Source organism: Solea senegalensis, linkage group LG12 (assembly GCF_019176455.1).
Source record: "Solea senegalensis isolate Sse05_10M linkage group LG12, IFAPA_SoseM_1, whole genome shotgun sequence".
Taxonomy (NCBI): domain Eukaryota; kingdom Metazoa; phylum Chordata; class Actinopteri; order Pleuronectiformes; family Soleidae; genus Solea; species Solea senegalensis.
The window spans coordinates 6,117,314-6,261,492 of NC_058032.1; the positions used below are offsets into that span (position 1 = coordinate 6,117,314).

Genomic DNA, 144,179 nt, shown 5'->3' on the forward strand with positions numbered 1-144,179 from the left:
GGTACGGTCAAGAAATTTCCTCTCCACTGTCGTAACATGCTTGCTCATTGTGTTCCTGTTGTGTGTCTCTCTATAACAGTTGTAAGGTCTTGACCTTACGATGTAAAGTGCCACGAGATCACTTACATACAACAGAAATAAAACTTAATTGAATTGAATTATTAGCAGAATTCTTATGCAAACCACAACTCACTCGCGATTCACTGCTTTGGTGACTGTGGGCGGCGGTCAGCCACCGACGTTCCTATTTAAATCATCGTCTTTAAAGTGTTAAAATGGCTGAAATACACATTACAGAGGCATGCTTTATTGGCAACCAATGTTTTGGGGTATTTTCCTCTGAAAACGGACAAAAAGACGGTTTTCAATGATAACAAAGATGACAGGGTCACACCCGTCTGTCGTTAAAACCCACTTGAACAGCCTCACGTGGAAATTGCCCCAGTGTTTACTGAAAAGTGTGTCAACATTCATGAAGGCAGTTCTTCAGGGGTAAAAGTTTGTGAACATTTCCGGGTAGTAACACTCGTTTGTGCCGTAAATCCTGATACATTAGACTTTCGTGCTGTACAAAAGGAGTTGAGCAAAAAAAATATGAACCATTTCTGACAATGTCCTAGCCTAGATAATGCAACATGAGCAGCTTTGTTCAAAACTGGACCGTAGGACTGACAGCTTGCATACACATAGTTTGATATGTAGACACCAGATGGACATGCAGAACGAGGTGTAAGGACCATGCCTTCAGACACCAAAATAGCCCTCTTCGGGGAGCTGTCTGCATTTGAAAAGTAAATGAGTCTCCTGTAGGGACACTGCTGCCATCCTCTTCCAAGGGTGTCTCTGTGGATGAGACAGTGGAGGAGAGTGGAAAAGAGTGCACTTATGTTTTTTGTGCAGCAGCCGTCAGCCGCTCATCACTTAGTGTTTTCGCGGTACGGTTATGAGAGGTGATCGTAAAAAGAAAACCAGCGAACCAGAAATTGGGGTAGCAAGTAGCAGAGAGTGTGATTAGTGTATCAAGCATTCACCAAAGAGCATCTTAGCTGTCTCGCCAGAGGTAAAGTGTTGAGATATATTGTTTTAATACCCCTGTGTTGCAACAGCAGAGCAACAGTTGTGTCCTATCGAGGGGCCTTTGGGGCACGACAGACATAGATGCCAACCTTTGGAAAGCTGGATGACAACCTCTCGTCCTTTCTACCCCCAAAAGCTTGTGACCCGTTGAGACCCTGGGGACTACGAACCGCCTGCAATAGTGGGAAAAGCCCATGTATGTTAGACACACAAAGGCTTGCTCAGGCACTGTTTTTCTCTTTTCATATCCTGGTGGGAGGAGATCTGACCTTCTGCCTCTTGTTTCAACATGTTGAAAGCCGCAGCAGCAGCGAGAAACTGACCTCTATAGCCTTGTTCTCTCTGCCTTCCCGTGGACGCACAGTAAGGCAGACTGTCAAGTTACACCCAGATAAATGTTCAAAAGTTGCATGCAGACTGCACAGTTTTTGTCAATATGTATAATTCAGATGAGGAAATTGTGTGTTATTATTATTTGATGTGTTTATGAAGAGTGCTGTGATGAGGCCAATCATGAAGTTCCCTTGATGCACAAAGAATCCAGCATATGTGTAAATTAAACGGGGACATATTGATTTTGCACACTGGCTTTTCATCTGTAATACCTTTCTTTGAACCGTACATGTATACACACACAACCAACCCGAATGAGAACTCTAAATGTCTGATTTTTAAAAATAAATCTGCTCTTTGAAGCCCATTTTGCACAGATGCTGGGTACCTGCCATGTACCATAGCATCACATGTTTAATGGACAAACTACTGAAGAAAGACCCTATGAATTAAAAATAGACACAACTGACGCTAGCAAAGATAACATCTGATTTTATTTTATTTTTTAATCTTTGAAATAGCTCCGTTTTATCCTAATTAGCTGATGCAGGCGCTTTGAAAATGTGTGCAAAGTTGTGATTTCAAATGTATTTATTTTTAGTATTGTATGATGATTTTTCTTTGGGTGGGGGTTAAAAGAGAAATCAACTGTCTGAAGGTATTGACATGAAGCGATGCCTCCTTTTACATACACCTCCATCTGTTTTTCTCCCCATTTTCCTTTGAAAAAGACAGATTTGAGTTGTTCAAGGGATAGCTTGAGTGATGGCCATCTTGGCGAATGAAATATTTGCCGAAACTCGGGCGCCCTTGAAAGTTGATTAACAGGAACACAGTGGAGACATTGATGAAGAACAATAATGGGGTTTCCATCATGTTTTGGATTATTTCATTCACCATTCACGTCCCGTGCAGATTATGTCATTTGGTTTTTGAATACCGCCAATTATATATAATAAATCTATGAATTACAATACACGGTGAAGATAGTCTGCAGTATTACGTTAGTAATCAAGGAGTGCTGATATTCATGAGACTCTCAAATTCCTACTTAATGTAATGCACAAAAGTGGATGGGTTCACTTGTCTCTAAGAAAGACATTACCATATTACATGCATGACATACAAACTGCACATTTGGCTCTCAATCTGATATAATTAGTTAGATCAACTATTTTTGGAAACATTTAGAAAGTCATACATTCTGCTGAACTGTACATGTAATACCTTTATGTCACAAGCAGTAGTGTTCTGGCCTTCTTACCATGCATCTGTTTGACCTGTAATACAAAGCCCTCGAGCACACGAGTGTCCGGATGTGCAAAGTGGGCCTTTTGTGGCACCTTAATGTGCATCTCGCGCTAGTAACACCCAAAGTGTGCATAGGACCATCGACTGGCAGACTTTTAACATCACAGGCAGTAGAAAAGTAACACCTTCCTCAAAGCTTTGTAGTCGCCGCCACATGCGCTAACCGCCGTTGCTGAGCTCCCTCTGTTTCGCTCTGTGACTGACTATTTCATGGTAGCCATCTACCATGAAACCACTGGGCTATGATGCATCATCCAATCTGTTGAGAAAATCACAGTATGTATCTTGCCCTCCTCCTCCTCCTCCTCCTCCCGAGCCTCTGTGACAGCAGGACCAAGTCGCGCATTCAAATGCATCACTGCTCTCAGACCCCACTCACACCAGCCAGGCACACTTACCAAGCTCTTAGCTGAAATATGTTATTAACAGACACTAAAACAATCATTTGTCCCCAATACTGTAGAGTATGATCTAGACCCATGCTTCCAAACCTGGGCTCCAAGCTCCCCTTAGGGGACGGCAGAGATCACATGACTGCTCTGAGTTTGTGAGGTTAATATAATTATATTTGTGCATCCCATTCAGTCACTCTACTGGATAATTGGAAGTCATTATCACCCAAATAAAAACTATAATTGTTTGGTCCAACTTTCAATTTATTAAGCTATTTATCACCAACACCTGATCACGTTCCTGGTGTGTGAGAAACGTAAAAAGTACCAAAGACTCACCGGTAACAACAAAAGAAAACAAGGCAATACCTTGGTTTTGATTTGATGGAGAATAGGAACAAAAACCTGCAACTGCTGTTTATTTTTGAATATGAACTTTTTACTTTATTCTTTTTTTGGTGTGTGCACTGGACAGGGGTTCAGGACGGGGGCTTGTTTGTCCTGGACACAAGCAAGCGGGGCTTCGAGGAAAAAAGGTTGTGAACCACTGATCTAGACCATTCTAACGCTACCATGATTTTCGGTGTTAACCAAGTATACGGTATATATTAACCGTGCAGTCCTCCACAGTAGGTTTACAAATGTACAGCTGTGCACTTAAGGTGGAGTTCACAGTAATGTATGTGGAGCTGCAGCAGTGAACATAGTATATGGGAATACAACCTAAATCTAGATAATACTTCCAGTCCCTAAGGAAATGTCTGCCTTTGCTTAGTTTCAGTGAAGGAAAAGATTAAAAAAAACTGACAGACAAATTTCCAGGTTGATGTTTTAACAGCCTTTAATGGCACCATTGATGAGCACAAGAGCACCACCTGACAAAACACCGCACACCAATCTTCGCGTCTCCCTCAAAAGGTACAAGTGCTAGTTTTGTCTGCTTTAGAGTGCAGCACAGTTGAATCTAGCAGCCATTTTCTAAACTAACAACTAGAAAAATCCAGGTGGTATAAAAAGAATCGCAGGAAAAACCAAACATTAGATTTAGTGCAGTTGGACCGCAATGATGCTTCACTTCAGACCCATTCTCCCCTTCCAAATATCAAATTGCAGACTGCAGCCACAAGTAATTGGCAAAAAAAAAAGTGTCAACGGTACACATCTAAAACCACCTCTAAGTTTACACCTCTCTCTTCTCTTTACACTTCCTGCAGACGCAACAGTGCTGTGGCGTTGTAGGTTGCAATTGCATGAAGGGGAGGAGGCCAAGGCTCTCTGTGAGGCACATGGGTGGCTTAGAGGTGACTGCAGTCCCTGTAGTTTGAAGTGCTGTCCGCTACAAAGGGAAGTTGACCTAGACAAGACAAGAGGCCTCTCTCTGCCTTGTGGGAAGCAACAGGAGGGGTAGGGGGTGGCTCTGTCTGCCCACATCACATTACTTAGACCTAATGGCAAATTGTCACTGTGGAAAACACCTCGGCCACAAAGAGATGTTTCAGGGGCAGAGGCAAAAGCAAGCCTATACAAGGTTGAAGAGTCATTGCCGAAGGGGAGTTTTGAGTTTGTTCCATTAGTACCGTGATTTAAGGGCTCGGGGCAAAAATGTGCAGTTCGCTGATTCAGTGTCTCTTTATTCCAACTGGAAAGCAAAGGTGTGAAAATCATGTTAGATTTTCAAATCTTACATGGCCAAAACCAGTTTTATTATTTTTAAACCAAGAATAAAGTACATCCAAAGTGATATGTGTTAAAAAGTCAATGGTGTGTATTGCTATTTCCTAGTTCCTAAGAAATCTTTCTCATATTTCAGTCAGTTGTATAGTGGCTGTCACTACTCGCTTGTCTTTAAGTAGAATTAATGCTGGTGAAATAAAGGGCATGGATAACTATAGACATATCGCCCTTGCCAGCATCAAAAGAGTAAAGTCATTATAGTCAATTCAATTCAATTGTATTTGTAAAGCAAAAGAACATACATTATCTCAAGGCACTTGGTAAGGTCAAGACCTTACAATAATTGTAGAGAAATCAGAGAGGAAAGATGGAGAGGCCAGAAACTGTTGTGTAAGAAGTGTATTTCAAGAATCAGTAACATTAATAGTACCATCATTATCATCTTCATCATCTCCTCCAGGGTGTGACATGCCTCTTCCCCCAGTAGTCTAGGCCTAAGGCAGCATAACTAAGTGGTGGTCCAGAGTTCACTTCGCTGTCAGTTTTATTAAAGAGGAAAGTTTTAAGTTTAACTTTAAATGTAGGGAGAGTGTTTGCCTACTGGACCCGAAGTGGGAGCTGGTTCCTCAGTAGAAAGCTAGAAACTCAACACAAGATGTACAGGTCTACAGCCTTTTGAGATGTGACGGGGCCTGATCACCGAGTGCTATAAATTCTGTTCTAAATTTTACAGGTGATCTGTGTAAAAAGCTCAGCACTGGAGTGATGGGATCTCTTTCCCCTTGTTCCCATCAGTACCCGTGCTGCTGTATTCTTCAAAGATGTTTTATAGCTTCCAGATGATAAGGAGTTACAGTTCTAAGGTAATTGAGGCATAAACAAGCTTGTCAACAGGATGTTTCCGATGTGTGCCATGTTGCACAGGTGGAAGAAGTCCAACTGACAGAGGTGTTGCATGTGTGATATGTTTTAAAGTTAGTTTTTTTTTTTATTAATCCCCTTAGGGAAAGTATTCCTCTGCATTTGACCCATCCTTGAATTAGGAGCAGTGGGCTGCCACACTGAGTGGCGCCCGGGGAGCATTGGGCAAATCCCCACTCCTAGCTCAGGAGTGGGGATTTGAACCGGCGACCCTCTGGTTACAAGTCAAGTTCCCTTTCCACTTGGCCACGGGCTGTGACCTGGGTCATCCAGGTCTGATGACGCATGACTTCATGGATATGTACAACTGTGCGTCATCTGCATAACAATCAAATTCAGGTTGTGCGTTTTTTTCAATAATACGACCTTGAGGAAGCACGTACAAGGTGAAAATAACGTGCCCGAGAACCAAACCTTGTGGAACTCCATGTTTAATAACATGCTCCAGCCTCTGTAATAAAACGTTATGGTCAAGTGTCGAATGCGGCACTAAGATCCTGTAGCACCAGCACAGACGCAAGGCTGTTGGTGACTTTCATTAGTGCCGTTTCTGTGCCATCATGTTTTCTGGATCCTGACTGAAAATCCCTGAAGAAAATCATAGCTGTGCAGATAATCACATAATTGGTTTGCTATAGCTTTTTCAAGGATTTCAGAAATAAAAGGGGAGGTTGGATATAGGACGAAACGCAGAGAGGACAGGAAATTTGTTTTGCCTGCCTTTTATTTGTGTCACACGCCACCTGCAACATGCAAAGAAATGAAGAACAGAGGTGAATAATGACAGAGATGTGTATCAACAGTGCTGTAAACTCTATGCTCAAGGTGATGTAAATTGTCCAAATTCTCCTTTGTCAGTTTTTTTTTTACACTTAGGTATAAGGAAAAGCAGTTTGAAGAAGCTTGTGGTGCCTTACAAGGATGTAAAGACGCTGCTGCTACAGGTTCCCAGGCGGCAGAGTGCAAGTCAACATTTAGTGTCCACTTGTGTCCCTTTACATCAGGCACTTCTGAGAAATTTGAAGTACAATTTTTATTGTGTCGCCTGGTCTGAAAACGGCATCATGGAGGATTTGAGCAGCCTGTGGAAGCTCCTTTTTGTTTCTTATCCAGGTTATGAAAACACCGGAGAGATAGCCTGCATCTGTATTGTGTCTGATTAATCGTGTGGTGTATTGTACGCTCAACCCTTATTTATTTATTTTTAGCTGCGACGGGCCCCTCTTGTGAGTCTTCAAAGTTTGAAGTTTTAATTGAATTGGAGTTGAATAGTCTGTGCCAATTTCTTATCTCCATCCACAGTACAGGTAAAACAAATTCTCAGATAGAAGAGCTAGATTTCCACTGCCTCACTATAATACCGAGATATGCTTTAAGATATTGCACTGTATTTTTCAGCACGTCACGCACCTTCAAATACACAGTGGCCATGCACGACTTGCAGATCATTTCCTCTAGACCAGATGAACTGTTCACCAAATGAATAGTAAAACATCAAAGTCATTCCATTTCTGCAGTTTAGCTTTTGCAATTTGGGGCAATTACTTGGATGTTATTTAGAGAAGACTGAGATTTAGGTGTAGTATAGATGCAAGACCCTGCATTTAGGTTATAGAATAATTATTGTGACAAAATATTCAGAGCGGGGTACATAAAATAATACATGATTTGGTTAGATATAATTATTCTCTTGGAGATTAATTCACCAAGAGATGTTGCATATTAATAAAACAGAAGTCCTTCATTGATCCTTTTCATTATTTTCAAAGTGGGCGGCGCCGTCGACAGACCTGTACTTCACTGTCCACTTCACTCCAGGTTAATACCAGGTCTGAACAGGGTTACCATCTCTCTCCCTCCCTCTCTCGCTAACCAAACTGTGACAACTGTAGTTCAGCTGTCACTCAGAGAGTCACTACGTTGTGCTCCCTCATCCATGAGACCGACGGCAGTTTCCAGTTCGCGGCGGAAAGCCTGCTCTTACTCAGATAAAACAGTGGTTCCTGCTGCCATTTCAGTGAATGCTTAGGCCAACTTTTCAGAGTGTGAGAACACAAGAGGAGCAGCATCGCTCTGTTCAGCACTGTGACTGTTCTCATTGGACGTGCACTCACAGGTACCAGTTAAGCCTTGAAAATACATTGATATTCCATGTTTAAATCCACAATACCGGAACACTAACTCCGTACAGAGCAGTGAGGAAGTATTGTGTTGATATCCAGTATAAAGTGATGTCTTTTGACACCGCATTACACACCCTTGTTAGGAATGGGTGACGCAACCAAGTTGATTAATGTCCACAGAAAATTGAGGAGGGGGAAGAATTACTGTCAGTGATCAACAGATAAAGATGTCCTCAAAGAACCGAGTTATTTATTTGTGCTCATCCCTTTTCTTACTTCATTCACAATCCTTGAGCATTCAAAGTTTGGACAATATCAAGTCATATTTCAAAATGTTGACAAAACCCTTTTAAATATTGCTATTGACTTAAGAAGAATACAATTTCCTTATCTTCGGTTCAGCGCAACACAAAATACTGAGTTTTCCTCCAAAGATTTACTGTATGATGTTGAGTAAAAAACAAACATAAGTTGATGCCACAGTTTATTAAGTTTACGCTTAGTGTGTGTACGAGTGCACAAATCGTTTGCACCATATACAGTGTGGCATCTATTGTGACACTGCTTATTGCCAGGTTCATGCAAACCAGTTGCGATGCAAAGCATATTGCACCAGTGAATGGCAAAAAGAAAGAAAATAACCCTGACCCTAACAACGGTTCATTTGCCTAATAATAGGTAGATAGAGTGTGAAATCTGTTTAAATTCCTGCAGCACCACGTAGAGCAACTCCCTTCGAAGCAACAGAAGTCGAACAGAATAAACACGACGCAATCACACCAAGCACTGCACACAACAACGGGCTGATGTAACGATGCAAGCTTCGGCTTATGATGAAAACAATGATATGGGTCCATAATAGACCTGATGCTCAGAGAGCATCGCAAGCTGCACAAGCAGGCCAAACAGAAACAAAGGCTGATAAAAAAATTCCAAGCGCTGAATACTGAGAAAATAAACAAAAACCTCACCAGCAAAATGTGGTATCACACTGCACAGCGTAAAGGGAACGAGGACCTACACCTTTAACAGAGTTTCTTCCTTGACCTTGTATGTGCAAAGTGATACGTCCAATCCTCGTTCTATTGATCACACGAGGATGGACTCCACAGCCAGCACAGCTGTGAAAACACAGGAGCAGTCAGCCCTGGCCTGATGACAACAGTGTACAGTCAAAGCCAAACCTGCAGAAGGCAATTTAATAAACAGGTCTCTTGGTGCAATTTGTTCCAAAGGCCGCAGTGCAGCAGGTCAATGTTAAGAGAGGACTTCCTCCAAGGTCAGTGTCCAGTCAGCCCTGTTCTCTAAAGCTGAGTTATGACACAGGCTCCGCTGTTAATTTTGAATCCGAATAAATACTATGCTATTTTTTTTTTTTTTTTAAAGGATAACAATTTCCATCATCCTTTTTCGCCCAGAGCCGCCTTGTGTAGGCAGCACGGTTGGTCTGCAGGGTCCCCTCTCTTCTTTGCTTTATCTGCCCCACCAGAGCTGTCATTTACAAGCCTTGCCAAGCAAACACCATTTCCGCTGCTGATGACAGCCCACTACCACCATCTTTGCTCCTGATGTCTCATTGCTCCTCAGTTAGCCTCGTTCCTCCCGGCAGCGAGGCTAACTGATGACAGTACCTGCTGCTAATTATCCGACATGTGAGGCGGAGGAGTCTCGCAGTGTTTTCTCTTTTACACAGAGCAGAACATTTCATTGGGCCTCGACTCAACAATGACTGCAGGCCATTTATAAATCTTTAGTCGAACAAGTTGGACAATGGAAGTTTGCAGCAACATTTTAACACTGTAAGGTTTTTGCTATCTAGCATCTATAACAGCTGAGATTTCAATTAAAGATGCAGTAAGAATAATGTATGCGAGACCAAAACGTCTCTGGCATGGCTTAATTTTATATGTTCATAGTTATACGAGTGCAATGAAAATGCACCTCGAATGTTATCTCACTATTCTTTGAATGCCTCATCATTTAATATTCCCTTGGACATCTTAGTTTCATGAGACCGATTTACATTTGGCTGATTTTGTTGTCTTTGATTTTGTCGCTTTATCCTCCACATGAGGGTCGCTGGTGCCAAACCCAGCTGACAGAGGGCGAAAGGCGGGGTACACCCCGGACAGGTCGCCAGTCCATCACAGGGCCAAATAGACAAACAAGCATCCACTCTCACACCTACAGTCAATTCAGAGTGTCCAATCTGCCTAACTACCAAATCTGGATGTTTTTGGACTCTGGGAAGAAACCCAGAGAAAACACATGCAGAGTCCAAAAGACACAGAAAGGTTCTTGTTCCAACAGGGTCACAAACCCGAGTCTTCTTGCTGCTACTACTACTGTCTGGGTACTGTTTATGGTCATTACACCAGAACTAAGCCAAGGTCAGATCTAATTAACCTGCAATGAGTCCCACTGTTGTTTATTTGTGTCATGAAGGTCCATTTAGCATGCTGTCATTTTGCACAAGTTTTAATGTTGGGGTTCTTGATTGACAACATTGAATTATAAACCACTAGAGGGGGCTGAGCTGTGGATCCCCTTGGAAAAAAAAAAAAAAAAAAAAAGACAACGTTGGTTCTTACATAAAAAAAAAAAAAGAAGTCTGCCTCATGAGAATACAGGATACAAGATAAAGCTCTCATTAGCATCTCCTTATTATGAGTTGTGGCCAAGGACTATGCCTCTGAAAACAATACTTCCTGTGACATTCCACTGTTTGATTCTCTGCAGTAACCTTGGCAATTGCCTCAATCACAAGGAATTAATTCCAGTCATGCCACCTTCTCTCTCTCCCCTGAGTTGTATTGGGCCGATGCATTGTACTAGTGGCCCTGATTCACCCTGAATTCCAGCCAAGTCCAATGATTTTCAGGTCCCCAGACCCCCTTTTGGTGTCTGTCTGCCTCCATTCTCAAAATGGGCCAGCTCTTTGCCTGCACACATTTTCTGAGCTGCCAGACAGTGGCAGATTCAGTCCTCTTCTATTTCCATACCCGCTCATGATGTCAGACAAAGGTTTTCTTCACTTGAAGGATGAGCCGCCATATGTCGTATCAGAGAACTGTGCAAAGACTGCAGCTTTCATCGATATGAGGCACAAGGACGCTCAATGTGACTTAAATATATACAAATACCAAACAAACAAAACACACTGCTGGCCATGCATACACCACTAAGGCTAATACACATTACATTTGCATGTGCAGCAGCTATATAGAAACATTTGGAAGGCATATTTTATTACACATTTATGGAAGCATGGCCAGTTGTGTGCATTTCTCAGTGGATTGAATACTGTATGCGATAATGTATATATTTTAAAGAACTCTGACCTGATTTAGAACCCAGTAAGACATAAATGGGACGTAAAGAAGACTGGCTCGTTACGGGAAACATGACCTGTAAAACTAGTAGTGATTTTACAGCATGTGTGCATCAGTGCATTTCTGGGTAAATGTGCATTCTATGAAACCGGAGGCCATTTTCTAAAAAGGAGCTTGAGCAAATGATAATAGTTGTCAGTCACAATTTAGAGTCAACTTGTTGGGTTCAGTTACCGAGTACAGCCATAACACGAAGCCTCCCACTTCAAAGTTCACGTGGAGTCGCTATCCAAAATAAAGGCTGCTCCGATGTCCTTGTCATGTATAACTCACAAACCATCTCACAGAGAGTTAAGACCTTTTAAGTCGTGAGGTTTCTGTCAACAACACTTACTTGGAATTCTTTGTGAGGCTAGATCGGTCACCTACAGGATGACATTTTATACGGCTGCGAAAACAATGACAACGTGATCGAAAGTCATCATCAAAACTCTTGCAATACTCTGTTGAAAAGGTTATGATGGATCATAGTTGACTCTGGACAGCAGGCGTCTGACGACAGACTGACGCTCGCGCTCAAATCGATCCGTTATAGCCTTTATGGTTTTTCTTTGTTTACAAGTTTGTTTGTTTTTTTCCTGTGTGCAGTCCAAAGACTGCAGAGCTAAGGAAAACTACCAAAAGACAACATTGTTTGTGGGTTTAATTTAAGTCAAACTCAAACGCCACTTCTCCAGCCTGTGAACACTTTAACCTTTTAATATTTTCAAATTTGGCAAATACTTAAAACAACAAAGGCAATTGGACCATTTAATTAGAACCCTCGCAATCTCAAATGTTACTCTTTAAGTGAGGTGCAGTTGTGGGCACTTTATAATCTTGACGCAGTAAAAACTGAACAAAAACCCTGATCTGACGTCAGTGGCAGAGTAAGTCTTAAAGGCATGTTTATCAAGATGCAACGTGCCCACCGATGCAGGTGCACACAAAACACGACACATGCCCTTTCCTTGTCAGTCCTAACAGGACTTTTGCAGCATAACACACTATATGTATTATGACACATCATCCTTGTGTGTCATAATGCATTACGACACACATAGATGGTCATCTCCTCTGTGAAATTAAACTGTCTTCTGCAGCGTTCTCTCACACGACTGGCAAATCCACCATTAAAACGTCAGCGTGCAAAGGTTTCCGGCACACCGGACTTTAAAAGGGGAATAGGAGATGTTTATTAGTACAATCCTTGAACCCCCGTTTCTGGCTCAGCAACCTTTTTTTTCCCTCCTTATTTTCCAACGAGTTGATTGGGACAATACACTCGCACTGTGTGTTTTATACTTTGCTCTCAGATTGTTAAAATAGAGCCCGAGTCCTGTTAGGCCGGAGCAGCCTCTTGTCAATGTGTGCACTGAACTAGGCATCAGGTTTCATAACCCTGAAGAGAAGCAGCTCAGCGAATGGACGTCTGGATCATCAACAAGTGGATCAAATAATATGTTTCCCAATTCTGTGCGTGTCAAAGTGAGATTGATTTTTAAATTTTTCTTTGTAGCCCATTGTTGGTTTTTCTGGGGTTTTTTTCTCTGCATTATGTATATCCTATGGATTTTTGTCAGGCGAAATGATGTATGTATGCTCATTTAAAGGAACGGTGACTGTGGTGAGGTGGGGGGTTTTAGTCTGCGATGGGTTGTCTTGGACTACAGGCGTTTGTCTGAGAGTGTCTGTAATTGGCTACAGTGTGGCATTGTCTCATTAATATGGAGCCCGGGGGAAGGAGACAGCCAACTTCCTCCCTCTGTGTTTGGTTGTTTGACTGCATCGCCATTGATGCTAAATGCAGTGCTCCCAGGGCTCCCCATGCCTGTTGCCTGCTTCGTTAAAATGAAGAAAATGAATATTAATGCCATAAAGTCAGGAAGCTGCAGCAGCAGAAGGGGGTCGTCAGTCGAAAGGCTGTTTCTGCTGATTTTTATGTGTACTTAGAATTTATTTGGGAGGGTCCAATCCTGCAGAAGGACAGGCTTATAAATGCTATTGCCATCTCATTTCCCAGTCTATGGGCATCATGGGTTCTTATCAAGCATTTCCAGATATTGATCACTTCAACTATTACTGATTATAACTGATCGCCACAGCAACTACACTATATGTACGGAACCCGCTTGTACACCAAACTGATAAAACTGTTGGTAGCTGCTTCAACCTTGATCTTGGCAGGACAGTAAAGTGCCTGCAACCATCACAGTAACATTTATGATGACAGCTGCCACAGCCTGTGCAATTTACTTGACACTAGTAACACCAGCAGCAGACGTGTCAATTCATCCATATACTGCTTTGCAGACGCGCCATGACAGCGACATCATGTACTCTTCCCCCAGCTGACGATCTCGATGGGACACAAATTAAATCGGAAATCAAAGAATCTCTCATAATGCCATGGGGTCTGTCTTATTTATCGGGAATAACTGCCGAACAAAGTGATGTTTGGTTTGACATTTTGGGAAACGGGCATTTTCACTCGACTAAAGGGATCACTGCCCCCTCTTATATCCATCTGTACATAAAACATGTATAGCTACAGGCAAGACACCGTTAGAATAGCAAAGAGACTGGCTCTGTTCCGAAGTAACCAAATCAGCCAGTCACTATTTTTACACAGTGCAGACTAATCACATTCGATATAACCAGTGTACCATGTTTTTTTTTGTTTTAATTATGTTTTGGACAGATCTAGGCCATCTTTCCCTCCATTTCCAGACAAGCCCACAGACTCGTGGTTACAGTTTTTTTTACATTTCTTCATTAAATCAAGGGACGACTATAACTGTTCAACGCTTCACATGACGAGATTGACAGGGTTGTGACTTGTTTGCCGGCGTTTGGACAAGGAATGCAAGAGCCATCGGTGGAGAAGCAGCACACATACAGTATCGCGTCGCGAACTGCTTCCTCGCGTTTCTCGCACCTGCCTATCAGAGGCAAAGAGTTGGATGGGTACTAGTGAAAACATTACGGATTCCCGTTGCCATGAAAACACACCGGTGATCGGTGTGAAAAACAAGTAGGAAAAGAGGGTTTAAGCAGTAATGAAAATGCAAGCGACATCAGTAGAAATACAACAGCTATCGCTAAAAGAGTTTCTTCCACGCCTAAAGACAGTTGTACCAATAGCGAGGCAATGTGCCTTGCACGTGGTAACTGCGGACTCAGCTGAAGCCCAAAAATGACTTCCTGTAATAATGTGCGTCGCACAATGCATCCATCACAAATGAACACATTTATTACCAAGCGCATATTCCTCGAGGGTCACAACTGCCCTCGCTTGAACAAGGATGGACAGGGTTGTTGTCGGTCCTCAGAATAAGTAAACACACCCCGGAGATGATGCTGCTGCTTCTTCTTCTTCTTTTCTTTAAAGGAGAAACCTTATCCGACGTACACGAGCGCAGATCCCGTGTATAATTCTGACACTTACATAATCAACTGTAAACAACTCATTATGCTTAAGTGAAGAGGCTGCTCCAAACTGCTAATGTGTCAGTCCCTCTCTGTCAGTCCAGACTGCGACGGTAGCAATGAGCTGATGAATTATTAATTACAGAACACATAGAATTCTCACTAGGGAGTTACTCTTTATCCTTAGAGCAGACAACCGCAGAGGGACATTCAAGGTCAAGTAAAATGGGTTTCTTTGCCAACGGTGTGAGGATAAAGATACAGGAAAATACCTATAATTGGTTTAAAACACTGCACCGTGGAAGGCCCTCCCCCGCCTTAGCCCTGCGGTCATATCGGCTCTTTTCAGTTGAATTTCAGCAGCATTAATAAAACTTCAATTAACCATCAGGGGTCCACCTTCCAGCTCACCTTCCTAATCTGGTTTGATGGAAGCAGTTACAGAATCAGGAGAGCCAATTTATATGGTTCCCAACTAAGTAGTAGCTGTATTGAATGCACGTGGTTACAGCCGTGTCTTTCTTTCTCTCTGACAGAGCATGCGAGGCCACTTTTGTTTTGTTTTTTTGTCCCATTTCTCTTCAGTTTCCTCAGTCATTTGTCGCTTGATAAACACTGTCACAATGTAGACCGCGGCTTCACGGTGGTAAATAGGATCTGACCCCTGATGTTCAAATTAAATTGGTATTTTGAAAAGAGGAACCCAACGAGCCTGGTTAATTGATACACCTACACACCAACACACACGCCGCTGTGTGTACACAGACTCCAGCGTGGCAGAGGCCCATTGAGCCGATAGCCATGCTTCTCCCAGTAAATTGGGAGGTTTTTAATGAGCAGCCCCTTTGTTGCCCCAACATTGTCTTCAGCAGCTATTCAAGCCAGACTTACAGGTCCGAGAAAACTGCTGTTATGTTGATTGTATACAACAATTTCCGACATGCACGGACGAAAATATCCCTAATCTATTTTGTAATAAGAATCAACGGCAAAAGTGTGCCACAGTCTCCAAGTTGGCCGATGTTGAGGCACACGCGTGCGGTGTAAAATAATCATCTCATCCGTTCTGTGCGCCTCAGACATCTCGCTGTAATTCTACCCCGTCTTTTTTTACCCCAGGAGGGTCGTCTGCAGGACATTTGAAAGACTTGATGAACGGAGAGAAAACTGAGCAGAACGCCATTTGTGAGCTCCATGGTGTGCGGGTAATGACATAACAGCATAATTGCTCCACTTTCTTGAAAATAATCTGTAAGTCTTTAGAGGGACAATCGCTTAAAAACGTACCTACAGTTCGCCCATTATTGTTTGGGCGTCGTGATGGCTGTCACGACTTTCATCTCGTGTCTGGTTTCATAAAAAAAGCCAGGAGTCGGGGGTAGTTTCAAAGATCATAGCATGATTTATAGGTCGTCGTTGGAAGAAACATTTTTTTTTTAACGTTTTAATATTTTTGTGACGATAATAGTACAATAGTTCAAATTAAATTGTAACTAAACCCCCCTCATCTACAGCTAACTCTGCACAACGCATGACTTGAAAAATGACCAAAAGTGGGCTGAGCCCTGAGATAGGGGGGAGGAGGAGGAGGGAGGACGTGAAGAGCAGTTGGGGGTGTGGTCTAGTTGTGAGATTTGACACACCTCCGAACAAGATGCTGCTCTCGCCGCTTCACACAGTGGCGAGAGAAAGGCGAACGGCGCAACAGCCCCTGCATTTTGATAAAAGGGGGAGGGGTCAATGGGACAATGAGTCTTGCACAGATTGGCGACTGCAAAATTTGAACCCAGTAGCTGGTGTTTGACCAGCGAGGCCGTAGATACCTGTATCACAATATGTTTAATTTCAATTACTTAGAATAATGCACCTGGGTTAACAAATAATGACTTGAAATACACAGAAAAGTGGTTCAGTTACACTTTAAATGTTAATTTTCTACACCGTTGGGCAGCGTAAGGCCTGGTGGAAAGAACTTTTGCTTGTAACCACAGAGTTGCCAGTTCGGACAGACAGGTCAAGAGCTGGGTACCTCCCAGAGTCACTTTTTTGGACCCTCTAAAGTCCCAAGCCCGGTTAAATGGCAGGGTTGTGGCGTAAAAAATGTTTGCCAAGTCATATCTGCGACACCTCGAGAGGGAGAAGCAAAATAAATAATGAACACATTTTTTTTTTTTTTTACACTTTGTATAAATGTTACGTTTAATAAAGTATTTAACACTTGCGCGGACAGCAATGCTCGACCTGAGCCTCTTTATCCAACGCCGTAATCAGTTCTGACCCAAATCTCATCAGCTGCTTTACTACAGAGCAATTTGTGTCTTGCTTGCCAGTTTGTATAGCTCCCTGGTTCACTCTTATAAGGGCCAATTGCCGCAACATTCCTGTGCTTACTCTTCAGCGGCCATCTGCTGCTGTCTGTTTACACATGCCAGTGAGTAAATTAGAGTTGAATAAATAGCAAAAAAATTGTCACCTTGCAGATAAAATGAAAAGCTCTCATTAGAGCACGAGCATGTGTCGGTAAGGAGGACATCACATAACTTCCCGCACACCTCTTCACGGGCGCTTATGAAGTGCGAGCTCGCTTGCAAGTCGGTCATCTGTCATCAGTGAGACGAGCAGGCGCCGCGCTGCTGATGGGCTGCACGGACAAAACGGAATCAACGTACGGTCACGAGAACGCGGTAATGAAGTGGTTTATAACGTTAAAAGCTGGAAACATACTAATAATTCATTTGATAATAACCACCAGTGATTGACAGTACATTACACGGCGCTAAACGCCAATTACGTGACATCCAGAGGTCTGATGCTTGATAAAGGACGCTCTTAATTCATCGTCATCATTGGTAAGGGTGACGTTTTTGCTCGAGTGACTTTTTTTCGAACACCTGTCAATACGTGCACAGAAAAGTGAGGGAGGTCTTGCAGCTGTCACTTTGTCAAGCGAGATAAGGACGATGCTTAATCATGTAAAACACACCAGCGCGGTGGTGATTTGTTGGTTGCCAGTGTTCCGCACATCCAGGGTGAGCCAGTGGATTGATCAAGCCAGCTGGATGTTCCAGCTCCATTTTCACTTTCGAACCGTTAATCCAGGCCTGTCTTTGAGATCCCAATTTGTTTTTATTTAATGACACTTCTGAATACTGTCATGTCTACTGAATGCTGAATTGTGAAATGTTCTCCTGCTGGCGGTGTCAAAATAAAGCGACTTTTATTTTAATGAAGTTTATACATTGTCATTATCATTACCTTCTGTTCATCTTTGCTTCTTTATAGTTAAAAAAAAACTAACAATCTTTTAAGAAATGAATGTGACTGGCGAGCAGGGTATATAAAATAAATTAAATATGATATATACTTTAAGTGAATACATGTGGGGGATTTCTTAACAAGGTCACACAGGGTCATTATTACCACAGGGCAGAGAAGAGATTCTTGGGGTTTTGAAAGGAGTAATTTATTCATATAATTTCCCAATGGTTTTAACAAAAAGTCTAAAAAGACACAAGGAATCAATCTCAAATTACATGATTTATAATTAGTGCTCTGGCAGGGGAAAGAAAATATTTTAAAAATTACCCGCGACACTGCACACCAACCAAAAACGGGATTGTGAAGGAAATACCACCACCAGGAAAGCCGACTGCTCCTTGCACCCACAGCACCTGTCCAACAGAGAGGGACAAATCAGCAGCGGTGCCACGAGACACTAAACAATATTAACATGAAACTATGAAAGAATGAAATATTCCAAAAAAAATAACTAACCACAACTAATCCAAATAATTCAAGTAAAAAAAAATGGAAACAATCTGCATTTGACAAGCCAAGCAAACTAAATGTATATAAAAAAAATAAATATATATATATATATATATACACACACATATACATATATACACACATATACGTATATATACATATATACACATATACATACATACATACATACATACACATATACACATATACATACATACATACACACACACACACACACATCCCTGTAAAACTCATACAATTCATTTCAAAACATTTCAAACAGGCCCAAGCTCCAACCAGCACAAGGAGGAAAACTTAAGGCCCAAACCAGTACCAGGAAAATGAAAAGAGTCAAAACAGCAGCTATTACTGGAGCCTCTAACAAAATAAAGGGTATATATCAAATAAATTAATTGAAAAGTTAATGATTAATAATTGTAAAATGAGTGATTAACAATCCACAATGAATCCACACTTAAATCCCACTCTATGTTTCAACCACACTGCAGCAGAGCGCGCACGGCAACGATCAAAAGGGAGTCATGTGACTGACGCACAGACCTACCTTCCGGAGACGAGACCGCGTCCAGGAGAACCTCCAGCAGAGCCGCCGAGCCGCCACCGCACCACTGATTAGCCACTACAAACAAGTGGAGAGACCACGTTACCAACGCGCATTTGGCGCACGCGAAAGGTGGAGATGAACGGGCCGCGTGCATTACCTGTGCGACGTCAATGAGCGCGCGGCGGATGCCGCAAACACAGGGGCAGAGCACGCCGGCCACGCGACGTTCAGGTCTACAGCCACCAGGGGAGAAAGGAAGCGGAAGGAGAGGGAGAGCGCAGTCAACACACCTGTATATATAACTGCGCATGACCTCGCGCAGCAATCAGCAGGAAGGGAGGGGCGGACAATACATGACGTGAGAACATAATACAGATGATGCAACACATATGAAAGTCAACTCCAAACTTGGAGTAGATGTTACGTGAATAATACTGAGCTTATTAGCTGTTCGTGGAGGTTATAATGCTTTAATTGGACTTTCTTCTTCCTTTTCTTTGTCTACAGGAACAGATGTTATGTTATTATACACCAAGTGTCATTAAAACTGAGCATGGTTGAACCTCTCTGTATCCATCTCGCTTATATATCCACCTGCATGAAAACCTTTACTGGGAAACAGTAAAAATCATTGGAGAAAGAGACTTCTGTAGCTATAAAAGTTTTAGAGGCTGTGTTCATAAGCATGATTTCTGTACATGCTCAGGCATGTTCACCGTATGACCAATAGTGACATCGTATCCAATGCTAATCTATTCATTTCTACTGCAGAGGGAGTATTTACAGATGTTCAATCCAGGATTTGAGAAGGTTATACTTTTTCCTGCTGTGTGAGTCGAACAAATATCAAACAAATGAAATGTCAAAGTTGGTTCCTCTGAACAAATGAAATGTCAAGAACAATACCTCGGCCCGGGCACTCCCTCACCTAGCACATTATCTCCAGGCAGATGTATTTGTAGCCAGACATAAGAGGACAGACCAAACAGGTTTTCTTTCACTGAGATGACCAGTCGGTGCCCTATTATTTGAGGTGCTGGACAGAAAGTGCCTGTGGGGTCCTTTCACCCCTGCCACAGAACGTTAAGGTCACAAAGTAGATTTCTCTGGAACTTCTCTCCGTCCATTTGGCTCCCGAGTTGGCGTCCTCCTATTTCCTCTCTGGCACAGAGCCTCGATTGCTCCCATTGTGGACGTACTCCCATGCACCAACTCTCACTATCAAAACAACAGTCATTAGGCAAATTTGCTTTGGTGCAGGATTACGTTAATTATCATGGAATTATCACTTCATTAAAGCAGACAGAGATAAATTATCTCTGATTACATTCATGCAAAATGAGGAAATAATGATCAAGAAAGGGAATAAGACTACTCACCATGTGAAATCAAGTCATTGTGCGCCATAGATTTATCCCTTTATCCCCTGATTACACTGGAGCACAGTAAGGACCACCCACCCTTTTATTCAATGCAGTCCAGTTTTCATCCGCAACAAAGTCTGTAGTTTTTTTTATTGTAAATTGCACGTGCCATTAATCATGCAGAAGACCGGTTTTAATGAATGCCTGCGTCAGCCTTGTATGCTCTGGGGTTCTGGGCAAAGTCTATGGTGCTACAGCAAGACCAGAGTGAGCTTTTATGACTGTAATACTTTGACGGTCACGAGCTTTGCTCCGTTGCTCTTGTTCTTATCCGAATGACACTGTTCAACCATGTTTATATTGTTTATTGACAACAGAAATGATTAAAAAAAAAAAGGTCTGACAGACGTCGGTTTCAATTGTTGCTTATTTGTGAGGGTAACTTTGAGCTGATAACGTCTCATGAGCCAGTGTGTGCTCAGTCCTTGCGTTTATCATCAAGCTGTTCTTGTTTTCCACAATGTAAGAAAGGACTGAAGGAAGCATACACTTAAATAATTGGCACTGCTGTTTTAATAGCCTTTTTCTTGCTTCATGAAAGTATTGGCATTTTAGTTTTGATGAGACCGTTAGTATACTTCCACCATGATCTCTTTTTACGATGCCAGCACAATGAAACACAGCCCTCAGGCTTATCAGCTATTCTTTTTGTAGTCATTTTTGGGTTGTTTTTGTTGTTTTTTTTTAAATCCCAACAGTGATGTAAATAACTGAAGCACAGGAACACCGGTCTCTAGCTATATTTCTATGGCAACATTACATGGTAGCATGGGGTCCTATCTTGCCATTGATAGGACAAAGTGCTCCTATTGAGGTTCATCCAAGTTTTGTGAGATAATATTGCAGGAGATTTGTTGGGCAAATATTGCCTCAAATTACACTCTACCTTTTTATCTCCTATCATTTATTCATGCCACCATTTATTTCTGGGATATAGGTTAGATGATCAATTTGCTGCTTGTTCTTGAGGCCCAAGACTATAATCTGTGATGTTACACTGACTGACAGATTGTTGGTCTAACATTTTACTGAGGGGGGAGGACAATTAGTGTCTGCATCAATTACTCTCTCCAAATGTTTTGGGGATAAAAAAAAATAAATGTATTGTATCAACAAGGAAAAAGCAGCAAATCTGTATCTGACAAAAGATGAAGAACCCTTTGTAAGGACACTGTACAATTATTACCTTATGTGAGGTTAGTTGCTTAATTATTCATTAAAAATTACACAGAGGTGGAAAGTAACTAAAGTTATTTTTAAAATAAATAGTAATTTAGTAATTTTACCTTTACTTAAGTATGTTTTTGTGGAAGTACCATACTTACTGTTACTTACTGAGTGAAAAAAAAGTTGGCCTGAATTTAAAAAAAATATATATATATATATATATATATATATATATATATATATATATATATAACATATACACACACACATATATATATTTATATATATATATATATATATATATATACATAATAAAATATGGCGAGGACAGGTGAATTAATTAAGATCCCTGAGTGAGTTAGAACATTTGTGACCTTTGACTGACACATTTTGTGTTCACATATTTTATTTTGATTTGTAAAGGTTTAAAAACAAACTCGTGTTTGTGTTCCCTTGTCCTTTTTGCAAGACACAAGAAAGACAAGAAACTCTAACTTGAACACATCTTTAGACCAGTACTTTTACTTGTACTGAAGTAAAATGTTGTCAAAACAGTGCTGCTTTTACAGCAGTAGAATATTTCAGTATTGAGATCTATACCTGAATACTCATTTAAAGCTGTAACATACAGAGTCCCATAAGGACCTTCTTGGAATGGCGACACAGTGTTCCATATACATGCCTGTTCGCTTTGGATCTTATTCTCAAGTTAAGGATTTCTTCATTAGTATAAATCCTTAACTTGAGTATAAGCTCCCAAGAGAGTAAGGGAGACAAGGCAAAGGAAACTTTGTGTGTGTGGGGGGGGGTAACACACTGTTTGTCATTGTGGACCAACAGGAGGTTTTATCCTCTCTCCCCCCCAGTGCAATGTTGGTGGTATCATGCAGGCCTTCCATTGTCTACAAGGATTTTGGGGGGTAACCTAAGACCAGAATACCTATTCTTCACGAGGTCACATGGAACAAAGACACCTACTGTGCATGGATTTGCTATCTTCTAAAAAAAACTCTACACTGACCTGTGTTGACCTTAAGTCTAAATCCCACTTTCAAGGGGAAAAGAATTACACATCAATTTAAATCAAACAATGTGAAGCTAAATGTTTATCCATTTGGCGTTTTGTATGTTATACTGAACTAAACAGCATGGAGGAAAATGTCCGCGTGTGTTGACCATCCCAGTATCAAGTAACAAATAGCACAAACCACTCACAAGTAATCTGTGAAGATGTATTTGTGATTATGCAGCTACTCGCCACCATGGCCAGAGCATACTCTCTATATACTTTCTATTTGAGTGCTTCATTCCAGACGCAATTTCATGTTCTCTTTTTGTGTTGTTGAGAAATCTGTCTGGGACCATTTCTACAACTTAGGTTCAACAAAAACCATGTCCAATTTCTTCCACCAGCTGCACAAAAAAAAAAGACTGCACGCACCTGTAGTCAAAGCTCCAGGCAATCCATTTGCTTTTGTTCAGAGATTTAAATAACATAAAGAACAATAAGCAGCATGCACTCTACACACCGTTCCAATTCCACCTCTTTGAGTAATCTCGCATTATTCTCTGCACATCACTGAAACCCATTCAAACCGCTGGCATTATAAGGAAAACACAAAAGCATCTACTTACAACAGTGTTGTGTAAACATTATGCACGTGTCACCTGGTGACATTTAATTTGCATGCAATTAAGTTTCAGTAGAACTTTGTGTTTTATTAAATTTTTAACATTAATACATTTGACAGTTTGTTGTTAAATACGTGCATTGACTGCTCATGTGTGGATGCATATGCTTGCTCCACCTTTTGCAATTCGATTGGTTCGCAGCAGCCAATGAACATGTTATTCACACGTTTGCACCAGTACGGAGCTCAAGGTCGAAAAGTTCCCTCGGTTATTGTCTCGACTTCCTCGAGTCCAAGTTATTTAACGAGGGGGTCCTGACACATTCCATCGCCTCAGTTCTTCTCTAAAATGTGACTTATCAGTTTAAGAAGTTGGCTCTGTTGCTGGGTGAGAGAAACGACTGCACCCGCGGTCTCTGGAAAGACAAATTAAGCAAATTAACCCCAGACAGGACTTTGAATACGTCTTCTGTATTGTACAGACGCCGTTTGTCTGCATAGTTTTCAGCAACACTGTTCGAGGACGTTTCCTCTCAGAGAAGGAAAAGAAACACGCAACAGAAACAATCCATCAGAAACAAGTTGCATTCACCTGTAGTCACTTAAATCATTACGACATGGGCACAATCCAGGAGATCACGTGCCTCTGCCCGGCCTCCACGCCTCTCACTGCCAGCATCATTCCGATTGCATCGTGCAAGAAAATGACAGTGATCGTCTTTATAAGGGACAACTGGGCCACGCATGGGTGAAATCGCTGGTTCACTGGGATAAACAGCCAGCCAAGCAGCTCACTTACTGCCCGTACTGTCAATTCAGTTTAATATCTTGAATTTGCTGAGTGACCGGAGATAAGAGTCGTCATGGGGTAACATTAGCAGACACACTGAGGAAACAAGTGTGTGTGTGTGTGTGATGGCTGCAGAGTGCTCGTCTCGCTTGGCACTTACAGAGTGTTGAGTTTTACAGTCCTGTAAATGTTTAGTTCTTTGTTTGTTGCATGTTTTTTTGTGAGACCAACGCATTGAGTCGTTATACTTTCCTCCGCTCCATATGAAAATAGAGTGTCATTTAAGCGTACAGGGTAAATGTTTCATACATTTTTTATCAACTGAAGTGGAATCCCTGCTGACATTGGGCTACTGGAGATGCAGGCCAAGTAAATATACACATATGTATATATATATATATATATATATATATATATATATATATATATATATATATATATATATATATATACATACATATATATACATACATATATAAATATATGTATATATAACAAAGTTTTATACTGTTTGTTTTTATACATGACATCAGCAACCATCAGGTCTGACATTTGAAATGACATTGTCCTTGCTGCACATTTTGGTCTCACGTTGGACTCAAGTCCGTCTGAAACCAAATCACCCAGTCTTTTTTGTCTCCCTGTATTTTTCTGTAACAGGCTGGTGATGGCACCTAAAAAAGAAAAATCTTGTAACATTAGTGTCATGTAATGGCAAAGGTCCAGCAGAATTCAGGTGATTTCTGTCACAGGGGTAGAGAGGCCAGAGAACGTACCCATGCCAGGGTAAAATAAATTACTGGCAAACAGAGACTTTAGGTCAAATCATCACCCCTCCGATAATGCATGTCCATGGAGAGAGCTGCTGAGATTCATTGCTATGCTCTCTCTGACAATAATGGAGGCTTTCAAAGGCCAGCGTCTTTAATTTCTAGTCCCTGCTATCAGCGTTTTTATCCTCCAGAGAGGGGGAGGTCAACTGCTCCTGTTCCACAGCCCCAGAGCCGGCATCCTGGGCATTAAGGACTGAGAGAGGTGGGTAAGGTCGCGCTGTGATTGCTGCTGAAGATGGCAGGCAGAAGGGTCCTGGGGCTCACAGGACCCTTCTCAGACAATGGGGGCTTTACAGAGCAGCTCCCAGGTCAGTTTTATCAGGGCATCACTAATGGTTATGATATGATCTGTCTAGCATCACTTCCAATTAAAGCTGGCTGGGGGAATGTGGCTGTCGCTGCTTCCCATCTCACTGAGGGCTCCGTGGTGTTCACAGTGAATGAGGACCATTGTTTGAGCCGCTCATTTCAGTGGTGATCAAAGTTCCATTGTGATGACCACAAAGAGAAGTGGCCAGGCCCATTAGATATGTAGTTGTGGTGGGGAGATAGAGAGGGTAATCAGTCTTCCTACTGATAGCAATGACCAGCCCACTCCTCATTGTGTCAAAGACTATCCTTTTTAATACAATATAAAGCTATGACAAAAGGTTTGTTCCCCCTTGTTTGGTTAGACTTTCCCTCCAGTCAAGAAAAATGCGTCCCTGAAAGTCTCCATCCTTTCTACAAACTTCCTCTGGCAGCACAGAGCTCAGGTCTCATCATTGCGGGACTTAATGGCTGCGAGAGAGGGATGAATCATTATCTGTAGATACTGTATTTGGGGGCAGAGTCATTGAAATAAACGACCATTATACTTTAAATTTATATCAAACAACAGATAAAACCAAAGTGGCCCATTATTCTGTAGCTATACAGCCAAAAACAACGTCTATAAAAGATAAAACCTGCCTTTCCCCCGCCCACATTACTTTTAATTTACGACCCTTTTAATATCATTTCTGCGAAATTTGGTATGAACCATCAGTTTGTCAGACACGTTGACTGTGACCTCATCCCATGGTAAACCTCCAGCAGAGGTTAGGTTGGTTAGTCAGTGGAGTACTTTGGTCATAATGAGGCAGGAGCAGCTGCAGGCCCTTTTGATAGAATGAGGTCACTGGAGCGACAAAGATCAGTGCGCCTGATTGGGGGTTGAGAGTGTCTCACTCAAAGGAACAGGCAGTGAACTATTCTCCATTGAAGGAATGCAAGGGTGTGGGGGTCCTTCTGCTCTTTCCCAATGCACATCTGTGTCACATGCAAATCATTCTAATTGTTCTCCCGATTCCCCCTTACCGTTTTGCAAAAAATGATAATTGAAACACTGATAGGACGCGTGTCCCAGTAACCTTTGGTGTATATCATGCTGTAATGAAGAGTGTTCTCCATGACTATCTTGAATCAGGAGTAATTAAACATTTGGGGGTGATACACATAGGGTAAGTGTGGTTTGGCCCACAGGATGTTGCTCAAGCTGGAAAATGTTGTTTGAAGCTTTTTTGTAAATTGTGGCTTCTCTCTCTCTCACACACAGCCTGAACTGAGCATTATCCCTAACCTTAAAGGAATACTTCACCGATTTGCATTTAGCTTTTGTATTACTAGAATAGTAATACAAGTATTTTAGTAATACAAGTATTTTTGAAACATTGTGCTTCCCAACCTCCCCTGAGTGGAGAAATATCTTCATTCTTTTTTTGTGTTACGTGCCCACCAGTGACACTTGGTCCGAGCCTTGGTCTGAGCCTTAGAACTGCGGCGCTAATTCCACACTTTTTAGACCCACTCAGGGAATAGGGAAACTGAGATTGGGAAGCACAATTTCTTCAAAAATACTATCCTTATTCTAGTAATACAAAGCTAAATGCAAATCGGTGAAGTATTCCTTTAACCATAACCGTCCATCTTATACCACTTTACCCTCCATATGAGGGTCACTGGGGGAGCTGTGCCAATCTCAGCTGACATAGGGCGATATGTGGGGTCACACCCTGGACAGTACGCCGCAGTCAATCGCAGGGCCTCATACATAGACAAACAACCACACACACATACCTATGGGCATTTTAGAGTGTCCAATTGGTCCAATTCACCTAAATGTATGATTTGGACTGTGGGAGGAAGCCGGAGAACCTGCAGAAGACTAATGTACTCATGACTCAATGCAGAAAGGTCCTTGTTCTCGAACTACACACTACATAACCTCAAATCTGAACCCTAAAACCTTACTTGTTCTGCCTCATTAGGATCAGGTTTTGGGCCCCATGAGATCTCCTGGTCCTGAGAAGGTCCTACAGAGGTAACAAATACAACACACACGGCTCTTACCTCCTGCCAGACATTGCATTTTTCTTTCTTCTTCCAAGTAATATGTGGAGTATCAGTCTTTTAACTCGCTCTCTCTCTTTTTGTGTACACAGACATGCTCATCAAGCTCATGGCTCTCTGGTGTGTGCCGTCTCGGAGGAGGCGGGGCTATGCCTTTAAAGCCCTGCTCTCTCTCTCTTACCTTTCACCCTGCAGCTCACCTGTTTATTCTTAGTTTTGCATCCAACTCACACTCACACACACACGCACGCACACACGCACACACATCCTCTTTGAAGTTAAAATAAATGTTAGTTGCCGGCATCTCTCTTGTAAAAGGTTATTTTCCGTCAAGTCTTCTGAGCCAGTTTTGACACTTACTTGTCTCGACTTCATCCAGGAAACTTGGAGCCGCATGCTGCAGTCAACAGCATCAGCTGCGTTGTGTTTTTTGCAGGCAGTGATTTACATTTTGACATTTTCAAAATGGAACAATCACCTTCACGAGAACCCAAACTCGTGATTGTGATTAAAAAAAACGACTGTGAAATCACTCTGTGTGCAGCGAGGGAGAGGGAGAGATGTTCACAGAGAGAGTTGTGTGGGGCTGTTAGGCTTAATCAGCGCTGTGTGAATTCATTTGATTGAATGCCGCGGACATTTGTTCATTTTTAATGCACTACAGCTGTACTTGTCAAAAATAGCTTTGGAAGAGAAACAAAAAAAATATTCCACCACTGAATCAGTTTTTCAGGTTAACGATAATGGGGCTGTTTGTTTTAAATGCTTGCTTTGCCCTTCCTTCAGATGAAGGAAGGACTGTAGCATCAGTTCAGGCAAATTTGTTAGGGAGACCCAGGGGTCTTAACAGTGAAAGGGCATGAGTTATTCATATGGGTGGGGCAGCGCTAGAATCGTGATATTGCCCAAGAGAAATGAACTTAGCTGGAAGAAAGAAGATCCTCCTTATAGACTAATGGATGTGTTAGCAAGTGAGCTTTCAGACCAGCTTTCATGTTGGCTCCACCAGAGGGTAAAGAGGGAATGGCAAATTAATTATAGAAATGAAGCCAACCTCCTTTTCTTATCATAGAGGGTAACTGTGTGGCAGCTGTTTTTTTTTTTCTTTTTTCTTCTTATCATTGCTCTGTCTTCAACGCGGGAATGTATCCTGTTCTACGTCAATCCTCTGCCTCTCTTCATCAATCCATACAAACCTACTCAAGAAAAAATCTCCTGTACATATATATGTGGGGGCGTTGGAAATTGGAGCCGTTATTAAGTGAAAATGTCATGAAAAATGGTTGTAGACCAGCAGGGAAAGAACCGGGGCTCTGTCTTGCCTTTCAACCTATTTCACAGCTTTTAGTACCTTCCACTCAAAGTGGACTGAAACATCAATATTTCAAGTGGGATCAGGTATTGTAATGACATCACACTGCTGGCTGTGAAACCACATTAACCACCATCCATATACCTGTATGCGAGTCTCACTGACAGGCTCCATGGTACCGATCACTGTCTGTATTTTGTATTTTTCAGTGTCTAGCAAAAGACGGGAGCACTCGCACGGGAGATGGACAGTAGTTTACTCTCAGCTCCATGCTGGAAGGTTTCCCAGAGGCCTGCTTTGGAAATAATGCGAAAGAGCAACAATAAATGCATGGAATATTAATGCAGAGTTGAAGCCAGGCCTCAATTCAAACTGCTCATTTCCATCACATTATGACAAATTGAATAGACATCACTCCACGTGTTAACACACTATTTTCAAGAACAGTTCTTGTTAATATCATATTGGATTTAATGAATGTGCCTCGGTGGAATTGCTCACCCTCTGCTTACTTAGAGCTGACGTTTATGTTTGGACATTTCAGGCCTTAATTTGAATTTATGTGTTTACAGTGACAGCGGAGAAAAAAACATGTGTGGCACAAGGACATGTAAAAAAATAAATAAAAAAAATGGCCCTGGGCCTGATTCTAAGGCTATAGCCATTTATTTTCCAGATTAAAAACAATTTACTAGCTTGCAATAATCTAAAATCTCTAAAAACATGCATATCATGTGTCCATGTCTGTTGTGCAGAGAGAAACAACAATGTTATGACTGGGTTACATTCAAATTAATTCAGTTTCTGCCAATTCGGACTCAAATGTTGCCCTGGAGTTTTCAACCTTTGTCACAACCTGTTACTTTGTGAATATTTGTTACAGGATCTTTATACAAGACAGACTTAACACATAGAACGGAGAGGAATGAACTTTAATTTCAACCTCCACAATTGACTAAGTAAAGACAAGGAAACAGAGCAGAGAACATTTAATAGTTTAATTATAAGCTGCTGTATACATTCAGTGATTATTCCGATTTTCATGTTGCCAGAAGCCATGGGTGAGACCAGCGAAACATTCAGCTACAAGATCTAGTTTGTTGTATGCAATTTGTCCATTTTCTATGGTTTTCGACATTGTACACAGTTCACTGCAAAAGCAACAGAAAACCACATTGCTGATGTGCAACACGGTTCTTCCAGGACCTTAGTTCATCTGCACGCATATACACCGGGGTCTGTCGTGTGACGCCCATTGACGGGGAGAGCCTTCTTTATACCAGTCTGCTCTTAACCTTATCTTTGAGATCAAGTAAGCACAGATGACGGAAAGGTGACAGCAGTGCTGACCAAAGCTATACTAAACATCCAAATGTCCTCGGTTGAAGCTGAAAAAGTCTCGTTTTTAAACTTGATTGGGCCCAATCGGGAAAGCTGACTCATTAGACAAGATAGATGGAACCCTGTTTACTTGCTTGAAGAGCACTAGGAGTCGTTCTTTCACCTCTTTAAATACTACGTTTAAGCAACATCCGGCAGTCTCAAGGTTCTCTTTGCACCTTTTTTGGTTTCTTTTGCTATCTCACTCTAAGCTCGTTGAACTGACACACTAATGTTGGTGCTGAAATCGCTTTTTTGTTGTCGTTTTTTTTTTTTTTTGTTTTGTTTGTTTGATAATTTTTTTTTGTCTTTTTTTTTTTACATTTTCTATTAGCCCACACAGAAACTCGATGGCACAAGAACTGACCAATAAGAAACTCTTTACAACAAGGTAGACTGCAAGTCAACGTTTGCCAGGGGTCACACAATAAACAAACAAACAAAAAAAAAAAAAATCCAAGTTCATTTTGAAAATGAAAAAAAAAAATCAGGTTCAATATAAAAGCAAAAGACAAATGAACAAAAGCAAGTTAATTTCAAGTATAACTTACTCATAAAATAACTACACAGCATTAAATATTCTCATTATACATTTTTAAATTATTTATAAAATATATTTTGGCATATATGTTTTTTTATTTTTGTGTTTGTGTAACAAACGCTACTGTAGCTTCAGTTGAACACCAATGTTTATTTGTTTTTTTTCCTCTTGAAACAAAACATTAAAGGGATTGTCACATAACAACAGGTTATTAAAAATGATAATAGTAAACCCTATACAGAGTTTCACATAGCAAGACATGAGTGACGATCCCTTCTATCCTAGCCCCATAATCAAAAGTCAAAAAAGTACAAGACCGGAGCACAACGTTCTAATTTGTGCTCCATGGGCTACAATCAAGGTTGGGCACAGGAGATTTCAAAAATCGCTTAAGTCTTCTTTTCATACGACTCAATTTGAACACAAGGATGTCTGTCCCACTTCCAGTGTTCAGAGCAGCTGGGCAGATTGTGAGAGTTCATTTAGCTCCGTCCTCCGCTAAAATATAAATACTGTAAAGATCTCACAGTCTGATGACACTAGGATATCCTCAGGGATACGGAGAGAGAGAAAGAAAGCATCCTCTTTTTATAGTCACAGAGAGAGGGGCGGGGGGGGGGTGGGCAAATGCAACTGAAAGGCCTCGCTTCCCCTCTTCTGAATGCGCCCGAAAAACATTTTTAGCTGAATCCTGTGTATTTGTGTTGTTGCGTATTACACACCGACGGAGCTCACTATACAAAGGAACAAAGAACGATTTTGGCAGCTAGAACAAACTGCAAAAACCAAAGAAGGCAAACATCAGTTTGTGATACAAAAGTAGTTCAAAGGCATAACTGTACTTCGGAGTTTGGCACCCCAGGTGTCCAAAACGTAGTATCCTGCTTCGGAGCTGGAGAGCTCCACGGGCAATGTCCATGCGGTCAACAGTAACCTGCCTGTCCACTCGTTGCAGACTGATAGAAAGAAAATGGAACAAAACGCAAACAAGGAGAAAAGTACCGCGACTACAACAAAGCCACATCCACTACCTCGGCTTGAGCACACAACTAGCTGCAGTATACGACAGTTCCTCGTCTCCAGCCCAGGCTGGTTTCTGAATATTGTATACTGCAAATGGGTGTGTCTCTCTACTTCCACGACCTGACTTTCGTCTGTGTACACACAGCTATTGCGGGGTATATATATGTGAGTTTTACACGGTATGTGTGTATGATGTTGGCCGTCAGCGAGGAGCTGGCTAAAGCACAATGTCCTTCAGGCGCTTGCTGCTGGGGGATTCCTTGTCTCTGCCGTCGTGGAGAAGCGTGTTGATCTCCCTGACCGCCGGTTCACTGTCCTTCCCCTCCGGTTGCCGCAGCAAGCTGTGGTTGGCGATTCGCTCCGCGTCGCGGCATTTCAGCGTGTTGTAGGCAGACGACGGCTTCGCCACTGGGCTCTTCAGGTGCACAGGGGAAGTGATGGGGCTGGCCGCCTCGCGCCCGTTGCCGGCTTCACGGACAGCCCCTCCGTTTGCCTTGGGGCTACACACCTGAGACTCCTGAGTCCGCTTTCCTTTTATTTCTCCCCGTTCAACATCCTCAGGCCCGTCCTTGCCGAAGGTGGCAAAAGTCCTCTTGGTGGTGCCATCCTCGTAGTGGGGCACGTCCACTGTGGTGGCCTCGATAGACAGAGCGATGACATTCCGGCCGTGCTCGGGTGACTTGGCCCGCGCTGGGACACGAGGCATCCAACAGCGATCTGAGTGGCCGAGGATGCGACACTCATCCTGGCAGTGAAAGCCCTCACTGGGATCTGTGTGTGTGGGAGAGAAAACATGATTGTTAGCTCCATCTGTAAAAGCAGCTTTATTTTCAGTTTTTACACTCATTTGAAAACAGATTTCACAGTAATTCCCCCACAAGGCCTCTGATTTCAATCTAGCAAATCCACGTTTTTAAATCAAAACAGCCAAACATCTCCAAATCACTTCCTTTCACTTGTATTGCACTCCTGTATCCACTTAACTTTACTGCTACTCTTGAGGCTTCCTCATGTAAAGCTGGATATATGGGGAAATTCTAATATGGCAATTCAATTATGCGTTGTTAAATCAAATGTCCGTTTGCAGCTCCCATATGATTGGGTTTTCTGTAGTAACAATGGATGTAAGGCAGGTTTAAACAGTGTGAATATCAAATATCTCAGAGAGACACACCAGACAAGTCACCGTGTTGTTTTTCCTGGTTCTTTCTCACTTTCGGTTTCTGCTGTCGAGCTCGAGCCATAAATACGTAATGATGTTTAAAACTGGAGTTAAAAAAGATTTGTCCAATTCTGTGTTATGGTCCCCTTAGGCACTCCGATGTGTTAGCGGGAACGGAGGACATTCACGACAAAATTAAGCCTTTTTTTTTTTTTTAGATATGAGTCATATTTTTTTGGGATTTGCGTCCGGGCATTCTCCGGTGGTCGCTGTTCACATATGACAAACACAGCAGGACAACGTCTGGGAGAAATGCACTCCCTAACAGCAGAAGGATCTCTGAAGGGTCCTGGCGAGGGGGGAGGCACCTGGCTGCAGCACACAGGAAGCAGAACCCTCTCTCAGACACTGTGGAGATTCTCCTGCTGCGTTTTGCACGCGAGTTCACTTGGACATTAACAGGAGATTGTACTTGGGAGCTGGCAGAAGAATCTGTTTGTGCAGCCCCCGACCGCCTCCAGAGTTCAATAAATGTCCAAAATCAGCTTAATTACTAAGCTAAAACACTGCATTGCTGTTTGTGATACTTATTTTGATTGCAAAAAGTACCGGTGCTGGAAATCTTTCAAATCAGGTTGGAAAATGATTTGGCAATGACATATTTGAGTCCCCCCATCCCCATCCCGTTCCACAGGCCCAAGGTGACAAGAAAGGAATGTGAGAAAGATTACCGTCAACCCAAATGCATACGCTTACATCTGGCAATCTCGGCTTGACAGATCACCTAATTAAAATCACTAATGATCTGTTTTTTCTCTCTCTCTCCTCTTTCCTGCACTCACACGAGGCACCTCAGCTCGGGCCCTGGGGATCGATATTTAAAGATTTGAGCCAGGCTTTTCGAGACCAGATATGCCAGAGCCGTAATCTCATAGAGAGTGATGTGATGAGTTTGACACATAACAGAGTGACTAAATGAACGGATGAGCACAGGTTATCGTGGACTGTGGGGATGGGAAGTGGAGTTGCGGAAGAATATAAGGACAAGAATGCCCAAGCAGACGCAGACACCTTGATTCCTTAGAAGGTAAAAGAATTTGAATAAAAATAACTCTAATAACGCAAGTTAATATCCCACAGTCTTTCTTCAGGGTGACAGTATTAGCATTGTGAAATACCATTACATACTATTATCCACTGTACTCATACTACAGCATATATTATGTAAAAATCCCGACACAGTTTAAAAATCAGTTCCGGCTGAAAAGCTACGGCGAGCGGAATGAATGTCTCTTCTATGAGTTCACTCGTGGACCATTTGCATGAACGCTGATTGGTCCTTGGGACTGTACTGGCGGCAATCACGGAGACAAAAGGCAACGCAAATGGGGGGTTTTGTTTGAACAGAGTGGGATCCAATCAGAGTGTAATAATGTCATCACAACAGGAAACCTTTACCAGGTACCGGGCACATAATGCAGAGTGAGGGGAAAACATGCCCACACACTAGATTATATTGTCCACTGCGACGGTATTTTTTAAATCCCATGTTCCTTTTTAATCCTATGTAATGGATGTTTTCAACATCTGTAACCACCTTATATGCCCTTTTTTTTAAAAAAAAGATTGTTCAAATTCACTACGCTTTAGTCACAGTAGTCATGTATAGTCCAGCTATACATTACTTATATTGTGGTGCTTGCTTGCAGTGAAAGGATGTAGGTGATGTGACGGTGGCAACAGTCATTTTCAAACTTGCACTTAAACACAGGACCGGCAGCTTTAGCTCAGGATTTAATCTGCTATTGCTTCCAAAATCCGTTGACATGTTTGACAAAGTAGATCCTTTTTCCTCCACTGATTAAAGATTTACAATCATCCCGGTAATGAATGTCATTTCCTCTAAATACTTTGGCTTTTCTCTATGGCCCGAAGCAATTTCTAAAGGCATGAAATGCCTCCAGGCACAAAGAAATATACACAAGTCGCGTGCTATCTGCTTAGCAGTGCGTGCGTACGCAGTGAATGCCTTTTTATCCTTTCCTTTAGGGGTCTGTGAAAGAGCAACTGGGTTGTAAATGACATTGTTATGAAAGCCAAGTGTCATTAACACTCGTACATCCTGCCTCTACTCACTGCTTCATAAAGCGCAGATGTTGCTCTAAAAGACCCACCAAAATGGAGGAGGCAAAATTTAAATTAAAAAAAAAAAAAAGGCCATGGACCTCTAACAAAACACAATCTCCCCCATTTCCACATAAGGAGAGCAAACTGTAATGGTAGGAGATGAATGAATGGCTTTTTATGGCACCAGCTAGGTTTGGAAGTCAACGACTGCACAATGAAATACTATTAAGGAACCCCCTAATGTGAATGTGCATTCAAAGTCATCAGGAAAATAAGCTTGCCAATCACACTAATTAAAGCACCAGGAACATTTTTCTTGCAGAATTAACCATGAACCAGTCTAAGGACAGTGGAAGCAACACATCAGATATATGCTACTTAAAAAGTCTTAAAAACTATAGCAGTACTAAGGATTTGTACATGCCATCGGGAAATAACACTTAAAGTCTGCCCATGTTTGTCCATTTGTATATTCCTGGAGTGGAATCACTTTACATCAAAAGGAGAAAAGCCTTTAAATCCCCTGCCGTTTTATCTCACATCTCCAGGCTGCCAGCAGCCGGTTCAATCTTCTTCAATTGTCTGCTTCGCTCAATCAGGTGAAGTCATCTTAACTTCAAGTTACAGCAGACAGATCTCCACCTTCAACACGAGGATCGCACAACCTGACATGTTCATGGCTCCATTTACCGGTTATGAGCCGCAAATGAAGATCGCTAGATGTCATACAGCTGCGGGCGGCTATTTGCCTGTTGCCAATGTTGCAAGAGAAATCAGCAAAAGACCAAAAACCCGCCGACACGAAACGGAAGGCATGTGCTCAATCTGCCCTCGGCTCATGCCAGCGATTTTGCATCCTATTTCACTATTACATTGACTTTGTAAACAGACTCCTTTCCCCTCTAAATATGATGTACACGACCTCAGGGTCAAAACGACTGACATGAACGCTGTAAAATTAGTGAAAACCGCCACAAGAAAAACGGACTTTTCATTCCGTATTCGTAGGTTGAAGTGGAGCCAGTAAAGGCAGTTATGACACAATTCAATCAGTTTTTACAGCGCGATGAACCGACCGTAGAAGAATTTGGACCAGCGATAGGATGACATGACAAATCAGTCTACAAGGAATGTCTGCCACTTTTGGCTTAAACTACTTTTTGTATTTCCTCCGCCTATGCTGACATTTGTTTTTTGTTTTTTTTTAACATTAAATGTCCTGATTCTTCTTGTCACGGGGAAAAAGATACCAGCGAGCAGACACTCAGAGACGGCTTGAAGAAGACATCACGGCGAACGCTGTTGTTGGTGGGAGCAAAATTCATTTACAGCCATTTAAATCAAGATATGCTTTATTTATGTCTGTATAGACTTCACGCATCCGCTTTGATTTTCCTTGGCTTTCCTGTTTGTCTCTGTGTCTCCGATATACTCTGATAAACCCTTTCAACAAAACAATGTAATAAAAGCATATCAGCAGTCTGAAAACACAATTATTCTGCCCTGGTGATTGAAATATCCAACGGCAACTCTTGCCGTCGTGCTCTCTTTTCAATTCTGTCTGAGAGGCCGAACACACAGACCAAAATAAGTCGGTCTACATAGAGATGGATAAATGTGGTCGCCACCCCGGCGACCCTGATTGAGGACAAACGTGTCTGAGTGGTCCTCGTCTGTTGCTAAAACATCACGTCCTCCTCTCTGCTCTCATCTTGGTATTCCAGTGTATCTATGACAGTGAGATGGCTGTTTTCTAATTGCTCTCCATATTAATTTTCCATCCTGGCAGTCACATGGCAAAGATTGATTAAATTTAAATTGTTACTACAGAGTCTTGATGGAGCCTGTGATGCAGAAGCTAATGGAAGTATCAGAAGGGAGGGGAACGAGATATATATATGTATATATACATATATATATATATACATACATATATACATATACATACATATATATATAAATATACACACATATATTTATATATATATGTATACATATATACACATATATGTATATATATACATATATACATACATATATACATATACATACATATATGTATATATATACATATATATATATATATACATACATATATACATATATATACATACATATATGTATATATATACATATATATATATATATATATATATATGTATGTGTGTATATGTATATGTGTATATATATATATATATATATATATATATATATATATATATATATATATATATATATATAACAAAATATGGCAACTGAAGCAATACATTGCAAGTGTGAGTGGCTGCTTGGTGGAGTCCAGGTTGAAGCTCGAGACCTAAAAAGGACTCCCCGTGGCCCCGATCCTAATGCTGGGGATGAAGCTTAACCTCTAGTCTGCCGTAACTATTACAGAGGACAGCTCTGCGGCCCAGCTGAGGCCGAGGCCTGGCCAACAGCTTCCTGCACTCCTCACCAAGGAGAGTCAAGGCACTGTTGTCATCCCAGCCAGCCAATTCGGTCCATGGGCTATAAATCAGCCTGGAGGCCTGGCTCCTGCGGGAGCAGCAAGATGGAGTGTGATGGTCTTGTTTTTACAAACAGTAGAGGGGCACCCTTACTGCACCACGCAAGCTATCATTTTCTACCCAGCACTGAGGCCTCGCCTTCTCCCAACAGCATCTGGTTAAGTCACATCAAGCTCCCCCCGAAACAGCCAGATTCATCCCTCGCAGCTCCCCCACACTCAAGCCCATCGTTTCTGCTTCTCCTCCGCCTGTCCTCCTCTTTCATCTCATCAGCACGACTGCCTCACATATATATTGGTGTAATTAAATAAATCCTTCAGTCAAAAAATCCCAAGCTCTAATTTCTTCCTATCTGACCAGAATTCCTTCTGCACTTCCAGTCAAATATTAATTGCTGAGGAAATTAGACCCACTGGGCAGCCTTGTTAGCGCTGTCATACGGCTGGTGAAGCCAGGCATTATTCTGGTATTGGTTCCATTTCTCAGAATTAGTACCCAGTCGGTCCATCAGGGACAAATTCACTGTGTAATTCATACAACACCGTCGGCCTGACACAGCGCAACCTGTACCAGCTTTGTCAGAATCCTCCCAAAGCTAATAAAGCTAAAAAAAAAAAAAGGTAAGTTAACTCAATTTTGACATAATGATAAAACGGCAGTTCTTTTTTGAATGCGAACAACAGTTCACACCCAGTTCACACCCATTTCTGAGATATTTACTTCCACTCTGGCACTGTTTCCTCCCACACTGCTTACTCACTCAACCCACCCAGTGCATTCCATAGCAGGTCCTGGCATAAAGGATGAACTTCCAAACTGGTTTTGACCAAAAAAAAAATGCACTTTCTTCTAAACTGGTGCAAACAACATCTGTTTAACAGCAGAGAATAGCTTTTTGTTGATGTCATCATATTGTACCGTCTTAAAAAGCAGGACCAGCAGCCAGTGGACTGCTTGAAAAAGTGGAAATGATGCAAGCTGGTCATCATGATAGCAAAAAAAACTAAATTCTCTCTCACCTAAGTTCATCATAAGAACAGGAGCTTTCACATCCAAGGTTCATCAGCTGAGCCCTTCACAGTTGATCTTGTGCAACTGATTTACGTTTGGCAGAAAGGAACAACGGTTCGATCTTGTGTGATCTGTAGGTTTTTCATAAATGTGCATACATTACACGAGCAGGTGGGTGTTTAAATCTATAAGCAGGGATTCTATAGTCTGAGGCTGCATGTGGCTCAACAGGAAAAAATAAAATGAGGTTGCAAAGAGATTTCCAGGGCAAACTATAGCAGCAGCAGCAGCAGCAGCAGCAGCGAGAAAAACTACAGAACAAGTTTTGTTCAGGTGTGGGCTGCACATACATAAACACGGCAAACTCGTAATATGTATGACAGTGATAAAAGAAAATAAAGTATATAGATGTTACAGCAATAAAAAAAAAAAAAGGCTGCTTATTAAGTTTCTGATGGTAAATTAGATAATTATGTGGCCACATTTATTTTCCAAGTGAAACTAGTCAAGGGTGTAATTTGGTGATGAATTTCATCAGAGGAAATGTGGGTAAGAAGTGTGTTAAAAGGATGGTTATTTTATTAAAATGTGATAAGATACAAGACGAATAAGAATGCAATTAAAGTAAAAAAAAAAATGAAACTGTAACTTGAGCGAAACCGTACACATAATTTATTACACATCCACTTAAAATGAGAAACTGCGGCGAGAGAGGGATGAATCATTTTAATGTGACTGATCTCAAACGAGTGATAATAGTCATTTGTTTTACTGCATTGTTTATTAATACACACATTCTATTATTGGATGTTCCGCACTTATAAAAACACCGCGTGTTTCTGCTTTGCCATTTGGAAATGACGCCGAAATGCAGTCAGTGTACAGTAGCGGCTCCTTGTTAGACTATTGACTTCTTAACCTTCAGAGCCCTTTCCATCAATGTCCAGACTCAGACGTAACAGGTAATAGATAATAATGATTTAATATTGCACACAAATAAAACAGTGCCTAGAGGCATGTGCCATTTCATTCCAGAAATATGAGTTTTCATACACGGAATGCGCCAAGTTTGAGACGCGGGTACGAAACGTTCCGTACGGAAGCTTAAATAAATGAACCCGAAACGACTGAATCACACGCAATTTGACACGACATCAGTGAACTTCAGCTTTGCATTTGGATCGAAGCCGTAGCTCAAGTGTCACGGAGTGCTGCGATTAGATCATTTCAATATAACGCCACGGCAAATGCCACCCCTGTCAATTCTCCGCATCCAAATTGTACTGACGGGATTCAAATTGACTCGTGTTCAGGCGCTCCAGGTCCAGAATGACAGTACAATGAAGTCACAAGATTTAGCACAACAGGCCGCTGGTGTCCTGGATATAGACCTGCCCACACTGCTAATCCCAGCCAGCCAGGCCGCCTGCCTGGCTGCCTCTGTCAGCTTGGCTCATTGCCCCTACAACGCGTTGGCAGAAGACGTCTTTAAATACACTGGAACAAATGCAGTATTCCTGTGTTTAAGCTTGACCGCGCTAGCGAGCTAATTTGCTCCTAAACCCTGGAGTCTGGGAGGAGCAAGGGGGACAGAAACAGTCTCTTCAATTACATCTGTGAATGGGGTTGGAGGGATGGATGAAAACCTTTCCACGGAGAGGATGAGGCGACTCGGGGACAGCAGCGAGATGGACTGACTGAGGGGAAATTACCGCCTTGGTGTCTGATGAATCTTGGTCATTTTGCCACATCCTGACCGATAGATATTCCCAAAGTGAATCCATAGGTGTGTCGCCACTGCAGTGAACCCCCTTAATAAAATTTACAAGGGTTTTAGAATATCTTATGGGCATGGGGGAAGACATAAAGTGCAAATGCCAAGGCGATATGTATGACACCAAGTGATGAAAAACTGTGTGTCTCTGAACTTCTCCTTAGTAAACAAGAAGTCAGTAATAAATTAAAAGTTGCTCCAACACATGCCGCTTGAAAATCACATTCTTACATCCAAGATGTAAAAAAAAAAAAGCTAACCGAGATGATGAAATGAATTTGAAAAATGTATTGCATAAACACACTGACTGCCTGTCAGGGTGTTGAGGCCCCAACATCTGGGCTTCTTAGGATTTCTCACTCTCACTGTGATTTTCGGCTGTGTTTTAAAAGAGTGGCGCTCCATTATTAATGTCATATGGCTTCTCACCGAGTCGTGTTCACTTTACGTCAGCCAGGACTGTGCGCTTTCGCTTGCCTTTCAAGAAAGAGGAGGAAGTACACTTGTCCATTTTTCATCACCCGCTTTAACAACCTCTGGAAGTAGGACACGATATAAGAAGGTGAGAGCGGCATCGGTGGGATTTCAGCGTGAGGAAAATATTTACAATATGAATGACGTGGGCCGTCCTGCGACACCGCCGCGCTTTGAAAAGACAGCGTCCCTGTTCTCCACTTAACCGGATTGACAGCGCCACTCGGGGATAAGCAGCGAATAAAAGACGTAAGGAAAACACAGCTGGAGATGCATTAGGTGCCGTAAAAAAGCAAGAGGGTGACCTTCTCAACACTTTCTATTTCTCCGTCACAAAGGACATTCTGCTTGTGCCGCTTCTCTCCCAGGTTCTCCATTATTCACCGGTGAAGGTTCTGCGCCGTGATGCCACTTAATATCACACAGAAACAACCGGTGTTCATAGCATTAGCCACCCACCACGCAGTGCTCCGCGCCATACGCTCTACAGAGTACTGTCAGCAGCGAGTCAGTCCACGAGAAAAGCTGCAGGTCGTATCAAAGACAAACACTGGGACGGAGGTGGGAGCCCGAAGTGAAGAAAAGAGAAGGAACTAATAGGCACATCTTTTCTGATTTGAGGAACACGACTGTAGCATACATGAGAATGATGGCAGGGGTCTGACACAGTGGTAGTAATTGGATTTCTCAGGCCTTGTGCCCACTCATGATAACATGCTGAGCTGCGACATAAAAAAAAGTCCTTATGTGTGGCGGGGGGAGCAAGGTGCAGCAGAGTGGAAGTGACAGGTGTCAAAGATCCTATTCCATCACTCCTCTCGATCCTCCACTTCCTTTTCTCTGGAGACGGCGGAGGAACGACCTGGCCTGTGGTAAAGCCAAACACCAAGCCTGACATTCACTCGCAAATCCAAGCTAATTAAACCCACGTAGAGTGAAGTGAAGGAGCTGAAGGGGGGTGGGTGGTGGTGGGAGGGCAGACATTAACATAGATATAAGAGGTCATGGCCTGATTGCCTGCTTTATTTATTTTCTGATGGTAATGCAAGCGGAATACAGAGGAAGCCCAGGACTTCCACCCGATGGGGCCTGAAACCACCCAAGCCGGGTGGTAATTCCATCGCTGTCCTCGATATGTATTCTGTACTCATCTTCCGTGAGGATTGCTAAAGAAAATCATTAAAAATAGACATTCCGAGACATTCCTGTCTGGCATTAAATTTAACAGTCAATCTCTCCCCGTGACATTTATCCTTAATTTTAAGGAGATGTGGGACAATGGTGTTTGGAAAGCGACATTTGGCCCAAAAGAGGCATCAGTTAATCAGTTAATGTTGTCCCTCGGCACATCAAAGGGTAAGTAAACAGTACAGTCACCTACAAGGCAATAAAAATACATTTATTTCTGTAAATAGGTTTTACTCTAGTATTGAAACTGGAATATATTAATGTGGCATGATGATTTGTTTAATGGCCAAAAAGACGCATCGTAGCCTGAAGGAAACACAAATGTGGAGATGATTCGCGAATAGCGTTTCTTTAAACACTGCTGCCGACTTACGCCTGCCGCCGCCAGCTGTGCGACAGCTTACAAACTTCCCATCCTGTTCAGCTCTTGACCTTTACCACACATGAACGCAGTCAAAAGGAAGAATGATGGACTGCGGAGTTTACGGGACACGCGAGGCACCGCGGCCTCTATTCAGTTCACTAATGCAATGTGTGTTCCTGCAATTCAAGAATGACTTGTGTGCGTGTTCAATAATTCACTGAATACGGAATAACTGCACGCTGGTAAGTTCTCAAATATGCACATGTGTTGAAAGGGAAAATGCAAGCGAAGTCTCGCGGAGCGATGGTGGCCAGAAAAAAGGTCACGGATAAGCCCGCGTGGTCCACAAAAACCTCAGCAGGTCCCTTCTCTCCGTTACTGTGCCTTCACTCCCGCATCAATAATTTATAATCTGGGTCAGTTGCAGCCACAACGCGCCTCCCACTATTGAGACCTTCTCAAAATGCTGAATTACACCATCCTCTGCAAGGTCACCTAGGGGACAACAGGGGACACTGACACTAATTGGCGAATGAATGATAGTAATGGTGGAGGTAGTTTGGACGGCTTCTCTTTAACCTCTGTTTAACTTGTGAGGCGAACAAATCCAAAAGAGCACACTTTGCCACGCAGTGTTTTACAGCGAGAATTCTGCATTTCAACGGCTATGAAATGTTACAGAATAAATCATCCTCGCTGAATATACATGAGGAGAGTGAAATATGGAAATATTACAGCAGCATGCCTGAGGTAACCTTTTGTTGCCACAACTGAGGAGGACGACATTACTTTACATATTTCGGTTCAATATTCCATCTAAGTTATATCATTTTCAGGCGAAACAAGGCGATGAACGGCGAGATAGAAAAAAGAAAAAAGACAAAGGCACTGGGGGACACAGGGAAATGAAAGAAAAATAGAACATAGGGAATCTCAAATGGATTAAAAGAGGATGGAGGTGTAGTGTTTTTTTTCCCCACAGCAAGGAAGTGATAGAGGTTAAAAAAAAGAAATGCACATTGATGCAACACAGGAGAACCCCCCCCCCCCCCCACCCCAGCTGCAGTGATAAATGTCTCTTTGTATTCTGGACAGAAAACTACGAGCTACAACATACTTGTCAGAAGACAGCTGATTTTCCCCCCTTAAACAGAGCACGGCGCATTCTTAATCTGTCCTTTCACAAAGGCAGGAGATAAAACAAATGCTTCATGCCAAGACACACAAAAGCACGGCAAGGAGATCTCTCCCCCAATTCACTGCAGGTTTCTGCTGAGTGCGGCCGTACCGGTATGTTCCTGTGTGCACAATGCAGCAGGTGGAGCTATAATGTGCAACCGCATACTCTTTGGACTTTTCCTAAATTTTACAGCGCGCTTAATCCCTGCAGCATAGCCGCGGTTCCACTATGAGGGATCCTAAATGGAGTCGGTGCTACAGGTAATGGAGCTGATTACAGCTATCTGGGCTGCAGGCCAGCTGCCAGACTGCCCTGCCTGGAGGGAGCACAGGCCGCCTGGTGTCTGATATCCTGGGATCCCTGTAATACAAGCCCTGCTTTGGCAGTCACTCAGTGACTATCCTGTCCATTTCCCAGCCCCACACTATAACGCTCCTTTGAGTCAGTCTATGTGTATTGCGTGTCCTCATCAGGTTTTTAAACTGGGAAGTCTCGCGATAGTCTCGCAAAACAGCGCTCTTTTCGAGATTGTCACTTTAGTCTTGCCATCTCCCTGAGCTCATAGTGCTTCTGTGGCAATTCCTAAAATGACAAATGTTCTCATTTTCTCTTTAGGCTGGCAGTCTATGAATTAACATTCCAACAGTGAGTATCGCTTTCGCTCAAAGAAAGAAAATGATTCGCCTTGGTTCGAGGGTGAAGGACGTAAATAAAGAAAGCCATGAAAGAGAAGACTTTATTCACCTCTCGTGCTAAAAGTACAACGTGTGCGAATGAAATCCCTGTAAAATGTGAGTGAGAAAATGGAGGTGTTATGTGGGTGACATATTATATATCTATCTATATATATCTATATATATATTTATATATATCTATATATATATAAATACACACATATATATATATATATATATAAATACACACATATATATATATATATATATATATATATATATATATATGTATATATATATATATATATATAGCCTTCTGTTTTCACCCCCCAGTCTGAGCACTGCACTGCAGTGGAGGAGAGGTTGTGCCCACACGATGACCTCGAAGATTTAGAAAGACAATTGCATGGTGTAAAAAAAAAAAAAATGGCTGCTGTCTCGGTTCCTCAGACAAGAGCGAGAATCAATCTGAGCCACAAAAGGATCCTTAGCCCACTGTATTTCTCTTTTCTCTTTATCTTTCACCCTCTCTCTTTACCCTCCCCTCTGCATTAACCTTTAAAGACACACACACACACACACACACACACACGTAACACAATTTATTGTGTACAGGAGGTTGAGGCACATTTTAAATTCAGGTACTCTCTCCTCTGTGTTTAATACATTCTCACACGCCCCCCTATCAATTTCAGCATACTACTTGTTCTTAATCTCCCTCCCTCTGTCTGGGATCGTCCTGATCCCCCTGTTTTCCCATCTGCTCTCGATCGGGGCCCAGTTTGGCTATAGGTGTTCAACAAACACCTGTGATTCACTCGGTTTCTGCGGAGATTATTAACACAACTAGCATGCCACAGCATCATGAATAAGCAATGGAGATCTGGAGCCCTATTTTCTCTCTGTCTGTGTGTGTGTGTGTGTGTGTGTTTCCTCCCTCTCTCCCTCTCTCCCTCTCTCTCTCTCTCTCTCTCTGGCCCTGCCATGTTGTGAACTGAATGCTAGGATTGTCTAGAAAATGAGCTGTCAGTGGAGTGCGTGCAATGAGATACATCAGGCGCATTGTGAGTCCTAGAAAAATAATGAACTATTCCCATTTCTCTCTCTGATATGTTCAACACGCTATCCATGACGAGTGCCGAGAGATAAGAAGTCTCCCTCTTGAGCTGATTAAATACACTGGATACATTCAGGAGGGCTCGGGCAGCCATTATCGCATTATAACACGACTATGTTTTCAGTCTAGGCCGGACGCGGCGCTCGGTTACACGCGTTCGGTTTGTGAGAGCGCGCGGGAGGTGGCGCCGAACTCAACAATGGATCAAAAACGGGTCGAGTTTGTTAAAGGCCTTTCCATCCATCCATCCATCCATCCATACTGCGTTACCCTCCATGTGAGCATCACTGGAGCCAATCCCAGCTGACGCGGGGCAAAAGGTGGGCTCACGTTCACACCTACAGTCGGTTTAGAGCGTTCAATTAACCTCTGCGTGTGGGAGGAAATTGGAGTACGCGAAAGGGAACCCACGCATTCGCGGGGAGAACGCGCAGCAAGGGCCGTGTTGCAAACAAGTCATGAACCCGGAGTCTTTTTTTTTTCCTGCAAGGCAACAGCGGCAATCACTTATTCTTACTATAGCTTGAAAACGATGGACGGAGGAGAGTGGGTAGGATGGGTTCCCGGGTGGAATATTTGGGTTTACTTATGAAAGTAAGTATGGCCGCATGCGTGATTCACTGTGGTGAGGCCTCACAGGAGCAGCGAAAAGACAAGCGGTGGGTGCAGGTTTTTTCAAATAAATACTATCAGGAGGCCACAGATGTTATGTTATTTTAAATGTAGAGCCGACGCTTTATGTAAGCCGCGCAGTCTGAGCAGAAACACATTTGATTTGCAGTGAAATATAGAAAAATCCACCATATCACGCTTTCCATGATAGAGGTGTCACTTCTCCACCAGGGATGAAATCAATATCGGTCAGGTCTATTTAATACGGGGTGTAATTTCAAGACGCTGGAGCCAGAGACCTCATCGAGTCATTCAAACTCATTTAGCAGTGTAAGAACAATAAAAAAAAAAAAAATGATGAGCACAGATGGACAATGGGTGAAATGACATTTTGTTTCCTTCATTCTTAAATCTCGACATCTCCGAGGCAACATCTTCACATCAGTTGCAACACCTGCCAGCAAGCATTCTCTGGTGTGTTTGAGCATACCGTGTGTGTGTGTGTGTGTGTGTGTGTGCATTCTATCTTCCTTAATGCTTGTATATGCACTGAGCTCTTTGTCACTGTCAGCCATTTTACCTCCGCCAAAGGTTCCACATTAGATTAGGCAAATCCAAATCAAAATGGATGGTCCCAGAGTAGAGTTTGTGTGTTAATCCAATCATAAAATATCATAACCCAACACGTGTTGTTGCCAGTTTGAATCAAACGACGACTTTTTGATGCTTAATTCAATCAAATGTTGTGTGAGAATCACTCAAATCCGCTGGCACAGTCGCAGCTATCTTGGAGTGAGAAAAAAAAAGAAAAGAAAATCATTCCTACCTGTCAGCGAGGTTTGCTTCCTCTCTTACTCTTTTTTTTTTATTTCTTTCGCAAAGACTGCTTACTATATTCTCAGCTCATCTCTTCATCTCACACACACACACACACCACGTCTCACGCTGCCAGCACAGCCCTGTTCATGTTGCCTTCCTGATTCTGACACCTGTCAGCATTTTTCGTCAGTAGATCAGAGAGCTGCAAACTCGAAATGTTCCCGTGTTGAATTTAGGGCAAGTTTGCAGCAGGAAAAATTTGTGAGGTGCCTTTTACTCTTCCTTTAATTCAACAGGGGAAGGGTACTTGCCTTGACGGGCACAAAGTGGGGAGGATGTGGGTTTGGGGATGTTTGTAGTCACTGGAAGGAAACAGAAAGACAGAGACGGAAGGACATGCAGAAAGGGAGGGAGAGGAGGAGGAGGAGGAGGAGGAGGGCTGAAATCAATTAGGAACAGTGAAACCCTACGGGTCCAGTGATGGAAAAAAAAAGGGAATATGGAGAAGTATTTGGCCCACAGAGGCTCCATTCCTCCAATTCCAGCTTCAGGCACACACCCACTGGGAGCTAAGAGATAGATGAGAGATATTCTCCAGAGGTGGAGGCCAAGGAATATGTCAAGAATAAAAGAGGCCTCTTCCCTGCTCTGTCTAAATGAGCATTCTTGGAGTCTAATAGGCCAAGAGAAAACTATTTTGTTTCCCTTTCGTTATTTTACGTTTCTTTTCTCACACATCGCCTTGGAAGATATTCCAAAACCAGGACTACAAACCTATAAAAGCCAACGTCTGCGCACTCTGTGAAACAGCATCACCCTCGTACAGAGATAACCCAAGACACTGATCGAAACATTCACCGCAATCCTTAGAATATGGCTCATCCACAGCAAGGAGGAATTAAACTGTGAGCGATGACAATCAAAGGAAGACAAAAATAGATTTTTTCCTGTTCCCTTGCTTCTCCCTTGACACGAACGGTGCCATAGAGCCAAAGCGACCATGTCGCACATTTCAACCAAATCCCCTAACTTCACAGACGTGCCAATAAAGATATATATAAAAAAAAAGACATCATTTTATATGGCTTTTCTTCTCAGTTTACAGTTGTGGAGATACCGTCCGTTTTTATTGTAATGGCAGAGGAAGTATGAAGGGAGCCGTTACATGTTAAAGATAGGTCTTAATAGATCTTAAGAGATTTAATGTCATTTGTTCTTGCGACGCTCGCCTGCTATAAACCCACTGGGTGAGGATATTTCAGGTCAGACTTTCAAAAAGAGCACACACGGCTCTTTAGAGATTCAACAGTGAGGCACTCGCTCAGATTTTAAATCTAAAATCTCCTCACAAGCACTTTGCTGAACGTTACCTTGGTCGTGGCTGGTGCAGGACTAGCGAAAAGCATTGTCGAACGCCAGGGTGAAGGAAAAAGTGAAACTGTGATGGACCAAAGCCAAATCTAAAACTCTGGAAGGATAAAAAAGGACAAATGTCTGCTGTGGTACGGTGCAAGGTTAGTCAGCAGCCGAATCCAACTGGATTCCCACATGAAAGCCTACGAGAGAATGTGGAGGCAGGGTCTTTGTGTAAAGGTAACAACTGGCCTCCTGGGCAAACAACACAGTAACATGGCACTGGGAACGGTAAACATTTGCACTGTAAAAGCCTGAGAGTTTAACCCTTCCTCCTTCCCCCGAGCAGCTTCCTTTTGTTCTCAGCACTTATCAACAAAACAGTACAATAAAAACACACACACACACACACACAGACAAAAACAAGGCATCTGTCCGCGACTGGTGCGCGCCACCATCCTTTGGCAATTGCGGTTCTTCCACTTGTTTCCTAACTGTGCTGGCAGGAGAGGCCGCGCTATATAACAGCGTTACTCCCAGAAGACATGTGAGCAGCGGTGTGTTTAGTGAACATGCCTTTTTGTTTTCTGACAATTCCCACCACTACACACACACACACACACACACACACAGAGAGAGAGAGAGATAGTGTCCATTTTTGTCAATTAAGACGGACGAACTCAAAACCACATGGTCACATGACTGTAACCACTGTGGTTCTCATATTATACAAACCCAAACGGTTCTATTTCTGCTGCTGTACTCAAGGCAGAGGAAAATGAAGAGGCAACTGCTCTCCTGAGGAGTGAGACACAAACACACACACACACACACACACAGACACACACACTGGCAATGTAAAATCCTCTTATGTCAAGAGAGACAGATTCAACCGCACCTCATGCTGAGTCTGCCCATCGCTGTCAGCCCACCATGTCTCCTAACTATGTAATTAGACTGCCGCAATGGTGATAGAGGGACACATTCATTTGCCACGTCATTACATTTCCGTACGCGTGAGGACCTTTGGTCAACTCATTTAATCATCGTGAACTCTCATTTACTCTCTCGCGCGCCCGCCGCCGCCGCCGCCGGCTGACTTTCAAAACAAAAGCGGCGCAAACGCTCCTTTGAAGCCGTTATTTCATTCCTTCAGACGTGGAGGCCGTAGTTGACCACAGTGCATAAAAAGAGAAGGGAAAGATAAGCGAGACAAAAAAAACAAAAAAACAACCCAAACACATCTCATTGTCATTCCAAACAGGCACTTTGTTATCATCTTTTTGCCTTGGTCATAACAAGGGACAGCACTGTGAAATAGCCTCTTGCTGTGTTAACCACGCATCCATTTTGCTGAAACAGATACAATCATTGGTGGTGTTAATGAAAAAACGAGAGGGAGAGTGAGAGAGTGAGAGAGCTCCACACTTGTAGTATTCTTTCGTGTACATCATTTCTAATTGTCTCAAATAATGAGATGCCACTACTAGAAGACCTGTCGGCATACATTTATTAGAGGCACAGGAACTTTAGCCGGTTGTGAAGTAATTACACCTGGCAACCAAACAGTCAGCAAAAGTCTGATGCCACTGAGGGAACACACTGTACTAGTTGATTCGAGGGCCTGCGTGACAACTCTGCAAGAGCTGCTGCTGCTGCGTAATCCGCACGGGCGTACATGGCTGCTTTTGGGTCACGACATGAGCTGATAATGATATTTACGTCACCACGTCGGACCCTCGTGGCCCCTCTGTGGACACACGGACCCGATCTCCTCGCCATGGAAGCAAATCCATTTGTATGGACTCTATCCTGAAACATGTACGATGGCTGACATCCGTTCTCTTTATCTGGCTGGTAAAATATGGCAGGGATAAGTAAGGAAGGCTATTAGGAACTTCCCAGACTTAGTAGGTTCCTCATCGTTCTCTCTTGCCCATCACACTTTATCCTCCACACAAAACAAGGAGGAAGAACGTCACGAGAGCCAAAATTAAAGCCAACGCTAACTGCCTTCCCCAAAACTGGAACACAGCACATTCCGCGTAGTTCACAATTGATGCTCCGGAGTGTGTTTCTAAAATAGAACGTCCAGTGTTTCCTCCTCACCCAGATTAAAATGCATCGTGAGTCATCCTTACATTTTTCAGAGACACTGACTCCCGCACCTGTGCGCGCGGCGTTCCCTTTGAGCTGCGTAAATACCCTCAGGTGCATATAGTTACATCCTGGCCGGCTCCATCCTGCCTCCTCTGATCCCGCCGCCTCTCGCTTACCCACACTGTCTCGCCAGTAGTTAAGAAGGAACATGACATGACATATGGGGGTGGAGTGGCTCAGTGGTTAAGACCCTACCTTGTGTACCAAAGACATCATGGTCGCAAGTTCAATTCCACCCCTGGCTAATTGTACTTGATTCCATTGTGAGTCGCTTTGGATAAAAGCGTCTGCTAAATGACATGTAATGTAATAATGACCCTTATAGCGACGCCCGCCAACCAAGCGGATGTCCCTTTAAACGGTGAGTCAGAAATGAAACAATGAACGCTAAATGACCCCCACTGAATAATGGATGACGGTGTACGTGGCGATATGTAGATTTCCACCTTCTACCTTTGTGAGCCTAATTGCCGCCATTCAAGCACATCTGAAGTCAGCCTGGCTTCAAGAGCCGACATGATTCTATGAGTCAATAATATTTCTCTAAGCCTGTATCAAAGGGGCGGCCTTCGCCATCAGAGATCCCACACATTAGCTACTCCAGTAGGAGATCAAAGACACAAAAAAAAAACACCCCTGCATTGTTACTTGAACTTCTGAAAGGCATAATGCACCTTTAAAGATCCTCTGGAGGCACAAAAACAGGCTCAGCGCACACAGATACACCCTGATCTTATCTTGAAATTCGGTAAAACAAACTCCAAAGGATTCTCTAATCCTATAACCACACACACACACACACACGCTGATTTTCTTACCTTGGTCTGGCAGCTGGCAAACATTGGGGGGGACAGTCATGTTCAGCACATCATTGACAGCCGTATCAACATAGTGTCCTCTCTGGACGTCGTGTTCGCTGTCCGTCTGGTCGCTCTCCTCGTGACCGCTGTCCTTCAGACTGTTTCCTTCCAGGTCCTTGAATGTCGACGTGCTACATGGGGGCCAGGAGGGAGAAAGAGGGGGAATGTTGATTAACTGTCACATCGCCTTCTCTCACATGCACCGCTTTGCCCTCAGGTTTGTAATGGTGTGTGACGAGATGTCTGTCTCTCCCGCCGTTGTCCCCTTTTTATGTCCTTTCTCTGAATGCTTTGCCCTTTTTACGTGAGCCGTTTCCATGAAACACCGGATGAATTGTGATTCGATTTGGGGACAAATCTTAGTCGACTTTTTCCCAAGAACAAATACTTGCGCGAGCATCCTTCGCCGTCGCCGTAACGTAAGAAGTTTTGAATCTGTTGACAGCCTTTATGGATGAGGTGAACATTTCCTTTTTTACCTCCACAGCTAAAAGCACAGCAGCTACAGGGCTTTTCAGACAGGGACATTTTTGGATGGATGAACTGACTTCAAGGACGTTGCACTGAACAAACAGGAGGCACTCACTCACTAAAATCAAACAAATACTGCAGTAATCAGGAATTCCTGGAAGGAAGATGGATGCAGGAAACGCTGGAAGCATACAAACTGAGCATCTGTCTTGTTTGGGACTCACAGTCAATAAAGCATGTGGGGGATGCGGGGTGGGGTGGGGCAATCAACAGCTGCACGGTAACAGCATGATTTCCTTTCATTTGATTTCTATCCCACTGGAACAAATTCTGCTTTACAAACAACACTAAATAGGGGTGAATATATGAGCATGTGTTCTTGCATGACAAAAAAAAAAAAAAAAGGTTTGTGAATGCGGACAAGAGAGGACAGACAGGAGTGCAGACAGTCAACGAAAGAAAAGTAGGCAGAGAGAGAGAGAGAGAGAGAGAGAGAGAGAGAGAGAGAGAGAGAGAGAGAGAGAGAGAGGGAGGGAGGGACAGTACAAAGAAGCTGCATTCCCAAGTCCAAGCCTCACATTCTCAAGCCTGGGAGAGACAGGACTGCAGTGGAGGTAATGCTGGCTCTCTGATGTTATCACTGTAATTGCACCTGTCCCAGACCATAGGCTCCCCGGCTCCTGAGGGGATTTCTTTGTAGTGTGCTGCAGAGGCCTATACTTGAATACTCTTTGTTTACATTAATGCAAGGGAATCTTTTTTTTTTTTGGGGGAGGGGCGGGAATTGACATAATGGGTTTTCAAAAGGCTCAAGGATGGCCTCAAACAAAAGAAAGCGCGGACTGCTCTGTAGCTGCAGGTAAAAGGAGAGAATTGTAGTTTTGAAAGCCTGGCTACAATAACCTCTATGGCTGGAGGGTATTATTATATAACCCCCATCCCAAACCCCCGCCCGCCCCCCAATCCCGCACTCCCACAGTCCTATCAAATATCGTTGTTTAGGTGGACTGAAAAACAGTACACAAGAAAAAAAAAGAACATCATATCCTGAATCTCTTGAATTTGATCCGACCCTAAAAGTACACGAGCCACGTGCATCGCCAATGAACCAAATTACCGGGGAGTAACGAGGTTATCTGTGATATGAAATCACTCCAGATTCCCCGCGCTGCATAATCTCATAATCGGAACGTATTAGTTTGTGCCTCCTTCCAACAAGTGTCTACAAAATGCATTATGAAGTAATGCGATGTATCCCAAAATCTTATCTTCCCCACTGCAATTACACTGAATGGAAAAAAAAAAAACACACGCGGGGAGACGTTTAAGCTGCGACGGTAGCTGTGCACTCATTAGATAAAGCAATTACAGATAACAATGGTAACGAGGCGCTGGTAACAATTCCTAATCAAGACATACCTTTTAATGAGGTGGGCTCTGCTGTTCACATAACTGGAGTCAATGGAATAATTCTCCGTCTGCAAGAGAGTGATACAGGGGGTGGGAGGGGAGGGGTAAATGGGTGTCATGGGGGTGAGGGGGGGGGATGTGGATGAGGGAATGATGGGGTGCAACAGAGAGAGGAACTTTTAATAATGGAAGCAACCAAAATAATGTAACCAGTAATTGGCTTTCAGTAGAAATGTTATTTTACACAAAGGCCCCGGTGAGCAGCCCCTGCTTTTATTGGGGCTGTATCCTGTTCTCTTTCAAAGCACACACACACACACACACACAGAGAGAGAGAGAGAGAGAGCGGCTGACTGGGAGCTAAGAGCAGAGAAGAGTGCTGCAGTAGTGAGCAGCGCAGCCTCTCTTCTCCTCCTCTGCCTTCCCACTCCGGATCCCTCGCTTCCTTCCCCCCTCCCCCTCCCCCCGCTGACGGTCAGCCCACCATCTTTAAAATGTAGTCATTAGGGAGAACAGACTATCTCGCAGACAGAGGGGAAGAAGTTGTTTTTTTTTCCCCCTTCTCCAAACTCTGCACTGTTCGAGACAGACATTCATGCAGCAATATTAAATAAATAACTGCAAGAGAAGTATGAAATTAAGAATGTACCATGGGAGTCTTAACTCCGCAATTGCAGATGAAAAGACTTTTTAGAATATGCATGCGATAGATCTCTGACCCACATTAGAGAACACAGTTCAAAGGCATCCTACATGCATTCTTTTTTTGGGCGCTTTTTTTTTTTTTTTCCCCCGAACATTTATTTAGCTGAGAGAATGTCTGATGAGAGAGCGCACGCGGACAGATGAGACAGGCATGTACTCTGAGCAGGTCGTCAGGCGTGGATCTGCCAAGCATCCACTCACACTTGGTGAGACGTCTGAAGGCCAAAGGCTATCAAAGCCACTCGCGGGACTTTCGCAGTCCCGTGAAGAGACGGGATACAACCCTTTCAACAAAACTTTGATAAGACGCAGGAAAGCAGAGCCTTCACTTTAAATTCCACAGTGCAGATACTGAACCCTGATAAAGGCTTTCAGGCATGGGTTGCCCTCCGCGGGAAGTCCACGCAGCAAATCAAAACAATGCTGAAGTAAGTCTTACCCGTGATAAGAAAGGTTAATGCAAGCACAAGAGCACAGCTGCTGATTATCAAGTGGGCTCCAGCTGTCATACACACTGATTCGGATTCCAACTTTCCTTTTTCGATGCATTGAATAATAGAGTCCGTATAGAGGGAAAACTCCAACGCTGAGGAGTCTGAGCAGACGGGTGTGCAGAGTAAATGTCAAACATTAGCCCCTTCTTGGGTCACTTGAAAGGCTGTACATACACGAATAAATAAAAGTGATGCTGGTAGATTACGGCTGCCAGTGTGTGGTGTTTGCCATTGGCAAATAGCTCCTACGACTGGGTTTACGGTCTATGAAGAATGTAAACACGCGGTAATGCTGCTAAATGCATGCTTCTGTTTGCTCGGCTTTGTGGCGGCGATGCATTATCTCGTGGCGCTGGATACAACATGGATGTAAATGACCTTTAATATGCCACAGTGTATTTTCATAATGTTTCGTTTCTATAGTTATTTATTTCATCAGTAATCTCCTTGAAAGACGAACTTTTTTTTCTTTATTTTACCGTCATTTCCTGTTTTGAGGTCGGTGCTTTTATTTTGATACAGTGTAACCGGAAATAGAAAAAAAGACGAATCTGCAGATAGTTAGAACGGGTCTATTAAAAGTTACAAAAAACATTAAGAAACGTCTACTTATAAGTTCGTTTAGCACCTGGCTGATAAGGGCACAAGCTCTTACTGTAGCGTCCCCGGCTGAACTGATGGTTCATAGGTGTGTTCAGAGTGTGTTATCAAGGGTTTTATTGGAGCAACGTTACCTTCTGTTCAGCACAAAAATAAACACCTATGAACCATCAGTTAAAGAGTTCGACCATCATTCAGCCGGGGACGCTACATGGATGCAGGCCGACACCTCCTCGCCTCTTCTTATTGCGTTTAAGTTGAAAAGTGCACTGGTTTGCCGTCAATCGGGAGAAAACATCGACTCTTTCAAGCACAAATTATGAGCACAAATTACAAATAACTGCCTCATCTTGCTCAGGAGCTGCCGTGCACTTGGTGAGGACACGACTGGAAAAGATCCGTTTCATTTCTCGTGAATGCCACTCTGACTGCAGGCCTGTAACTGGTTGGGACGGCAGATTCTATGTGAGCACAGCAAGCCAAGGAAGGCAAGTGCGCCCCTGCTTTCAAGCTGCTCCCGGTCCTGAAAGGGGAACTGTACTTTCAATCATGCAAACACTCCTGGGCCGTAAGTGCAGCGAAAAGAGCCTCTTTATAATATTACCCCATTAAGTGTTTTTTTCGCATCTCTTCCGCTCCCGCTCGGATTTACCACATCAGCTTTTTCATTAATCAACAGATCCCGCGGCAAAAACCAAATTTCCTGTGTTCGTCAAACTGTCAGTGGGAATAAACAAAAACCTCCACGTGTCAGAGCATAACCTTGGCTTTTGATGAGTCACTCAAAAGGTGCCTATTCTGAGGAAGAATCCCATGCATTAGCCGAGGCTTCCTGTAAAGAAATGTAATGTCTGCCCCCCCACGTTTCTGATTGACCTCAAATTGGAGGACATGTCAATATATCTTACTGCGAGGTCAAGTTTCAGGCAAGATGATGAGGAGTGCTTAACTACCGCGAGGATGCCGCAAATGGCAACTTAATCAGGTTGGACAATGTGTTGTTGTGATCCGAGCGGCCCCAGTTTGGCGGCCAGAGCCACTCTATCCCCATAATTATTGTTCCGTTTCATCTGGAGGACTGGAGGGAGGAATGTAGTCCCCGGTGCCGCTGGGTGACTGATGGGCAGTGTCAGGATGAGTGGGGAGGAGAGTGGAAAGAGAGTGGTGAGAGAGAGAGAGAGAGAGACGATGGGAGGAAATGGGTGAGACTTGACCTGCGGGAGACTTGCAGTCCAGCTGCTTCAGCCCAATCGCCTTCCCCTTTTCACCCCGCGCTCCTCGCTCTTCAGTAAAACCTGAGGCACAGAGACGATGAGTTCGCTTCTCTGCCACTGAGAGGAAAAGCAATCTCCTCGCCTAGTTGCTGCCATAAGATTTGATTTGCCTTCCTCACAGCGTGACAATTGGTTCTGTAGTCGGGATGCAAGTGTATTCATTGTGTGGGGGCAAAGGGAAGCACCGGGGGAGAAGGGGGGGGGCGGGGGTGAGTGAAGACACCAGTTGTTACACCAGCAAACACCCGACGAGTTTAGCAGATGTCACACCAATGGGAGAGAAAGAAAAGAAAGAGAACTGTCATTCAGCTGCATTACTGTACGCTTCATCAAGGCTGACATTACAACATTTAAACAATAAGACAGATTAGTATTGGAGGATGAATAAGACAATGCCATTGGCAATCTGTTATAATATAATTCTCTTTCTTGAATAGTTTAGAAGAAAAAAGTGATTTCAACGTGCAAAAAAAAATGTGCACAATCTATATTTAAAGCGAAATTATACTCGTATTATAAGACAAACTGCATCTGCTGAAGAGTGGATGAATTGCTTGGAAATAGATTTCCAAGAAGGGTGGCGGTGCGATGCGAGACTGCTTCGGGGAAGAAAAAAATAAAATAAAAATAAAAATAATCGAGCATCTGACAGGAGAAAAAAATCGATTACAAAAGCGAATGTTTTACGTGTGTCGTGGATGCGACTCTTTCATGTCATCAATTTGTCTGACAAAAAACACACACGCCCCCCGCGCGTGCGCGTACAGTTTGCACGTACACAACAACAACAACAACAACAACAACAACAACAACAGACCAATCAATTCAAATCTTGCGTCTTCATTCTGTGTCTGAACAGTCGGAGGCGGTGCCTCGGTCTCTGTCTCGCTCGTGGACACCCCAAAGTAAATGTTACACATAATGTGCCTCGCTATTGATATCCCATCGCTAGGGGGAAGAGAAAGAGGAAATAGATCTAGAGGGTTTAAATAAAAGAGGCAGGTTTGGTCGTGAGTGAGTTAAAGAGTATGGATAACAAACAATTACGCGCACACACACACACACACATGTTATCCACGTGTGATTTCACAGTGAGGATGCAGAGGAGAGTGTTGTGTGTCTCTGTGTCAGTCGCTGCGTCCATGAAAAGAAACGGCTCACTTTGAGCTTCCTGTACATTTTTACCTTTCACACACACACACACACACACACACACTCTCTTTCCGCTACAAAAGGCACCGCTCCAACAATCCCCGACTCACACGACCGCGCTGGCACTCGACCACCACGCCTCAGGGTCAACACCCAGCAGCTCACATTGAGTCTGTATGACACCCATAACGAAGACACGGACCACCAAGGCGCACGCACGGAGGGGGGGGTGGGGGGGGGTTTGTATCGTCCGTCTTCAACGTTAGGAAGTGGAAAAAACACCTTTCAGCTTGTGAGCTGCCATAACCGTCCACCACTGATACTTCTCTGCCCTCTACTTCAGTGACCACCATCACCAGCTTCATCCCTATTATCGAATTTCCAATAGATCCTTTTGCCATCTGCGAGATTATAGATTTCACTCTTCCTTTAGAGAGGGCAAGGCCCCTCAGGGAGGATCAGTGGTAAAAAGGGTGAAAGAGTGCCTGAGGCACAGCTATGGTTGTGGATGAGATTACATTTTCTATTTCTGCCTGCTAAAGGGGACCCGCCGTGATGAATACAGAGACTTGTTACCATTTAATATCAACTGGCTCCCCCTGCAAACTGCAAATTATACACAATCAATTGTGACAGAGGGGTACATGTGTGACAAATAACCTGCCACATTCTCTGCCTCATTTCACTTCATCACCCATCAATTCAACCCAGTGGCCCATCTGAGAACCAATCATGTTATCAAAGTAAGGGGTTCGGCGCGAGCGTCTGCAGAAGCGTCTGCAGAAGCGTCTGCGGCGTGAGCGAGCGGACAAAAAAAACCACAACAAACAACAAAAACAAATTTAGCGCCGCGTCCTCGCGTTGGGCATTGTTTTCGGCAAATCAAGTAACGGCTTCTCAGACACACACAATGAAACAAACGTGTAAACACAACACACCACATCCTGCTGGCGTTTCCTTCCAATTTTCTTTGCCTTCCTCTGTGGAACTGAACAAATACTTGCCGACTCTACCCAAAACAATTGCCCCCGCCCCCCTTGCTCTGTGTGGGACGTGCATCGACCTGCGCATCACCCCCCTCCCCCACCCCCCATAGGAAACTGCAGATTAAGCAGCTGTCTTTGATTCACAAACGGAGACAATTGTCCAGACCGGTCTCCATGTCACTCAGGCCTACAGGCTCCACAGAAGTCCAGTTAGTAGATAAGTGATTAATTATACATACATTGATAGAAACAACATTCATTATTCATGAGCTTTTCAACGTCAAAGCTATTTCCCTCCCTTTCAGCATGATGAAAAGATTTTAAATAATAGACCCCCTCTGCAGACGTCTGCATTCCAGCAGAGTCGGCTGATGCTAAAGAGGCTTAAGTCAGAGCCGCTGTCTTACCAGGGAATCACTCCTCAAACCCAATGTGTCTCAAACTGTTGGTGGTTGCGGGGGCTTCCTGAGCTAGTGTTTTTGTTTCGTCTTGGTCTCAGGAGACATGGCTGCAGCGCTTCTAATCCTCTCCGATGGTTATAGTGTCCATTTAAAATGAGAAGGGGTCGCCGGGCAAACGAGGCAAGACGGGCTTCCATGTACCACCTGTTCAGCACCGACACCTGCACTTGTTCTCCGACTTAATCTATGTGCGAGTCAGATGGAAAACCCGGGTATCTCTATGAGATTACAGTTCATGGTTTTACAAAGTGAAGAGGGGGAGAGGGAGGAAGAGACTCCACGATGTAAGCTGTTTCCTAAAAGAAATCGGCTTACTTCTCTTAAAGCCACTGGAGCCCAATCAAACTCAAACAGCAAGAACTTCCCCTTTAAGCAAGTCTTAGCGGATTTTCTTTAATTCAGATGTCAGCCTGAAAAGTTTTCACTCTGCTATCATTACAACCTGTTACGTGAAAAAAGGGTCTTTTGACAGACTGGAAACAATAAGAGTGTTTTTTTTTTTTGTGCAGTTAACAGGACTTCTGGGAGTACGCATTACAAACATGTTTGAGCAGTCATTTCTTTTCTGAGAGCATTACTAGATAGCATTGCCCCCCCTCCCCCCCTCTTGTTAGTGCCCTATATCAGCCCATGTTGAGAAAGGCATGCAAAATTAGCACACACAGAATTCCCAAAGGGTTTTTCCCACATCCCCAGGGCGGGCAGGGCTTATAAAAAATAAACATTAAGAAACAGTGCAGATTATGTAAACACATTTCTTTTGAATGCTCTTCGCGAGAGCACCGACTGAATAAACAGGATTACTCCGAGTCACTTTTGAAATTAGTAAACTCTGAAATAATCTTTGATGGACCCAATACACACGAGGATGCGGCGGCGTATGAATCTGTGAAGCGAGCTGATTTGCTCGCACAGTTTGGTACATTTTCTCTTAGTAGCTCTAAGTTGGCTGCCAGTCACCTCGGTGCTGCTGTAGTCGCTCTGTTTTCTTTCCCTCTCTGCCTGCTTTTTTTTTTTCTCTCTCTCTCTCTCTCTCTCACCGACTGTGACAAGGCATCTTTCCAGACATTTTAGTTGGATGGAGATTTGCAGCAGTTCATTACAGACTGGGAGGCTCTGTGAGCGGATGCAGTCACTCTTGAGATGGATTGAGTGGGTCTGTTTATTGACATGCCTTAATCTGACACTGGGTAAAGGGAATGAGTCACCACCTCCAGACATACTACCACATCCAGCCACTCCGGCAAATAGGGAGGCAGCACCCAGATACAAGTGGAACTTCATCAGCACTCATTAATCCGACTACCCCAGGCCATTCGCTCAAACAAACCATGTTTACCCTGTGTGTGTCGGCAGGACGGAGGGGCTTTTTCAAAGGGCATGTGTGCAGGTGCGCAGATTTGAATACACACACATGAATGTACAAACATGTACTCCACCTCATCAAAACCCGCCCTCCTCACGAATACACAATATCTGTGTACATCAGCTGCTGCATCACTGGAAAAAACACTTTTTGCCAAAGTGCTTATCATAGAAAGGGCTTTCTGTTCAACACATGTGCTTCTTTAGCTCACAACACAACACAACACAACGACGCACATGATTTTTAACACAAACTAGTTTTAGGACCGCGTGCTCTGCACATGCACCACAGTTCCCACCCTGTCTCGTGTGACATAATAGGTCAATTAAGAGACGCCTAATAAGACCAAGCTGAGAGGGGTCGTGTCGCCACCTGCCATTGTGGACGCGGACACACTTAAAAAAAAAAAAGATCAATGCCCAAATAGTCCAATTAAACGGCATAGTTGAGCTACAACCGTAGCGCCAACTTAACTGCGTGCATGAAGATGCACGGAGAGCGATGGAGTTATCTTTTAATCCACTTTACCAGCGCGTCGATGGAAGCCCATCTGGTGCTAATATTTGGGATGGTCTTTCTAAGCAGCTGTCAGCGCTGGGATTGACAGCAGAGCATTAGCTGTTTGCACGTCACCAGCGCATCTGTAAATCCAGCTTGTTAAAAGACTGTGACAGGCTGCTGTCAGGGCACTGGCAGAACAAAGCACAGGACGCTAATGTTTGTTTTCCATTACGCTGCTTCTTTAGCACGTCGTCTTCAAGATGTGAGGAAGTGTGACCTCCGCGTTTGACTGTAAATTAAAAAAAAAAAGAAAGATCGCTCCCAACAAATTAAGAAAAACGTGTGATCTATAGATACATCTTTCTTTTGATAGCACACACACACACAAAATAAATCAGAATTAACTAAAAAAAACACCAGCAAAAATGACTAAATACAATGTCAAATAAAATAAATAATACCACAGATTGCGAAAACACACCCTGTACAGTTGTAGGGGAGGGGGCATAAAGTCGGCATGGAGCCTGGGGACTGGGAGTATAGCAGCATGGTAGCAGGGCCAGTGGAGAGGAGGCCAGATGCAGTCGTCTGACCCACTCAGTCGTGAGGGGGGGGGTTGGGGGTGAACTCTGTGGCTGAAACACACAGGGATTAGCCACACGGCCTCCATTTAATTTAATTTGAATTAGGGCCATCTTTGGGGGGCAAACATCGTTTTTCACTGTGGGGAATACGCAGGGTCAACGGCAACAGAAGGGGAATCTCTGCGTGCTGCCCCTGCAGAGGAACCACAGGGGAAGGCATGGCGCTATATTATCAGACCTCAAACACACACACACACACACACACAGCCTCCAGCACGTATCCTGTTTTTCCCTAATTATCTCGACATTACGGAGTCAAATCTGTCCAATTGAAATGCTTCTTCCCTGCATCCACCTTTCCACCGCTTGATTTCTTGAAATGAAAAGTGTGAATCCTTTTGTTCTGCCACCATAAACAACATGTTGTAATTTTCCGTGCTTATCAAAGCGCCGCCGCTCGGCTACGTGCAGCGTGTTTGTGTGTTTGTGTGCGCGCGCGGCAATCACACACACTCGCACACTAAGCTCTTATCTACAAGAACATATCTTAGGGCTGGATGTTTATCTGTGCTGATGCAGATTGGAGGAGCGCTCTTTGTCTCACTGTAGTGGTACATAATATTGTGTGTATTTTGTTTTTCATCATTCATTTCTTCTCGGCTGATATAGTTTGATATTGTATGATAGAGAAATCCTTTTAGTTAGCCCCAGGCTTCTAATGTGCTTTTACTTGTAATCTGGGAATTTAATAAATGAAAAGGAAGAAGAAAAAAAAAAAAGCTGCACACAATCAAGTACAACTCTTTGTATTCCATGGAACATCACTTAGACTGGTACACAGAGGAGGAAAACAACTGCCGTGAGTGGGTACCTAACATGTTTATTCTTTGGAGAAATATGGCTGCAATCTGTCTGCAAGTCAACAAAAGTTAAAGCCCATGGTCATGTGAAAGCTTTTTGTTCTGTTCCGTGCAAGTGCCAATGTCTGAAAGGAAGCTGGTGCATGTGTCGTGCTCGAGAAAACGCAGTTTTGTCACACACACACACACACACACACACACACACATCTAAGAAAATAACAGAAAATGATGTGTGAGCTGCAAAAGCATTGCTTTGTCTCTGCTCGAGAAAGGGCTGTAGTGCTGGAGCCTGTGCAAGACTATGAGGCGCTACCAATAATTCCAAACCCCCAGCCCTATCAAAAGATGTTACTGTGCAAAATGTCAGAGAAAAAAAAAAAAAGGAGGGAGAAGTAATCTCCTTCTCCTTTTTGATCGCAAGTGGAATAATTGGAAACCTCTTAGGCTCATTACATGAGTTGCCCGCCAGCCAAAAGACAGCTCCAACTGCCCCTCTTCATTCATGTTGGAGCTTTGAAAAATATCGCTTCCTCTAGTAACAACTCTTTATGAGATGCAATGACTAAAGGTCCTGATACCTACATTAACGGGTAATGCCTTTGAAAATATATCTTTCAACTACCACTGTCAAACATCAATTCGAGGCAATGGGAAAGAAACTGTCCCAATCTGGCTCCATAATAAAGTCATTATGCGTGTTGCACAGCGCTCGTCACCCTTGCACTTCTTTTCTTACTTTCTTTGACTGTTCTTCTCAAATACATGGAGGCATTTTGGAAATCTTACTAATAGCCCGGTCTTCATTGTTATTACAGCTGCTCATGTAATTACTGTGACTCTGATTATTATTACTGTATTATCCAAAGTGCCCCTATTCTGGGTTTAGATCACCCGCAATGATGGTAACCAAGACATGCCCATGAAGAATGCCACCAATGTCCCTTCAGATAAATCCAGCATAATTAGCTGTGTGCCTTACAGGGCCTGTGTGATGGTAATAATTAGAGCTACTGTAACAAAGGTCATGCAAAACAATTTGGAGACGATGCTGGTTGAATGGGTAATGGGGAGAAAGGGGAGTGACAAGAGGAGGGGGGGAGACGAGAGGGACGCGGAGACTCCTTCTCCATCTTATGGAGATGGGATGCATATGGCTCACTTTGCTTCCAGTGTGTCCAATGTTCTCAAAAGAATAGAAATTGAAAAACTATTTTAATGGCAAGCAGATTTGCAGCGGACACAGCTTCAAGTGATCTATGATTAGATTTGAAGAAAGTGCATCTGTGAACCGGTGCCCGCTGACATCAAGTCCCTGCTTTCGAGGCGTGATCGTTGCCTCGTCACCGCGCCGTTTCATCAGCATCGACTGTAATGTGTTTACACGCCATCATAGTTATCGTTATTAATTGTGTGTTGTGCGTGCGTGTGAGAGGTGGCGTGTGGGGAGGAGGGCAAAAGAAGGACTCGCCGCTCCATCCAAGTGCACAGGTTAATTAGCCGAGTCAAAAATGTTGCCAGCAAAGTAAACAAGTATCACACACTGAGGTACTTCTATTTCTACACTCATCCCATGTGGTTTGGCTCTCTCTGCAACTCCCAGACTGCCCCTAAGCCGAGACCTCAGGGTTCGTAGTCTGTCTCCACCAGAGATTCACAAGCTCCCTCATCTTGCCAGCATCACACCCTGATGAGATAAGTAACAGCATCACACTCAAATATAGCATCTAAAACAACACATGTGCTCATGTGTGTGAGATAAGGCTCTATTCCCTCTTGTAACACAGATGCCCTGCACCCAAACTCCAAACAGCACTTAATTAGCAGCGAGAGATACAAACAGTCTTGTAAACCTTTAATATAACTCCTGCTTTTTGTTTGTAGAACTCACCCGACCTGTGCTACAACGGATTGATTGGAACCAGGATTTATTTCATAGTTACTTATGTATGTTTGTATGTGCCAGCACTTAAACAAGTGGTTATTGGTATCCCTATTTTTTTTTAAACAAATAAATAGCATCAATATGATGCTTTATATGTAAGGTGTTAAAGTGATGATCAAATAAATGCAATAAATTGGATAAACTTTTGAGAAATATGGGTGAAAGTGATTAAAGCACTGAGGCATTAAGTGGTGCTGGAAAATCTGATTTGGATGCTTTATTCCATCAGATTTATCTTACTGGTGAAATTCACTGGGGTGGGAGCAGAGGCATATGCTAAGATCCATATGCCTTTGTGGCTGTGGGAGTTTAAAAACTGTAAATTGTGATTATCATTGATCTCAGCCGTCAGATGCCTAATCTCTTTGACTCATATCCACACTGGCCACATTGGTTTATGATGAACTGTCCTCCCCCCACATCTCAAGTCCCAAACAAGTGTTGGGGAAAGCAGTGATAAGCAGGTCCTTATCCTTTTAAAGACACTCCCGTAATCCAGCAGCGGTGGGAGGAGGGAGGGGGCTTCAGCTTTCAGGGATTTAGTCTGGATTATAGCTAGTCCTCCAAATTAAACCGAAAGTCAGCTTTCTGCAGTTGCTCATGCAAGCTGGCGACTGGCTTGTTACCAGGCCTGCTAACAAGGCAAGTGATGGAGGTCTATAATTAGGAAATGTTCTCACTCCCAGGCAAACAATTGAAGGTAAAACACTGAAAACTTCTTTCCCCCCCGTCGGCACCTGTATCCACAACTTATTTTTTTTTTGACTTCCCAGATGACCAGCTGTTACTACCATCAACATGTCTTCCATGCTCTGTACCTGACTGTCTGTGCCAACTAGCTTAAGCCCAGACAAGCTTCTCAGCCCGGGCAAGGCTGCTTTGTCCGCACTGATGCTGATGCTGCTTCCCACAGCAAAACAAGGCCAAATGTGGGACTTAGAGGCTAAAACGGTCATTACTGGGTCATGGACATGTGACAACTCACAACACAACTCCCCCGACTGTCTTCCCCATCAGTTGTGATATTTTGTCTGCTGTCGTATCAAGTACAAACAACAATGGGGCGGATGGAAATGGAAGGACAACGGAAATCCAAAGTTAACAGAAACAAAGTAGTAGTAGTAGTAGTAGTTGTTTTTTATATACTTATATTTGGAAAACATGCTTATCTTTTCGTGTAAGTTACAAAAGAAGCTGACTCCAACAGATCCACTTTGTCAGGAAAAGCTTAACACACTTCATTCATGAAGTAAAACAAGTTGTCAACAATTTCTCAAAGGCAAAACGTCAACCGTTTTGTGACCCCCGGTTCCCCCTCGCTCTAGTTGTTTGTGCTAAGCTAGGCACTAAACATGTAGTGCGACAAATCTAATCTAATATAAAAAAAAAAGCAAGTGAGAGAGTTCAATTCCCAGATGTCACACTTTCACACTTTCCTTTGTGTATTTTTGTGGTTTATTTTAATATACCTTTGATGGTTTACAGAAACACCTCGGAAGAGGTAATTCTACTTCCTATTGGACATGCATTATACACACATATATATATATATATATATATATATATATATATATATATATATATATCAATGTATTAACATTCCTTACAGCCTTTCTTCAGTGTTACAAATCTTGAAACTGGATAAAAGCAGCTCTACAGTAACCCTTTTGATGTGCTTCACAATGGAGCCTCAAGCCCCATTATTTAGGCAAAAGGAGGATAAGCAAGCCTCCCTTTGCACACACAGACACATCGCCTCGACTGTGCCATAGCTCCACAAGACGACTGAACTGGCAGCTGAACACAAAATAGAGAGCAGGTACACAACAATAATCTCGAACTAAGGAGTTTACTGGGAAAAGCACAGCACTCGGAGCAGTCTGACAGAGGCCAAGTGCTTTTCATTCATTAACTTGGCCGTCTGAGCCGCGGTATGTCAAACGCTGAACGTGAGGGGAAAATCAAAATTCATGTTCCATTGTGTTCCAGCGCCAGACACTGAATGAACCCCCGAATATTGTTTTCTGATGCCATAAGAGCGCACAACGAAGCAAGTGGAGTCTTTATCAATTCCCTTGCAAGGCTATCATAACTATTATCATTAGTAGTGTTTTCATCCTCGCAATCTATTTCTTGTCTTTCCAACTTGACCTGGTCTCACTCGAGGAACGATGTTTCCCATCTCTCTGGGAAACTAGATATGGATGTAAATAATATGCCTGGGACATTTCTGAAAAGCCCCATTCCCAGGAAGACAAACCTGAGAATACAGGCCAACCTGAATTGCTTTCAATAAAACTAGATAATCAAAATGCAAAACAGCCCTTGATGGAAAAACGAGCCGACTTCTAACAACAAATCCTCCACACCTAACATCAGCAAATTCTCATCCTGAACTTTTATTTGTATGCAGTGTTTGGGTTTTGAATGTAATCACGCGGCGTACGGCGCGCCACCAATGTGCTATTCTGATTAATGTCAGCCTGAATCAGACTGAACGCTTAGCGCTTTAGAGACATCATGAATGAGAAAAGGTGCCACACACTGAACACATTAGGGGTCCCCACCATTTTCTCAGACAGGGGGACAATGGCTAGGGGAGCGGGGATAAAAGGAGGGGGGGTTGGGGGGAAACAGGGGTGAAAGAGTGGTTGACGCTGATCGGGTAGAGAAAAATGGGGGAGAATGGGAGAAAAGAAAGGAAGAGGCCCAAGCCACTGGCCACATAGGGCAGAGGGAACGTGAGGGCTCTGAGAGGCCTATACTCGGTCATAGCCCATTAGGCTGGCTGGGTAAAAATGCTACAGCTCATTACATGCTCTGCCTCTGTTCTGTGGATGAACAATGCACAATTACGCTACCCTGCTGCTCCCCTATCCCTACTGCTGCCTGCCTCTGAGGCGGGCGATATTGCTCCTATAGTGGCTTGCCTGCCAACAGCCTGCGTGCTCACCAAACATCCCATACCCTAATGCAAATCCAGGTTTACGTCTTAGAAACAAAAGCACTGTATGAATTTGCTCAAATGAAAAGGAGGAGAGGAAGAGGAAAAAAGGGCTGCTCCACCGCTGGGGCAAAGAAAACAAAAGGCATAATGCAGCATTTGTGTGTGTCAAACAATGACGTTCGCTGTCTTGTGTCTCGCTCGGCCGCCTTTAGATTTAGAAGAACGGGAATTTCTTTTGTCTCCGGCTCAATTAAGTTTCCCCTCGATGTAACAATGAGTGTACAGCCAGGTACGGCACTAATGTACAGATCGAAATACATAACAACAATTAAGATGGTGTGACCAGATGACACTGAACGTGCCATGACAATATCTGCAATGCAGCAGCTAACCAAGCTCAGGATCCGTCCACTAGCAATTTAGTCCACTAGCAAGCTCTACAATTATACATGCAGAAGTTGACATTTAATCCGGGGAAATGCTAACTAGCATCCCTCCTGCTCACTCCATGTTTGGGGTTAAAAAAAAAAAAAAAAGAGAGAAAACGGGACTCTTGGAAAGGTCAGTCTTCCCTGGTGTCAGAGCTGGCTGCTGGGAAAAGTTTCCTCTCACTGGGCGTGTTGTTATCGTTCACAGAATCCATCTCCCGTTTCCCTGTCACTCAAAAACCACAGTGTCAGGACTCACATTCAAATCATATCGAGGAACCATAACAACTTTTCTCTCGCATTGTTTACTCGGTTATAAAACTCTATGGTTTTATTGTTCAACAGCAGAACAGAGGGGAACAGTTCATATTCCCCAAGACTGATTATAAGCCCCTTATTATTATTATTATTATTATTATTATTATTATTATTATTTGTGAGGAAGGACTAATACATATGGATGTAAAAAAGATTTTCGTATATTGTACAACAAGTCAAAAGGACAGGGGCCTCTTGACATAAGCTGTATGCTGTGTTAAAAATAGTATTATGAGCATCCAATGCAAATAGCTTTCACTGTTGGCCATAACCAGGCTTCGGGGTTTGTGTTTTTAAATATGCAGGCTGACCTTTTCTTTTCAATATTAATTTAACTGCAGGCATTTTCCCGCCATGGGCAGCACATTCTGCATTAATGAGAGATGCTGATATTTTTATTATTATTACTATTATTATTATTATTGTTATTGTCGTTGTTGTTGTGGAAGCCTTTCCTCGTCCGAAGTTTTCATATGCAAAACAGTGAAAACCGATGCCAAAAACTTTGTGTTTAAAATCTTATATGTTCATGTTCATACTTTAACTACCTCTTCATCGGCGGGGAAATTGATTGGATTTTGACGAGCGGGAACACGATGCGGCGCATTTACGTAAGGGGGTTTAATTTGAGAAATAAAGGAACAACACCCCGGGAAACTCATTTAAATGGGTAATTACTGTACATCCACGCAGCATTGCTTGCGGGGTAACAAGGTGCGTAATGATGTCCTCTTCCCCAGCGATAAACATCATTACTACATCCATTTCCTTCACTCCATTTAGCCTCCTCTCATCAACCTATAAGTCTAATGCCATTATACCTCTTTTTGCATTGAAGTACTTGTCCATTAAAATTTTGTAATATATATCGTGGGACCACTAATGCTATTTTAGGATGACTTTTGTCTCAATAATAATAATAATAAAAAAAACAATAATAAAAATTCCATTGACGCATAAAAGGTTTTTAAAGAAGCGTAATTCCATCCACGTGACGGAGGTTTTGATACTTAAAAAAATATTTGCTTATTAAGTGCTGCTGTCTCCAAGCCAGCGAATTTATCACGAGATGAAAATGAATTATTAAGACGATTTTACTTTGATGTATGACGCAGATAGCCTCCAAACGTCGAGTCACGGACGCTCAGCCCTTTGCCAGTGTTATTGTGGGCTGCTAAATGCTAACTCCATAGCCACCACCCTTTTTGCTCATAACGCCATAATCCATGTTTGCGCGTACATAGAAATAATCCCGTTCTTTACCTTTTCAGAGGAAGAACAAAAACGTTCCACTGTGGTTGATATTGTCATATTCCTCAATCCAGAGAAAAATAACATGGCTCAGGCAGAGGCAGCACAGGTTGTGGAAAATCATTGGTGTTCTATAAATAGATCTATCTCCCCTTTTCTGCGACTCGCCTATTATTTATTTATTTTTTTTTCCTTGGCCTTGCCATTTCTCTACAACATTACTCCCCGCTGCCTGATTCCTACCAGTCACATGGCGTTAAGGACACATACAGTGACATGAGTACATCAGACGCCGTCACTCATGTGTTTTGACTCCGGAGCTCTTTCTGCTGGGTGCTCTAATCCCGACGAGAAGGTGGCAACCCGGCGGGCCTTAGTTGTTTGCGACTGGCTGCCTGGGGTTGTTATGTCATTCCGCTGTACCTCCGCAACATCGAGGATGACATGCTGGTGTGTTGCGGGTCGGGGTCAAGGCTATAAAAACCCAGCCGAGTGTAAAACTAGCTGCGCCGGAGCTTGAGCGCACAAAAGTGAAAACCATCTTGTCGGGTAATGCCACTTAATCACCCGCACGGCCTCGCCAGCTCCAATGGGAGGAGCGAGCAGGAAAAGGATGCAGTGAGAGGGCACCGCATACATTACTGTCAGGCTGATTATTTATTTCTGACAGACGAGCCTTTCTTTCACCTGATAAACAGTGGCGCTGTGTTCTGAAGTCGCTGCCTTACAAATAACCTCTCGAAATAATTAACAGGTTCATCTGCCACTCAATCAGTGCGCGTCTGGAGCTTTTGTAGATGAAACAACTCTTTGTCAATTCCTTCGAGAGTTTTGAGAAAAAAAAAAACCAAAAGGAGAAAAGCAGCGTACAGCTCTTATTCTTCACATCACATCAGAAATGCATAAAAAATAGAGTTTTTAAGATCAAGCAGCTTTTTTTTTTTGCATTGTATCAGTATACGTTGTCATTTCTTTGCATCACTGAAAAAAATACGATCGGAGTTGAAGGGATTCTGGTTTATTTCCATAAAACCCTTTGAGACGATACTGGCTTTGCCGTGTGTTGCATTTTATGCTGATTTATAATAAAACAAAGGTAAATTATTCAATCAACTCGTTGACAAAAGAACACATTAATTCCTTTCATAAATCCACCTGAATGATCATATTTGTGAATAGACTACTGTACTGTTTTCCTTTGAAAACCTTTATGTTGGAGTTATTTTTCACTTTGATTGATGACATTCCTAATTATGATTATTCATTAGGATTTCGTAGCATTTTAGATGTGTAGAATATTCTGTGTTGTTGAAATTGTCCAATCTGTGCACTTCCTGTTGCCTTCACACTGTGCTTGCAGTGTCGGAAAACTCATTTCAAGCAATTAACTTCTACATTTTGGAGTCCCCAGTTGCATCAAAGTGAGCATTCGGCAACAACGTGAGAGCTGAGGTGAGACAAAAGACAGGGTTTTACTTCCACTTTGTGCTCCCCGGCTTTCCATGCTTTTCTTCTCCCCATTCAACCAATTGCTGATGTTCTTTCTGTCAGTCACAGCCCGTTCAAGTCAACACAACCACCAAAGCTGAAGGATTCTGCCTGATACACTCTGTGGATACACTAAAAATAAAACTCCCGTTGCCATTGAAAATCTGCACAATCATCTCAACTGAAAAAAAAACCTGCTTCGATCGCGTAACTGCACCGAGGAGAATGAATTAAATATGCAAAAAATGTAATCAACACAAGAGAATCCACTATTTAAGGAGATATTATTGTGAAAATTAAAGCGTTTCAAACACCACAGAAAGGTGGCAGAATCACTGTCACGTTCGATGTGGTCATTATCTTGTGAATGATAACGTCACAGCGCACACTTCGAATAAATGTGACACTCCATAAGGAAGTAGCATTAGTGTGTCTGTGTATTCACAAGTACATGTGTCGGGTTTCAACAGATGTGTAGTGTACGCTGACAGCATGACATCTACTTCGCGCGCCCAGGACGACGCGTTTGAATGCTCCCGTGGAAATTGCCCTGATGTGACGTGATGGAAAGGTCGCGCAGCCTTCGCTGAATTCACTCGGTGCCGCGCATCGACATCGAAACGCCTTCCTTTTCGAAAAACAGGAAAAAGTAGCTAAACTCTCACGCGTGGACATCCAATTATCACCAAACTTCCAAGAAAACTCTCCTCTGCCAACGCTGAACATTTCCCACCACGCGGCGCAGTCCAGTCGCCCTTTTCGCCTCATTCATTCATCGCCTTTTGTGTTTCATTTATCACCAGCGCCAAAGGAAAATATGCAATCTGCTACCCGAACGAGGATAATCAATAAAAGGACATAACTTATTTCCCTGCTATGCTCATTATCCGGACTCACAGGTGTAAGAGGCCTCAGTACATATTACACGCCAAAAAAACAAAAAATAACAGATTCTAGCCAAAGGCCATTCCTTTACTGTATAATTGTTTCTCCCCCCAACCAAGTGGTTCACTATAATTAAGCCATAGAAGACAGCTCTATTCTCCAGTGAGCATCCATATTAGCGCTACCACGGGCAGGTCTAACAAACATCTCACAGCTGATGCTTTTCAAAACAATGGACAGCAATGTTCAGGGGTGGGGGGGGGGGAGAAGAGAGAATACAATACACACAATGCACTTGCAGGTATAAGGCCTTTGGGGAGACCCGTCACTGTTATCTTGGCCAAGTCGGCTCTGTGTGAATTTGTGTGTGCCTGTATGCGAGTGTGCCAGGGAGCTTTGTCTGAGGCAGGAAGCGGCTCGGGCATAAGCAGGATGCTCGCCGGCCCACATAAAACCAACAATGGAGGAGAACTTTGCATCGGTTCATAAACGTAAATCACAAAGAGACACAAGCACATATCCCTTTCCCCCCTCCATCAGCAAACCAAATTTGACCCCGCGTCCACATTCTGATGGCTATCATAATTCTAAACTACATGTTTGGAGCATAAACAAACACAGAGACATCACTGTGCCGTGGTGTAAACACACACACACACACACACACACACACACACACACACACAAAAAAGCTTTTCCGCGGAGGATAAATGAATCATGGATAATTATGAGGTTGCCCTCAGGATGAAAACAATTTTTTGGGACAAAGCTGCTTCAGTAATGACAACAGTGCAGCCACTTGTGTGTCCTAGCCAGTCAATGGAATATGGGTTGAGGACTTGTGGAGTCAAGTGCTTTCAAGCCCAATCTTGCTCATTGTAACGAAGCAATTATCAGTCATTTCAGTCATTTTCGCTGTTGTTTGTTTGTACTATAAATGGTATCGTGATTATCCGGAATACATTTCTCATTTCAGAGAGACACGTCGGCGAAAGCCGCGGCGCTCGACTCTCCTGCAAATGTCACAATGGGGAGGAAAGGAAAAGCGCTGTCGGGCAGAGGTTGAGCGGCTAACATGTGGTTACATCTATTTCTCACTTACTTTCTCATCGACTTCTCCCTCTCACACACACTCACGCGCGCTTTAAAATATGCAGAGGCCGGGTCAAAGAGATGTTTGTCAACATCGCGTGTAAGGCGGAGAGCGACGCGGGCTGCATGCTAAACAGGCCCGGCCTCTATCAAACCAATCAACTGTCTCTAAGAAAATGAGAAAACGTAGTCAGGGCTCAGACACCTGGCTCTAAGACTCATTCCCCCTCGCTCTCCTCTTCCCTCCTTATCTCTCGCTCTGTGTGCCCTTACATAGCTCGAGCAAAACAACAGCGAGCTTTGCATATGGAATAATCCAAATCAATCTTCAGCCCTTTTCATCTCCCTCCCCAGTTATTCCATGAGCTGAAACCAATATAGGCTCCCCCTAATCTTGTGGCAAATGTGCTTTTATTGGATGGTTAAGCCACAGAGGCAGGATGGCGCAAGAGGTTTTACAAAAATACCACTTGTGTTTATTTTGTCGCTGGTTAAAGCACGGCGGTGACCCGCTACTATAGCAAATGCAATCACAGCATGCAGGTCAATGCATGTACCTGCTGAATCCCCCCCCACACACACACACACACACTCTGCCTCGCCTGACTGGATAATGCTATGGGACAACTGCCTACAACATTCCTAATTCCTTCCAGCTGGGTTATTCACACACACACACACACACTCAGTAAATCAGCATGCCTGTAAGTAGGTCTCATTGACCCCTCAGGATCCATCGGTGCCTGGGGTTTTCTGGATCATCCAGTCAATATATCAATATCCATCTTGTGTTCCTTGTTTTAAGACCCCCACTCCCAACACACCACCTCACCTTCTTCTCACTGAATGTCAAATGGAGATTGAAGTCATCAATTACAAATGTGTGTGTGTGTGTGTGTGTCAGTGTGTGCACGTGCAGCTTATTTGCTCCAGTGACCATCATACACATTCCCAAATAAACACACACACACACACACACACACACATTTGGTCTCACAAACATAAATGTCCCCCTGTCCTATGGGATCAACGGAAAGTGGGTCATGGAGAGAGGGAGCTCGCCCAAAGAATCCAATAGACCAGTTCATAAATACAAAAATCTATAAACTAAAGATCAACTGGTCGACAAAGACTCCCGTCAAGTCGGACCGTCACGTCGGCGTCTCCCGGAGACACGGCCGGCATGTCGGGGTAATTCACTGCTAATAGCGTAGCCAAATCGACACACTGATGAAACCATTTCCAGCAATGACTGTTCTCCCCGCTATAGCACATGAGATGCCATGCGATGGAGCCGATCAGTCGGATCGACACACCTGGCAGGTGCTCGGACTCAGGAAGCAAACGTGGAGCAGAAGAGGCCAAATAATCCACCGTGCCTCCACAGGACTCCAGAGGTGCGCTCACTCACAGGTCAGCGTCTGTTCAGAATCTGCTCAGATTGACGGACATCGCGTCACAAGGTCCACTTCAGACGGCTCAGGTGTCCGTCGGTAACAGGCAGACGTTTCACCAACACTCTGATCTTCGATATAATAGGACGCTAAATGCCACTAGACCTTGAGACGTGTTGAAAGGCGGCGCGCATTAACAACTCGCTCTTAAGACTCCACACCATTGAGCAGACCCATTCTGTAATAACTGGTACAAAAATATCAAACATGATTGTTTATGTATGTTACGCTGGTTAAACATCACATCATTTTAATTCGGTTTTTTGTTGTTTTTTTTTTTTTTTACACCAACCTTTTCCCCCTCCACCCCCCTTTTCTTCTACCACTAACACCTAAAGCTGCCCAGCCAATGATTTAGAACAGAGCACAGTGTGTCTCACCTCTGGCAGTGGCATGCCGTTGATGATGAGGTCTGGCTGTTGGTGGCCCTGCCCAGTGAATGGGTGCTGATAGCCATGGTTGGGAGCGGCATTGCGCGAGTTCTGGTTCTCCACGTTGAGGAAGGTGCTCTCGGAGCGCCTGCAGCCCAGAGGCAGGCTCTGCTGGTGGTAGTCGAAGTAGTTGAGCGAGGAGGTGAGAGACGAGCAACTCACCACATTCATCTTGTCTGTCTCCTCGACGTCTCGCGGCACCAGTCGGATGTCGTTCTTGCTAAGCTTCTTCTTCTTGCTGGACTTCTTCTGGTTGCCATATGAGTACTCCGCCACCCTGCGCAAGTAGAAGAAACTGAACAGACTCAATAAAGCAATGTTCTGCCTTTCCCTTCCCCACCCACACTGTCAAAAAGCTTGCCCATGCCAGCGAGGGCACTGTTCAGCCATAGGTGCCAGGCAAAGGTGCACTGCCTGTGACCCCCAACCCCCACCCCCACTCCCAGCTGTCAATGGGGCTGTCATCTCTGGTTTGTTTGCATTTGCATGCTCAACAATCAACAAGACACAGACAGGCAGACAAAATGCAAACATGCCAAAACCACAAAAGCAAAGCAAAAAGGACACACTGGTACTCAGCAGCTCTACCGGTATATGCAATCATATTCAAAGCACACACAGCCCACACAATTTCCATTATTCTTTTTTTTCTTTCATTATCGAGCGAGTCGACGAGCAAAACTAAGTGCAGGAGAACTACAGATTCAAACTCATTTAGCTCCTCTCAGAGTTTGATACAAACTTGATCTGAGCAGTTTGACTTTAATAAGAGCAAATGAGCAGCACAGCCATGTTTTTTTGTTTTTTTTTTCAAAGGATCCTCAGACTGGGGAAATATCCATTATTCGCAAAGCCTTGCAGTTTTCCACCGTACAACAGATGCTATGTGGCTCTATAGTGATGACTACAAACTTCACTGGACATATTCTATATAATTGGTGATTTTTATTTTTTTTTTTTCTTTACAATTTGCAGACGGCAAACTCTGGAAGAGTTCATTGTCAACCTTAGGGCATAGAGCATATGGTTTGCTTCCCATTAAAGCAACAACAACAACAACCTATAGTAATGCATGAAATTGCAGAAAGTGAAATGTCTCTGTTTTCTCTCTCGTCTTGTCTGGAACCTCTCTGCTGCATCAACCCCCACTGGCCCCTGTTCCTCACTAAAATGCTGCTTCTAATCCTCTGCGGCTTCTAAAATCACACTGGTTAAGGAGCACTATTGTATTTTTTTTTATTTTTTTTTTCCCCATTTTCCATTTTTCTGTTAGATTGCATCTTGAAAATAGCTCCCCGCCCCATTCTGCTCCCCCATGATTCAGAGGGAAGGAAATGGACAGCTGCAAGGGTGGAAAACCCTCCATGTGTTTATCACGTGTCACTTTAACATGTTGTCTCTCTACTTCATGCTTAAATTGAAATTTGGTGAGGGGGAAAATCTTCAGAGCAACACAGACTGACAGAGTTACAAGCAATAAATTGGAGATAACTGCTTCTCATATTTGAGGTGGCAAATGAGAGGCTGAACACATCAGTGGTGATTAAAGCGCCCAGCAGGGAGAGCAGCTCACACTAGGAGAGTAAAGTTCTGACAGCAGTTTTGAATTTTGAATTTGTTGTTGTTATCCGCGTTTCTTCTCCGAGGAAAAACTTGTATGACTGACGTTAAAAAGTGATGCCGCAGAAAAAGTGGCTGCTTTGATCGAGTCGGTCTCGCTCTATTTTAAATCAGATTTGAGTAGCAACACGTGTAATGTCGTTTGACTGTGTGTGTGTGTGTGTGTGTGTGTGTGTGTGTGTGTGTGTGCATGGGAGGAAGTGGGACTTCACATCCACTGTTAACAATCTGAAGGTCACTCTTGCAACAGAGCAGAGAACCAGTATTCATTTCTGTATCCAAGCTCTGTAATTAAGAAAAAAAATGAAAAGCACTTAAGCCAAAGATAATTTCAAATAAATATTAAATGATAATTAAATCATCAGTGTTTGGGAAAAAAAAAAAAAAAAGGGCGATGCTGAGGGAGTTTTGGATTTTTTTTCGGCTAAATTACACATTGGGAAAAAAAAATGATCTAACTTAACTTCAAATCAGCAAAAAATTATGTCTGGAGCAAAATATGATTATTGCTTCAGGTTAAATCTCAAATCCAATCTATATGTAAATTAAAAAGTGATAATGTGGCACAGGGAAATCAAAGCCAGGGCTGATGTACAGACTGATGAACACAACACATGTGCAGGTCCGTAATGTAATAACGTGCTAAAAATAGCTGCATAGTTAATGGCTATAATGTGACCTGCATTATTTTTAAACAATTAAAAACCTGCAATGTTTTTAGAAATGATTACTAATATTCTTTTCTTTAACGCAGATGAGAAAAGAAAAGGTAGATGTGACCGAACTTGCAGGATTGTCCATAATAACAGGCAATCAGCCATGGTGGACATTAAATAATCAACGTCTGGGAACGCTATTGAACCAGTGGGACGTTAATTGTCCAGCAACACACCCGCAAATTGAACATGACAGTTGAACCGTCATATTTATGAGTCAATTGGTTACAATGGGAGGGATTAAATCAATCAATCACGTTGGCCTCGCACGGAACAGTGGGCCTCAGCAGAATGTGTCTGATTTAAAGCAAAGCAGTCTGGTTTATTTACTGTAGGTTTGTTGCCGCTTCAGCTGTCGAAGGAAATAATCTGCAGTCCTCACAGTTGGGCCTGTGCACGCTGCAAGACAAAAGCAGTGCACTGACACCTTGCAGTTTGAGGCACGATCACTGTCAAACACAAACTTCTCTCTCGATCTCTGCCTCGACAGTCATGCGTGCACATGCAGCACCGGCCCCGTGTGCCCTCTGATGGGTGGGGGGCCCATTTTTTAAAGACATTTCTCTTCATTTTTTTTTTTTTTTTGGTGTTTTTCAATGCAGCCGACAGCACACGTGATCATTTAGATGTGTTTTTAGATTGTCTTGTCTGCAGTATTTTGTACATCAATTTCGTAGAAACTTGTAGAGTCGGCGTATTAGAAGTGCGTGGTTATTAAATAAAATAAATGTCAAAGTATGTAAGTGACATGATCTTGTTTAATAACTTTAAAGGGGGTGCCCCCTTTTATCACTTGAGCCCCTGCCCCTTGAAATGTCTGTGCACACCACTGCACGTGCACGCACCCAAACACTCACACACAAGAGACATGGTCAGTACCTGCAGTTGTACGTCCTGATCTCCTTATTGTCCCGCTTGCACTTCACAGCCACGAAGATCATAGTGATGAAGAGGATGGCTGCGATCGAGCCCAGGGCAATGATGAAGATGAGAGACAGGTTTACGGCTCCAATAGGCTCCTGCGCGTTCAGGTCTGGTGAGAGGTACACCACGATGTAGGCCGAGGCGGAGAGCGAGGGCTTGCCGTGGTCCCTCGCCACCACCGTGATCTCGTAGGTGGATTTGGCGTTTTCTCCAAACATCCTGGTGGAGCGCACCTCCCCGTTCACTTGGTCGATTTCAAAGAAAGCCCGGTCCCCCTCTGAGATGGTGTAGGTCAGGCGGCCGTTCTCCCCCTCGTCATAGTCGTCTGCTTTCACCTGTGTCACCATGTAGCCCACGCCCGCGTTCCTGGGGATCGACACCTCCGCGGTGCCGTTGACCAGCGGAGGGTTTGTCATCACAGGTGTGTTGTCATTGACGTCGAGCACGACAATGCGCACGGTGGCGTTACTGGACAGGGAGGGGTTGCCATTGTCTCTGGCCAAAACTTTGAAATCAAAAGTCCTGGTGTATTCGTGGTCGAACGATCTCATGGAGTAAATGCGGCCTGATGGGTTTATGCTGACATATGTGTTTACATCCATGTGCTTAATCTCACCGGGGACTATGGAGTAGGAAACGGTGCCATTCATCCCCAGGTCCGGGTCCTCTGCTGACACTGCCAGCAGACACGAGCCGGGGAGATTGTTTTCCATGACCATCTCCTGATAATGTGGCTTGAGGAAGTGGGGAGGGTTGTCATTTTCATCCGAGACTTTGACTACGAGGGACTTTGTGGCGCGTAACGGAGGGATGCCACTGTCCTCCGCTTGAATGGTCAGATTGTATGTGTCCTTTTGCTCTCTGTCCAGCCTCCCGTCAACTAGAATGGTGGAGAAGCTTTCATATTCTTGCAGTCTGAACGGAACATTTCCCTGCAGCCTGCACTGCACTTTCCCATTGGCCCCAGAATCCTTATCTGACACTCTCACCAGTGCAATGACATATCCGCGCTGCGCGTTTTCACTCACTTCCACCATCTCCGTGTTCAGTGAGAGCAAACTGATGACAGGTGGGTTATCGTTCGTGTCCATCACGTTCACTGTGACTTTGCAGTGAGCTGGGATGGAGTTGGGACCTAAATCTTTGGCCTGCACGTCGATCTCATATATTTGCGTTGTTTCGTAATCCAAAATGCCGTTGACGGTGATGATCCCGGTTCTGGGGTCAATTTTAAACGCGTCCCTCGTCTTCTCGGTGACGTAGCTGTTAAACGAGTACACGACCTCTCCATTAGTGCCCTCGTCGGGATCCGTTGCGTTCAAGTCAATGACTAACGTGTTCATCGGTGAATTCTCCATAACGTTCACTGTATACACTGGCTCGTCAAACACAGGGTTGTTGTCATTGGAATCAATTACTTTGATATTTAACTGGACCGCGCCTATCTTTGGAGGGTCTCCTCCGTCCTCTGCACTGATCTCATATGTGTAGTGCGACTGTGTCTCCCTGTCTAACGATTTCTGCACAACAAGCTCAGCAATTTTGGATCCATCACCTCTGGTCTTTATTTCTAGTCCGAAAAGCTCATTAGGTGTGATAGAATAGGACTGCACTCCGAAGATCCCCGAGTCCGGATCGCTTGCCCCCTCTAGGGGAAACCGAGTACCAGGGGAGGCATTCTCAGAAATTTCAATGTCAATGTGGCTCGTTGGGAATCTGGGTGCGTTATCGTTCAAATCCTCGATTTCAACTTTGATGACACAGATCTCCATGGAGTTTGACATCACTTCTAGGGAAATAATACACTTTGGGTTCTGCCGACAAACTACATCCCGGTCTATTTTCATTTGGGTGGTAAGAATTCCGGCTGGACTGAGTTCCACCCATCGTGGCTCTGAGTTGGAAATAACCCTCAAGTATGGGGGCTGCGGTGCGATCTGGAATCCTTGCTTTAGCGCGTCCTTTGTCACGTTTCCGATCACAGACCCGGGCTTCATTTCCTCGTTTATTCCATACTTGAGGTTGATGACGGCCTCAGCCCCGATCAAAAATAAGAGCAACAGAGCAATGAATTGTATTAATTCCATGTCCTTGGTTTGTATTGTACCTGTTGATTTTTTTTTTCTTTCTTTCTTTCTTTCTTTCTTTCTTTCTTTCTTTCTTTCTTCTCTGCCTTAAAAAAACCTCGATAATTACGCACAGGAATGCACGTCAGAGGAAACAGCAAACATGTTCCAAATGAATCATCTTCTGACTGAAATGTCCGGAAAAAGTGTCGGGGGTGATGAATGGGTCGCGTGTAAGCAAATTAAATCATGATGTGGAAGCTATAATTCTAACAAGTGCCTCAGCCTACTTCACTCTTCTCAGGCAGAGCGCATCCTCAGGTCTGCTGCAGCGGGCGAAACAGTGGGGACGACAGAGCTGTGAAAACATGCTGAATGTCCCTCACCACTGCGATTTAGCCGTGTAAATCCGTGCAGATGTCATCAGGCGAAAAACTGTCCATTTTTAAGTCGAATGAAATGAGGAGGGGGGGGGGTGAAATGTTCTAACTGCATAAGCACAACATTAAAATTCCTGCGAGCAAGCCCACAATAAAAAAGGGGGAAAAAAAAAATCTTCCCTGCAGATGAAGTAATGGGGTTCAAGAGTCCGCGTTAAATTCTCCTCCTCCTCCGTGCCAGCAAATATTTAAGCCGCGTTTTGGATATACACCTTTTTTTGGGGGGGGGGAGATTTATTACAAGCAGTGATGAAATGTCCTCTTCGGATGGCACATATAGGCTCACACTGCACATCGGATGAAAAAAAAAAATCTGCAGTCACAAAATTATTCAACAGCTTAAGTCCGGATATCTTTGCTTAAAGAACGGGACTGCAACTGCAGGGGTATCTCATCAGATCACATAAGTCCCGATTACCTTTTTATTTCCAGCTGATTTAGTCTTCCATCCCCTCCGCAAGTCTTGAAGCTTGTACTTACTAATTGATTTCCTCGTATCTCACTTAGAAAAAAGGGCTGCACATATCCCGGCAATTAGTCCATGCAACACACACACACACACACAAAAAGACAAAAAAAAAATCCCTTGGAAAATGTTGCCAAAAGCCAGTGGGAGGAAACGATGCGAGAGCCTACAGTAGGTAGAAAACGCATTTCATGTTAAAGGCTGCAGCAGAGGGAAAGCACAGAAGCCAATATCCAGCCAGGCTGAGGCAGAAAAAAAAGAAATCACCACTCGCTGCCAGTCGACTGTCTAGTTGACTCCAACAAGCGCTCCTCTCGCTTCACTGGTGCACACTGGAGGACGCGCAGCTCCGAGGCGAGCGCTCAGTCTCAGGACCCGCAATCCCCTCAGCCAATCAGGGGTTACACTGGAGAGCTGGAGCTGCTGGTGGGTGGGGCAGAGTACAGCAATGAAACACGGCCAACTACCTGTTCCCCTGCAGATGGACGACTGAACGAGCGATTACAGCGTACAAGTTGAAGTGGTTTGATGATAGTTCACGATGTGTTTCCAAAAACCGAGGTCTGAGGACCCCGGAGGACATTTAAAAGTATATAGTGTCACAGAAGAAAAAAAAAAAAAAGAGTTCATTTCCTCCAGCAGAGGCACAGCAGAAAGAGGCAGAGACGAGCTGTATCCTTGTTTTTTCTTATGCAACAGTCACCAATCACACCTAACAAGTGATATTTCACAGCACAGACCCCCTCATCAAATGTGGTCCTGAATGTATCCGGGGCTTGTATTGATCCGTTTGATCCAAACGGTGACGCGCCACAGTTTGGCAACATCTGTGCCAAAATAAAACACCAGTGTACCAAATAAGCATTTCCTCTACTTTACCCCTGCCTCCTCATTTAAAGTCAAGTGCAGGCCTGTTGATCTATACAGGCGCCGCAATTGTGCGCATTACGTTGCATCATGTAGCCCATATACCGGGGCGGCTTTCATGTGCACTGCGTCTGATCTCGGACACCAGGCGCCATAAGATTATATTCCTAATACTGAACACACATCATAGATTATGGCTTCCATGGGAGGAAATTTTGGCTGTCAAAAAAAAAAAGAGTAAATATTACCATTATTATATGTTCTGTTAAATATAGAGAATATATGGTTATTAACCAATGCTTTGTTTCAAATGCCTACACCCAGTTACAGTAAATCTTATCCGACCTCAGTTGTGGAGGAACGCGTCACTAGTAGACGTCAGCCTGTTTAACATTAAAGAAAATGCATTATCCTGAATGAAAATGAACACTCTTCCTCCACTGCTATTAAAGCGTCAGGTGCAGAGTCCACGTATTTATAAAGGTTAATCACGAGAAGAGTGGCGTGTCATAAGAAATAGGAAATAGGAGAGAATTATTATTAGATGTTATTCTGTGCTTCTCACTTTTCTCCATGCATCATCTCCGCTTAACGTGAACAATTCACATGTTGTCACGTGTCAGACAAAACAAGTGAACCACCGCACTGCCCATGAAGAAAGGAGGGTGAGATGAAGTTCCTCTGTAGTAGCCCTGCACTCATAGCAACCTCTCACCACTCTCCCAGCATCTTACTCCTCTCATTTATAGATAGAAGCAACTCTCTCTCTCTCTCTCTCTGCCTCCCTCCCTCCCTCTCTCCTCCCATGCAGCCAGTCTGCCTGCCTCTCTTCGGCGCGCACAGCTGCCACCACATCCTGTCGAGGGCAGGCCGATTTTAAAGTCACAAGGGTGACACCTAGCGTCCGCAGGCGCAGCTGGAATTTGTTCATCCTGTCCATTTTTACCCCAAGACTGTTTCAACCCAATGGAAAGAAGAAAATAATAAAAATAATAATAATAATAATAACAATAATGATAAAAAAAAGCCTGAAGAATAACAATGAAACACACCAGCAAATCAATTTCCTCTTCATACTGGAGTAAATGTCTGCAGTTTGACTGCAATTGAGGCGCTGTCCAAGAGGTGAATTTGTTCTGAGCTATATCCCATCATTTATAGTCAATAAGTGATTGTACTGTATATGGAAAAAAAAATTGCACTATGGGTAATATGAATAACCTTATTTATGTATGTCTTTATTCAGTGCAAGCATCAAATAAACACTCAGCTCATTCTCTGCAGGCTTAGTCTAGGGCACTAGACAGACGCTGCTCACGGAATTGTGTTGCCACAAGAACAATATAATGACATTATTTTCATTGAAAGTACATTAGCAACGCGACTGCGACGGCCTTAGAACGGAGGCGTTATAAACTCGGCTCGACAAACCAAGTGTCAACACAGCAACTTGTTTGCACTCTTCCGTAATACTTTTCAAGACATGATGCAGCGGCATAGGAGAGTGGCAGAAGAATCCTCAAGCTCATAAATTGTTAATGTCATCGAGTTAAACAACCGTAGGCAGTGGCAGGGGACTGTATTTTCCTCGAGGCCTTTTAATGGCCGGACGTACAACACAGTGCATTTTGCATTTCTATCACTCTGAGGTGACGTTACGGCGACGACGGTGTTACGTCATGCAGACGTGCGAGCTGGTAATTATCGCTCTTACATTAAAACGTGCTGCTTCGTATGAGCTACAAAAAAAAATATATAGTCTATGTATGGATTTGTGTTATTATACAGCACCTAGTGTGCGTTAAATATTTATGTGGCTATTCTCATCTCACTATATATTCTTAAGGTTTTAAAGACCGTGGATCGGTTTAAGACAAGAGGGAAAAGTTTTTAGATTTCTGACATTAACCTTGCAGCACGAGGGTTAAACATCCTTCGGCCTAAAGGTTTCGGGCCCAATTTGGGGCTACGGTGCATTATGAGGGCTAAAATGTTGGCTATGCCCCCCACGCCCCACGTGTTAAGTGCAGTGTGAAAAGCAGGCAACAGCACACTGCTCGGAGCTGCCGGGTAGATCATAAACCATAGTGCAGTAATTTAACCACAATGTATTTCTTTCTCTCAGAGAGTGGTGACATATTTCATTTATGAGCTACAATATACCTCAGCACACTTCCTGCGGTTGACATTTCTTTGTGTCCTTTATTGATTTTACCACTACGTTAAAATCCTTAAATTTTTCCGTCATGAGAGGCGCGGCGGCGCGGCGGCCGTTTAACATCGGAGATTGTTTTCAACACCATCGTGTGACGGTGAGAGAAGAAAACTGAGAATGTTTACTAAACACTTTTCATTCAACTGTCAGTCAGTCATGGTGCAACCTAACGTTTCTTAGCTGTGCGCTGCGTTTACGACTCCAAACGAGATGGTGTCAGAACATTGTTAATTAGATAAAATCATCACATTACGCGTGTTCAGTGCAGTTTGTAGTAAAACAGCATATGATGTTTAGTGTTTAAAAGGTGTGAAAACAACTGAAAACACATTTTATATAAGATGTCCAAGTCGGTGTTGATGTTTTTCTTTTTTTTGCCAGATTATCCGTTCCGTTTTATGAACATTTCCCCTCAAACTTGGCGCACAAACATTTATTCGGACTCAGGGATGACTAAATTAAAACAAAGGTCAAGGTCACTGTGAGGCCACAAAACACGGTTCTTCATATCTTCAGCAACAATTATCGCTCATCTTCTCAAAAGTGACAAAAGAGCAGATTTTACATACAAAAGGTCAGCTCCACACTGACGTGGTGATGTCCTGCGCCACTATTTTGGGCATCATTTAATACCACACCGATTAAATGATGCCTCCACCAAACCGATGAGCTGGTGTGGTGGTGTTTGTAGTCTACGCACAAAAAGGCTGTCATTCTTGTTTTGATTATAGTTTAGACAGCAAACAACAACAAAATAGGCAGAAGTCAAATGAATGACAAATGATAAGATGTCTAAGAGAGATTTACCTTTTTGAAGAATTGCAAACAATTCATTATTATTTCTTAATTTACTGTCAGGATTTCAACTTTTTTGTTTGTTTGGTTTTCTGGACATTTGTGTGTGTGTGTGTGTGTGCATCAAGGCTGTGCAAACTTCGTTTTTTTTCTGCTGGTATACAGAAGGAAGACCTAGACTATTTAAGTCCATGGGAATTTCACAACCTCACACTGGTTTCTAGTTTATTTGAAGCATTTGTGGTAGAAAGCTTGAACCAGTGCAGTTGAAAGTACACAGAGAATGACTGATTAAATGTCATGTCTGTTTTTTTTCTTCTCTCTGCTGCCAAGCAATGGCACATGTCTGTAGTCTGTCCTTGCTTCTTTCTTGGAAAAGAATATATGAGCTCGTCTAACAGATGCTGGCTTTATCACCCCTATGTCTTCCCCGGTATAGTGCAGCTTGGCCCATGCTCGGGACTTACAGTGACTATAGCACAAAACAGCGGAGACAGACTGTGGCGCATTGATTCCAAATGGCCAAGATGGCCATGATTATTCTGGCTGGAGCGGATAATGTTGTTGTTATAATAGTTTGCTTCCATACATCTTCTCCAACCTCCCAACAAAAAATGATTACACCTGAGCACCCCTCGCCAGAGGCATTAAAAGGAAGGGGAACGAACAAGCTTAATCAATGGCCCTCTCGTCAATGACGATACGACCTCCACTTCATTCCACGCCGTGTCTGTCCATGATACATCGATTAGTAACAACTCACTCTATCCATCTGAAGGTTCACTAAGTCCCTTGGGCTCGCCAACATGACTCCAAGTACACAAAGCAGACTCTTTCTGCTGTTTGCCAACTATTTCTGTTGCTGCTGTTGTTGTTGTTGTTGTCTAACTCTAAATTTAATCGTATTTTTTTTAAAACCCTTACTTTCCCGGTCTCCTGTAGCGATTAAGTTCAGCAACAAAGAGTTCAGTCGCTGTAGCTCAGCGATATGTCACGTAATCGGCGTGAATATCACTCACTGCTGTTTCTTTCTCTCTCCCTGTCAACTCTCTGTGGATTCATGAGTTCAAATGAAGTGCATGTTTTTTTTTTTTTTTCTGGGCAGTGTGCTATCCTCTATTAGGGAATGAAATGTTTCCATCGTTTTAATCTACAAAAGATCCGATTTTGATTTTCACATTGTGTGTACTCCAGTGAATGTCAGTGGTTCTCCTGAACTTCCTCCTTCAGGTTTATGGAAACGGCTGCTTGTTATGTACGTATGCAAATGAGCGACAAGAATTGTTGCGGCTGTTTGAAGTCGCATGGTCGGTGGGACTCCTGATCATCAAAAGCTGCATTGATTTAATATGCAGTTTGTGGAGGTTTAAACAATTAATAATTAGTAACCCAATGACCCATTTGCCACCGAAATGAAACATGCTTAAGTGAAGCTTGTTCTGTTTGTGCATAATTGGTTTCACTATTTATGCCGTTAGATGGCAATTAACAGACTTTGTGTACAGTCCTGTAATGTTTCAAGCCAAGCGTGCACTCACTGTCTCTCTTTGAATGTTTGTATGTTAAATAGCATTTTAAACTGTAAATGGCTATTTGTCGAAGTAATCGCTTCAAAGTGGAATTGCAGCTTTAAATATTAGCAGTTTACTTCATCGTGCAAAGTAGTTTTCGCACTTTTAAATGGCCGTATCACAAACTTAGGCCTAGAAGTGATGACATGCAAGAGGAACACACGTGGTACTTTGGCAAAACAGTTCTCCAAATCAATATCCATCTCCTTATATTAATTGCAAAATAAATGTAGATGTGGAAGCTAAGCAAAAACGCTGGCCAAAAAGCCATAATCCCTATTTACAATGAATAACTGCAGGACTGTGGAAATATCTTGGCAACCGGAGTCGATGCACTTTGGACCAAGTCTTCGCTGCATGTTTTTAAATGCTTGATTTTATAAATCACGGCGGTATTTAACATTTTCTTCCCGTATAGCATGAGGCACAATGGTTATAATCACAGACACAAAACCAGGCCGGAGATTTCAGTTTGATCTGATTACGCTGATGCTCAAAATCAGTTGGCTTTGTTTGGAGGCCGGAAACCATAACTGGGATAAGAAGCCAGGCACACCCATGACTCTGAATAGACAATAGACCTGGTCTGTGAACACACAAGTTCCTGTTCACCTGGTGCACAGTCAATTAGCTTTGTGTGCGCTGTGTTTATTCCATGTCAGCTTTGATTAATAGGCACACCGTTGTGGATATAGAGCACCTGAAAATGTGGTGTGGTACCTGGGTGGGACATTGTTGTCATGTGATACCATCTCTACAACACGGAGCTTATCTGGTCCCACCAACCTCCACCCTACCTTGGGCGTCTTTATGGTCGTTTTCTTGTCAAGACAAATTAGAGTGCCTGTGTGCCTCCGTCAACCACCCATAGGGAACAGAAAACTCATGGTCAGTACCTCTCCCCTTGCATGGGATTAATAAATGCTTGCATTTTCAAAATTGGTGACATATGTCAGTTTTAACTAAATGTGTTTGTTGATCTGTGTAACCTCGCGGTATAAAGGGGAGCAAAACATATTGTTGGTGTTATTCCCCGCGCTAATCTATCAAACCTAATATCCAACTTATTTATTTATCTTTTTGATCGGCTGAGGCTGATTTAGCTGTGGTAATACTCCAAATCCTGACTAGCCTGTGTACTTCAAAATGAGAGAATGAGGTTATATTCACAGGGGATAACCTCCTTCCATAGAACACACACACACACACACACACACACACACACACACACCACCATCCCTATCTGTCTCCCAAACAAACCCACAACAGCTGTGCCCATTTTCATTTAAGATAGAAACCTTCATGTTACTTACTCAAATGCTAATGTGTTGCTACAGTGAAAAATTAGGTTTTCATAAAGACAGTGACATTTACGTTAACACTGACCACGGCAATGTTGTTAGCAAACCCCCGGCGGGGAAGCACAGCCACCCCTGCGGGCGCCCATATGTTGCCTGTGTGATAGATGCAGTTGCATGAGCGGGAGTCTTGTTCATTGCTTCTCATAATGTGCCACCAGTGCCTTCATGGTAATGAGGAGTTTGTCCTATGATTGTTGGTTCAGATTGTTACGCTCCATCACCTTAACACATGATTGCCAGCGCCATGCGACGGTATAGGCTGAATAAGTCTGGCAAATTTGTTATTTTAGCTTGTCAACACCTCGTCTTAATTCCGGCAACTGAAACACATTTGAACCATATAAGCGGAGACCTTCAACGCTTTGGCAGCTTGCGTCGAGGGCTGAGATAGGTGGTGAGAGTGTGAGAGCGTGTGTGGGTGTAAGCACACAGGCGTATTTGTGTCTGTGCCACTATGTATGGATGTGAGTGCGTTTGTGCATGTCAGCATGTGTCGAAAAAAAGGCATTCTCCTCCTCGGAGAAAAGAGAATTCAAATAACAGACAGAGATAGAAACAGAGGGAGAGAGACGGCGAGAGTGAGCATGAGAAAGACAGCGAGAGAGGGAAAAAAATAATCTCATGCTATGTTATCCCTGCAAAAACCTGACAAACCACCCCCCGAGACTGATCTGGCTTAGCATTCAGTGTGGTCAGGGGCTTGTTTGTGTGCCTATGATTGGAGCAGGCTGGCTAAGCTGGCCTCATAACAGTCCAGTCACAGTGGAGCCCCAGTGGAGTCATGCTGCCTGGGGATGACAGGCCTGTCTCTATCTGGCTGCTGATATCAATAAAGGCACCAGTGTAGTCTTCTGGGAGGCGAGACAGTCCAAAATTCTCTCCCCTGAAGGAGGCTTATTAATTGTTGCAAACTTGTATGTGGTCTGCTTGCACAACATGTTTTTGTTGGACATTTTGAATTCCAGACATGTATACCAGAATGCAATTAGTCCTCCACTATTAGATCAAGCGACATGTCTTCTCGCCTCACGCCTGGTCTGGAATTATGGTGCGGGAAGGTAGAAAAGAAAAAAAATGAGTATGGAAATTAGCTGTCTTCAAAGCCTTTGGTGCTAAAGGTGGTGCAAGGTGCTACTGGAAGGTGTCGGTTCCCTTTGCAGATATCTTGGTAGGAGAAAACACAGGGATACAGGTGGATTGATTTTCCTGGGAGACTCTTATCCCTCTGTGCAATGTGGGATTAAGGAAATAACACATAAAAGGCATATCATGCTGTTTAGTATACACTAATTGTGCATCCAGCACAGAGTAGTCTGGGGTAAGCAGATTGTATTTTAACACCACACGGTGATCCATGGAGAGCTGGAGTTCCTTCATTTTTCAAAATATATACACACACACACGAGTTTGTACTGTTTACCCACGCCCATTGCAACCAATCCCAGACCTGAGACATGAATTTAGTTTGCCTTCTGATCCTTTTGTCACTTCCTTTGGGTGTTAAGACAAACTGACATGTGCTGATTCTCCCCCAGAGTAAACATGGGGTCTTAAAAGGGGTAGATTTTTAATTCAGTGCCTTTTAAACCATAAAAGAGTTGCTTTTAGTTTTACTGCTGTATGTCACATCAGTCACAGCATCAGGACTTTAGCCTCCATGGCTGTGCTCGGGGCAGATAGTGTGGCAGCTGCTGTACAGGGACAAAGGAAAACCTGGGCTGCGGCTCATCTTAGGATAAATTTCAAAATGAGCGACAAGTCTCAATGTCAGAGCATATTTAAAGGTACAATCTGTGGTTTCCTCATTGTAATACAGGTAAGATCATGCAGCATATTAAGGATGCTTTCTTTTGGTGTCTCCTTTAAGGGTTTGCGACAGTGCATCTTCTGCCTCCATCTTACCCATCCCTTGTGTCCTCGTCAAACCTTTTCTGTGGTCCTCTTTTCCTGCCTGGCAGCTACACCTTCAGCATCCTTTGTCCAATATGTTCACAGTGCCTGCTCCGAACAAGATCAAACCATCTCAACCTTGCCTCTCTTGCTTTATTTCCAAACCATTCAACTTGCTCAAGTCTAATCCTGTCCATCCTGGTCACTCCCAACAAAAACCTCGGCATCTTCACCTCCAGCTCTCAGTAGTCTCAGTGCTATCTTGTAGACCTTCCCCTACACTTTTGCTGCCATCCTTCTGTCACACGTAACCCCTGACACTCATTCCACCCTGCCTGAACTCTCTTCTTCACCCCTACTCCTTGCACTGTACCACCTGTCTCACTGCCATTCACACACACACACACACACACACAGGTATACTGCCTAGCTTCTACAGACTTTAATTTCTCTTCTCTCCAGTGCATACCTGCACCTCTTCAGGCTCTCTTCTACCTGCTCCATACTCTCACTACAGATTACAATATCATCTGCAAACAACACAGTCCATGGAGACTCGATGCCTGACCTTATCTGTCAACCTGTCCATCACCATTGCAAACAGGAGGGGACTCAGAGCTGATCCCTGATGTAATCCCACCTCCTTCTTAACCCATTCGTCACTCCATCTGCACACCTCAACTCTGCAAGTAAACATAGCATCTGTGGTACTCATGATGGCTTGGCATGAAACCATACTGCTGCTGGTAGACACTTCTTTTCTTAATCAAGTTTCAGCGATTCATTTCCAGATCTTTACAGTGTGGCTGATCAACTTTATATCTATTGTAATTACTACAATTCTGCACATCACCCCGTTCTTGAAAATTGGTACCACTACACATTATCTCCATTCCTCAGGCATTTCTTTTTTGCTCTCCAAGATTGTTAAACAATCTGGTCCAAACGTCGACCGCTTTCTCTCCCAGACATCACCATGCCTCCACAGGTAGGTCATCTGGACCAACTGCCTTTGCACTCTTCATCCTCTTTTCAGTTGCCCTCACTCCCACCTTACTAATCTTCTGCACTTCCTGAGGCCCTGTCTCCCCGCCATCTGTCGCCCTCGCTCTCTCATTTTCCTCATTCATCAGCTCCTCAAAGTACTCCTTCCATCATCTCAACACATGCTGTTCACTTGTTAGTACGTTTCCATTTCTGTCCCTAATCACTCTAACCTGCTTCACATCTTTTCCAGCTCTGTCTGTCTAGCCAATCGATAGAAGTCCTTCCCTCCTTTTTTTAAGTGTCAAGTCTCTCACACAATGCACCATAAGCCTTTTCCTTTGCCGCATCTCTCTTTGCTGCACAGAAAGACTACTTTCACTCTGGCTGTTCCACTTTTTCTTTGCCATCCTCTTCCTTTGGATGCATTCCTCTACTTCCTCATTCCACCACCAAGTTTCCTTATCCTCTTTCCTCTGTCCAGTGGATACACCAAACACCTTCTTGGCTGTATCTCTCACCGCCTTGGCTGCACTTTTCCAGTCTTCTGATAAGTCTTCAATGCCTCTCAGAGCCTGTCAATACTCCCTGAACTCTGCACAAGATTCTACCTTTTGCAGCTTCCACCATTTAATATTTGGCTCTTTTACTTGCGTCCTCTTCTTGGTTTCCAAAGTCATCCGACAGACTTCCATTTGACGCTGCCTAGTTCTCGCCTGGCATCACCTTGCTGTCTCCTATCTTCTTCAGATAGTATATAGTCCTCCACTCTTATAGGTCACCCTATGATCCACCCTCTTCTTGAAATATGCATTTACCACAGCCAATTCCACTTTTGTGGTACTCTATGCCGTACCTAAACACTGAGAGAAGAGGTTTTGTGGTCCCACTATAATGCCGTGCCATTTCCACTTTTGCATCTGACAACAGTCCTCATATAGAGAATTCCTTGTCACTATTTGACATCCGAACAGACAAACAATGATGACATTTTTAGTGTAGGCAAGGGAGGAAGAAAAAAGAAATGCCTATAACACTGCTTGTTAACAAGAGGAATCTTGAATGGCAGAAAACAAACTGGAGTATAAACATGAAGGAAGTCATTCCGTGTAGTCCCACGTACATTCATACTTATTCAGGTTACCTATTTCTATTGAAGCAGCATGTTTCTTCACTTCTTGTATTATTCCACGCAACCTTGAGGCGTATGAATGTCCTTCATACCTGAATATTTGAGATAATTGTTCTGTCTGGCAACCGACTGGCTTTATTATCTCTCTTATTGGGGTGGTACTGTATCTTTTGGCAGGAGGCAATCTGGCCCTGAGGCTATGGGGATTCCTTTCCCCCATGTGTCAGCTAATGTTTGCTGAGGCCTGAGGACTGAGGATGGATCACAGTATTTCATAATCCACTGCCAGTACAGTGGAGCGAGGGCAAAAAAAATAATTCCCTTTGTGTCAACAGTTGTTTCATTCATGGGCAATTTCCCCATAGCGATCCTCACACTGCAGCCAGAGATAAAGACAGAGAGGGAAAGGAGGAGATAGTGAGAGAGATATCAACACTCAAGTGTTCTGCTTCCCTGGAAACCGCTTCACAATTTGGTTGTAAAGCTAAGCTATTTGTATTCCACCTTTCATTCATGTGTTTCAACCAACCATACATTTGAATTTAGGAGCGCCTTATAAGCCAAGAGATGTAGATGATATCAGCAGTTCTTCAGGGAGGGGGGCATTACTCCTCAACAGTTTTCCTCTTGCTCCCTGGACACTGGCTATTTTCCAAGATGTTATTCAGAATCAGTGCAAAATGGGAACAATCTCGAGGTCTAAACTGGTGTACATGACGTAACGAAAATCACCATTCACCCATGCTCACTATGCAGATGTACATGCTCGAGGACAATGCATTGAAGCAGGATCAGGTACATTGAGTGCCAGAACACATGCAACTGAGAGAGAACACTGCAACGCTGAAGTATACTTTACAAAGTGACATCAGGTTTGAGTCAAACAGAATTAGCAGATGGCACTCTTCTTTTCCATGCCTTTTCAATCAGAACAGTGCACATCTCTGTATATCTATGGCCACCACTTGAAACAAAAAAAAATAGCAACTTACTCACAGTCCTCATCATGATCATTGAGTAAAAACAAACAAAAAACTTGACAGGATAACTTCAAAATATGTTTTCTGCATCTCTTGCACATCTAACTTTGTAACACTGCCCACCTTGTAAAGTCTAACAATGGATTAGAAATAAATAAATAAAAAAAAGAACCTGCTTCATGGAGCCTCTCTCCTGCAGCTACACAGTTTAACTTCCCCATCGATATGGTTATATTGCTGTTGGTGCCGCAACCTGAGTCCTCCTCTGCGGTGTCCCTGGGTGATCACAAAAATGGGGAAAAATTCTGTCTGTGGCTCAGCCTCGGGATGGACATTCAACACACACTTGTGTTCTTTTTCCTCTGCTTGACTCTTGACTGATTCCTTTGCTGCTGAGGACCGCAAAAGCAGGATCATCTCAAGGTGGATAAAGAGAGACGTTGAACTTTTACCCTTTTCTCCACCGTTTTTGTGGGGAATAAGGACCATTTGCAGCCTCTCCAGACGATATCTTTTTTGTTTCTATATTTTGTATCCTTGCAGCCACCACCGTTCTCTCTCCCCCTTCAGAAAGCATAGAAAGCGTATGCTAATCAGTCTAGGGGCTGACCCCAGTCTTGCACTGGTGCTGGAGAGCGATGCACTATAGTTGCCGCATGTGTGGCGTCCAGTATACTCACCAAAGCTTCACAGAGAATTTTCCCCATATTCAAGGTTCTCCTTCAGATCAATGAGACATAGGTTCTGGCATCGATCTCTATTAGTGACCCCACGGGACTCTGGCACACTATCAGTGTGAATAAGTGATCCTGAGGACCCTCCCTCACACCTGGTGCAAAGCAGTAGCGAGGAAAACCGGTTTTACTTCCCCATCCAGTGTCTACATCATTAACTTTGGTGCAAATCTATAATGCAGGTGCACCGGACTTATTTGGGGTATTGAAAGAGGCTTCTCCAGTTAAGTTGGTGCATTTTACACGTAAAAAAAAAAAAAAAACAGCCATTAATAATAGAACAAAGGCAAAACATTATTGTTGGCACACCCTAAACAAACTTGCGCTGTGTGCTGTAAACCGAGGACCGTGTTGGCGCCCACAGTGTTATGTGAGGTAACTAATATGCCATTTAGACGCTTCAAGTGCACAGTGTATGCTGCATTCTCATGGTCGTCCCATTTTACCAACTGTCAAACTGAACACGCCAGAAAGGAGAACAGTCACTCTGTCCTGTTATTACGAGAAATGTGAAATCTCTGGCAGCTGTGATACCCACCACTTGCTCGAGAGAACGGCTGAAGTGTCAATAAACCCATGCCAACATTTTAATAAAGCAACAGTGTTGGCGGTTCAGTGTTAAATAAATCCAATAATAACACAATTACAATTGCTTAAGACGGTTTAAAAGGAGCTACTGTACACACGCTGTTTGTGTCTCAGTATTCTCTGTATCTGATTTAACTTAAAAAGAAAACAAAACAAAACAACAACATGTAATTTAATTATCATCAGTTGCTAGTTTCAGCTTCTTCTTGTTCATTTGGTTTGGACGCTAACAGGACTAATAGGAACATCACTGAGGGGTTACAGCATGATTGGTTTTCTTCACGCTCTCCCAACGTGGCATGGATATACTGGACGTGTGTGTGACCCACTTATTCCAGGTCAAAGTGCACCTACAAGCTACATTGTTTCACTGCACAAGCTGCACCTCTGCCCCCTGAGCTTAAAACTCACTTCCCTCCGCTTATTTTTGTTTGTAGTGCCAAAAGCAACACAATAGCATTTCCTTCCTGCATGAGATAGTTATGAAATATGGCATTAGAGACAGCCTCCATGAGAGCAAATCCATTGATTTATAGTGAATCCAGTGTTCTCATATGTTTCATTATCTTTTGCAAGAAAGTGATTGATTTTAGCAGCGCGAGATCGAGCTCAGCTTGGGGGCGGCGTACAAATCTAATCAAGGTCGCAAACTGATAGACTTACTTGTGTGTCGGATTTGCACTCTACTATCACACACCTGCATGTGTAGGTATATGCGCACAGGTTTAGACACGTCACAGTCAATAGACCTCGGGCTGCAGGTGAGCTGTGTTATAGTCATAGTTACGCTTAGATGTGAAGGTGAAGCCTTGTATTCACGTTCATCATATCGTATCATTGCTTGTCAAAAAAGTGATTTACACTGTTGCATTTTATAAACATTGCAAAAAAAAACAAAAAAAAACTAATATCCACGACTTGGGCAACACCAAAATCTTCATTCTACATCTTTAAAACAAAAAGGCAGAAAGTCCAGCGGCGCACAGGACTGCAGCTGGACTCCACCTGACCAAAAGTGCACAACCCCTCAGTGTCAGATAAGGTTGTAATGAGATAGAGTCAAAGCCTGGCATCTAATCTGATATTTCACTTCAGTAAGAGATAAGAAAGATATAGAAACGTATTAGGAGTGGGCACTAAGAGGATTAGAGTATAAAAACGAATGAGTGTGCCGGTGTTTTAATCCAGTCATGCTTAACCGTTTCAAACTGCCCCATCGACTACTCACAAATAATAATAATTAATCCCTCTGTTGCTGTTTCTCTTGTTACTAACTTCAAACACACACACACACACACACACACACAGGTCTACCAGAGAGGATGATGACATTCAGTTACTATAGCTTAGCTTAGCTTAGCCACAGATTGACTTTAACCTTTTTTTTTCTCCTGTTTGCATTTTGTCCCTCCTAAAGGATGACACGTCTCCATGTGACTGTGTAAACAGGTTTAGGTCTCCACAACAAGTGCAATTCTTCCCACTGTCACACATTTAATTTGGCTTTGTGTGGAAAAAAAAGAAGAAGAAGTGAGCAACGTACCGACAGAGCTCAGGTTTGATTAAGATTCTCTGTCCTGTGACAACACAGCGCACTTCTGTGTCTCTGGTGAATGACTCTGGATTGAAAAGTGACATTTGGTGGCTGGTTTAGCAGCTGTGTGTGCATACTTATATTTGGTACCTCTTTAGGACCTTTCTGGTCGCAGACACTGACCTCGTCAGGACCAGTAGTCCTCATGGGAAACAAAGCCTGGTCCTAATGTGGCAGCTAAGTTTAGGGCTATTTGAAGTGTGGTTAGTGTTAGGGTTAAGATTGCTTAATTGGGGCAATGGAAGTCAGTTCTTAAAGGATATCTGCACAAACCCATGCGTGTGTGTGTGTGTGTGTGTGTGTAAAAAGAATGTTTGTGCTTAAGTTTCTTCTGTGCATGTTTTGTTAACCACCCACATATTTGTATGCGAGTTACGCTTTACATATGTGTAGATATGTCCTTATCCGAGTGTATAGCAAGAGTCTAAATCCCACCTAATCTCACACTGCTTCACTTTGTGGATTACGACCACGCTGTGGGGCAATTAATCTTTCTTCCATTATATAGGAGCTTTCATTTTTAAGGTGGGCTCATCAACGCCTCGTCAGGCTGCGCGAAAACGCAGGTATACTCGACTGTTGGACGTTATGTTAACAGCGATATTACTTTCAGGGGGGCAATAATCTCAAGCAGCCTTCCAGGAGGTATTGCTGCAGTCAAAATGAAGTCATCACTCTGGGAGTGACAGCTGTTACATGGGATATGAGCAGCCAAGCCCTAGAGAGCAGTCATGTTGTGTCACCTAGGTCTGCCCCGAAGGGCGGTACTCAGCGGCCCACCAATCAGCATTGTCTATCAGAACCCCTGTGACCGCACACAGAGCCCCGAGGACGAGTGAGTGCGTGTGTGTAACCTTACAGAAGGACACGGCCATTAATACGTTTTTGTCCGTGGTGGGCGGCGAGGACGGGGAGGAATAACAGGTGTCAATCTTCATTAGATGGGATCTGCCACCTATCCAAACTCCAAATTATTTCCCAATTAAGAAGAAAAATGAAGGCAAGGATGCTCCGTGAATTTGACATCCTAATTAATTACTTCCTTCACATGAAGAATTGACTCATACTTCCTGTCACCTTGGGGCCCTCTTGCATGTTTTGCATTGCGGAATCAGTCAAAAAAAAAAAAAGAGCTTAAGTTTTTAAAGTAGCGAGAGAGCTGGGAGAAATGTTGACATGTCGTAAGGTCCCGTCGAGGTATTTTCAGACATGATGACAAAACTCAGTGAAGACATAATTGGCTGCACTGTGAAATGGGCTCAAGTTTTATTATCAAATCAGTTGAGGTGAATTAAAGCAGCGTCTTTCATCCTGTCCTCTCATTTGTGATTAAGTTTCCTTCACGCCATCCCTCTGGCAACTGTATCCCAGATTGTAATGTGCAATTTCACTCTTACAATCAATTATCGGTGGATTGTGGAGGGTTTACTGTGAGGGAAGAAGGTGAAAAAAAACAAAAACCCAAAGAGTGAAAAATGAAAACATTATTTTACTTCCATAGATAACGGCATCAACATGAAAAATAGAAAAATAGAAAGACTATCTCTTCCTGTCCTTGTTTGCACCTCATTTATATCCACAAACATACACAGGAGTCACCACAAATATGAAGGCAGCATGACAGATCTTTGCATAAATTCAACTTTTCAGTGAAACTGGTGTCCTTGTGAACAGCATGGTGATAGTTTTGCAGTACTGCAGATGGCTTGATAAAAAAGAAGTGGGGAGAGAGAGAGAGAGAGAGAAGAAAAAAAAAAAACACGTCTGAAACATGAAATGTGGAAGGAAACGCTGAGCATCATCATCACATAGACAGACTTGGCTCCCTCCACGTGGTGTAGTTCATCAGTTGAAGCATCTCATGTGTGCTGAATGTATGTCATTATAGCTTAGAGCCAACGCCTTCCTCTGGTGCAATTTCTTACACTTGGCAGTGTGATTAATGTGATGCAGTGAATCTGGGTTGCCAAGAAGGCACCAATAGTAGATAAAGTGGGTCTCCAAATTTTTTTTTTTGCCAATTTTGCCCTTTGGCTTGCACCATATCTGCAGTTCTCTTGATGATTGCCACAAAATAAATATTTCCCCCCTGAAAGAAAACCCACGCTGCATTATTTGAATTCCGAAAGCTCCCCATATATTTGCTTGTCAGTGTATTGCTGGGGGGCTTGTGATAGCTGGGACTAAGAGTCCAATATTTCAGTTTTCACTTTATGTCTGAAAAATTAAATGGTTCACATAACCTTGCAGAAACATCTGCAGCGCCTGGCGTTCGGCAAACCATCTGTAATTGCTGCACTTTTCAGTCTTTCTGTGTCCCTGACTCAACTGCTTAGCAAATTGTCAGACAAGCTACAAAGAGAATTATGGGCCCTGGGGGGTCTTGGGTAAATTGCATCACTGGCAGTTATATCTGGGGAAGCTGCAGGGCCTAGACAATGCCTCACTTAAGTATGATGACAGACTAGAGGGGGATGTACCCAGGCCCTTTTTATAAACTTCACAAAACCCTCACAGGTGAAAACTTAAACAGTTGGCATATCTCGCCAAAGTTGTCACCATGGGGCAAAAAGTCAACTGCCATAAATGTAACTTATCAGCCAACCTGAAGACAAGAAACATATGTTTTCTGGATGTGTTCCATTACTAAAATATTTGCCAGGCTATGGTTGTACAGCATTACACAAACACTCTTTTCTTCATTTCACAAGTTGACAGCCTTGATGAATACGCTACCTGGAATTCATCCATCACAAGTATACAGGCTCCTGCTAGAAAACCGTTCAAACTCGGAACTTACTTCGACACGAGGTGCGTTTACATGGAGTCTGCTGTGGAGGATCATAACAGAATGAGATAGACCTCTAAATGCACGCACAACACATTCCGAGGGCTTATTAATTCAGAGACGGGGACATTCCTGCAGGGATTAAGACAAGACATCCGAAAGACATAGTAGCAGCACGCCGCCGCATCCAAGGTGGCTCATTTTTCTTCCTTTGCTTGGTTAACATGTTGCTTTGCTGTTTCCACTGCTTCTGTGTAATTTCAGTTAAACACCGCACATGATGGCAGAAGAGAGAGAGAGAGAGAGAGAGAGATGAATTTCCACTGAGGTGTTTGTATATTGCCCTGTTTATGAGGCACTTCCTTATTTGTCATATTGCCTGTCACGTCTGTGATGAAACTCTTCCTGGGTGTCCCCCGCCCCACCCCAAATAAATTTCCCTCTTATTTGCGAAATGTTGTGCAGTCTATGCAGAAGTTTCTCATTAAACACAGTAATGAACAGGAGTATCAGCAGCGGCCAAGGTGTTTTATCAATACCGGGGGCAAAGACGTGAACCAAGCTACTAACACAGCCTCACTTCTGACACTCAGCAGCAGGCTAAGTGAACATTGGACTTTTCCCCCTTATTTCAATACCCCCAGTGAGAGAGATAAACAGTGGAGTGAGGCTGACTGTGTATGTGGTACCAGTGGAGCCTCTTGCTGCCTGACTGGACCATGGTGATGAATAATAAATGAGCAGGACAGAAGCAGTTACCATTTGGAGACAGTTTCCTGATGAATGATTACTGGCTCCATTGGGTCTGTATTTGCATAGGAGATGAAAATGTCCAGAGGAAGACACATGGCTGTTACAGTAGTGGAGGCTGTAATACTTTTGAATGCTGAGCAGGCAACTCTTATAATGTTATAATCAACTAGCATGGCTGGTCATAAGAGACCGCGCATAAACTAGAAGAACGGAAGATGGGGCGCGGGGTGAATGCGGCGACATTTCAAATGAGATGTATTTATCTGATATGCTACCAAATGGGTTGTCTTCTCCAGCAGGAATTCCCCCGATTTATGTTTGTACTACACTGTACAGCTGTTCCTGTAATAACCACATTCATTACCGGGCGGCGGTTATTAGCAGAGCAAAAAAAAAAGAAGGCAACAAAGCTCTGCAACTGAGGTGAGTCTAATGTCTTAGGTAACACACACACGTGCAGCAGAATAATGAGGTTAAAGATACTGATCCCTTTTGCAGAAAATGGAACAGAAACCAGTTGATTCATTCCTTTGCAGACAGATAACAACCTGAGCGCCACTTACTTTACTGTGGCTTGTCCAGAAGTGAGGGACACACGGACGTTTCTTCACAAGGTGCTTGTGATGCTCCTGTTTGATTCAGACCTATCTTTGGGAGGACATTTTGACCCTGTTAGGACACTTTGCCTGGTCCTCACAAATTTAAAGGGAGTGTTAGAATTTGTTTTATGTCAGGGTTAGGGTTAGGGTTAGATATTTTGCTTGAGCAGTTAGAACAAGAGCCTTTCTGCATGGAGTTTGCATGCACAAACATTTAGGAATTCAGTCGGAATCTTGGGCCCTGTTGTTTGTCTCTATGTGGTCCTGCGATGGACTCGCCTATTGACCTACGTCAGCTGAGTTTGGCACAGCCTACCCCCCGCCGACGCTCCTGTGGAGGATAAAGCGGTAGAAAATGGATGGATAAAGGGGCTAAGAAATGCATTATGTCTCAGTTTGCGCCCTCAGAGTAGCCACCTATGCCACCACTTCACGCTTAGCTTCTCCACCCGGAATCGGGCTTAGTTTGATCATCTTTTTGAGTGGACTTAATCTTGTCAGGCCTGACAATGAGGGCTGATCTCCTCTGTTCCTCTTAGCAGTAGAATCAGCCCACAGCTCATGCTATTCAAACAGGGCCCAAGTTTCCTCCTGAATTCATAATCGTTTGTGCGAGGGATTTTTTTTTTTTTTTTTTTCTTGGGGGGGACGTATCAAGCATTCGCAAGTGAAGGCACTGATCTGCATTCATCCCCACCATAAGAGGGCTGAATACAAAACGGCCCTGCTAAATTCTGACAGCCACCTTTTAAAAGTGCCTAAGATATGTATAAGGTGGTGGAATAAGAGAGAGGAGTCATCTTCTTTTCTCCCTCGTTGTAAAGAGATGAGGAGACAAGTGTCTCTGAGTGCTCTCAGGGTCAGTAGGAGCTAAGAAGAGGACTGAGCGGAGAGGAAACGCACGGGAAAGTAAAAGAGAGAGGGAGAGAGAGCACAGAGAGAAGGTGGAAGCTATCATTACCACAAGGCTACTTAAAAAATCCTCCACTGAGGCCACTTAATAGCATCATTTGCTTCCTTTCTTTACACCACATTTGAAAAGTAAGGAGACGGCCTGCACATGGGTGCATTTCTACCAAGTTGAAAGAGAGAATACTCTGCTGCTCGGGTTTTGTCTCCTTTGATCAAAAAGACAGTCAGATACATTCCACAAAGTATGCTTCTTTCTCTGAGACTTGCAGTGAGAACCACTTGTTTTGGCCACAGTCTCACTCCACTCCCATACATATATATATATATATATATATGAATATATATATATATATATATGTGTTCATCTTTTGTTGTGATTAACAAATAAATAGAGACTAAATAAAATTGTACCTACGTAAACTGGAAAAGGTGTCAGAAGGAAAATGGGATGGCGGTAACATCTGAGACATGACTGACATGTCAGTCGTCTGGTCAAAAGTATAATTAAGTTGATGCAGTTTGGTAAAGCAACCCTGTCTCAAACACATATAAGCTGCAAGTATTGAATTATGTTTCATGAAGAGCATATTTTCTCCCAGAGGCCGTTTGTTTTTGACTTATCACAAAGGTGTTCTGACCAAATTGTTGTGGATTGTTATTTTTTCCTCTATTTCCCCGCTTTCGGGCGTAAACCTAACAACATTTTAACCACTGTGGCCAAACTTCACCACATTCATAACCAGGAAATTGTCACCGCGACCCTCCTTTCCTCATTCATGCTAAAAAGAAATGCCACAGCTGTATATAACTCGGATCCTGTCAAGATGTGTAATTCTTTTACTTAAAAAAAAACACAGTTGTATGGGGGGGATGTCATTTTATGGGAGAAAAGGTGACGATATGACCTCAGTCCAACAACTCATCAACTGCAGGATGTGTGCAGTTATCATTAATCAGTGAGTCTTTGTGAACGCACGCCTGGAAGCTAAAGATATAAATCATTTATACTCAACAAAAAAAAAAAAAAAGGAAAAAGGTGCACAGACTCACTCACAGTGGCGTGACTCAGTGATCTGCGCTGTCACCTCATTCTCTCACATTCTCAGCTCCTCTAAATTGAGATCCAACACCAGCCGTATTCCTTTCTTACGAGGGTACGATACATCTGTGAAGACAACAACGGCGAGGAGGAGGAGAAGTTGGCATGTGGAACAGAGTCTCGTTGGGTGACAATCTGCTGCTCACTGTGTCGGGTTATTGATGGAGCAGTTAAGCTTCTGAAGGGGCTTCTGCTGCATAACAATTAACCTGAAATGGTAAGGTCATATTGTTCCAGTGAACAATATAGACATATGGTACGTAAGTATGGTGAGATACTGCTGGTCCAGTTCAGCATCCCTAATAATTACATCGATATTGGATGACCTGCACCTCATGATTTACGTGTAAAACCAATGTTCAGTGCCAGTGCAGGAAATAGTGTGCTTTATTATGGCGAGGCAGAAAGAGTGTGGAGGTCACGGTGGTTCAGGAGAAATGATTTTGTATCCTGTCCTAAAACAGTTGCCTATTTATTTCATGCAACCACATTTTCCCTTCCCTTTACTATAGTGTTTATGGCTCCTAACCTTTACGCGTACCTCAGGCACTGTTAAAATATTGTTTCACATATAAAACTGAGAAATGAGGACAAACGAGAAAAAAAGGTCATAGTATAAACAACACTGAATAGAATTAATTCAAATGAAATACAGTGAGAATTTGAATGAACGATCACTTTGTGACTAAGTTTCTGATTCACATTCGCATTGCTTATTAGAAAACAACACCAAAAAAAAAAAAATTTGACCCTCAAATTACACAAACTATATAGAAACTATTTTTTTTACTCTTTTGGCTGCTTTTTTCGATGACTAGGTTTAAACGTACGGTACACACGGAGGCTATAAGAATAAAAATGCATGTGCAACGACAAGTGGCACTCAAGTATTGTATGTTGGACCATAAGGGTTTGTCAAACACAGAGAAAAGGATTCCGTCTGACAGCTGAACAATGACACTCAAGGTCGTTCACATGATCTGTGTATGAAATAAAATATTTGGCTCCGCCGGGTTGGTTTCAGTCTTAAAATAAATGTGCACATCCCCAATCTGCTCTGTAGCACTTATTAAACGTATCTTTGTGTTAAAAACTGCTTCACACGGCCATGAGAGGGGAATATACTGATGCCGCAGGTGTTCACTGAAGCTGAGGGGCGTGTCAACTCCCTTCCTTTAAATTGCCCTCGTTCTCAAGCAGGTAGTTGAGGCGGCGAATGCGAGTCAGCTCCACAGGTTGAGCACTGGGGTTAGATGTCGGAAGCACTGGGCTCTTCTGGCTCAGAGGCATAGGTCTGCGCAAGCATGCAAAATTGGCTGTGAGTTCAAAGAGAATCAGTGAGAGCAGGGAGTTGAAATGAAACCTGTTATTTCTCTCTCTCTCTGACTCTTCTCGCTCGCTCGCTCTCTCTCTGTTTGATTCCGACTCCCTTGCTTTTCTCTCTCAAGCCTTTTCTAATGATGACTCTATCTGCCTCCCACTGGAAGGCATAGGAGCAGCGGCCCCGGGGTTTTTCAGCATTACGGTTTTGCAGCTCATGCTTTTCTCTGGCGCTGCTTTTCAAGCTTTCGCTCAGCTATTTAACCCAGAATATGCCCAAGTGGAATAACTGAAGAAAGTCCACAGTCAAAAAAACGCTGCTGTCTTGATTATTATTTTAAAAAAGTGGGTTCTTTCTTCTGTAAAGTTATCAAACAGTAACAGATGGAATGTCAGAGATTTGGGGCAATGGTAGCTCGACTGAATCGAAGCATGTCCGTGAGCAGAAGAGCACAAAACGGAGATGGAGGAAAAACAAACACTTTGATTGACTGCAAACATACAAGATGACATTTGTCATACCTCATATGACCTTGACATAAACAGACAAACATGTGCCACCGCCTTTACCAGTCAACAATTCTCCTTCCAGCATTCATTTCCATTGTAACACAAGTACTGCCGTCTCACCATAACATTTCACTAATTCTTTAAACCTGGAAAAGCTGCAGAAAATACCTTAATCGCTAACCCCTCGTTCTGCATGTAAGATAACGGAGGCCATTTGGCACAAAAAGAGGAAGAAGGAGAAACACTTTCACTTAACCGACACACAGAACACACAATTCAAACAGCAGGAAACCTTACTTCCCTCAGCAGTGTTGGCAGCAGGTGAGATATCTCCGTGCTTAAATACTATAGTACTCTCTTAATATTCTCTCAACTGTGATCGCAGTGTTTTTTAGTTCAGGAAACAACAGTTCTACCAGAGGTCGCACTCTTTTCAATTCAATTCCTTCTTTGTGTTTTCCAAGACATACAGTAGTTTCCATATCGAGCTACAGTGGAGGAACAGAATCTAAGAAAACAACTTTGAAGCCTGTGCTTCAGTTGCTTTGCGTGAACTTGGGATTAACTGTTGCAACAGAACAAAGACTGCAGATTTTTGTCCCACACCTCTTTCAAAACAACACCCCCGAGTCAGTGAAATTTCAATTAAATTTTGACAGCACTCTTGATCTGAAGCATTTTGATCACTGCAAACACAGTACAAACACCCGGTTGTGTTGATTATGGAAGAATGATGGGATTTCAAAAACCGAAAATCCACATTGACGCAAGCAATAACCCGTTTATTTGCTTTTCAACCACAAAATGTTGCGTGTCCTCATCGCAAAACAAACAGAAAATAGCAAGATACTGAGACACTCTGGTCGTGCGGCTTGACAGAATTCATTGTATTAAGAAATTCACAAATTGTTCCATGCGATGTTGTGAACATCTTCTTTTCTTTACCGACACGTTTCACGATTTAGTAACGCAGGCATACATGGCTCATATCAACAAAACAAACACTTACATTTAGCACCGCTCGCTCACAATTGCCACCCCCTTATTCCTGTGAGTAGTAGTACGAGCCACATAGTCACAAAATGGTCTGCAGAAATGTCCATCACTTGGACCATAGTGGACAAGGCATGACCCAGGCCTTAATTCCTACTTTCCACTGCACGCCAACAAAGTGAGTTAACCCTTGAGATCTAGATTTGAAATACAAACCCTTATTAATAATAATAAGAAGAATAATAAGAATAAGAATAGAATACTGCTATAATGATTAAGTTCTTGTGCAGCACATGTACCAGCAGTTAATCTTTGGAGGCAAGGATAATTATTCAAAGTGTTCAAACATGATGAAGTGAAGTGGTTCTCGCTTTCTTGTGTATAATAAACATATATTTAGTAATATAGCCATTAATAAAACAAAACTATGACCTAGATTGACCCGTCACAGAGTGCTGTGATGTAGACCTGGAGGCAGTATTCATCATCTTACTGGTGAGGACAACAACACACTCTGCAAATCACACGTCTCTGTGTCTAGTGAATATTTGTAAAAATCCCTTTTGGCTGTATATAATATAGCTCACGGGTGCACAGTCAGTGCAAGTGTGTTTGATGGAGAAGTCCAGCCACCGACATATCTCACTTGTACCGGCGCATGGGGAGGCCGACTGTATTTCAGGTCTCACTACAAGGGCTTCCGGCGTTCTACCAAGCATGAGCATGTGTGGTTTATGAACAACGCGTCAGTGCATTTGATTTCTTACTGCGCCGCGCTGACCTCTTACTCCGCATCACACCTCACTGCCCTCTCTCACGTTCACAAAAGAAGGCCCCTCCCACACAAGCCCTTTCCAGTCAGCGGTTACGTGCCGACTTCATGACTATCGTGTCCGAGACAAACCAAGCGATTACCATCACGTGGAGGTAAATCACAGCGTTAACAGACAGTGCAGTGTGCGTGTGTGTGTGTGTGTGTGTGTCGCACTAGAGAAAGTGTGTTGTGGCTGGTTTCTGTGATGGCTGCCATCTAATGTATTTCCTCTCAGGCAGTTGGTGAAAATGAGGCCCGGTGCTGACGTGAGGAGAGGGGATGTGTTGCTTTGAAGCAAAAAGCAGGGTGGCTGTCGGAGTCAGTCATGGGTGGGATGTTCCAATCTACAGGCCCGTTAGAGAGCGGTTTATCAGTGCAGCTGACAATCAGACAGCGGACTTCATAACAGTTTCACATACAGCCTATCGTGCAACTTCTGTTCATCACGTGTGGCATTAGCTCCGTGGGTCCACACCGAATGCAGGTCCTGTGAAGCTGCGAGTGAGCGGTACAGGACTCTAATGGCGTAACGGAAATAAATAAGTAATCGCATCTTGACTAAAGCGTTAGAATAAACGTTTTCATCCATCATTTTTGGAACACACAAGTGCGGCGCACTCATACCAGTAGTCGATTTCTTTTTTGTGGAAAAGCACTCCACAGTCATAGCAGCTGCATCTAGTCAATATATTTGGATTTCTCTATAGGCTGATATAAGGTGCTTAAAGGACATAATCATAATGAATGACTTATTTTACTTTTCCAAAGTAATACTGTAATGTTTTCCCCCACCTCCTATATCAATATTCACATTTAAGAAGCTGAAAAATCACAGAAACTGGTTTTAATTTCTTTAGAAAACACTCAAACCGAATAATTGATTCAAAAATATCAAAATAGTTGACGATTCATTTGGTAATCGATTAATAACCGATTAATCGAGTAATGGTTTCATCCCTATAGAGACAAGATAACCTCTATGCTTACAGTTTTTGTTTCTTGTCACGTTAAAAACAAATGAGATTGTTTCTAAACATCAGCAAGTATAAAAGCCGTTACCTTACCACACTATGAATACTAGCACTAACCAGCAGCTATTTGTAAGGTTCTCAATAATTGGAAACATTAAACAGTCAGTTGTGCTTTTAACCAACTCATTGAGCTGATGGTTTTGCATTTAGTGGACAAGCTTTAATTGTCCAAACAGCCAGCGGCGACTGTTATTTCCAACAATAAAATCCATAGTCACTGTAGCTTAAACCAGAGCTTGCCTTTGTCGACTTCTGTCTGAAACCAATCACCAATCATTTTGAGTCATGAACAATTCCAGGTGCTAAATCCTCGATTTTAATTTTTGTTGTTGTCATTTTTAATTAGATTTTGTGCCACAAGGCTATATTTGTTTCATGTAATTTGCCACATTCTGTTTATGAATGTTAATAAAGCTCGGAAACGATCCCACTGACGCTGGATATATCCTCTATTTATTCCATTTAGTGATATGAACAGAGAAAAGCAAGCTATGGCTACATGATTTTATGAAACAGAAAGGAAGAAACAGTGTGTTAAGGACGCAGTGGCACAGTAGCTCATTTGCAGCTCAGCTTTCTTCTGCAGGCAAGTCACTGAAGAGTCTTTGCCCACTGTCTGTCACTGCGCCCTCATGTCAAATGAATAAGTGTTGGGCTTTTCTTTAAGGTTTTTTCGAGGTCGAGCACAAAGTGCAAACATTTGTCCGGCTGTCAATTATTTTTAAATCACATGAATGCAATGTATCACTTAAAGATTCCCAATACGTGTATTTATGGTTCTTGTCACAACTATCACTGGTGGAAGGTGTACGTACATTAGGGATTTCTTGAATTTTTTAACTCCTGTCCTGTTGTTTCTCAGCACTTTGCTGCTCATACAGGTATTAATACAATATCAGTAGGAATCTGGACCCGGCTCCCGGTGGTTAATAATTCAGCTGAGAGCTGCAGGCTTGCATTGAGGTGAACTATGCAGCCGTCTTGTTAAACATTCATGTTCTCAGCTGTGCCTCGCCCCTGGAAGGCATTTGACCGCTAGAGCGATAACTCAGAAGGTAAAGGCTTCTCATAGATATTAATATCAATTTGATGTCTATGGTGTCAGATCTGCCCCTATACTCAGTAGGGCCACCACTGTTCCGTTCTCTCTCTTTTGCAAAGGAAGTGTCTGTGTCCTTGCAGGCAATCACCTCTGTATTTTTATAATTGGTTATGATGGATGCCGTTCATGTGTAATGTCCATGCATCCTGTGTGGAGTGTTTAAGAAATAAGAGAGAACTCACGCTACAGTATCAGAGCATTAGGGTAATACAACATCATAAGTACATTATCTCGGTTGGTGGCCTGTATATAAAAAATAGGCTGCTGCCCCTTGCATGTGTGAAGAAATAAGAATGAAAACAACGAATAATACCAGGTCGACAACACAGACACTGCTCAGCGCGATAAATTCAGAGTGTACAGTCAGTGACAGCTGCTACACATGATTTCAAGGTGTTTGTTTCTGTATGGACAAGGAAACAATACAATGAGGGCACTACGTCTTTTCGCTGTGGAGAAACGCTGTTCCTAGGTTACAGTGCAGGTAAATCAATATCAATAATGGATGTAGTTGAAGAGATTAAGGACACCGTTTCTTTTTTTCTTTTTTTTTTTCCTCCTTGAAGACTTTTAAAGATATACTGCAGCATTGTTGAACTGTGTCTCCTTTACTGCAACCTAGAGCTTGCTCATCAATCATGCTCACAGTACAACAACACAAATTAGTTCTTTTTGGGTGGCAGTGATTTATTAGAACGGCAGCTGGATATGCAAGACTAAATTGTTTTTCTGCACTTTCATAATTCATTTAATTCTCCAAACAACAATTTTCTGCCAGGTCAGAGTTGTGCTCAGGGTTTGAATTTTTCAAAGTAGTAGCTGATGTAATTGTTTTTTGTTCTCCCTGACTGAGGAAGTGAGCCTGTGGCAACAAGTAAAGTAGAGCTGTTAGGTGATGCAGGCAATGTGACACAGTCCTCTTCAATCTAGGCACCTTTGCAGTCGCCTCAGAGTGTGTTTACTTCTATACAAAGAGCACACAAACAACTAAATGCATCCCAAAATCAATGCCGTAAACACGCTGCTCAAATAATTGAGAAAAGACCTAAATCACACATTGACACTCGTCACAAAACACAACATATGTCAAATAGTATGATATTTGTTTTCCTTTTAGAATTCTTTCACCACCCAACAACGTGTGCTGGGTTTAAAAGCACGCGGAAAACAAAGATAGGTGTTCTCTTAACAACTGACCCAACTTTTGGTTACACTTTGAGCAGATGCTTTCATAACACACATGGTTTAGGTAAACAAACAATAAAATAATATTCCTGACCTGCTCACAATGTTTTGGTTTGCTAAACAGAACCATTAACAAACATGTTCCAATATGAAAGTCCAGTGTTTTAGTCATTCACTCCCTTTTGTATAATCTCGCCTGATCTCCCCATGTAATAATTACAAGAGCCACTAGAGGTCCCTTAACTATAAAACGTAGATATGGCTATAATAACCTGTGGTATAAAGATGCTGCCCGTAAAATGTAATTGTCATACTACAAATAAAAAAAAGAGAGAAAAGAGTTTGATTATGATCAAGAAAGAATTGGGTTGCTGGGGTATAAGTGTGATTTTTTTTTTTGATTGGTGATTGGGCCACTTCTCCAGATGACCCTTCAAATTAAGACCTCATCACCAAGTCCTTGCCACAAACGCAGCTGACACTTGGGCTTGAATTATTATTTCCATCTTGTTTGCAGCCACTGCAGATGGCAATTTGGCTGTGCACATATGGTAAGCTCATATCTTAAAATTTATTCATGGACATGTTTTGAGTGCATTAATAAATGGGAATTTGACATGACTTACATTTAAAGAATACCTCCGTGGCGTGTGCACTGTAAATTTTCTCCGATGTCAACAAAACCCAAGGACAAATTGATCGCTATTGGCCGAAACTTTGGCACTGTAGACTTCCACTGTTTTCCAAAACAGTATCACGGTCGATTCCAAATATATCCTTACGATGAGCGTATGTGTGAATATGAGCACCAATGGTTTGCTTCTATATATTGACCTTGTGAAAGGTCTTCCAGGATGCAATCAGCCTCTTGCCCAATATCAGGCAGCTCCCCCTGCAACTCTTCAGGGATAAGTGGGATGATGGAAGGATGGATGGATGGATGGTGTGGAAGTCCGAACGTGTTGTGAGAAGGACCATTTTGCTCATGATGATAAAAGTATGAATAATACGCTGGCTTCACCTTTCAATTCAAAATGAGTAAACATGTGTCTATAAAAGAATATATAAGCTTAACGTCTGTAATGCATACTTTCTATACAAGCTGAATTTCAGGGCTTAGTCCAATCGGAGTGCTTTTGGCAGGGGGTTTACTATAATAGACATATAATTATCATTATAGCCACCATATACTGGCCCATAGCTTTATTTACCATCCTTTTGAGCAAAAGTTAAAGTGGCGACAGACTTTAATTGTATCCATAACAGAAGACATAAAACTACCTCAATTTATTGCCATGATCACCACCACCATAAATTTAATTCCTGATCATAAACCTTTGTTTACTTCTTCTGTAAATTTATAACCAAAGCCACAATCTATAAACGGAAATCTATATGGGTAAAATGTGAATAAATGAATGAAGCAGCTGTAGCAAGAGTGTCTATAATATATAACGTAAACATTCCTCACTGTCACACTATTCGTATTGACTTAATTGTAACAGAGGAAAAAGCCAAACGTTGGGCTGAAAAGCAGAAGCGGCGCCTTTCATTTATATACCCCGCGTTCATTGCTCCATTAATAATAATAAATGTCCCCAATAATGAACATCCGTAATCTAAACTGTACAAATGGGGATATAAAACATGTCTGATAAACTGCACTTCTGACACATTTGCGCATAAAAGGTTTAATAATTATGGTATCACAGATGTTGGCCACCTATAACAGAACTTCATTTGTAATATTCAAAAAAACCTGTAGGTTCAGCAGTATAAGGTGTGGGCGGATGCATTTCATGGAAATTGCCTGGAGGCTTGCATCTTAAAGCCAAGGCTGGGAAATCTATGTAAACACGAGACTTCCCGCACTGACAAGGGCATAAGGAGAGAGATCTATCACACAAATGACACCTGGGATTGTCTTCAAGCTTTCGTTGTGTTGCACGCATAAATTAACCTGAGCCAAACTTGGATCAGTCAATTATGCCGGGGGGGCGGTAATGAGTATTTAAACACAAATGTTTTGGAGGGGGGGGATTATCCCTGTCAGCCCGGAGAAGACCCCGTCCTTCACCTCTACGGGGTGACAATCAGCGAGGTTGAATAGAAATTCTGCTCATGTCTCGAGATCAATAAATTAAAACCACAGCTTTTATAAATTGACTTTCCGGCTGTTAAATGAAATCACCCAACAATAACGATATTTCAAGGTGAGCCACTGACATTATGCTCAAACCAATACATTTTCATCACTCAAATTGGATATATTCCTCTTTTTGTGTCCCATTATGTCAGTTAGTGCTTGTTGCTAAGCTGTGGTAGTTGAAAATGAAATTAAAATGAATCAAGTTTGAAAATTAAATACAATGCTTTAGCACAGGTTTGGTGATTTTGCCTTTTTGTGGTGTTCAGCTATAAGTATCTCCTCTATGTCTGTACTGCTTTAGTGCATGTTTCAGTGTAAGCATTACAATGGGAAGCTTGGCAGGTTTTCATAAGACTCTCTGTTGTAAAACTGAAGGACTCTTGGGTTTACACATCCCGTGCATGGTTTCATTTTTGCCATTTGGTGAATGTGGGCAGTGTAGATTTAACACACACCCCCATATCTCAGCATCACTTTAATAGAACAAGCTATTCAGTGGAGGCTGTCCACATTCGGTAATGATTTTCTTTGTTTCAAATCATGGCTTTCCATTGATCATTACAAAAAAAAAAAAAAAAGGGTTGCTGTTGCAGATAACACAATTTATTCGCCAATGCACCATACTTCCTCCCTTTTATTTATGAGGTCTCTGTCCTCGCCCTGTCCCATCCTTTCTTCTTTCCTCTCTTCCCTAACAGTCATCTACTGCCGTTGATCACATAATCTACTGTATCTGATTTTCGATTGCCTCACTCATTCACCCTCACCCTGTAACTGACACATGAGGGAATTAACAGGTGAAATGTATGCTCTGTATCTCAAGCACCACTGTGCTGCGTAACGCGCCCCTTCCCTGTGTAAACCTAACCAATATCATTCTCACAGTGTGCAAACAAGAAGTTCATATAATTAACTTTGAAAGAAACTGTTGAACCAACCCTACATTACAGAGGAAAAGGGGGAGCCATGTGCCTTTCCTCCTAATTCCAATGGATTACAGTAATGACATAGAAAGACAGGAGCAGACAGTTGGTCTGCTAAGAAGTCTTCTCCTATTTCATACAGTAATGAAATTGAATTATAAACCTCTACTAATCTCTTTCACAAAAGTTTAGAAGATATTCCCCCACCTGCTGGTGTGCGAGACAGCCCCCCAACCAGTGCAACGTGTGAAGTCTGACTATGCAGTCGCTCCTTACACAAATATAGTGCTTCCTGCAGGAAGTATACAGTATAAAATGTCTTACATCTGTCTGAAATAAATACTCTTAGGTTTTAGACACACATTATAATTGCAGTAGGTGGGATCACTAAAGCAAAGGTCGATTGTTGATTTTCATCCCATATTCTTATATAGGAAACAAGGCTCTCTGCTATGAGTTTCCCCTCATCAGATGCATAACAGAACTACCATCATTTTAGGCAGAAAGTCCCCTAATTGGGGGACACTATAAGCAATTGGTGAATAATAGTGGAATACTGTACTAAACATGAACGAATATATATATACAGATCAAATTAAACAGCAGAATGTGGGCTATAGGACTGAATAAACCTATTTTAAACCGCTGTGTGAACACACTCACAACAATCCTGGATCTAACGCTCGGACACGTTATCCAGAACACTCCCCATACATTGATATACGTCAAATCAGCACTCTCCACCAAAGCACCACAGAAATAAAAGCCACAGAATAAAGACTTCAGAAATCGCTCTGCCGAACGACTGCTGTAAAATTGCTCTTACCTTTGCTGTTTATCCGTTAGAAGTTGATTTTACCGCGACAACAGCGCTCTGTCCGGTCAGACGGACTTCCTGTGTTACACTCAAATCATTCCGGGTGTCTCAAGACATTAGGACCCTGGGGAAGCAATTATGGTCTGCAAGGGATGAAGCTCAGTTGAGCCACCTGGTGATCATTTTTGGTAATGGGAAATGGAACTTTGTAACAAAACCAGAAACATTTTTAATGAACACTAATAGTGATATATATATGTATATATATACACATATATATCAAAAAGTATTTTATTTTATATATATATATATATACATATATATATATATAAGTATAAGTAGTTTTATACATGAGAAAATACAAATGGCACATATGGTACCAAAATGTGCCAAATGAAACCTCTCCTGTACTTTCTGTATTAAAAACCTCTCTAATTTTGTTTTGCTTCACTTGATCAAAGTCAACCTTTGCAGAGATAATGTCCACATACTGTAGTTTGATTTGATTGAAGTTCAGAGCTGCAGCTGCATCATTCCAAAGAGATTGCTCATCCTGAAAGTGCTCCTTTTTTCATTTTTGTTGCGTGCCATCTTCATTTACTCTTCACCAGCAACACATGCGCTGATATTTACATGTTCCCTTTACTATGACATAAAGTATTTAAATAGGCCGTGCGGTTGCAGAGATATACTCTTTTCATTATGTGTGTGCAATTTTCGAGCCGAGACTACAAAATAGGCATCGGGATTAAAGGGATAACAACGGCCTTGTGAATGGTCTAAATCGTCCATCATAGGCTTTAAACAGAGGAAGCACAGAAATCTAGTTCCCTCTTAGATCACTCTGCTGAAAGGTTAATGTGGAATATCAATAGTGCCCGAAATATAAAGAGAAAAAATGGCCATTTAATATTTGGAAATATAATTAGCCTTTTTTATACATACATGATAACTTGACATTGCAGTGGAAGCGCGCTTATATTCCTTGGCAACAGGTGATTGAGCTGTGCTCACGCTTCGCCTTGTAATGTCCCCTCCAGCAAATTATAACCATCACACTCACTCCCATACACAAGGGTGCATTTAGTACAGTGCACAGTGTATACCTTCGCCTCTTTATGAATCTACAGGGGGCTGAGTGTCAAGCGGCATGATTCTCTAAATTTAGTTCAAGGCCATGCCAGTCAAGGAGGTGAGCTCATAACTGTCAACACCTGTGAAAGAGAGGTGGAAATAGACAGGAAAGCACACACAAGCCTGCAAATACTGGCTGCAAAATTCTGTATGGAGGAGCCCCTCAGTATGTTTATACTCATTCAATGAGACAGCTGTGGGCATCTTGAGCCTGCCTATGCCTATGTTTCTCCTAGGCTCTCTAAGCCAGCCCCATTCATCATCCTCCAACAACCCTGCTCTAATTGGACTGCATCCCCACCTGCTGTCACTCACCACCTCCTCCACACAGAGCTTGAAGAGATACAGATGTACCTGGTCCGGCACAGCCGTGTCGCAGCACACCAGCCTGCATTTGAATTGCATATGTGGGCAGCTGAGCCTCAGCACCTACTCTGAGCTGATCCCAGGCACTACGCTCTCTTTCTCTCCCTGTCACTACCTCCCTGTCTCTCAATCCACAGCAGAGGCAGAAGCCTGGTAACGATGTGGCTTATCAGTTTAACCGGAGACGGGGCGACAACACTCAGAGGCTGAAGGCATGATCTTGGGTGCCTCTGTCCCTCAGTGGGGCAGAAACATTACTCTTCCTTGGGTACTGTGTCTGTTAAAGTTTTGTGAGGGCTATAGTTTCATGATAGCACTCGTCCTATTTGAGTGGAACCTGCCACATCAGATAAGAATTGCAGATACCCTTTAGCTGCCATGCAAGCCAGAGGACATCTAATGAGCCTTTGAGATTTCTCAGCTAAACCTACCATAAAATGCCGAGCATGCATGGAGACATGGTTTTCAATCTGTCTGAAAGGAATTCCAAGGTTTCAAGTTTCAGCATAATGGACAAGACAGCAACCGAACGTCTCGTTTGCTCAATTTGATTTTATTAATAAATAAAGGATTACCCCTTTTTTTTCCAAGGGAAGATTGGTTTAAGATTGGAAGCGGCTTGGATTTATCTAGTTGGGCTCAACAAGAGGGAGATTTGCACTTGTTCGCTTTGTTCTTTTTGTTCTTCATCGCGCATGTTGTATCCTTTAATTTGCAAATATTCTTGTCCGTTCGCATTAGTGGCTGACAGGAGGAAGGAGGGGTGGATTTTATGCGAGTGCAGTGCGCATAGACGATGGTAAGTGACAGTTGCTGACACCAAATAACTTGAGTTTACTCAGTGTCGACGCCAGTTTTGTGAGTAGCAGTGGTAAGGTCAGCTGTTCACTGGGCGGGTTTTGGTGTCCTACTTTCTGCTGACCGCTTAGACCACACACTTAGACATCGCTGTGTAACAAATTGTTTTTTAACAGCAAATAAAACTACAAAACACAGTACTTTGGAGTGGTGATTCATTGGTGCTTTTACAGCCAGCGCGTCAGACAAGGTATAATGTAGTTTGCCCCTACTTGTTTTTAAATAGACTCAATATCATGTCTTGGTCTTCTACATGAAGCCACCATAAAAAAAATTCAAAAAACATTAGAAGAGCACAAGAAGACTCGAGGTTCACACCAACACTTTTGAGAAGGAAGGCAAGAAATGCAACAAAGCAAATGTGTTCTAATGTGAAATGTAATTGTGACCTGCATTAAGTTTACAAGTCCCACGTGGAGTTTTCCTTCCCAACTCTGTCCTGTTCTGCCTGCCAACTCGTTCCTCTTTTACACCTGATGGCTAAAAGCCAACATTTCTTTGGCTTTGAGACTTGAAAACAATCCGTGTAGTTGGACTTCAAAAACTCTAACATATACACATATACACACACAGTCAGTAAATTCCTTTAAGCATAAGGACACTGACAAGTCACTGTATGCTTCAGTGTCCTAATCAACAAATAATGGGCCTCTGTTTATGAATCAGACACCAACTCTGTTCTGCGATCTTGTTGAAAACCTGTAATAAAAATGACAGCCTTTGAAAATAAATAAATAAAAATGTCCTGATTGTAATTGTACTAATGTCCCATGTGAACATATGCTGCTGCAATATCCTGCCTCCAACTTTTGCGACAAGAAAGTTTAAAATGTCAATTTTTATGTTTAAGACTACACAAACGTGAACGCACGGCTGCTTCCTGGAGACAACATTATGGTTTAAGTGATCAGACCATAATGAGCTGTCAGCCTGTACAGACAAAACACAGGATGTTGACTTTGATTGTAAAAAAAAAACAAAAACAAATTGGACCAGCCATTTCAAGTTTCTGTGCACTGACAGAGACATCACTGCAGGCAGTGAGTTTATATGGTGACTATCACACAGTGTTTGGAGAATCTTTAGGTACAGTCGTGGTGTTAGTGACGTGTGTGCCGTAGTTACAGACAGTGAAGAAGAAACCGGTTGCAACTGCAGCAAGTGCAGGATTGTCAGGACACAACAGCGCTGACTTTGCCTTTCACGTTGAGGTCAACATGAGAGTGGAATGAAGCACACACTTGTGCTTTTGTATCAAAACTCAATGCAGTCAGTAATTGTTAAGGAGAATAATAACACATGCTGAGGTCTAAAGGAGTCGAACAGTAAAATAAGAGCTATTGTGCTGCTGTGTTATGAAGATATTGTGACAGACTGCTTCTGTGGCTTCAATGTTCACATGTTTCAGGATACGTAACAAAAGATTTTTACATCAAAATTGATCATAAACGTTAAATTTTGATGTTTTCATGTCATTTCTTTAGAAGACAAGGCACATTTTTTTCTTTGTTGCCCTGTAATAATTCTATTGCACCTTTTCTAACTATGGAGTACATTAATCACAGTGTTGTTCCTTTGATCCTCACTTCCTCCTCTCCTGTCTGACCCCCAGACGGCCAATAATTGTGGAGTGCCATACACGTGTTATTAGAGTGTATATTTGGAAGAAGAGCTCTAATAACAGAGCATCAGCGTTCACACTGAATTCAACACATGATGGACTTGATTTAGTGTTTTTAGTGAGAGGATTATTGATGCCTTAGCAGCTGGACATGGTGTCTACAGAGTAAGATAAAGAGTAAGAGTGCATGCGGGTTTGCATTGTGGCATGTCGCTTCTCAGAGCTGTGAAATGTAAACGCACACACACATACAATAAGTGCTAAGACCCAAAGTCCAGCGTGGGCCCAGTGCTCTTTCATGTTCAGCCTTCCAGATCAGAGCACAGACCTACAATTAATATCTGAAAATGCAGGGATCAAATAGAGTATAAAAGAACATGTCCTTTGCACCAATTTAGAGAATTTCCATAAAATGACAGTCTTCCATCAAAAGTGCTGGTGTGCGCCCGGAATGCAGAAGCTGCAGTAAAGGCTTTCTTTGCGGTGTTCTCCTTTTATTTTTGGTGCCCGAATATATGGTCGACATCATACATTACAATGTATCCCAATATTGATGGTATGCAATCACGTCAGCTGCAGATGAACTGTATTATGCTTAGGGTAAGTGGTGCAAACAGTATATATACACAAAGACAGCACAAAACAGTGTATCATCCAGTGATGGTAGAGCTCCACCAACTGCTTCCACTCACACACAGACATGCACAAAGAAAAGGAAAACCAGCTGCACAAGTCTGCCCGCGACTTACATCACACACACATACACATACAAACAGAGAGAGAGAGAGGGAGAGACAACAACAACAACAATTCTCAAAACCATGATTATATGAATACATAAATTTGTGCCAATTTAACACATGAGAGAGACAATACCAAATACCAACACCACACATGGTGCATGCAGCCTCAGTGCCGGTTGCCAGCGATGAGAACAAATAATCGCTTGAACCTTGTTGTTTGGATTTTGTATTCCACTATTCTGCGTCTCTATATGACTCTTTTTGATCTCCAATTGCCGTGCGATACCTTGGTGACTTTGGGTGTACAATATGCTATTGTGGCAGTTTAGCAATGCAAAAATAAGAGGGAGTCATCGCTCGGGAATTGGACCGTGAAAAGAACTCTTCCACATGAAGAGCTGATCACTCTGTGGGTTGGTGTTGCATGTGTGGAGATATGGTAATGAGGACATGCCTTGATTGGGCCACCCACGTCAGTGACTCCGGCTGACAAAGGTGCACAACTCTGCATCCGCCTGCCTCATTAATGCCCCGTCCAATTATAGAATAGTAATTGATCATCTGCTTTGTGTGTTTGTGCTCTCTCTCCTTGTCTCCAAAGTATGCTCAAGGTCTATTTAAAATGCATCAAACCTGTAACATAGTAAAATCCCCACAGACAGGCTTTTTGGTAAGCTCCTACATGCACCGGCGTACTAAGTGCTGTCCCTGTTTCCCAGTTTTGACTCGTCTTGCATTGACAACACGACCTGACATCCTCTGGGAGTATAGTTCCTATTTCTCTGTTTTAAATGTTAAGCCGTGTAACCATTACAATTGCTACAGATAAGGATTTAGTATGAGTACAATGAAAATGGTAAATGGTAAAGTCAAGGTAAGTAGTAACGGAGGTGCGGCGAGTGATTATGTATTTATTTCATTGTGTTTGTGTGTTGAAACATAGGGGCGTATGATTTGTCTCTGTCTGTCAACCATGCTTAAATCATACGCTGAGCCACTGTTCCCCCACCTCACCTTCTTTCCGTTGGGTTGTTGTTTCAAACTGGGAGAAATTATTTGTTGTTTTCCTCTCGATGAGACAGGGTGGCACGGGATCTTGAACTCTCCAGTGCAAATAGAGAGGAATAAACACTGAAGCATGCTTGTCACAGCCACCGACAACCATCAGGGTGTCAAAACAACACCAGCACAAACACGCCAGTGCCTTCAGATCTCCATATTTAGATATGTGCACACTGTGTGGGCACAGGAGGCGGGTGACTTTCAACAGACTCACAGAGTCTGGGTTTCCATATTGACGGGGACTAAGTTCAACTGTTTCTTGAATCAATCGCAAACAGAGGTCTAATTTACCTCTCAATTAGACCTCTCCTGCTGTACTGCCTCAGTCTGTCATGATCTGTATGCCAACCAAGATGGCTCCACTGCTGCCCCATTATGAATAGAGACACTGCCTTTGTGGTCTCATTATTAAATAAGTAACGGGATGGAGGAGGCAGACAAATGTTTTTAAGCCTTGTCAGATAAGACGCCATGGCCATTAGTGGCTGGGCATTAACAACAGTAAGAAACAACACAAATGGGTGGGTGTGGGGTATTAGAAGAGAGAGAATGAGATGGAGCAGAAAAAATAATCATGGTAATAATAGAAATATTGCCACCTTGTAACTATAGCTTGTATGGAGGTCTGGTATGACACACGTTTAACGGAAGATAAAACAAATAATAATACAATCAGTTCCTTTTCTGTGATGTTTGTCGATATTCTGAGGACCTTTTACATCCGAACGAAGGGATAATAAACAAAATAACCATCACTGGACTCCATAAGAGCTTGGGCATCCTCAATGCCAGCACAGAATACATTAAATGCAATATGAATTGTCCCTTTATTGGTACCATTCATTACCATGATTAAAGCTCTTGGTAATTATCAGTTTTGTTAAAGCACATCTGAGAGCTTTGTGTGGCACACTAATGGCCGCCACCGGTGAAGTCAGTCATTCGGATTTGTGTCAACGAGTCATTAAGCCGCCTTTGAGGGAAGTCAGCGATCGGATCCATCATGACAATTAATGAGATGAAGATGGACTCGTCAATTCCACGCTCCCAAGCCCTGCGCATGGCTCATACTGTAGATAACAGTCAATGTCCAATCCTCCGTGACTCATCTTTCGCCCTCTTCGCAGCATCCTCCGTATCTTGTTTTTGTTGCCCTGTGACCCTCTGTGAACGCACCTAATTTGTTGTTATGGAGGAAGTTCATACATCTCCAGCCAACATGGCATCCCAGTGTATCCTCCTTTATGTAATAGCTTGCAGTTTAGCGACACCGTCTTCACCTTTTTTTTTATTTCTCTATAGACATAAAAATGCATACGATTTACAATATGTAAAGAAACATAAACTTTTTTTTATTCTTGGCACTGTGTTGTAGCAGAGTTTGGTATTTGTCAGAAAAACATAACTATGTGTTTCTCTCCTCACTAAAGTGGTTGGGTTTTTTTTTGCTTCCCAGTGTTCGTCCTCACAATCGATGTTCTTCATCGACACTGAACTGTCTGAAATTGGTTTGTTTTGATATGAAATGCCTTTGTGCAAATCTTGATCCTGTACACAGCCCACACTATACCCAACGTCAAAGGCTACCTTAATACGTGGTTCATTTAGCCTTCAAGAGTTTTGGATCTACCTGTTACCTCGGGCTGCTTCTGCAGTTTCCATTTCCTCAATCTGCAGTTCATCATGAAGCTGGCTGATCATAGCCAGCACTTAATGATTCATGAACAGAGAAACTAATGGAGTACTTTGCACGTTGTAATCAAATGAGGCCATTATGAGGAAACTAGGTGCTTACTGGGGGACTTTGATCAAAGACGGACTCGGGGTATGATCATGAGATGCATCAGATGTGGAGCAATGGCACAGACTGACATCAAGCCTTTGGACGTGGCCCACATTAGCATATCTTTCAAAGGTGGGGAGCATGCTGGTACACAGGGTCATAAAAGCAGTGAAGTCTTTCCAAAGCAGACTCTTCAACTCGAGTTATGGAAAGAGCCTGATCATTCAAGTGAGTGCAATTAAAGGAGAAAAGAGAGATCAAAAAAAGACACAGAAAGAACTGTCTATTTTTATTTTTTTTTGCAAGATACATTTTTGTATTGAAGCAGCATAAAGACACATCTGTACATTATCTTTGGTAGTCTAAGAAATCTATAATGTGGTGTTTTGTTCCTTTGCAGTCCTATTTGCCTCATGCTTGCTTGAACATGCCAGAATATTCATTCATCGTATCGCTTTAGCGTGTGAAAATAGGCTTGTCAAACAAAGAATTATGTCATTATTCAGTTAGAATATACGTTATTCTACTGTATATATACCTCTTGTTTCTAGTTGCAGGTCATTTGGTCGAATCCAAATTGCAGGAAACATACAGAAGTCATATTTGCTTAGACTGACATCCAGCAGCACTCACATGGATGAGTGTGCAGACAGAAACACAAAGGAGCGCTCATTTAGCCCTGTCTTTCTGACTGACTCTCTGTCTCTCTCTTTCTCTCGCTCTGCTACATCTCTTACCTTTGCGCCTACTTCTTGGGTGCAGCACTTGTTGGAAGGAGAGAAGTGTTGACAATTGTCTTCTCCTGCCTTGTCACCAAACAACTTTGTCACACTTCACTGCCAGCTTAATTCTTAGACATCCCTGTCAAGAAATGACATTTAATTTTCACACCTCCGCTCTCTGCTATTCTGTCTTTCATGAATTTTATTTCCGAAGACACTAGCGGTGCATTGACTGACTGGCAGTATCGATGTCTCTGACAGTATGGGAGACTTTGACTCAAATCAACATTCCCAACCGTCTGTATTACGACATTGTTACCCCTATACTACATAGAGTCTTATATTATATTATATTATATTATATTATATTATATTATATTATATTATATTATATTATATTATATTACATTATATTACATTATATTACATTATTGTGAATGACTCATTAATGTGTCTAGATAGATGAAGCATTTTAGTAGATAGATTATAGATAGATACATAGATATACATACATAGATGGATAGATATCACAATAAAAAGTGTGATAATGACAAAAGATAGATAGATAGATAGATAGATAGATAGATAGATAGAGCCCACCAGTAGAAATTAGAGCATGTGCAAACTCTCCACAACTTTCATGTCCTTCTGACAGGTCTTTTCAGTGGTTTAAGTAGGTGGCTGGAGGGAGTTGATCCAAATGGCCAAAACGGCCCCCTGGTTCATTATCAAGAGACCTCGAATTTGAGATTATAGGTGATTACACTCATCCATCCCCTTTTTTGAAAAAAAAAGGAGAAATCTGTTTAATCCCCCTCTCTGGTGAAGCTTCGGAGGGCGCCCGGGGACGGCTGGCATCCATCACAGGACTAAAAAAAGCACAGAACATACGGAACCAGAAGGAGCCCTGGCCCCGGCTTGCAGGGAAGAAGGCCAGTTGGCCAGTGAACAAGAGGTGCTGGGTCTGATCGGGCAGAGGGAGACGCCACTTGGCCGCAGATCACAGCGGTCAGTGGGGACATTGCTGGCCTGCCGGCTTGCGTGGGGAGCTCTCATGGAAAATGGGAGGGAGTGAGCTGGGAGTTCAGTGTTGACCTTAGACTTTGAGCTGCAGTCACAACACAGCAGCACTCTCTTTTCAGACACATCCTCGCCATCACTGACAGCCTTGACTGACAGCTCTCAGAGCCGCATGTTTTGCTCCACTCTCCCACTCTTTCTGATGGATTATCATTGCCAACGCACTAATGCGGGGTCATTCACAGTTCTTTTTGAAATAGTTGTTTTGTGGAGATCATGTAAGAAGAGGCTTAGAGAGGGAATCCACCCTCATCACAAGTGTCTAACTACATTTCTTCTTTTAAACCAGAGTACACTTAGGGAAAGTGTCTGATGAGCAGACTCAATTTAAAGTTTGAGTTGATAGGCCATATTGATCACCTCGAGAGTTTTGTTCTCATTAAATGCTGCTGCCTAGGTCAAGTTCACACCGAGCCCCCGCTTTACTTGTTCAGGGGGATTTCATTTCATCAGGACATTGAGCTATTCATAATGTATTTTGGAGGGAAAGATGCATAACATTTTTTTTTTTTTCCTCTCTAGCAATTAATTATTGATTCATTCCTTCACTGTTTCACACCTTTATATGAAGCAAAAACCAATACCTTATGAGCAATAACCAAGGAGTGGTTGTATTTTATTATTATTTAGTCATTTATATCATTAAGAGGAAATAAATTCGTCCTTTATCTTATACTTGAATGCACTGTTTATTGTTATATCCATATCTTAACGTTCAGCAGCAAGTGAATTCTATAAAAATGATTTTCATGTTACTCCGTTTTTCTGCCATAATTATGGCATCCATCCATTTTTTTCTCCACATAGTGTTAGTTTTAGTCTCTGGTTGTTGGCAGTCACAGGCCTGTGGACCAGTCAGTAACATGAAGCTAGAGCTACAACTATACCACATATATACCAGATACCAATATCAGAGAGTTTAGTTGTGTTGCTTTTTTCTTCCACTGACATGCAGTGGACAATGGAGTTGATATTTGTATGTTCAATGGGAAAATAAATCCATAAAGAAATACCTTCTGCTCTGCAAACAACACTTGACAACAAATGGTGAATCCTTGTAGCCTCCACCCTTGACAGAAAACAGGATGCACGAGCAAAACAAATCTGGCAAAATATATGCAGCCAGACATGTTTGTGCAACTGTGTTCCTGCTGCTCTCGTTCAACAGCGACATAGCAGTAAAAGTACCGAAGACTCACACCTTCACATTTCAGGTTTTGACAAAAAGATTGATCAATTTATATAGAATAGACTGAGCTTCCAAACTCTAATCAATGTTTTTGTGCTATCAATCTGTATCAAACTTTGTATATGGCAAAACATGTTCAAAAGAATCAATATTTATCACGCTTTAGATGACAATTACCCATGAGTTCAGTGTAGTTTTCAGTCAAACATTATTTTGAAGTTTATCTGCGGCATATGCTTTTTGATTCACTTATCAAGGAAAGGAGTGAAGGTCAGTGTGCGGCAAAGGAAAGAAGTTAAGATCAGCAAGCAGCAGTGTGGGTTCATGCCAAGAAAGAGTAGCACAGATGTGATGTTTGCTGAAGTATAGAGAAGGCCAGAAGGAGTTGCACTGTGTCTTTGTGGATCTAGAGGAAGCTTTTGATCCGATCGGGCGCCAAGAGAGGAACTGTGGTACTGTGCGAGGACGTCGGGAGTGGCAGAGGAGTATGTGAGGGTGGCGCAGGACATGCATGAGGACGGTGAGAAAGTGGCGAGGTGGGACAGGACAGGTTGACCGATGATGTCAGACAGGAGTCTCTGTGAATGATGTTGTGTGCAGATGATAGGGGGACAGGTGAAAGAGAGCCGGGAGAGGTGGAGGTATGTGCAGAGGAAAGAGGAATATAAGCAAGACAGATGACCTGTGTGTGTGGGTGACAGTGAGATTCGAGGGACAGCTCAGGTTGAACGGTGTGGAAATAAAGTGAGAGAGGCAAGGTTGAGCTGGTTGTGCCATGTGCAGAGGAGGGATAGTGATTGTTTTGGACAAAGGATGCTGAAGATGAAGCTGCTGGGCAGGAGGATAGGGTTCATTGGTGTTGTGAAGGAGGACATGAGAAAGATAGAGACAGACGCCGTGGAGACCCCTGAAGATCAAGATACAAGAGTAGTCTGACCAAGACATACTCATACTCTAAAGTTAACGAGGCAAGGGGATTCTGTTGATCTACAGCACTGAAAACACAGATAACCACTATGTTCATCCTCTTTTAATTGCCTCGCAATTGTGGCTCGACAGCAGACGATCAAGACAAAGGGGTGACCGACAAAAGTCCCTTTGCACCTCGCCACCTCAAAAACAAGTCCTCTACCCTCCCTCCGTGCTCCATCTGTCAACACAACACAGAGTGAAAGTCAGGTAAGTGCTCTGCAGCGCGTCACAAACACAACACAGATGAGGGCCAGAGCACTCTGCCGTTAGCAGGAACAGCCCTCTGACCAAAAACGGTGCTCATGATTCATTCATTACATCATTAACAGTTTCCAGAATGTCAACAGCTTGTCTTTGAAGTGATAATCTTAACATTGAGGGTGTCCTTGAATTTCTTCTCTCCATTAAAATGGTTAATGGGAAATGATTTCTATAACTCAGCAAGGAGGAGCTCCCTAAGCCTCCTGTTAGTTAAACCATGTCTAATAAATCTTAAGGGAAAAGACAGAACATGTGGGGAGAGCCTAAAAAGCTCGGGGCATTTCTCTCTCAGTTTGCATTTGATAGTCTTCTCTCCTCATATCCACTGGAATTTAGTTTACATCTGCCGCTAAATAAAACATCAGTTCGGTCATAAAGTGACGCATACACAAAACCAAAAGGGATATTAACAGTGTATCTTAACGTCATTGATTTATATTTAATCGTCGTTTCTTTTTCCGTTGCTGCATCAGCTGTCCAAATTATGCAAGTCACAGTCGCACGAGTTAAGTGAACTGATCCTTTGGCTCGGATTCGTTCAGCAGATGGAGACTGTCCTCCCAGAGACGAAAGATTACATCACGTGTAACGGGAAATGCTAACATGTGTTAACATTCAAGTGACAAAGCCTTCCGATGTTACAAATATTGTCCGTCAGGATCGGAGGAGAAGATAATATGGCACCGTTGTCAAAGACTGGAATGTATCAACAGACTGACTCTTGTCAAACCTAATGCAACTAATGGTACATTAGAAAAACACACTCACAATGAGTCACTTTCAGGATAAAGCTGCCTAACACAGCAAAAATATAGCATTCATTAACAGACATGAAAATTCAGACTATCAAATTAATAATGGTGTTGGGACAGAACCCTGGATCAATTGCTTTGTATCAGTCAGTGACTATCAAAGGTTAATAATGATCATCTGCCTCATTATTAATAATACTAACATTTAAAAAGTATTGATATTAAATTATAACTTAAATATCTTGAATTAGTATTATGTTCTGCTGGGACGGAGTTGGCAATATTCTGGACCGTCTCTTTAAGAGACAAGAGACATGCTCCTGGAAGCATGGATGTCCCTAACATCAGATTGACCGAACTCTGACTCCTAATTAGCTGTTAGTGGTTGGAGCTAACTCTGTTCTGGTGCCTTGGTTGATGCTAAGGAAGGCTCTCGCTGATGGGAGGACAATTGCACAGACCTGATTGGAGGTCAGCATGAGTTCTCTCGCTGGCGATGCTGGACGGCGAGGACAGAGGAGAGTGTTTCTTTCCTCCAGAGGAAAAAGACACTCTGTATTGTTGATCAGTGGTCACTGAGGTGGTTTTCACACATACGTGTGAAAGATAGAAAATCTCGGGGGACTGACTTTTATGGCCCTCTTTTGTCTTTCAACAAAATGGCCACGTGGTCTTCATCCAAGATGCATGTCAACTCCATTTGGAATGAGCTGAGTCCCAAACATAAGAGCAAATCCCCCCCAAAGAAGGAACAACAACGCAATTATTGTCTAGTGGACAAATAATTGTGTTTCAAACAAAGCAAAAATAAAACTACTGCTGTTAATTTTAGAACAAAACATGTTGAGCAGCGTTGACAGACGATGATTATAATGTGGAACATCCGGCTTACAATCTGTCAAATCAAGGAAATCTTTTAATACCAGCACAATTTATTTCAACTCTTAACCCTCCGACACAGTCATAATTCACTGTGTTATTCATTGTGCGATAAAACGCAGCCAAGAGCCGTGGTAACGATTCCCCACAGTAAGCATGATCCAAGCTTATACTCTAAGAGGGGACTTTAAACACAGGCATATGGTGATGGTTTTATATCATACTTAGTGATCCCACTGGGGGGTCTAATCAATAAGGGACATGTTTGTTGGATGTGAAAGTCTGTGTCTTTGTATGAAATAAAGTATGAATATGAAATAAATGAAGTCAGTGTCATACATCAGCTTTTAATCATTTGGTTACACAGTAGTGGAACAATATACAGGCTGTTTTGTGCTCAGATCACTTGTACTTGAATATGTGGTATAAAAATGCATCTGCATGGGAACACATAGTGATATTTTACTGTCCCCGGTTTTCATAGAGATGTGTTCCCCACGGGAGACGGTGTGTGTTTGGTTTAGCTGGAGGTAGGGGTTGATTCAGAGATGGAGATAAGCTCTGCTCTTCATAACTGGGCCATTTAGTCCCCTGTGACCCAGCCCCTCTGCCTTTGGCAAACACATCATTTTATCGCAAACTCAGCCGCCAGCCAAACATTCAGCCCTGTAAGCCATCAGTAATGAAAAGCACTAATTCCAGCCTAGTGAACACAAATGGAGAGGCCCAATTCATATTCATGTGCTGAGCCTCTTCCGTGCACTCCGTGTCAACCCATTCATCCGTTCACTGCATGTAGACAACCCCGAGCATATAGAACCCTTGATTTACTTGACAAGAAGAGTAGGCCCTCAAGTTTGGTCTCAGGTAAAACAATTAAAAGGCTACGACTGTCGCAACAGATGGGATCGGGGCGTCCTCTGTGGTACAACCAAATAATTCATCAATTGGAAAACATTGTTTTATTGTAATTATTTTACGACACCACTGTGTGCTTCGGTAGCTCATGACATTTTTGCGACGGGTTGATAAATGACTCGTCATCTCATCCGACTGAGACAGTCTCTCTTATGTTTCAGCTCAAAGCTGCAGATTAAAAAGTTAATCTACAATTCCCCTGTTTGGTGATCACACATGTTTAAAGGTATTATGCACCCGCTGGAGACTTTGCATGTAATAGAAGTGTGTATTCTCAGCTGGGTGCATTTGTGTAGGCTAGACATGCCAGCAGGGCTTCAAAGCCCACATCTAGGTGATTCCAACAGCTGTTTGAATGTGCCCGGGGAGAGAGCGTGTCAAGTAGGATGCCTTCTGCTGTCACAAGCTCCTCAAGGTGTTTATTAAAAAATGGTAATGCCATCAACATGATACACACAGTGAGATTTGGCCCTTGTGAAAAGGATCTGGCAGTACCCAACTGTTTCCACTTGTGTGTGTTCTGGTTTTTCCACGCCTACACAGCAGGTTGTCTTAGTGGTGCATCATATTTTACTGAGGCCCCAAGGCCGCCAGGGATATACTTCAGATGGCTTGATATCTCCAAAGTTGGGAAATATTGATTACGCATTCTAAATGAAAAGGGAAAACAGACTAAATATTCACTTTGACACAAGTGGACACACACATGCTGTCCATGAACACACACGTGTCCCCTCTTTCTTCCAGCGTCTCTGAATCCCAGTGTATAATGTTTTAGTTATTTAAAAAAAACTGTGTTTAATTAATGTCGACGGCTCCTGATATCTCAGCCAGCTGAACACATGGCGTGACACCGTGGAATGGAGTTCCAAGTCAAAGGACATCCATGCCTCTCTTCTTTAAAACTTTATTATTATAGGGTAGAGGCACATAAAAGTGTCATTATGAAAAGGTATTTTACCCGACAGAAATGTGGAATACTTTGATCATAAAACATCTTTTAAAGAAACCTAAGCATCGTCTGAATGTTGTGTTCATTTCTCGTTGCTTATTTGGGGGATTTTAGAGCTGTGAAGCTTTAAATCTAACTTTAAAGTTCCGAGTCCAGGTTGCCAAAGTTGTAGGATACAGCATATATATTATTTTTGCTGGTTATTTTTGCTCAAGAGCGACCAGACGAGTTAAACCTCACAAACACTTTGCTGTATGCCGTGTCCTCTTGTAATGCAGTCGATCGCTGTGGTTGTGAGAGCGGGATTTACGCCTTCAATTAGGCCGATCAAACCATCGGGGAAAATGGATTTCCTGCTAACGACAGTTGACAATTTTATTTTCATTTAAATGTCCCTTTTCTGCATGTCTCCCGAGTGCTATTAGTAGAATCAGTCCTTGTTAAAAACAATTAGGATTAAATTAGATATTTTAATAAAATGTCACATTGTCTATTTTATCATAAGACAAACACATAATGGTAAATCTGCTGCTTGAATCTATATCCTTAATTGACTTGGTATAAAATGAATAAAATACTGAATGTATTTTCTCCCATTCCAATGTCTTTGCACAAGATTTGGAATCAGAATTAAAGATTGTGTTGTGATGATTAACACGAGGTGTTGCCACAGGCAAAGTCATATCATGTGAATTAAGGGTTGGCTGACGAGGCCCCATGACATTTGACATGATGTTGTCACCGTAGGCTCAGAAACAGCTTACTGGAGGGCAAGAGAACTCGGTGTACCAGGTGCCAGCTACCTAAATTAATGAATTATCATTTCACCCCGAACTGTAAATGACTCATGTGGAGGAGTGCGGCTTATGTGAGCTGATGAGATTTAAGACAAGATCTCCTACAAGAGCCCAATGGTGGCATTTAGTAGCATCTTTGCTACACAAACACACAGCCTGCACACATACAGTACACAATATATCATTTCAGCCACAACTTCAAAGACAATTAGCGCTTTTAATGAAGTGCAAATGTTAAATGGAGTGTTCTTATAGACATTTTGTTGAAGCCTGGGCTTGACCACAGGTGTTGCAATAATAAAGTCATGAATAATAAGACTTCTAATTAGCCGATCATGGGGACAATATATCACCCTCCTGAATGTCAAGGTGATTTTTGGGTTAATCCAATTGGACTGATCGTACAAATAAAATAATAAATCAATGGCCAGAGCTTCCACATTCTACAACAAAGTCAATTACATAAATTATTGTTAAAAAAAAAACAATAATCTCCTCCACACATTGAAGTTACAGACTTCCAGTCTGTGCTGTAAATCCGAAGTTAAATAACAAAGCAAAGCAACATTTATCTTTCCTCCAACAAATGTTAAAAAAAATTAAACACACTAAACTAAACTCCACTGTGCAGATGATAAAAGATTAGGAAACAAACTGTCTGTCTGTGCCATAAACCACTGATATGTAAACAGTGACCACATGAACCACAAAATAAGTAAACAACAACTCTTTTCCTATCTTCAACTTATTTAAGCTTAAATAAAAAAGGGGCATGTCACGATTCTGCCTTTCCCAACCACTTTCAGTTTCGATATACACATCGTTCCAGGCTCAGTAAATACACAACATTACCACCCGTGAAAGGAGAGCAGGCCGCTGTGTTGTCAGTCTCATCTCGGGCGCTCTGATCGGCTCAGTACGTCAGCATGGCACGATCACAAATGAGAAGACACAGTGTCACGGCTAACATGGATGCTTCATTCAACACTCGCAGCACCAGGCTGAGAGCTACATTCATCAGCCTGGTGTTAATTAATGCCTGCATGATTGAACGCAAGAAGGGACACGGAGGGGAGATAATGCACAGCTACAGGTACGACGCTGGCTGTAATTCAAAGATATGGTGATTAATTCATTCTTGTCTTCTCCTATAGACATTAAAACCAGGCGTGCTGTACTGTTTTGTTTTGTGTCAAATGCTTGGCGAACAAAACAAGAGTCATTTCGATGGTAATTAGGAGCCTGTGCGTGAGAGAGGCTTCACATCCATGTCATGTCGACAGCTCCAAGATGCAACACAAAGGACTGGAAATAAATACACACATGCATGTTGTCCCCGACTTGGGGCTTTTTGATTGTAACAGATTGGCAAGAAAGGCAGCTGTTTGAAAGTGGGTCTCTGGAACACCAGCTTTGAGGTTAGGGTTAAATGGGATTGCTCCCTTTGACTTATTTTGATGACCCGCTGCAGCTGAGTCTGCAGGTTGTCCTGCTTGGTTTAAAGCATATTATGTGCCCGAGATTGAGCAGCACTCAAGGCTTATCACACAAGTGCACACACACACACACACACTGCATCTCAGGATGGTAGGTTGCAGTTTATCAAACAAAGTCCTGACTATGCTTGCTCCAATCCATTTGTATTGTCTTTCTGTTTTTTTTTGTGTCTCTTCAAGTGCTTCGGGCAAAAAGTGAATCATCAAAATAATTGACTCAATCATACGACACCGCAAAACGACTAAGACAACTTCAAAATTCAAGAAATTCAACTTATTTGCGTGTGTGAATTCGTCATTAAATGCCATGGGGTGATAAACACAAGAGAAATATATAATTATCAGCCCACACCAACGCACACTAGCACCACTCCTGTTTTTAGCTGTTTGGCGCCACATGAGCTCCATCTGTACTCAAAGCCTTGTCTGGTGACATGTGGCCTGTCCATTATTGCTCTATTAAAAGCTGCGTGTGTGTCCCTGCGTGTCATGCTGTTCCATACCAAATATGCATCTTGTAATTCTGGTGAAGAGATTAACAGCATCGAGCGCAGTGACATGGTTTAATGTCAGTTTCCCTGTGATATTCATGCTTGCACTGGGCCTTGATTGAGATTAGATCTTGCACAAAGTAAGTATTGGCTGGTACAATATAAAAGGTGATGATCCTTACGTTTGAAAGAGCTTCTTTTGATGGCTTTTACTTGTATAGAATTTCGATGTGTTATTTTTTTCTATGTAAAGAGGACAGCCACCATTTTTTAGAATTTTGCTAAGAGATACTTGTTCGTTACGACCTCCGCCAAATGGCCTTCAGCTCAGCTAAGCTCTTGCAATAAAAGTGTTAGATTTAACATTGGCTATGCAGGGGAAGAACCGCCCTTCTCACTATACAATGTATATACCAGTTAATCTGAAGAAGTTCACCCGCGTGACTCGCTGCTGCTCATCCACTGTTTCCCAAATAGCATCAGCTCATTGAGTTTCGCGTGAGGCCAGGATGAAACAACAACTTCAGGTCCAACCTGAAAGGGTTCACGCTGAGATGGCACTACAGAAGTAGAAGAACTTCCCTCTAAAATGGATATTTGCTTTCATTTCGTTTTCCCAAACAAAGGCTCAATCCCATTTCACCCGCTTTCTCCTACCACTCGCTTGGTGAAGAGCAAAGGCTAAGTAGCCCTCAAAGGTTTTTCAAGGGGCTTTTTCTCATATTGATCTGAATCCAAGGAAACTCATCTAACATGCATGAAATGAACACTGGTTGTCATGTTGTGTAGCGAGGCTTACCACAACAACACAGGCCTATATTACACTGGTGGACATTATTACTGGTGTTATAGGAACAGAACTGGGGGAAAACCTGATCTCAGTGTGACTGACGAGACCCCATCATCCCGTCTTTAAACAAACATTGTTACAGGTTCATGACATGAGATGTCTGCTGTGCATGGTTCAAAGGGAAGTCACTGCAGCAGGGACAATCGGGCCTCTTATACTACTTGAACCTCCTGTGCAGGGCCAATCAGATCGCAGGATCCACCCCGACACTCAGTCAAGCACACACACACCTGCGATCATGCACACCTGCAACCCGTCACACCCTCACACACATGCAAAGAGAGTGCAAGCATGACTCTTGGGTGTGACATGTCTCCACTGGCTACAGAAAAGAACTTAATGACATAATATGACTTCAGTCCATGCTACAGCAGCCGACCATGGAAGCAGGAGGAACTACTTACATGAGGAAGCGTCACAGGAAATGCAAGACAAAGAAGCTCAATGACACACGGGTTTCATTTTGAAAAATCATGTAGAATAAACTTGGCTTTATGTTCATTAGCAATTCTTCATGTGTTTATTCATAGATTCTCACCACAAACAAATCATCGTTTGTCAACAACAACCTGTGGTCTTGTCTGTTCCTTCTTAGCAAAGACAGTTAAACCCCGTAAATTGAGAAATGACTTCCGTATACCAGACTCATTTCAAGTGTATTTCCTTGGTGCCCCAGGTGGTGTCCCAATTTCCAATGAGTCCAAATTCAAATTTCACGTGTGACCATGGCTACACCTGGATGTGTCTCCTTTCACAGTCTTTCGGAACTGTTACATGGAGCTTGTTCCCTCTCCTCCACCTGACCCTGGTGTTTGTGTTATCTAAAAAGCACATAATCACACAGTCTGACACTTCCTGACAAACAGTCTCATAGGAAAACAGACCTCGACTTTCTCTCTGTGTTTCATCTCCCCTCCGGGTCATCCGTCAGCCTATTTTTTGCCCCAGCCTGTTGCTTCCTGAGGGGCAGCAGAGAGGTGGTAATGGACGGTGGACTGAGACCTGTCACTTCATGCTCTTTCACCCCAGGGACTCGGAGTGGGAAAGTAATGGCCAAGCCTGCCAGATGTAGCAGTCGCTTTTAATCAAGTGCACAGCTGTCACGCTGCCTGTATTGATCCCTGTGAAATCCCCAGGCAGCCTGCAATCGGACCAGTTTCGACAACACAACAACTTTCCTCTCACCTTTCAAGCGGCTCCCCGTGTGGCGGCATCTTGGCCGAGTTAATCATAATCCAGCTCTGATGTGAAAAAGAGCAACAACAGAAAACAAGAGCGGACAGGGTCATCGCCCCTGCATTTTCTGCGTGTATTATTCACGCGGCACCGCACTGTGAATGTCATGATTTGTATGTGAGACAAATCCAGCGTTTCCATATAATTTATGTGTCTGTGTCTCGTCGCTGGTGCACTCGTGCGTGAGTTTGTGCTCCTAAACGACAGCATGCCTATTAGTGTTACACGTTTAACACATTAATGTGCTCGAGAAAATCCTCCGGTCTTCATATTTGTTTCAGATTAAAGGTATGCTCGAAGCATGCTTTTATTTGTTTGGTCTTCCTCACGCGCTCACAAGAATGCACACTTTTCTAACACTTGCACGTGTAGGATTTGGCACCTGGCTTTCCTTCTTTTTTCTTTCTTTTTTTTTCTCCGTCAGAGATCTGTTGCAAGGCGCTGATTTTATTGTTCATTTGCTGAGGCCAGAGGGGCTGACTATTACTGGGTCATATAACTCAGCAGGATGATGAGGGATGAATTCTAATGTAGATCCATCACCGATAGGGATGTGAGGGAGGTAGCGGGTTATAGAGAAATGGAGGATTCATAGGGGAGGTGGGAATAAAGTATGTCATCAGCACAGGCACACACACACACAGACACACAAAACACCCACATGACCACAGATGCATGCCGGTGCATTCACTGTCTGTTCTCCTGGAACAGTGGACTAGTATGACGGGAGCATCGTGTTTCCTTTCGAAGCTCTGTTTCGGATTGAAATGTTTCTAACTTGCACTTTAGTATGGAGGTCACTTTCCTCGCTTGCTTTTTTTTTTTTTTTCACTCATTGCCAAAACTCTGCTTGCGCACGCGCGTGTGTGTGTGTGTGTACGGATCACGGCTGTCTCGGAAAAGAGGGCGAGCGTTTGAGAATAATCTGCCCAACCATCCAGACACATGGTTGACTCCATGTGGTAAACCTCACTGACAGATGCTTAGAGTAAGAGTAAAAGGAAAGGTGTAAGGCAATGACATGTGAAATAGAGGGCAGATTGTCGAGCCCCCTGCATTGCAGATGTACTCCACTGCACCACAGTGGACGGACAGCACTGAAAAAGGGCACTGTCTCTCACAGTTGGAGAGGATTTGGTAAAGGAGAATTCCGTCCGATCCTCCCTATATGGCAACCCTTAAATGCAATATTTCCTCCCGTGAATGGAGAGTGCGCTTGACGTGTAGAATAACACACGGGAAACAAATTGGATTTCCAAATGAATATGCAGAATCTTACATGACCGCAGCAAGAAAACAAGCCTCATCCAGAATGCACGAGTACATAATGACTATTCTATACCTGTATGTGTCAAGATACAAGTTGTTGCAGGAGTAAATAACACTTATCCCCAGCCTCGTATAGGGGGCAGAAGAATTTTAATCTGTAAAAAAAGAAAAGCAGATTAAATATTAATGATCCCTCTGGGGAGAGAGGGTTGTTGCCGCTATGTGGAGAATGGTATATATAATAATACAACACAGAGTAGTGGATACAGTTCAACAAGTCGCCGCCGCCACCTGAACCTGCAGAATAAAATGCGGTGACTAAATAAAAAAACATAGATTGTCTGCCTTGGCAGGTTTACAGGTTGAATGATTCAGTGAATTGTTCATTGCTATTACTCTCATTACAAGAGAACACTCCTTGGCTCAGTATAATGGTGCTCCAGGTCACTGGATTTTCTTTCTTTCTTTGGTTTTTAGAACATCTTTTGTGAAACACACAGGACATTGTCAGCATAGTTTCAGTTTGTTCCAGTTCTGGCTGTCATGCATGTCTTGGGGAGAATGCAAAAAGATGTTTGTGTGTGTGTTTTTTTTTTTTTTCCCTTTGGTATTTGCAAATGAATTATCTTCCTGTCCTCGATTTCAATGTATTTGTTTGGAGAATCCACTTCAATCACCCTGTTCATGCTGCAACAAAGATTTTGCACTGCAGCTCACATTTATTGAGCAGAACAAATCAACAAAAATACATGGTTCCTCCAGTGTCTTCTGTCGCTTCTGCTGGAAACAGACCGATGGCTCTATTAAAGCAGCAGTGCTATACACCCTGGGTAAAATAGCTGTCAGATTTGTCACTTTCAAATGACATACCTATTAGAAACTAATAAACCCCCTGAGCTAAGTTGAGCCAGCCGGCACAAATCAAGGCTACGATTCACAAGCAGAAGGATTAAGTGTTGGGGTGAAAGAGAGGAGAACATTTCTTTGCCTTTCTGTAAGCTTTTGTTTGCTTGTTCAGCCCCTGTTAACTTAGACAATGCAGTTCCCTGAGAGTCTAATCAATGCTGCAAATGTCAAAGACTGGCTGTGGCTGCATGAGGCCAAAACATGACTCTCAGTGAAGTGTTGTTATATGCTGAACAAAGACTTCGACAACTAATGTCCAGTCCTGGGGTATGAGCCAACATCGACAGAGGCTTTATCTTACGCAGTCTCGTTGACACAACGCCAATGGCCAACCTTAATCTAAGAGGTGTTGTTAATTAAGAAATGTCTCTACTGGCCGAGAGACACGTGTAAGACCGGATTCACGCCGGACGCGAGGTGTGTGTGTGTGTGTGTGCGTGCGTCACTGCTGCGTCCTGTCATGTTTTTAATTTCGTTCACAGATTAGTGCGGATGATATTGACTTTATGCAACAATATTGAATTAAACTGCCAAGTTTTACAGTAGTTTTCGTGTCCGTGCTGAATCGAAATGAATAAGAATCACAATATATCATAATATAATATAAACAGCTGTAAGGATTATATCCGGGCTCATCCTCTCTCTAACTAAACAAAAATCCTGCGTCATTTTCTGACGTAAATTTAGAAAGTTTGGTCATAAACACGTTGATGTTGCGTGTGAGACATGCGAGCGAGAAGCGGCAGCCGTCACGCCACACACATCCGGTGTGATCCGAGGCGTGAGAGGTGACGGTTTGCCAACGATTGGCAGGTATGTTAGCGTGTCTTTTTGGCAGAGTATCAGATTTACAGTTTCAGGGGCTTGTAATTACGGCTTGGACACAACGGCCGTCATTACACTGGTAATTATCTTTGCTCTTTGAAACCTTCATCATATCGATTCGTTTACATGTGCTGGATTGCACACACACACATTGTAATTCATGCAGCATTTCCAATGGAGATTGCACTGTCGTGTCATTAAGACAGACCCCCGAGGGTACCATTATTGTACAGATGCACAGTAAAATACTCACCCATGAGTTCACACACACACACACACACACACACAGCCAGTCCACCTTAATTGGCCTTACTCTCGCAAGAGAGTTGTATTTTTAAGTTGTGTGTTGAAGACCAAAAATTGAACTCCCCAGCCTTCACGGTTGTGACGTAGTTTCTATATCATGGCAGATTTAATCACTGCAATAAAAGCAGATTGGCCACCGTCTTTCCCAAAGCAAATAAAATTCCAGCAGTCTTGAAATTATAATGGGATGTTATAAATTGAATCGATCAATACATTGATTAGCAGTTACACGGTGGCGGCAGACTGGGGCATTAAATGTGAAAAGAATGAGGACATGACTATACAGACCATGAACAATGTCCACGATCATACAGTTACAGACTGGTTTTACAGACGCCGTTTAACCTCCAACGATAGGGGATCATTTATCGATGATTCCATGATTCAATATTGATGATATTAAGTGGATGGATACTGAGTTGAGTCGCCTCTGGCACAAAGACAGTGATTGACAATAGGGCAGAACAATGAATGAATGAAGATATTTAAGACATTACCAAATGAATGGATGGACAGGAATAGGAAAAAAAAAAACTGTGCTTACTTCTCTTAATTTCACAAATAAATGAACCTTTTATGGACGACGTATTATTGCTAAACATTTTACAAGCATATTATGGGGCTATCGTTTCACATTTGTTTTAAATATCAGAGTAATTTCTTCTAAAAGATTGTTTCTTGGTCGCGTTCATTTGTTTTGTTCAAAGTGCCTTTGACTCCATTGACTGAATTGCTTTTTCATTGACTTGGGACGCGAGTAATAACAATACTAAATAATAACAATAGATTCATTATGTGCAGCACCTTTCACACTGACATAAAACCCGCAAAGTGCCTCACAAGTATTGAACCTGAAAGGATGCAAACATTCAAAACAAGGCGATAAAACGGACTGAAACGTAGCGCTCACGTGAACAGCGCGGTGAATTATATGATCACGCATGTGTTCCAAAGCAAACTACATGAACTATGTTCACAAAACTTGCCTCGGGATTACCAAATACAAGGAAACAACATCGATTTGCTTCTATCTGTTGCAGACTTTCAGTGCCGAGGAGAAAAACAACCAGTCTGTTGTTATCCATCTCTTCCTGTACTGGGGGGGGCTCTAGGTGATAAATTCAGCTCTTACCAAAGCCCACTGGCAAGTCACCAAGCACATGTTGTCCCAGAACAAATGTTTTTTAAAGTGTATATTGTTCAGGTTTTAGTGCCGTGTTCAGTTTCTGATACCTGCTTCAATCACTCGAGTGTTGCATTATCATCTGTCATTGTTTCCTCTGGACATCAGGCTCGCTGATTACCCCATCATCCTGCCAGACTTCCCTCACAAAACCTGGAACTTATCCAAGACTCTGACTTATAGAGGAGCCCTAAGATCCGCGTGATATCATTCATCCCTTTAAAAAAAGAGTCTTCTTCGGGGCCAAAGAGTAGTCGAGCACAGTTTTATTATTTTAATGTCGTAACGGTTTTGTTTTTAACGTAGATGTCTTGCAATCATATATCATGCTTCCTCACACGGAACATTAAAAGTACAATTTACCAAAAGTACAACCGCGCATAAGATTTTACACACACGCGTGTCTTGTTGTGAATGCACTAAATCTGCCTGACATCTGTCTGATGTCTCAGTGAGCAGACCATTTTCTCCCTTGTCCGTCCTCCATCAGCCTCTCAGGAGACCCCAGACCACCTGCTGTGTCCTCCCCCTCACACTCACACACACTCTTCTTACCCCACCCTTCCACAGCATGAATAATGCATGATCAGACAGTCGGCAGTGAGCTAATGAGTCAATTGCTAAGAGAACCTAGAGAGACAGACATCCGTGTGTGCTGTGGATGGTTACACGGAGCCGTCCCCTTTCTCACGTTGTGCTCAGCACCAGATGTCCATGGTTTGGGGTGATGAATTACGGGTCATGCCTCTTGCACCTCCTCTGCAGTGTCACCACATTAGGAGGCGAGAACATGTGGTTTGGCCCGTGTGGTTTTGTGTGTCCTTCTTTTTTGTTTTTGTTTTTTCTTTTGCTCAAGGAGGGCGAGCCGCTCGTATGCTTCGCTCTGGGTACGTTGGTATCATTTAACTTTGAGGCTTTCTCGCCGTTTAAGGGCTCAGGAAGTGTCTCCTTGTAACCGCAGCATCTGCACAAGACATCTGAGGAAGTAAACAGATGTGCTGGTGATATAAGAAGTGCTAAAATGCAATCTAGTGAGCATGCAAAAGAGAGGGGCGGGGATGAGACATGCTTACGAAAGCAGATTTAAAGGATTGTTTGCACATGCACGTGTGAACAGCGACTGAAAGGTGAATATGTGATCATCTTAATGTATGAGGTGTTTTGGTGCACTGCAGTTTTTCCCTCTGCTTTGATTCTATTGTGACACTTGATCCCACAGATGTGGCGTTCAATTCCTGTGCGTGATAATCCCGCCGCTTTACCATTGGCTCTCTTCTCATCCATCACAGAAGGAATATCAACTGCCTATGACCTCATGATAAAAATGGCTAAAAGTCCCGACACACAATACTGTTACAGGAATTTCAAGTGGCGACAAAGCTTCCTTAGCCGATGCTATCTAAGCTACAAGCTCTTGTGACAATTGCAGCCTCTCCAAGTCCACTCAAGCACTTTGACACTGGGCGAACTTCTCTTTACTCTGAGAAACTGTTAGAGTGAGACGCTGTGTAAAGAGGAAGATTTCCTTAATAATTCTTTTCGAAGTGAAACGTCTGCCGTTTGCAGTTTCGGTGTGATCCAGCTGACAGTCAGGGCAGACTGCGAGGCCAACTTGTAATTAGGGCGCTTGAGCCAGCACATAATGCTGCGGGAAACTGTTTAACATGTTTAAACTTAGTCAAGTCCTGTTAGCATACTGGGGAGAGATTTTGAGACCGTACAATACACGGTTCATGGAACAGGCACAGTGGGCTTCCATCACAATTCAGTTTTTTTTTTTTTTCTCACTGTGTATTTTTGGGATTATTGCTCACAATATCACAGCGCGGAGAGAAAGAGCTGCAGTGTAAAATACAAACAAAGGGAACAGGGAATATACGTCTTGTAGGCTGCTCTTTTAATTCACTGTAACATAAGTGATGTTTTCCCCGATTTGTTATACTTCTGTCAACGACATTCTTCGGAGAGGATGAGCAATCAATCCATTTACATCGTAAAAGCATCAGTGAATGGCACTGACAAGGCCTCAAGACTAACCACCAGCAGTCTGTCTAATGGGTATACCATACTCTAACAATTAGTGGAGAATCTCCTCTGTAAATATTCTCTGCGCCAAACTGTCTGGCTCCCCCTGACAGATTTTTATTAGCTTTAGGTGCCAGGAGGATGTGCATATTGATTACAAACTGCTTCAGCTATCTCACTCCAAACATCAACATTTTCTGATATGAATCAAACCACATAGTTTGATGTATCCTAGAAATTATTAATGTTTAAAAAAAAAAAAGGTGGACATCTACTACCAAAATAATCAACTGCACTTGCAGATTTTTTTTCCTATTTCTGTATCATCCCACAATCCAAAGTTGCACAAAGTAATTCCAAAAAAAAAGTTAGAAGGGCTTTCAATATCCAACATCATTACTTACTATTTGAGAAGATATTTATTCACTGGAGATTTGCTTGTCTTTGATGATTCCATTATGCATGCAACAGTCATTCAGAGCTCATCCAATCAACAAGGCCTTTATCGCTCTATTTACTTTACTAGATTTTTGTAAACCGAGTTCTTGTCCTTCACTCGGCGCATAATCAATGGCGCCGCGGTAGATGTTTATCATTTGTAATGTACTCAAAGGATGTTTCTGTTGTCTCCAACATTATAATTGAAAAATGATGCAAATCACTTTATGTTCCGCCGTTCCTAATAAAGTAAACCGTTTCCTATAAATATGGTTGTATTTACTAGGTAATGAATGGCTTTAATCATTGGTCACACACTTTCAGCTATGACATTTGAAAACTAACGGCTGTCAGAAAAAAAGATGACTGAAAATATCGGACATTAGGTGCAACTGTTTTCATTCGACATTTTCATTCCGATGTGATCGTGACAGAGCTCTAGCGCTAATTAGCCGACGCTAATGGTCGATCAAAGTGATAAACACATACCAAATTATGTCACAGCAACCTCAACCTGCAGGTGCGACTAAAACCAAATCCTGTGAATCAGCAAACGCACACGGTCTGGGAAATGAAAGAGAAATATTTTACTGATTGGTTGCAAATGCTGACCTGAGTGTAAATAGTGGTTGGGACATTTTATTCTGGGCTAAAGAGATTAACTGACGGAGCACAATTGTTCCAATCCATAGAACCTCAGAAGTACAATAAAGCTGCGTGGTTACGCTGCATTTCCTCTCTCCTTGTTTTGGCCCAGTGTTTTCCTAAATTGTTCCCGGTGTTCCTTTATAACACGTCTTCAATACCACGGCACTCAAAACAAAAAAAAATAATAATAATTGAGCAAGCACTGAGAAAAAGAACTGTGATGTTCTTCGCACTGCACAAGGATAAAAGAAACGTGTGCAAAGCTGGAATCTTCAGAGAAGATCAATAATAAAATGTAAATTCTTGAATGAATTTTGCATACTAAGACGTGTATATGTGGACGATTCCAGTAACGCCACTGGATCCACAATGATGCAGTAAAAAAAGGGGGCAATTTGAATGGAAGACTCATAAAATGTGAAAATGTAAAACTATCCCTCAGTCTGTAAATGTTTAATCCACATTCATGAAAGGCTTTTTTCTTTTTTTTCTTTTTTTTCTTTTAGGATTCAGGCTTCAGATGATTCTGGGTCAATATTCGCCTCTAGCTGTATAATTTTTGTCATATTTAATAACGTGGAAAAAGTAGCTATAACCGAAAAGTGGCTTACTGTTTCAAACTGCCCACATATTTGTCTTTAAGATGCGCCCATGCTGTGGCATCCAGCTGCATCACTCCTTTTCTAATTTGCTGTATGTCGTACATAAACGGACATTCGAGTTTGTCAATTCATATGTTCATTCCGTCCTTAATGCCATGTGTTGCACTGCACTTCGACACCAATCAGAAGACATATGGCCCTTTTCCACTACGGTCCCGGCTCGCCATCGTCTTGACACGGCACGACACGGCGCGGTTTAGGTCGCACCTACTCAGTGTGGGCGGAGTCATCACTGCATGGCTGCGTGAAACTGCCGTGACTTCGTTTGACTCATTTTTAGGATTGTGAAGTCTTTTTAAGAGACTGTCCTCCAATAAAACGTACATATAGGTCGTATGCAGGAATTACAACCTATATTTACGTTTTCAAAACATGCGCCCCTAGCGGTTATATATATAACAGCAACCACTTCCGCCTTAGACACTGTATCTAGTGGCTTCGCAGCTGTCGGCACCGGCAGTCGGCTCAGCAGCGAGAGCGCTGCGCCGGAGCGCGGTCGACCATCGTTCGGTCCCTTACTATACCACCTTTTTAATATATTTTTTTTCATTTTTACTACCTAACCCTGTCTTTTTTGCCCTAACCCTACCCTCAGTAACATCTGTGCATATTCGAGTTGGAAAATACTACCTTTACGTCGCATTCAGGGGTTTGAAAAAAACAACCTATATGTACGTTTCAGTGGGAGGACAGGTTGCTTTTTAAACTGATCTGCAATTCGGCATTATTCGGCTTGATTTCTGACCAATCGGTGGCCGTCAGGTACTAAAAAAAACTACCTGGAGTACAAGAGTCTGCCTCTGTTTAAATACAGTCGTCATTTTCACCAACTTCACAAACATCGTTTGCATTTCAATTTGTATGATGTTTTTTTTGGTGGGGGGACTGTATTCAGTGAAGTTTCCACATTTTCTCAGAAACCCTAACCCCTGTGTAATTTCCTGTCATCCTCTTCATATACATGTACTGACATGTCGCCGTGCCATCCACGACACTTTTAGAACATATTGATCAAAAAGGTGTAATCTGTCTGAAGTGTTTTTAAATCAGCCATGACGCATGCTAACTATATCATTAATAGTTTAGGCACTTGTTCAACACAACTTCTCGGTAAACTATTTGTGGTTGGAAACGTTTCTCGCTGATCAAAAGCACTTCCTGTCTCTTCTCTGTCCCGGACTGTTTGATCAAGTTGTCAGATGCCACAGCCATTATGCTCAGACGGTGAGGCAACCTGGTGAGGGCATTAGTAAATGCTCTATTTTATGGGCTCTTTTTACACTTTAATAATTTTCTGGTGCTGTATCCTGAAAGGGAGTATGTATAATTTAGTAATTACTCTGAGTACTCTGAGATCATACCAGACGTGTACACAGTGTTTTTTTTTTTCTTAACTGAGCATGTAGAAGGTATTTCATTTTCAAAAAGAAACATCCTTGGAAAAACATTCATATTATTATTCATTTAAGATTACACGTTTGTCATTATTTTCACAATCAAATATTTATCTGTCTGTTTGAAGATTTCATCTAACCATGATGTTCTGAGCACGAGGTTGTTATTGTGGCACCTGTTGCATTTAGTTTGCAGTCTTTAAAGTATAAGGAAAGGAGGAAATGTAAGGTTTTTGCGTTCAAACCCTTGCTTTTATGTTGGTTCTTAATATTAATACAGCCATACTGAATCCTTAGAAATCATTCATTTCCTGTGTGGTTGTCATTGTTTTTTTTATATATATATATATAAAACCTTTCTAAGCCAAGTGTGTGTGTGTTACTTATCCTTTATCTCACTTCACAACAGATCTATTTTTTTTTTATAACAAAATAACACTAATATCTTTTTTTCTACAATGAACCCTGAAGCAAAGACCACTGCTGATTGCACGATAATAATCTATAATTAACGTGTGAGTTTGAAGTCAGAGAAAAGGTCACCCATGTTCACCTGTGTCGCTTTAGTTTGATTCATTTCCTGAGAATATTAGTTTTGGACCTGTTTGCGAAAGACTGAGAAACAAACTAAAAGCCCCATGTGCCCCCGCAGCATTCATCGGGTACACCTATAGAGGAGGTACCTACCTCACCTGTAGTACATCTCATTGTTTCAGGGGTCACAGAGCACTTTATAACTTCTGTACCACCTCTGTGAATACGATTTGGTTTAATCCCCCTTAACCTCCAGAAGCAGAGATTATTGTCAGTAAGGTTGTCCTCCAACAGACTGATGTTGTTAACGCATCAGTGTCTGTCTAGGAATGAAAACCACCAGCAGTGATAGTGAAGAACTTGTCAGCGGTGCCCAGTGAAGCCTGAAAACCACATTCACTACACACGGGCTTCAGCGTATACTTACTCTTTTGATTTGTGATATATTCTCTGATAGATATGCGGCCCACTAAGCTGTGGAAAGTCTAAGTAATATCGAAGATGGAGCCAAATGTACCCAGTGAGTGAAGCCGATCATTGATATTGTCACAACGCGGCTCACAAGCCATGACCGGAAAAAAAAAATGAGAGTCACATAGTTTTAACAGACGATGAACACGATTTGAATAATTAACATCGAAACAAGTCAAAATCAGCATGAAACATAAATAACAAACAGGCTGGAGCCGACTCATGAACGCGGCGCTGGAGGGCCGTTAATCAGAGCGAGCGATGATTGTCACTGCCAGGACTTAAGCACCCAGTTGTGCTAACTACTTTGCCCAGATACCTGCATGACAGATGGACAAGGGCGAGGGGGGAAACAAAAAGAACGCAAGCAGGGCCATCTCAACTTATAAAGTCGATGTTATCTCGAGTGTTGCCATATGCAGCCGACGTCTCTTTTGGTCATCTGATCCTGCCACCTGCTGTTTCTGTGATGTGAGCACCACAGTCACACCAGAATCCAGGAGAGGGAGACACGGACAGGCAATTACTCGCAGCAAAGCAGTTTCAAATCTGTATCTGTACGCCTCATCCTCCTCATATTGTCAGCGAGCGAGGTCATTTGCTGCCAACTCATTGGCCCGATTGGCATAAAAGCCAGACGGTCTTCGGGGGAAGGAATGAGGAACTCCTGCACATGCACACTTGGCACACGAACAAGGTGCGGAACTTACCCACATTCTTTGCCGCGGCTCTCGTAAGAAGAAAGGCCATATTTGGCTGACAGCCTCTTTGACTAAGGCTTCCCTTGGGGTTCAAATGGGAACAGACAAAGCATTTATGGCGCTCAAAATCTGGCTACACTACAAATCCAGCAGTGGAGCTCAAAAGGCTTCAACCACATCCAGTCCTCTTTAGGAAAGCGATAAGAAGTCTGTGAGACTCCATAGTTTGGTTTCACGCTCCACTATGTGGGCCACGATGGTGGCCACATGTACCTTTGAGGGAGAGGCTGATCTATTACCATGCAGCGCTGAGTCCAGAAACTGCAATATGGTTTTGGAACTCTCAGGAGCAAGTCCAGCCAACATCAGCGGCGAGTCTGGGTTTGCTGTTTCTGTGCAGGGAAAAGCACATGTAATAAAGAAAATGTGCCTGCCAGGCAACAATCTGTCTTTTTGTCAGTCGATATCAGAAAGCACTGTAGTCTCCAAGTGTATTGTTACCAGAATCCCATTAAGACGGTAGCTTTGAGCTTCGAGGGACAACGTAAAAAAAATATTCAGAGGAACAAATTAAATATCACCATAGTCTCTTTTAAAGATTAGTGTTCCCAATGAGACTGTCACATAACTCATGCATGCACAAAGATGCACAAAGATGTCCCCAACCAAAGAATCCGTGGTGTCCTTGAGACCCTTCACAGCAGTCTGCATACACAACATCTGATATCTGATGTCGTGAAAATATTTATTAAAAAGGTCTGCACCGACCACTTCTACGTCTTTACAATAAAGACCTAATA

General features: G+C 42.8%; 1 protein-coding gene across 7 annotated transcripts; it reads right to left on the reverse strand.

The window, feature by feature from the left end:
- Positions 1-30,547: 30,547 nt before the first annotated feature.
- On the reverse strand, positions 30,548-80,490 carry pcdh19 (protocadherin 19). 7 transcript variants are annotated; one of them, XM_044039799.1, is made up of 6 exons: positions 77,133-80,490; positions 76,584-76,652; positions 74,080-74,194; positions 52,708-52,766; positions 50,776-50,960; positions 30,548-32,206 (listed from the first exon to the last, which is right to left on the reverse strand). In XM_044039799.1, exons 1-6 carry the CDS (start codon positions 79,262-79,264, stop codon positions 31,653-31,655), a joined length of 3,114 nt encoding a protein of 1,037 aa, XP_043895734.1. In that variant the 5' UTR covers positions 79,265-80,490; the 3' UTR covers positions 30,548-31,652. The 7 variants fall into 7 exon arrangements, with proteins under 7 accessions (XP_043895734.1, XP_043895730.1, XP_043895729.1 ...); XM_044039795.1 differs by having other exon boundaries at positions 50,776-50,948; positions 73,867-74,194; XM_044039794.1 differs by having other exon boundaries at positions 73,867-74,194.
- Positions 80,491-144,179: the final 63,689 nt, after the last annotated feature.

Coding starts and splice junctions, on each gene's coding strand:
- pcdh19 (XM_044039794.1), bottom strand. CDS start 79,264: ATGGAATTAATACAATTCATTGCTCTGTTGCTCTTATTTTTGATCGGG. Junction 74,195..76,583: donor GAAGCGGCAACAAACCTACA/GTAAATAAACCA, acceptor CTACTTGCGCAG/GGTGGCGGAGTACTCATATG. Junction 50,961..52,707: donor AGAGCCCACCTCATTAAAAG/GTATGTCTTGAT, acceptor TTCTCCCTCCTG/GCCCCCATGTAGCACGTCGA.